Source organism: Schistocerca gregaria, chromosome 8, assembly GCF_023897955.1.
Source record: "Schistocerca gregaria isolate iqSchGreg1 chromosome 8, iqSchGreg1.2, whole genome shotgun sequence".
NCBI lineage: Eukaryota > Metazoa > Arthropoda > Insecta > Orthoptera > Acrididae > Schistocerca > Schistocerca gregaria.
Window position 1 is genome coordinate 370,582,379 of NC_064927.1, and position 103,920 is coordinate 370,686,298.

General features: G+C 43.5%; 1 protein-coding gene across 2 annotated transcripts; it reads left to right on the forward strand.

Moving 5' to 3' along the window:
• Positions 1-6,688: 6,688 nt before the first annotated feature.
• On the forward strand, positions 6,689-87,604 carry LOC126284607 (uncharacterized). Of its 2 annotated transcripts, XM_049983655.1 has the most exons (7): positions 6,689-6,920; positions 15,815-16,027; positions 27,786-28,010; positions 41,654-41,820; positions 57,352-57,792; positions 76,061-76,302; positions 87,072-87,604. In XM_049983655.1, the coding sequence occupies exons 1-7, from the start codon at positions 6,802-6,804 to the stop codon at positions 87,114-87,116; spliced, it is 1,452 nt and encodes a 483-aa protein (XP_049839612.1). In that variant the 5' UTR covers positions 6,689-6,801; the 3' UTR covers positions 87,117-87,604. The 2 variants fall into 2 exon arrangements, with proteins under 2 accessions (XP_049839612.1, XP_049839613.1); XM_049983656.1 differs by lacking the exon at positions 27,786-28,010 and having other exon boundaries at positions 6,706-6,920.
• The last annotated feature ends 16,316 nt before the right edge of the window (positions 87,605-103,920 follow it).

The window sequence follows — 103,920 nt, forward strand, 5'->3', positions numbered from 1 at the left end:
GTTGCGGATTGTAGTTCTTTCATTGGATTTAAGGTTAGTTTTCATGTTGAGTCATTTTAGGAATGATAGTGAGGCAAGGTTCAAGGTTTAAGAAATTCTGGAAAACTGACAGGAGGTGATTTGGAGGGCACTGGGGATGGAACATCGCCAGATGGAAGAGTGAACTGAGTCAGGCAGGGTTCAGCAGTGATCTTTGATTGAGTCTGATTGGTATGGTTGGTGGTGCAAAAGAGTTTACACTGCATGGTCCAGGAGAAGGAGAGAAGGTCTTTAAGAAGCCCTGCATGACTGAATTTCTGCTGGAACGAAAGTGTGGCCTTTGCAAAGGACTAATACATCTGAAGGGCTAAGGTTTCTAGAGGAAAGGTTCATGACTGTATTTTGGGTCTGTTTAGGTTCTGGATTCTGTGTGGTAGTGGAACAGAGTTCTTGATGGTGGGGGAAAATGTAGTAAGTCTCCAAAACAGGGTTTATCAGCTATGAGGGGATTTCGGGGAGGTTTGGAGGTTGTTGCAGAGAAGGTGAACAGCAGTAGACTAAGACAGGAGTATAAACATAACAGGGCAGAGAGTTTTTTGGGGTGGTACTTGCATGTTGTTGTAGTTTCTGGATAGGAAGCATTTCAATGTATCTTTTGAGATCCATAAATTTGGAATTACATAGCAGGAGAATTTTAGGGATGGGACAAAATATTGCAATAAGGTTTAGGTCTGACTGACTTGGTTTTGCAAGACTATGTTGGTGAGGGTTAAATGGCTCAAATGGCTCTGAGCACTGTGGGACTTAACATCTGAGGTCGTCGGTCCCCTAGACTTAGAACTATTTCAACAGAACTAACTTAAGGACATCACACACATCCATGCCCGAGGCAGTATTAGAGCCTGAGCCATAGCACCAGAGGAGTTCCTGACTGAAGTGCCTAGAAGCATTCAGTGACAACAGCCAGCAGTGAGGGTTAAGGACTGGCGGGATCTGAACAGATGAAGGTCATTGTGGAAGAAATTGTGGCAACTGGAGGTGGGTAATTTGATGGTAAGGTAATTTGTGGGGATGTGTGAGCCAAGAAACAATGCAGGAAGAGCATGTGAGACTGGGTTCTGACCATGGATAAGGAAACATTTCTGTATTGATGCAGATGGAAGGAACAAGGATCCATGGTGATGGATAAAAATGTGTAAAAGTACATGAATAGCATAGGATAAAGTCTGAAATAATTGTACATAAATTTACAAAAATACAGCTTAACACATGGAAAAAATTATGAAAATGATGAAATGATGAAGTAAGGGGAAATTATATTATTACAGAGAGAGTTGGGCAGTAGTGTAAGGTGAATACCACATTTAAATGTCGTGAAGACAGAATGAGAATAAAGAAAAAATAAATAAAATAATTGCAATGTGGGTTGCAGGTCTGTGCATATAAAAGTGTGAAAAAAGGGGAAAGGCAGATATGACTAGATTAGGTGAAGTTAGTAGGTGTGGACTAGAGTAGAGAGGAAAAGTAGTGGGGGGTGGGGAGGGTTTGGTAGGATGAGGTACATGTTTCTGTGACACAGGAGAAGCATGGGAAATAACATGCAAAAATATGTGAGAATGACACAGAAAGACTGATCAGTTTGGAGGTATAGGCTTAATCAAATTGGTGGGTGTAATGTGGAACATGATATGCTGCTCCAAAAATCAGCATGGTCTTGTAGCTGTCTGTGTGTATGGACAAGGTAGTTGATACAGTGTCACTTATCAGTAGAGCCTGCAGTGCAGTTTTTAAGGCTACAAGAGAAAAACAGGAAAGGTGAGAAAGAAGGACAGACACTGAGTATAGTAATGCACTGGAAAACAGTAACAAAGGAAAATACCACTGCTTATGGGGTGGAAGAAAAGCCATCAGATAGAATCAAGCAATGGAAAATCCAGGATAGACTGCAACAACATTATGAAAAGGATAGTTTCTACTCACCATATAGAACCTGAAGTCAGTTTTCAAGTAGTAGCATGTGATGAGAGTGGCAATAGTGTGGTAGAAGTAAGGAGGAGGCAGGGAAGGAGAGGGATAGCAGGGTAGGGGTAGTGATGGAGGACAGAATGTGCTGCTTGTGGGAGCTAACAGGGATGAGGTGGTGAGAGGGGAGGGCAGCTATGTGCAGTTGGGTGGTTAGATGAAGGGTGGGGAGGAGGGTGGGGCGGGGGGTTGAGGAAAAAGAGGGAAGTAAAAAGAATGAGGATGCATTCTTGGAATGGAGGGCTGTGTAGTGCTGGAATGGGAACAGGGAAGGGGACAGATGGGTAAGGAGAAAGATTAATGAAGGTTGAGGAATGGAGGCAATTAAGAAAGTTGGTATTTGTGAGAAGGATCCATTTATCACAGAGTGTGATGTAGTTACTGAAATGAAGAACACTGTGTTGTGAGAGGGGCTCAGCAACTGGGTGGTCCAGCTGTTTCTTGACCACAATTTGCTGGTTGCCATCTATGTGTCTGTGTGGATAGACAGCTTGTCGGTTGTCGTGTCTGCATACAAAGCATCACAGTGGTTGGAGCTTAGCTTGTAGATCACATGTCCAGCGTCACAGGTGAGGTGGAGGTCAACAGTGAGAAAAGTAGCTTGTTGGGTTGAGCAGGAGCAGGTGAAGTCAAAGGGGGAGAAGGTGTTGAGGTTCTGGAGGAATGTTGATAACGTGTCCGCACCCTTGATCAGGGTCACAAATATGTCATCAATGAATTTGAACAGGTGTGGGGTTTGGGATTCTGGGTGTTTAGGAAGGATTCCCCCACATGGCCCATGAATAGTTTGGCATAGGACAGTGCTGTGTGGGTGCCCATAGCCTTACCTCAGATTAGTTTGTAGGTAATGCCTTCAAAGGAGAAATAATTGTACGTGAGCATATAGTTGGTCATGGCATCTAGGAAGGAGGTTTAGTTTGGAATCCATCAGTCATTGGAAACGTGGTAAGGTCTTGGGGATTAGGTATGTAATGTAAATGGAGGTGGCATCAACAGTGATAAGCAAGACACTGTGTGGTAAAGCAACATTAACTTTAGAGAGTTGGTGGAATAAATGTTTGGTGTCTTTAATATGGGAAGGTAGATTGAGGTAATAGGCTGAAAGTGTTGGTCTATGAGAGCAAAGATTCTCTCAGTGGGGAAACAGTCACCACCCACAATGAGGTAGCCTGGGTTGTTGGGTTTATGAACTTTAGGTAGCATGTAGAAGGTAGGAGTGCAGGGAGTATTAGGGGTGAGGAAAGAGATGGACCCCAAGGATAGGTTCTTGGATGGGCCTAAGGATTTGAGGAGAGACTGGAGATCATGATGGATTTCTGGAATGTGTTGTCTGTGGCTGGATTTGTAGGCGGATGAATCTGACAGCTGGCAGAGTCCTTCTCCCAAGTAATTCTTGCAGTTCGAAACTACAGTGGTGGTGCCTTTGTCAGCAGGGAGGGTTATAAGGTCAGGATCGATTTTTAGGTTGTGGGTGCCATTTCTTTCATTGAATTTAGCGTTAGTTTGCATGTTGAGTGATTTGAGGAATGATAGTGAGGCAAGGTTCAAGGTTAAGAAATTCTGGAAAATGACAGGAGGTGATTTGTAGGACAGTGGGGATGGACCATCGCCAGATGGAATAGTGAACTGAGTCAAGCAGAGTTCAGCAATGGTCTTTGATTGAGTCTGATTGGTAGGGTTGGTGGTGAAAAAGAGTTTACACTGCATGGTCCAGGAGAAGGAGAGAAGGTCTTTAAGAAGCCCTGCATGACTGAATTTCTGCTGGAGTGAAAGTGTGGCCTTTGCAAAGGACTAATACTTCTGAGAGGCTAAGGTTTCTAGAGGAAAGGATCATGACAGTTTTTTGGGTCTGTTTAGGTTCTGGATTCTGTGTGATAGTGGAACAGAGTTCTTGATGGCGGGGAAAAAGGTAGTAAGTCTGCACGACAGTGTTTTTTAGCTATGAGGGGACTTGGGGGAGTTTTGGAGTTTGTTGTAGAGAAGGTGTATAGTTGTACTCTAAGACAAGAGTATAAACTCAACAGGACAGAGAGTTTTTTGAGGTGGCAATGTGCATGTTTTTCTAGCTTCTGGAGCGCAAGAGTTTCAATGTGTCTTATGAGATCCAGGAATTTGGGACTGCATAGCAGGAGAATTTTAGGGGTGGTTGAGGTATTGCAGTAAGGATAGGTTTGATTGACTTGGTTTTGCAGGACTATCTTGGTGAGGGTTAAGGACTGGCAAAATCTGAACAGATGAAGGTCATTGTGGAAGGAACTGTGGCAACTGGAGATGGGTAATTTGATGGTAAGGTCATTAGGGGTCGATTGTATGACCCAAGAAACAATGCAGGAAGAGTATGTGAGACTGGTTTCTGGCCAGGGATAAGGAAACATTTCCGTATTGATGCAGATGGCAGGAGCAAGGATAAATGGTGACGGACAAAAATGTGTAAAAATACGTGAATAGCATAGGATAATGTCTGGAAAAAATTGTTCAAAAATTTGCAAAAATGCAGCTAAACATGTGGAAAAAATTACGAAAATGATGAAACGATGAAGCAAGGGGAAATGAGATTATTACAGAAAGAGTAGGTCAGTAGTGTATGGCGAATACCATATGAAAATGGTGTGAAGACACAATGAGAATAAATAATAAATAAATAAAAAGATTGCAATGTGGGTTTCAGGTCTGGGGGTATGTAAGTGTGAAAAAGGGGAAAGGCAGATGTGACTATAATTAGGTGAAGTTAGTAGGTGTGAACTAGAATAGAGAGGAGAAGTAGTTGGGGGATGGGGAGAGCTTGGTAGGATGTGAGACAAGTGAGTAGAAACTATCCTTTTCATAATATTGTTGCAGTCTATCCTGTATTTTCCATTACTTGATTTTATCTGATGGCTCTTCTTCCATCCTATAATCAGTGGCATTTTTCTTTGTTACTGTTTTTCAGTGCATTACTAAACTTAGTGTCTGTCCTTCTTTCCTATTTTTCTCTTGTAGCCTTACAAACTGCAACGCAGGCTCTACCGACAAGCCACACTGTATCAGCTATCTTGCCCACACACACAGACAGCTACAAGACCATGCTGATTGTTGGTGCAGCATATCATGTCCTACATTACACCCACCAATATCATTAAGCCTATACCTCCAAATTGGTCACTCTTCCTGTGTCACTCTGACATATGTTATTGTATATGCATGTTATTACTCATGCTTAACCTGTGCCACTGCTACATTTATCATGGAATTGGCAGAAAGCGGTACTTCCATCGTAGCTGTCAATCCGAAAGTACACTACTCTCCATTAAAATCGCTACACCAAGAAGAAATGTAGATGATAAACGGGTATTCATTGGTCAAATATTTTATATTAGAACTCGCATGTGATTGCATTTTTCACGCAATTTGGGTACATAGATCCTGAGAAATCAGACCCAGAACAACCAACTCTGGCCGTAATAACGGCCTTGATACGCCCGGGCATTGAGTCAAACAGAGCTTGGATGGCGTGTACAGGTACAGCTGCCCATGCAGCTTCAACAAGATACCACAGTTCATCAAGAGTAGTGACTGGTGTATTGTGACGAGCCAGTTCCTCGGCCACCATTGGCCAGACGTTTTGAATTGGTGAGATATATGGAGAATGTGCTGGCCAGGGCAGCAGTGGAACATTTTCTGTATCAAGAAAGGCCCGTACAGGACCTGCAACATGCAGTCGTGCATTATCCTACTGAAATATAAGGTTTCGCAGGGATCGAATGAAAGGTAGAGCCACGGGTCGTAACAGATCTGAAATGTAACGTCCACTGTTCAAAGTGCTGTCAATGCGAACAAGAGGTGACCGAGACGTGTAACCATGGCACCCCATACCGTCACGCCGGGTGATAAGCCAGTATGCCAATGACGAATACACGCTTCCGATGTGCGTTCACCGTGATGTCGCCAAACACGCCAGGTGGCCATCATGATGCTGTAAAAAGAACCTGGATTCATCCGAAAAAATGAAAAGCTATGCGGATACGATGCTTGTCATCTCGACTGCTAGTGATACGAGGCCGTTGGGACCCAGCACGGCGTTGCTTATTACCCTCCTGAAACCAACAATTCCATATTCTGCTAACAGTCATTGGATCTCGACCAACGCGAGCAGCAATGTCGCGATATGATAAACCGCAATCGTCATAGGTACAATTCGACCTTTATCAAAGTTGGAAACGTGATGGTACGCATTTCTCCTCCTTACATGAGGCATCACAACAACGTTTCACCAGAAAACGCCGGTGAACTATGTTTGTGTATGAGAAATCGGTTGGAAACTTTCCTCGTGTCAGCACGTTGTAGGTGTTGCCACCTATCCAACCTTGTGTGAATGCTCTGAAAAGCCAGTCGTTTGCATGCACAGCATCTCCTTCCTGTCGGTTAAATTTCGTGCTTGTATCACGTCATCTTCGTTGTGTAGCAATTTTAATGGCCAGTAGTGTAATTTTGAACAGATTATATGGCACTCAGGGTGCTTCATAGAAGAAATGTGGCATCATCTAAGTGCTCAGCGTGGTCAATACTTGTTTGGCGGAGCCGTCAATTAATAATACACAGTCGAAGAGAGAAAGAGAGAGAGAGAGAAAAGTGGGGAGGAGGGAGTTGAGAAAAATCCGGAAGGACGTCGGAGCGATAACTTTGTCGGCAGCGACCGGCTGCCATATTTCACAACGCTGCCAAAACAAGAGCCGCAGAGAGCGGATCCTGTTTGCGGCGGTTACAGACTGCGCGATATGTGAGGCGTTTCAGTGCAGTCCTCGGAGCAGCGCTGCGGCAAACATGGGGCTCTCCGCTCGGAAAGTGGGACCCATTCTGCTGCTGATGCTGACGGCTGCAGTCGCCGTCGATGACGTCACCAGAGCCTCTGTCCAGTCTGGTAGCCGCAAGGGGCGCTTCAGGTGAGCATCTGCAACTGCCTGGCCACACAACGGAAACGTGATCAGCAAAACGCTGGCATTTCGTACCATACTGATGCGAGTAGTCGTGGAATGCGTGCACGTAACTCGAGGGCTCCAGGGGAATCTTGAAACACCTATGCCAGTGATGATTTTTGCCAGGTGAAAGGGTGGGGTGGGGGTGGGAGGAGCATTTCGGCAAAACTGCCTGCTATTGGCTGCAGTCCATTGACGTCACAATGAGGCTGCGCAGCACACGCAGTGTCGTGTTACACGTTAATTTTACTTTCGGTTTGGTTCAGTACACAGTTGGAAAAATCAAATCAAGTGGAGTGACCGATGTATTACGCACCAGGTCCCAATAAATGATAATTAAGATGAAAAATACGTCACCCGTTCGATGAAGAAGCAGATGTTAATGTAGCCTGTTCCAGAATTATTTTGCTATTTATCAGATGAAGATGCAATCCATAGCTGCTTCCTCCTTATGGCACATTTCTTCATGGGTTCCAACTTCGCTTTTCGATTCAGATACATATGCTCTTGTTCTTACATCAAGAGCACGAACCACAGGAAATTTTAAATTCAAAATAGAGCGCAGAGACATTACATTATTTTTATTATACAAGCCATTTTTATGAAAAATAGCAAATTCTTCTTCGAATTGCAATACTTTTTTCGTCCATGCTGGCGTTGGAGAATAAATACTGATAAGACATGTAACTGACATGCAGTCTGCATTAGGCTCTCCTACTTCACTTTTTGCTGCTGGAATCCCTAATTATTTATCGATGTTTTGGCACTTAATTAGGGACACAGAATCGCGTCACATTCTGCGTTTAATTCTTCAATACTCTGTGTGTTTCCAGAGGAAGAAATATCACTTCCGTTACCGATCAGTTTGCTTGCCTCAAGCGGCATAGCATTGTTATAAAATGTACCCAACCCTCGTACCCTAGAAAAAAATTCGAAGCAATCTTGATCTGGTCTGGAAGTTGGAATGTAGCTCATATTCATACTTTGTAGGATTTCGAAAGGAGCAAAGAGAGATTTTATTGTTTTAATGAAGGCAACAATATATCATTGTCGTCATCTCACATTGCCGAACAAATGTGTAGGAATGTCTTTAGTGTATTATCCTGAATTGTGACGTTCATTCTAAATCCACATGAACATTCGTATTTTGGAATTAACGAGTTCAATAAAATTATTTTCATCGTCTTTGTGAAAAACATACTTCAATGCTTAAAGCTGTTCGTAGTGAAAATAGAAGCGCGCTCGTCCAGCAACATTTAAGTGCTCTTCGCTAATGCTATGTGTTGTCGCTAGGTCACTTTTTATGTTCAGAAAGCTCATGTACTGCTGCTTTAGTTACTTTGGGCCCCTTAGGTAGCTTAATGAAATGGTTCCTCAATAACTTTAACAGTGTGGTAGATCGAAGAAAATCCTTACATTCCTGTTATCGTCTGCTGGATCCACAAATATGTTTTATCTACATCGGCACAAAATTCCTTACAAACTTTTATATTTTTTTACCCGTATGAGATGTCACAGCTACAATATTTATTTCCTATTCCTCAACTGCCTTAATGATAATCTGAAGCAAAATACTAGTGATAATTGTGTAAAGGTCAATATAAATTGGCTGCGCCACTGCTTGCACAACCCAGGGATCATGCAAACTTGAACACTAGATTGTAAACCGATCACTATGTCCTCCGACAAATCGTAAGATACGCAAACATCAACATTCACTTCTCCAGATGTCAAAAATGCTAGTCTCTGTTGGGTAGTAAAGGTTTTTGACTTAGCGTTCAATAAACACGGGATATCTTCGAGAGTACCTGATCTGCATTTAAATTCCTTCGTCCATTTCTGAAGCGTTGAAATGTTTCAAATGGCTCTGAGCACTATGCGACTTAACTACTGAGGTCATCAGTCGCCTAGAACTTAGAACTAATTAAACCTAACTAACCTAAGGATATCACACACATCCATGCCCGAGGCAGGATTCGAACCTGCGACCGTAGCAGTCGCACGGTTCCGGACTGCTCGCCTAGAACCGCGAGACCACCGCGGCCGGCTGAAGCGTTGATATGCACAACAAAGCCATTTTTCGCTTTTGTAAATAAGCATGTGCTTTTGGAAGCTACAGCTCTTAAAGTCGATGTATAGACAATGTCCTCTGAATTTCACTTTATCCTTTTGCTTTTATTCAACAGACATCGTACTTGCGCAGGTCTAAAACATTTTGGCAACATATTGCTCACCCTTATGTGTAATTCGTTTTTTGTTTCGCGTCAGATAGCCTTTTTGTCCGCTTTCGCGAACAGCTTGTTTTGTCGTTGATACAGTTTCTAAAGTCGGCAAAGCTTGTTTTTGCAAACTTCTTGCTTCATAGCGTCGTGCACGACTTCCAAATCTCCATGGAACGAACTTACTTCATTATTCCTGGAATTATTTCCTGAGTACTATACATTGATTTCTTATTACTGATCAGATAAACAATATACAAAGGCAGTAAAATACTTGTGGCGTAAATCGCCGTAATTGCGTATTTCGATAAAATATAAAGATGAAAACTGAACCCTTCTGTCGGCTTCGAACTCACACCCTTCAGCATGACATGTAGAGATCCTGTGAACTGAGCAAACTAACCACTTTGACTGTTATTGCTATTTTTGAGCTTTTTGAGCAGCACATTGAAATGTCCAGGTGTAAGAGCTCAATCATAAGTTGAAGAGTGTTTTCACATTAAAATAGTTAACACATCTTGAGAATACGAAAAAAATATCGGCTGTTTCTACGAGAAATGAAGCTATAGTGTGCAGTGGCAAATATAACGTGATCCATTATTTCCTGAAAAAGTATTGAATTTGTATGAATTATTTTATTTTAAGATAATTCTTGAGTTATAATTATTTTGGGTGTTATTTATGAACTGAATTCTCTCGCTGCACCTGCATCGCTGCTTTCTTCCCCAACCGAGTTTGGAATGCAGGGGACTGATTTCGGTAGTAGCTTCTTTCTTGGAAATAAAGCTGAAAGTTCGTTTCTCTAATACCATTCATAAACTTCTGGTTGAAAGTGAACTGACGATATAAGCACAGTTTTCATATTCACTTTGTCCGCGCGTTTGCTTCGACTATCCACTCACGTTGCAAGTGCTTATCTTTGGGAAAACCATGATAAATAACGTTTGTCGCAGTTCGAGTGATATCAATGCATTGTGCCACAATGTATTACAGTGACTCTTGCTCATGAGTGACACTAAACGAGTTATTTTCTTTGGATGCACATCTCGATTTCCGTGTTGTGTGAATGCTCAGGCATGAGAGTCCTCAAAGTGACGCAATGCGCGCAGGGACGTCTGGGTATTTTTTGCTAGCCTGGAGTCGGAATGGTCTATCTCCTTTTTCTACCTAACTAGTTTTTTTTTCGGCGTGTCCACGCAAAACATCTTGTCCAGTTTTGTACTTTATTCCGAGACGTTTACGAAGGCGTAAAGCGGGAAATTAAGGTGTGGTATCCGTTCTTGAGATGTGTGAGGAGGGTATATCGCTACTGCATGTAATTAAAACTACGATGGGGCATCAGAACGTAATTTACACATCATTATGGGAGGCCAAATAACTTTTAATGATGCTGCACTACACTTCAAAGTGAAACAGATACACGACGCTATTTTTCATTACAGCTAAAAATAACAGGACTGATTATGTCTCACAGCGCCAAAGATAAACTACCAATAGGTGTGTAGCGTGAAATGCGGTGTTTCTGGAGTCAGTAAACAAATCAGTATCGCCATGGGCTTAATTTCTGTAAGAGCTGCTATTTTATTTAGCCTAAAAAATGGTAAGCGTAATAACATAGCAATGAATTGTCAAGTTTAACTTGAAAGTGGAAAATGCTACCGAAATATGCTATTGAAAATACGTGTATGGTGAATACTGCTTATCAGGTACGAGAGTTACTGAGTGCTTCAAGAGTTTTCAAGATGGCTGAGAAGACGATGAAGATGAATCGGGTCCAGGACGCCCTTCAACATTAAAAAGTTTAGTACATGAAAACGTAGGTAATCTGATTCGATCTGACTGTCGGTTGAGTATTCGATGACTTTCTGAAACTGCTGGAATTGACAAAGAATGAGTAAGGCAAATTTTACGTAACCGGTTTAACGTGTGTGCGAAATTGGTGTTGAAAATTTTCACGGACGAACAAATAAGAAAGGCTCGTGAAAATGTTGGTGCTGACACTTTGAATACCATTGAAAATGACCGTAATTTCTTAGAAACATGTGACGAATCTTGATTTTTCACTTATAACTTAGAAACTAAATTCCAATCCATGCGTTAGAAGGGCCTAACTTCACCGAGAGCGAAAGAAGCTCGAATGAGCAAATAAAGATACAAAGCGATGATGCTTGTTTTTTTTCTTTGTTTTGATGTTAATGGAATGGTGTATCTTCACTGGGATCCTGAAGGTCAAAGTATTAATCAACATTACAACATTGATATACATGTAATGTATTAGCCGTTGCGAGTGCGAATAACCATCAGCTGTATAAGGAAATGACGACAATGAAACTTCATGCCGGACCGCGACTCGAAACCAGTTTTCCTGTTTTACGCGAGCGTTCTTCTTATTTTGGCTATCCGCACCACTCACAGCCAGACTTAAACCTACATATGTCGTCGTTCCAGCGTCCCAACTTGTGCTTGTACACTCATTATGTGACTCCCGTACAGTAGAGTACATTTTAACTCAGAGTCACTGCCTGGTATCGGTGGATAAATATGATAATGCAGTGCCCGTGTTGGCCGAAGAAACATTGCATCGATATTCTTATCAACACAGGCCCTGCACGAAGATAATCATCGTTACTACCTCGAGGTTTTTGCTGAACTCCACGAGAAAATAAGGAAAAAACAACTCGAAATGTGGAAGAACAGCTTACGGCTTCTGTATCAAGACAACCTACCAGTCATATCGCATTGTCTGTTAGAGGTTTCTAGCGAAGTTCTGGATGCCACTGAAAGACGGCCCACCTTATTCGCTTAACATAGCACTATTATCTGTTCCCCAAGATCAAATTTGCATTAACAGGAACAACATTTCAGTTCGTCGAAGCAGTGAAGGAAAAAGCGACACGCGATATCAAGAAGCTCACAGAGGTAGAATTCCAGCACTGTTTCAAATGGCTCAAATGGCTCTGAGCTTATGGGACTTAACATCTGAGGTCATCAGTCCCATAGACTTAGAACTACTTAAACCTAACTGACCTAAGGACATCACATACATCCATGCCCGAGGCTGGATTCGAACCTGCGACCGTAGCAGCAGCGTGGTTCCTGACTGTAGCGCTTAGAACCGCTCGGCCACAATGGCCGGCCAGCACTGTTTGCATCAATGGATTATTGTAGGGACAGAGGAGTATATTGAAGGTGGCAATAACTAAATATGTATGTTTATGACCTGAAATGTTTTACAGCAATAGTCTCGTTATTTTGTAGCCACAGCCATACTCGTAGTGACCAAGTCCTTGTAAACAACAGTCGGAACGTCTACCAGTCTTTCAGTTCCTTGACGAGAGCAACACGGCCCTTGGTCTATGCGTTCTTGGTCAAATTGTTGCCACCATTTCACTGCGACTGAGCGCTATATTGCATTTGGTCCACAAACCGCCAGAATATCAAGGTGAATTTTAACCAAAAGAATCACAGGGGAGACCGGGGCGGAACACCTAATGTTTGCAGCAAATTTTGGACGTCTCAGCGATGAAAAAAAAAATTTGTAGAAAAATTAGGAACCGTTTATTCAAACATTTTTGTACTAAAATTTGTAAATTAAATAACATAAAACGACATATTTCTTTTGATATATCAACAAAGTAAGTGCCTTTATGTAATGAAATGCAACACCTGCAGACGTCCTTTCGGTATTATTTATTATACAGCTACCACTTTCGTTGATTCAGTACACTTTAGTTGATTCAGTACACCATCTTCAGACCTTAACTGATGCTGAGTGACTGAATTCTATTCGTATACACGATCGCATCAGTGGCCAACACCTTCCCCCTGTTGGAAGTTCGAGTCCTCCCTCGGCCATGGATGTGTGTTTTGTCCTTAGCTAAAGCTAGTTTAATGTAGATTAAGTAGCTTGTAAGCCTAAGGTCCGATGACCTCGGCAGTTTGGTCCGACAGGATCTTACCACTAATTTCCAAATTTTCAAATTGGCCAACGTCTAAGAACCGGTTTCAGTAGACTAACAGCGATGTTGCGTCTGCAGCCAACAACTGGTGTCTACATAACAAATAACATCGCAAGGACGGCTGTAGGTGTTAGATTTTATTACGTAAGTGAACTGCCGAAGTCTCACAAACCTTCAGTCAGAAGGATGGACACAATAACTGTCTTTAAGTGCGTTCCGCCCCACGCACGGGGTGGAATGGACTCTTTTTTTTTCCTTCATCGACGACACATCTTAAAAGTAAGCTAGGCTTCATAGTTCTTAGTATCCATGTCGGCACACCAGTTATTAGCCCACTGCGTGCACTGCTTTCTGAAACTTAAGTTAGGATGGCGAGCCAGAAATCCAAGAACCCAGTTTTCTCCAGCCATTTTCGTTTCGTTATGGAATAGGTGGAAGCATCCGTTTCGTTCAGCAATCTGATACGATAATCTGCGCAGTTTTTTTTTTCATAGTCCTACCAAAACGTCGCTTTTGAGGATCCTTAAGGTATTTGACAAGTTCCAAATACTCTTGCTTCTTATCGAATCCACTCTGATATTTTACGTATGTTTTGTCATTTGTTGAAAGGGGATTGTCGCTTTCCATTTTTACCTTTCGTTTTAAAGTAGTCAAAGACACGACAAATTATTTGGAAGCTTTTTTGTGGGTCATGGTTTTATCAGTTAAGTACAGCTTGTTCCATGTAATTCTTCAGACTTTCCAGTCGAGGCGTTCTCAAGTTGATTAATCGACTTTCTGCCGGTTATTCACTTCTTTTGATCCACAATACTTCAGGTGCTGTCAGACTGCACCTGATGGAGACTGCGAGTCACGCAGTTGAAATATCGTGCAGCAAAAGACGCGAATAACCGTCAGAAACCCGTTTAATCAACAGCTTCTTCCCTGTTTCTCGTGGACCTATTTTGTCTCTCCTTTTCCCGTACATAATGACGTACCGTCTGCAAAAAAACACTGCGGTTGAATTCAAATGAAGAACAAAAGGCGACCGTGGAGGAACGGACTATACCAGTAAACCATTCTGCCCCATTTATTGAGAAAATATTCGGTAACCAACGTAAACGTTCTTTTTACAGGTGCAGTGTACGCAAAGATAGCTAAGAATATGTTGATTAGGTGGACTAAACATTGATTATGGAGATAAAAGTATGACAGACTTACCTTAGTTGGAACCGATTCGAATTCGCTCACTTTTTTTGGCAGACTGCGCAAGTTGCGTGCGACAATAGTTGTAATCTTACTAAACCACAATAGACATTGAATTATTAAAAGATGCCGGCACGGTAGCTCAGCGTGTTCGGTCAGAGGGTTAGCTGCCCTCTGTAATAAAAAAACTGAGTCAATGGATGAATAACGAACTTCAACGGGCGTCAGGTGACGTCCGCCACGAACCATTGAAACGAACAATGACGAACAAAATGAGAGCCGGCACGGTAGCTCAGCGTGTTCGGTCAGAGGGTTAGCAGCCCTCTGTAATAAAAAAAACTGAGTTAATGGATCAACAACGAACTTAAACGGGTGTCTTACGGCGTCCGCCCCGAGCAGATGCAACGAACCAAAGTGAACAAAATGAGATTAAAAAAAAAAAAAGCCCAGTAGTCCATTCCGCCTCGGCTTCCCCCGCCCCCTGTACTATGTATTTCAACTTTGGCGTCCATTTCCAGTTGCCGAGCCATTTCATTCTCACACTGTGGAGCACGTGTCATCTGTAAAGCTGCAGAACAGTGTCTTCAGGAAAGCCAGAATGTGTACTCTCTTCTGACAATACGGCACTCTCTTTGCGCAATGGTCTAAGTGTCAGGCGACAGGTGCAACTTACTTTTTGAAGCACCTACGTTTCTTTGAGCAGTTTTAGATAATACGACATACGGAATGGTGCTCACTAACGTAAGTAGGAACTGCAAAAAGCAAGTTACACATGCCGTCTCACGCTAAGACCATTGTACAACGGGAGAGGAGCATTGCCTGAAGATTGTAAACATTCCAAATTTTGAGCAGAAAAAGTTCTGCCGCGGTACGGATAACTGGTCATCACAGTGTGCGTTTCAAATGGCGAGGCAACTGGAAATGTGCTCCAGAGTACCCGGTACAGCAAGCCATGAAAGATTATTGCATGCGACACTGCAAGGGACGGAGCAACACAGTACTGAGTATTACAAAGCAGCAAATTATGATTTCGCAGATGTACTAATATTAATTTGAACTGACTCCCTTTATTTCACAGTAAAGCTATTTTTTTTAAGTTCCTTAAATCTTCGTCTTCCATTCGCTGCTTTCCTTGACTCTAAGCATGTAGACGCTGGCAGATAGGCAGGTTTTCAAATACTTTTTTCGCCCAGTATAGCTCCAACACATTTGTATTTTGTAAGTTACTACGGCCTGGCCATTTTTAGGGTCTTACGAATAAAATGCAAGCGGTCTGGACACAATGCTAATATTCGGGAGAGGCTACTTCTAAACCTTCTTGCAATCACTGTTCTTAAATTTTACGTTTCTCCTGAATCTCATAAATGAATACGATGATAACTGATGGTACGGTCCAAGGCTGCTGCCTTTGCCACCATCGTATATCTGGAGCTCTGTCTCGAATGACCGCGACATCGGCCAGACTTTTCCAGTCTTTCTTGTCTTGTTTTGTGCTCAGGTGGGAACGGGACGAGTGGTTCGAGGCGCAGTTCACCGGCCACCCGAAGTTCGCCTGCGCCAAGACCGGCTATCCTCGCGGTGACAAGTTCCCAGGCTACGACCGCAAGTTCCTCTTCAAGACTCCGGAATCTCCCAAGAACCTCTTCTGCTCACTCCGAGGATCGGATAATGATCTGCGAACCATGATCCGGCACGTCGGTCTCAAATGGAGGTAAGGTCCACATTCATGTTACCACTACAGGAATATATCCTGAAAGTAGCAACAGATAAAGGGTATAGAGCATGCTCGTACAGTGTGGGAGGCCAATGTTAGCTGGAATAAGCAGTTAGTCGGCACACAGTTGCTATTTTCTGACACCGTGAAATGAAAGTGCTGCGATCCTTTTAGTGGGGAGTGTACGTAAAGGTGCAACATCCACCTTAGCTTCAGTCAGCTTGAATGCGTCATGAAGAAAGGACCCCCGTGAAATTGTTTTTCTGACTGGTGAGTAAACATTTTCATCGTAATTTTTTTTGTTCTGGGGAACCTGTAGACGGAACTGAGGAGCGGTTTTCGGAGGAATTATTAACTGTTGTTACACGCACTATTACGTTCTTTTGTTTCTGTTGTTCCGGACTGTGTGGTATCCATTTCGTTTTTAATATCAGCCTGGGTCTAGGTGGCATAGTAAGATATGAGGTCAGCTGGCACGCCTATCAGAACTTGCCTCACACCTACACCAACTAAATCCTCCATTACTGTCCATTAAAAGAAAGAAGAATTTTTTGTAAAACATGAATAAATACACATTACACCGAAGACATTCTTCTTTGCTCCATAATGGGGGCTATAACAGCAATCCAGCTATAAGTGAAAAAGAACTTCCCAGGAAACGTCGACCTGAATATTATTCTAAGGATTCTGGTCACGGCTTGTCACATATTAACTTTGCCGGAAATAACGACAGTTTCTCCTCCTTCCGTGACAGTTTAGAGGCTGAAGAAAGCTCCATGGTGAAGAGCTATAACACGTGCCACCTCTCCTGCACTCCCTATGGGCTACCCACCCAGGGTGAAGGCTGTGAGTAGACCACGTTCCACAGGAACAAACATCATCTGCTAAAGTGGTTATCCTGCTCGGCACACAGGCCACACTGAATTGTACTTGAACATCCCTGAAAAATAGTTAGATGCATAATTAAAAATAAAATAAAATTTGTAAAATATGTATTGCTACCTGTTGACGGGAAAAACAACGTCAACCGACGCCAGTACTTTTGCCAGACTAGTTTACCTGTTTCCAGCTCCTCGCTGTTCGGTCCCCTCCCCCGAACCAATCAACCAGCCTCCTTCATGTATGCTACTCCGTGCTCTGCGCTCGCCATGGGTACACCATGTCCTGTACTTGTCCTTCCTCGGCGTTCAGGGTCACAGCATAAAGTAAGTTCCTGGTGTTTAGTGCGTATTTATTTACCCAATCAGTCGTCCGCTTATTGTCTGGTTTCGCCTTGGCGTCGACTCAGGATTTACCGCAACTTCCTCGACTGCTGGGTTCTAAAATGTTATGTATAACTTCCTTCTTGTTTTCTGTTAGTACTACTGCGTGTAAAAACTAATATTAGCTTCGGTCTCTTGTTTATTTTCAGTATCAAACCTGATGATGAGCATCTATTAGCCCGAAAATAAAAATATACTTATATGGATATGGTGTCTATGTTAAAAAAACTTATGCTCAACCACTTGTCTATAGTGTTAACCACTAAGAGTGACGCGTTTCGGAAGTCAAGCTTCCGTCATCAGAACAATAAAAAGTAAAAGAACTTGTTAAAACTCACTAAAATGGAACATGCACCGGGCACAATAAAATTGATAATAAAATTAAAACATCGTGGCTACTTCCCTTGTTGCAGCCGCGTCTTCCAAGGTGCACCTCCACATAGTCGTCAAAATACAAAAAACTGTAAAATGGTGTTGCCTATGGTGTTCAACATCTAACCACATGGCTCTCTCCTCTATCGTCGTAAACCGCCCGTGCGTCTTCGTTGATACCACACACACCACGTAGCCAAACACGACACTGAAACGCGAGTGAGCTCAGGCGCAAGTAAACAAGGAAGTCACAGAGATGTCTACACAAACAGATAACGTATAATGTTCCAAGGACCTCATGAAATGATGGTATTCTAGCAACTGCTAAAAATGTTTGGCTACGTGGTGTGTGGCATCAACGAAGACGCACGGGTGGTTTACGACGATAGAGGAGAAGCCATGTGGTTAGATGTTGAACACCATAGGCAACACCATTTTACAGTTTTTTGTATTTTGACGACTATGTGAAGGTGCACCTTGGAAGACACGGCTGCAACATGGGAAGTAGCCACGATGTTTTAATTTTATTATCAGTTTTATTGTGCCCGGTGCATGTTCCATTTTAGCGAGTTTTAACAGTTTCTTTTACTTTTTATTATTCTGATGATGGAAGCTTGACTTACGAAATGTGTCAATCTTAGTGTTTTACTCTATAAACAAGTCGTTAAGCGGTATTTTTTAACATTTGACATTCACAACCACGACCTCTCATCCAGTATGGGTAAAATCAAAGGTATGGTGTCTGTTCTTTCGGACATGTCCGAAAGAACAGACACCATATCCATGTATGTATAGTTCTGGCAACACTAGCCATGACCTTCTTCTGTGCGGATGCACACATATTCCCCGAACTCTTACGGGACTTGGAAAGAATGTCTTCCACGAGTAATGAGTGCGTTGGGGTGGGACACTACGAATTTAGTGTGTGGACATACAAGGTGAGAATGTGGGTCTCGCGGGAGGCGTGCACGAGAGTCCCTGCAGTTGCGCTATCCTCGGTGCCATCGGTGGCTTAGATGGACAGAGTGTCTGCCATGTAAGCAGGAGATCCCGGGTTCGAGTCCCGGTCGGGGTACAAATGTTCACATGTTCCCGTTGATATATATCAACGCCCGTTAGTATCTGAAGGTATCAAAATAATTCCAATTTTGTTCGTAAATACAACTGAAGTGGTATTTTCAACCTATGCTATTACGCTCAGTTGCGGATGTTCCTCTAGCAGGATTGTTTATTTCTAAATGCTACATTGACCTAACACCCGTCTGAAGCGTCACGTGTAGTGATGAACTGCGTCCTTTAAGTTCCCAAGTAAGCAGCGGGATTTTGGCTCGATTAATTTCATACTTTAAGTATTCCTATTTATGTACACTGTGTGTCCCTGTTCCATTAGGACTGTGGCCATGAAAAATAAGTCGTGGACGACATTCACAAAATCACGGTATTTATGCAAACTAGTCTCCCCCTGAATCAAAACACTGCTAAAATCGTTTTAAATTGTTTTTGAAACAGTCACTGTAGTCCTTTTTGTGCAGTTGCATTTAGTACCGCAGTGCAATTTTCTTGGATGTCCATCACTGCGTCGTAACGGTGTTCTTTAATTGCCACCTTCGATCGGGGTAACAACCAGAAGTCGGCTGGGGGCAAGTCCATCAGACACAGTGGGTGACCCAGGACTGTGATCCATTTGCTACCGAAAAACTCGTGCACGAACTTTGCTTTGTGGACTGGGATGTAGTCATGGAGGAGCAACCAGGAACCAACCTCTCGGCATTCGAATTGGACGTACTCTCTCCCATAGACGCGGGAACACTTAAGAAACTTTTCGTTATCTCATTTCTCCACTGACATTTTCCAACGAGTGTCAGACACGTACTGTCACATTTTGCGGTCACTATGCCTGCTGCAGCAATACTAGCGGTTTGACTTTCTACACATCTGATTTTGAAACTTCAAGGGTTGTATCGCAGAAAACGTTCTACGAGATAGCACCGCAGTTTGGAATTTCACTCAAGCAGTTCTAACGGAACTGCGACACACTTTGTGTACTCAGGTTGGGTGAGAGGACAGCCAACTGAAAAATAAAGCTATCCAATATAATGAACTGTAATTTGTGCAGAACGGATGCTGACGACAGAGAAGGCAAGCCGTCGAAGGAAATCCTTCGCGAGAGAATGATAAGGCTGCAAAGAAAGGTCAGATGGTAAAAAAAGGCGAATTCTTCTGGGGTTCCTTTGAAAAAGGCACAACCGATATCATTCCTTCTTTTTTCCATACCGAGATTGTGAGGCATTTATAGTGGCTGCTTGTTCGTCGGGAAGTAAAACCCTCAATTTTTTTCTTCCTCTTTTATTCAAGATGGGCTATCATCTGCATCTGATGTTTCACTTCCTTCGGCCATCTTGCGTAATCTTGCTTCCTAGGCGGCAGAGAACCTCAATCTTTATTTTATTTACTTTGATTTCGACAGACGCTAAGAGTTCATTGAAGGTTAAACTCAAGGTTCCACGGAGACTATAAACATTTGTGAAAACAAAAAAAACCTAGCATCCATTAGACACATTTTAGTATTAATCGCAACTGTCAAGTCAGCCCAATCAACGAAGGGCAAAATTGGTCGATTAGGGGCAAAAATTGAATAGCCGCAAATTTTTGCACAGTGCTGGTAGGAAGCGTCCTGAAGACCATACTAAAAAGCATGACTGATGGTGTGCGACCGTTGGGATGGAGTGAGTTTAAAGAAGACTTTTTAATGTTTTTCTGGAATAATAAAACCGGGGCTTCTAACAAGAATGTTTCCCAGTACGAAATTAAAACTATTTTAAATTTCGTACCCAAAAGGTCTCATTTTTTTCCAGGACTAACAATTTTTGCGTTCAGGTGACAGAAAATATGCAGATTATTAAAAACATTGTTCTAACGGTGTAAAATTAATGAAGTGTTAACCCCACACATATTAACCACATCAAAGTCCAGGCGAGACGTGTTAAGGGATAAACTGCGTTCTGAGGGTATAGCAAGTCGGCGGGCGGGGGCGGGGTGGGGGGGGGGGGGGTCATAGAAGCGCGATAGGTCGCCGGATTGTGTTCATGCATTTCTCTGAAACTGAAAAGAAATCCACTACGTAAACAGGAGCTTAATGAAGTTATTTAGTCTATTCACATAACAGAAATGGTCAGCAAATGCTTTAATACTCTGCGATTTTTATATCTGATAAACACGAAAACCATTAGTTCTAGAGAAAAATTGAACAGGACCCTTTTCGTAGGAGATCTAACGTAGTTTCATTTTGTACGGGGGATTATTTTTGCTAGAAACCGTGGTTTTCCAGTTATTCCACAAAAAATAAAAATTACTTTAAACCCACTGCCTCCCCAACGTTCACTGCCCGCCGGTCAGGGCACATCGGGCAAAAATTTGCGGCTACACGATTTTCCCCCTAACTTTCCTTCAGTGACTGGACTAATTGATCATAGCACATAGCTCCGTGTCAGTATTCATGGAGAGACACCATCTGCGTACAAGAAATAAGAACGTATATGAAGGGCTTATTTCAATAGCGGTGCAAGTCCATTACCTCCACTTTTCTGCCTATAATGCTTCTGCAATTAATGATCCAAACAAACAGAAAGAAGGGTTCATTTCTAGCAAGAAGCCATATTCTTGGATGTTTCTGGTGTCTCAACTGCAGACTTTTCAGAGCTCATTTAACTTTGGGGCGCTGTGTCTCATAATGAACAAAACGGACTTGTACCACTATTGAAATAAGCCCTTCATATGTAGGTGGACAAGTGTGTGTTCGGGTTAGCATACTCCATCAAAGACATTCTACATTTATCTTCGATTGCGTCTGAATGTTACTGGTGTTCTTTGTATGCAGATGCTAAAATGTCCGTTGTGCATATGTACGCCAAAACGTAAACGTCAGTACTGAAATTTTGTTGACTTCCATCTATATGCTAGAATAACTTGACAAATACTTAAAATTCAAAATTATAGGCCAATTATCATCTCGCTGCTGGAGGACAGATAGGTTACTACACATGTATAAATACGTGATTTCCCTAAATCGCTCCAGGCAAATGTCGGGATGGTTCCTTTGAAAGGGCACGGCCGACTTCCTTCCCCGTCCTTCCCTAATCCGATGAGATCGATGACCTCGCTGTTTGGTCTCTTCCCCCAAACAATCCAATCCAATCCACATGTATAAATAATAGCTCCTTGATTCCAAATCTTTCATCAACAAGATCCTATGTTGCTTCTCCTCATCTTCCACAGTGGTAATGTCCTCCAAACTTTCAGGTAGTCTAGATAAAGCATTTGCGACCTACTTATATTGTCCTTTTACGTATACTACTCTGAAATCATATTCTTGTAAAGCCAAGGTCCAGCTTGAAGTAATTTGCATTGTTGCAAGAATGTGAAAGCTTGATGATCGCAGCACACGGTAGTGTGTTCTCCAAACAAGTAATAGTGGAATTTTCGAAACGCCCACACAACTGCTAAATCTTCAAATTCTATTGTTGTGTAGGAGCGCTCACAACATGATAACACACGTTTTGCGTGAGCTATGGACAGAACGTTGGCTGATTATTGATATCCTTTATTTGAAACAAACAGAAAACTAAACCAACGCTCGATGAATCAGTCTTCAAACCAAACTCGAAAATCATATCTGGGTAGTGTAACAATTTTGCATCCACAAGAGTGACTTTGATGAGCTGGAATGCTACTTCACAGTCATTTGTCCACCTCCACAGTACGTTTCTTTTAGAAGCTGGTGTAAGGGCTCTGCATTCATCAGCTGTTTGTTTAAGATTCGCCTAAAGAAAGTCGTCATTCCTGTGAAAGATTTTAACTGGTCGTTTTTTGATGGTGTGGGAAAATTCTTGATTGCATTCACTTTCGCTGAATCCGACATCATTCCTTTATTTTCTATTATGTGCTCGTTTAGGTTGAGTGATACCACATAGATGTTGAAATTTGACAGGACTGCACAGGATAATCGCACGAATCAGTGCAATTTCCCTATATAATGCAATACTATAATTAATGTTCCAACATAATTCCCTTATTGTCTATAATGTGCTTGTTTACTTTGAGATATACTACGTACATATTGATATTTAACGAGGCTACACATGACAGAAGCACTAATCATTTACTTTGAGATATACTACGAATCAATGCCATGTCCTTACATAATGTAATATTATTATAATATTCCGGCTACGAGTACCAGCGATGAAGCGCTACAGTAATTCGTACGACAAAACTCTTTGTTGAGACGGCAACGATCTTTGCTGTCAAGAGAAGCATCTAGCTTTTTTTGCAGTTGTTGGAGATAACAAATGGCTATTTGAGATTGTTTTTTTGGGGTCAGATAAGTTTGCATGTAAACGTAATCTGAAGTACGGATGAGATAAACTTGTGACTCTTCAAGCTTTCCCGGTGGATGTGTTGTAAAGAGTCTTCACGGGTTTGCGACCGGATCATGTTGTGTAAATTCCACAATATTTCCTCGGAGAAACTGTCCGACATCTTCAGGTGGTTCAACCTTGGTGGTGGCTAGGTACGGCATCTAACTTGACCTTTGACTTTGACTCAGATAAGACAGGTACTGCGTTTAAACTCTTTTGATTTTTTGCCTAGAGGCATAGATTTTTTTAAAAAAATTACCTGTCTAATATAAAAATCTGTGAAAAAATTTGACTATAGATAAAATGTTTTCTTTGTAGCTGCTGTAAGGAGATAACGGACTAGTTACAAGGTGTGTTCGCGGTCGCAGGTTTCCATTTCTCTGCTTCTCAGAGAACGCCAGGCAAACTAGGAGAAAACTGCTACAACTCGCGATGAAGACTCTGTCTCTCGTGGCAGTTAAAGTACTCACAGTCGCAATAAGATTTTCTGGAAATGCTTTCAGAATGAGAAGGTAGAACAACAGTGGCAGTATGATATCTTCTTACTAACGAAATGTTTAACAGAGAAATATGCCTTGAACCATAGCCTAATGTCAATAAAACAAAAAATCACTGAAAACGTAAATACCGCGCATTGTATGATGAAGTCCTAGTTATTACATGGTCATTTGGTGCAGAGCCGCCGAACGAAGTGGAAATGTGAAAGTAAGTGTCAGTATGCCTCGTCGACATCAGAGGACCCAATATCAGCATTTGAGTGAATTCGAACAGGACAGAACGATTTGTCTACATAAAAAGTGGTTTCTCATACGATGGCTTTGTGGCTCTCTCAGGGCGCGCTGCAAAGACAGCGATGCAGGTGTGGAAGCAGTGGGTGAGAGAGGGTTGCACTCAACGGCTAGGGGATACTGGACCACTCACTGTAACCATAGCGCTGGATGAGTGTGATTTTTTCCGATTAGCTGTAACGAATAAAACAGCTTCTCCTACAATATTGGCTCGACATTGGCACACTGCATTGGGTGTGGACATGGCTGCGTCGGCGGTTCGAGACTGTCTGCTGAAGGCTGGACTGGGTGTATGCATGCCATTGCATCAGCTTCCATTGACCAGAAACCAGAAAACAGAAACCAATATTGCAGTGCCTGTGTCGTCCAGAATTACAAGGGTACAACTTTGCTTCCACCGTTTTCCCCAACATTTTAGGCTTTAACGAAACAAATTGGTCACACATGTATCATTCAAAGTATTTTCCATCGCTGTCCACTACTTTCTCCCATCTTTCGGGCAGTGTACGAATCTCGCGTCGAAAAAATTGTTCCTCTTTTGAAGCGATCCACGAATCGATCCACTTTGTGACTTCTTCATGAGATCGGAAGTGTTGGTCAGCCAGGCCATGCGCCATTCATCCGAACCGGTAATTGTCAGAGGGAACAATGTATAGAGGCCGGCCGTGAAGCCGAGCGGTTCTAGGCGCTTCATTCTCGAACCGCTCGACCGCTACGGTCGCAGGTTCGAATCCTGCCTCGGGCATGGATATGTGTGATGTCCTTAGGTTAGTTAGGTTTAAGTAGTTCTAAGTTCTGGGGGACTGATGACCTCAGATGTTAAGTCCCACAGTGCTCAGAGCCATTTTTGAACAATGTCTAGAGAATACGACGGATGGGGTAGGACCTCCCATTCTAACGTTTCCAAGTACGTTTTGACCTCTTTTGCAACGGGGGGTCGAGCGTTGTCGTGCTGCAAAATCACTTTATCGTGCCCCTTGCTGTATTGCGGCCGCTTGTCTTTTAATGCTCCTATCAAAGACATTAATTGCGTTCGATAACAAGCCTCTGTGATTTTTTCACATAGTTTTAACACTACATAGTACACAACGCCGAGCTGGTCCCACCAAATGCAGAGCATGATCTTGGAGTCGTGAATATTCGGTTTGGCCGTCGACGTAGAAGCATGGCCGGGGTATCCCCATGATTTTTTGCTTTGAGGGTTATTGTAATGAACCCATTTTTCGCCCCTGGTCACAATGCGATGCAGAAATCCCCTCTGTTTTTGCCTCTGAAGCAACTGTTCACAAACACACAAACGCCGTTCAACGTCTCTTGGTTTCAGCTCATACGGGACCCAAGTTCCTTCTTTCTGGATCATGCCCATAGCCTTGAAGCGTTTTGAAATGGCTTGCTGTGTCACTCCCACTAATCGTGCCAATTCCTCTTGAGTTTGACGCGAGTCTTCACTTAGCAATATCTTCAATTCTGCATCTTTGAAAATATTCTCTCTTCCACCACCATGCCGGTCTACGACGTTCAAATCACAGTTTTTGAAGCGTTGAAACCACTCACGTCACGTTCTTTCACTAATAGCGTCCTTACCATACGTACTTGAGAGTATTTGATGAGGCTCAGGCGCTGTTTTCTTCATACTAAAACAAAACAGTAACACCTCCCGCGAATGACGAGAATTAGGCTCGTAAACCGACATTTTCAATCAAGAACAATTTTATGATGCAGACACAAATCGACTAATGTTTGAATGAGATTATGTTGACCGAGGTCCAAGCTAACTGCCGGATGTCTGCGATATGTTTCTTTCGACCGCTATTTACCGTTGTCGCCACCTATCGGCAAAATGCGGAAGCAAAGTTGTACACCTTTTACGATTCAGTGTTCTTTCGGACCATAAAGTCCCCAGATTGCAATGTGAACGTGAAAGCTGTTACTGGTGTTCTGAATGGGATAATGTAGCGTTTTTGGATGAGTCCTGTTTCAGTTTTTGCTACAGTGATGGCCTTATACGTGTTAGATGCTGTAGTGGCGAACGTAGTTGGACAGACTGTACTGTTAAGCGGCATAACTCGCAAACGTCAAGTGTGATGATTTGGAGCATCGTTGGCTATAGCATGCAGTGTCGCCTCACTCATACTGATGGCACTATGAACACGAACTGTTGCTTCGGGGAGGTTATAGAGCAAGGAATCTCCACATGCGATATTTCAGCAGGGCAATGCCGAGCCACGTGTAGTAACAAGGTGTAAGCCATCTCGCCGGCCGGTGAGGCCGAGCGGTTCTAGGTGCATCAGTCTGGAACCGCGCGAACGCTACGGTCGCAGGTTCGAATCCTGCCTCGGGCATGGATGTGTGTGATGCTCTTAGGTTAGTTAGGTTTACCTATTTCTAAATTCTAAGGGACTGATGACCTCAGATGTTAAGTCCCATAGTGCTCAGAGCCATTTGAACCATTTTTCAAAGCCATCTTCGAAGAATTATGGATGTCAGTGCTTCCCTGGCCTGCAAATTCACCTGGCGTGTCCTCACAGAGACCATGTCTGGTACCCGATCTGTCGGCAGGTTGTTTGTTCTGGCCTTCCTTTCAAACACTGTCGATGTTTTGTGAATGCACCTACAAACCACATGGCAGTGTATTCCCCAGCAGCATATGTTGTTGTTGTCGTTGTTGTTGAGGTCTTCAGTCCTGAGACTGGTTTGATGCAGCTCTCCATGCTACTCTATCCTGTGCAAGCTTCTTCATCTCCCAGTACCTACTGCAACCTACATCCTTCTGAATCTGCTTAGTGTATTCATCTCTTGGTTTGCCTCTACGATTTTTACCCTCCACGCCGCCGTCCAGTACTAAATTGGTAATCCCTTGATGCCTCAGAATATGTCCTACCAACCCATCCCTTCTTCTGGTCAAGTTGTGCCACAAGCTCCTCTTCTCCCCAGTTGAATACCTCCTCATTAGTTATGTGATCTACCCATCTAATTTACAGCATTATTCTGTAGCACCACATTTCGAAAGCTTCTATTCTCTTCTTGTCTAAACTATTTATCGTCCACGTTTCACTTCCATTCATGGCTACACTCCATACAAATACATTCAGCAACGACTTCCTGACATTTAAATCTATACTCGATGTTAACAAATTTTTCTTCTTCAGAAACGCTTTCCTTGCCATTTCCAGTCTACATTTTATATCCTCTCTACTTCGACCATCATCAGTTATTTTGCTCCCCAAATAGCAAAACTCCTTTACTACTTTAAGTGTCTCATTTCCTAATCTAATTCCCTCAGAATCGCCCGACTTAATTTGACTACATTCCATTATCCTCGTTTTGCTTTTGTTGATGTTCATCTTATACCCTCCTTTCGAGACACTGTCCATTCCGTTCAACTGCTCTACCAGGTCCTTTGCTGTCTCTGACAGAATTACAATGTCATCAGCGAACCTCCAAGTTTTTATTTCTTCTCCATTTATTTTAATTCCTACTCCAAACTTTTCTTTTCCAAATTCCTACTTCAAATTTTTCGGCAGCATATAGGAGCCTCGATTCCATGTCAACCCCCTGATTGCAGCATGTGGCAACTTCACACTCTTCAGAATTCTCACGGCCACTGACTATCACCAGTGGTCACTGACGCTGATCATTCATTGTAATTACACGTCCCCTTCTCGATGCTGCAATTTTCACGAACAGTGGAGTATCTATTCCAGTGACCTTGTACTAGATGCCAAGTTTCAACCGGTACGTTTCCTGCAGGAGGTAACGAAATCAGTGCCTAGATGTCTAGTAAGGTCCGTAGTGGTAAGAGGTTTTAGTACGAACGTAAAGCAGTGAAAATGGTGGGAAGCATACTTAACTCATGCTGGAAGTAGGTTAATGAATCGAAAAATGTAGATAAAGTTGACGTAATGTTTGTTTTGAGCGCGCGCTCGCTGCGCCGCGGCGGCATGATGGTGGAGGTGTCGGCGCCGGAGGTGCGGTGCGTGGCGCGCCCCCGGCTGCTGCCGTCGCTCTTCGACCTGGTGCTGGTGGCCGGGCGCGCCCCCCACCACGCTGCCTGGTGCCTGCTGGTGCAGTCGCCGCCCCCGCCGCACGACGCCTACCACCCACGCTTCCCGCAGCCCACCGGAGGCGCTCTGGCCGTCAGGTATGTATTGCTGCTCCTGTGAACTACACACCAGAAACGGAACGATTGCGAGTTACCTGTTGCGGGTTGCATGCCTTTGACATCGGGGCGCTGCTCTTACGTCTGTCCTCTAATGGCCTCATTTCTTCCCGCCGTAGTATCGCGAGTACGACGAATCTGAGAACGGTGCTGTTGCGATAGCTTCCTACTCGTTCTCTCATACTAAAGTGTGCAGGAGTGTAAGACTAGTCGTGACTTGGTGTGACTGACTTTCGGCATCAGATGGCCTCTATGGAAGCTGTATGGAGATTAAATATTAAAACAAATTTATAGCAGTCTTCAAAAACGTTTTACACATTTACATACAACCAAACATATATAGATTTATCTTTCCTCTTTTGGACTCATCAGTCTTCTGACTGGTTAGATGTGGCCCACCATGAATTCCTCTCCTGTGTCAACCGCTTTATCTCAGAACAGCGCTTGCAACCTATACCTTCAAATACACTACTGGCCATTAAAATTGCTACACCAAGAAGACATGTAGATGATTAACTGGTATTCAATGGACAAATATAATATACTAGATTTCACGCAATTTGGGTGGATAGATCCTGAGAAATCAGTACCCAAAACAACCACCTCTGGCCGCTTTGTATACGCCTGGGGATTGAGTCAAACAGAGCTTGGATGACGTGTACAGGTACAGCTGCCCATGCAGCTTCAACACGATACCACAGTTCATCAAGGGTAGTGACTGGCGTATTGCGACGAGCCAGTTGCTCGGCCACCATTGACCACACGTTTTCAATTGGTGAGCGATCTGGAGAATGTGCTGGCCAGGGCAGCAGTCGAACATTTTCTGTATCCAGAAAGGCCCTACAGGACCTGCAACATGCGGTCGTTCATTATCCTGCTGAAATGTAGGGTTTCGAAGGGATCGAGTGAAGGGTAGAGCCACGGGTCGTAACACATCTGAAATTTAACGTCCACTGTTCAAAGTGCCGTCAATGCGAACAAGAGGTGACCGAGACTTGTAACCAATGGCAACCCATACCATCACGGCGGGTGATACGCCAGTATGGCGATGACGAATAGACGCTTCGAATGTGCGTTCATCGCGATGTCGCCAAACACGGATGCAACCATCATGATGCTGTAAACAGAACCTGGATACATCCGAAAAAGTGACGTTTTGCCATTCGTCATTGAGTGCACCATTGCAGGCGCACCTGACTGTGATGCAGCGTCAAGGGTAACTGCAGCTATGGTCTCCGAGCTGATAGTCCATGCTGCTGCAAACGTCGTCGAAATGTTCGTGCAGATGGTTCTTGTCTTGCAAACGTCCCCATCTGTTGACTCAGGGATCGAGACGTGGTTGCAAGATCCGTTACAGCCATGCGGATAAGATGCCTGTCATCTCGACTGCTAGTGATACGAGGCCCTTGGAATCCAGCACGGCGTTCCGTATTACCCTCCTGAACCCACCGATTCCATATTCTGCTAACAGCCATTGGATCTCGACCAACGCGAGCAGCAATGTCGCAATACGACAAACCACAATCGCGATAGGCTACAATCCGACCTTATTAAAGTCGGAAACGTGATGGTACGCATTTCTCCCCGTTACACGAGGCATCACAACAACGTTTCACCAGGCAACGCCGGTCAACTGCTGTTTGTGTATGACAAATCGGTTGGAAACTTTCCTCATGTCAGCACGTTGTAGGTGTAACCACCGGCGCCAACCTTGTGTGAATGTCCTGAAAAGCTAATCATTTGCATATCACGTCATCCTCTTCCTGTCGGTTAAATTTCGCGGCTGTAGCACGTCATCTTCGTGGTGTATCAATTTTAATGGGCAGTAGTGTGTTTGTTGGATGTATTCCAATCTCTGTCTCCCACTACAGTTTTTACCGCACTAGTATTATGGAAGCTATCCTGTTATGCCTTAACAGACGTCCTACCGTCTTGTTAATGTTTTCTGTATATTCGAATTCCTTTCCTCGACGATTCTGCTGAGAATCTCCTTATTTATTTCCTTAGAACTACATCTCAGATGTTTTGGCTCTCTTCCGTTCCGGTTTTCCCACAGTCCATGTTTCGGTACCATACAATCCTGTACCCCAAACGTACATTCTAAGAAATTTCTTCCTGAAATTATTTGATATTAGTAGAGTTCTACTGGCCAGGAATGCCCTTTTCGCCAGTGTTATTCTGCTTTTGATGTCCTCGTTGTTTCGTCCATCATAGGTTATTTTGCTGCCTAGTTAGCAGTACTCCTAAATTTATCTACTTTGTGATCACCAGTCCTGATGTTAAGTTTCTCGCCGTTCTTATTTCTACTACTTCACATTACATTCGTCTTTTTTCAGTTCACTCCCAGTCCATATTCTGCATTCATTAGCCTGTCCATTCCATTAAGCAGATCCTTTAATTCTTGTTCATTTTCATTGAGAATAGCAATGACTTCAATGAAACTTATCATTGACAACCTTTCACCTCAAATATTTCCCACTCTTGAACCTTTCTTTATTTCCGTCATTTGTTCACGCCATATAGATTGAACAGTAGGGGCGAAAAGACTATATCCCTCTCTTACATAGCTTTTAATCCGTGTGTTTCATCCTTGGTCTGCCAGTTTTATTATTCACTCTTGTTTCTTGTACGTAGTATGTGTTACCCGTCTTTACCTATAGCTTACCCCTATTTTTCTCAGAATTTAAAGCATCTTACACCATTTGACATTATCAAATGCTTTTTTTCCAGTTCGACAAATCCTGTTAACGTGTCTTGATTTTTCTGTAGCCTTATTCCCATTACAACCTCCTCGTCAGAACTGCCTCTCTGGCACTTTTACCCTCCTTAAAGCCAAATTGATCTTTTCCATTCTTCTGAATATTATTCTTGTCAGGCTGCATGAGCTGTTAAGCTGAATGTGCGATAATTCTCTCAATCTTGCAATCTTTGGAATTATGTGCATAATGTCTTTTCGCAGGCCAGATAGAATATCGCCAGACTTATACATTCTACGCATCAAAGTGAATAGCCATTTTGTTGCCACTTCCCCCAATTATTTTAGAAATTCTGATGGAATATTGTATATTCCATCTGCATTATTTAGTCTTGGCTCTTCCAGAGCTCTTTTAAATTCTGAGTCTAATACTGAGGCCCTTTCCCCTTGTATATCAAATGGTTCAAATGGCTCTGAGCCGTAGCCGTAGCCGTAGCCGTCGTGCGGTTCCAAACTGCAGCGCTGAGACCCGCTCGGCCAACCGGGCCGGCCTTGTATATCGACTCCTGTTCCTTGAAATGAATGTAGAAAATGAGAGGGCTGGCAGAGTGAGCCATCACAAACATATTTCACATAGCAACCCATGTCCGCATGACTTAGCGTACGGCGCTAGGTGTCGTTGAACAACGTCGCTCGCTGCAGAGAGGGTGACTACACAACATGTCATCTGAGCCGTCATGTAGCAGGTCTGCACGACAACGATTTAAATGTATTTGTGACATCAAGGTAAAAGTGAAGTCGGATTGAAGTTTTATATTCTTTATAAGCAAACTCTGTAGTGGACACAGTTGCGGATAGTCTAGGCGTGACAACTATTCGAATTTTCCGCCTTTTACTTGGAGATGAACGCGTTGCTTCTGGCTGTGAAAATGCCTTTTCGTTTTGTATTGCATAGAGGTCAGCTCCTACGCATACTATGGAGTCTGGTTCGCTGTTAGTCAGTTTGTTATAAAACAAAGTCACACTCTGCATATAGGAATCTATTATCAATTGCAGTTGTAAAGTGATTTAGGTTCGACACATCCTACACTAGGTCCTTATTGTTTGATAAAAAATGATAAATTTCATTTTCAGTAGGGAGTGGCTTCAAGTCGGGATCCAACACTCAGTCTGAATATGTTACGGTGTCTGATAATAGCGCACTGTTCGCTGCAGAGCGAAAGTTTCATTGTTTATTTCGTGTGCTTAATTTTTTAACCGTTTGATTACTGTGAATTTTAGTGAGAATAGTCGAGCCATCCAGAAATATACAATAACAGGTGTGAATGAACACCTTAAAAGCCAGGTAACAGTGAGGACCATCCGAGATGGATAATTTAATATCGGTTGTAAGTGATTGGCACATTTCGGTATGCGAACGTATACTGTAAAACCACCGTCGGTGTCCAGTAATGAACTACGAGGTAGCATCTGTAGCGATTATGAACTAAGTTGGACTCATGTCCCAGCTGGGTGCTCTCTAGACAGTCCACAAACCACACATCCCGCAGACGTCCGCTGGGAACATCTTCTCCGACAGCACCGGCGGCGCATCCTCATCCGAGGCTGACGTAATTCCATCTTGCGGGAAGCACTGGCCGACCATGAGTACTGTCCGGAACGGGATATTACGCAACTGTCGTCTCGGTTCGACATAAAGGTCAAATTACTCCTGTTTTGATTGAAATATCTAGAAAACCCTCCTGTTTTGGCAGTATCCTGTTTTTACTGCGGGGTTCCCGTCTGATGCGTTTTTATGCGTCGTGGTTTCAATCTCTTCCTACACACATGGAAAGGAATTTGTGTACGCCGTTCGTCTGCGACTTACATTTTAACGGCCTTTGTGTTCTAGATACATATGCGATTCATGCCGCTGTACGATGAATGGTGGAGTATGCCAACATTATCACACACACACACACACACACACACACACACACACACACACACACGCACACACACACACACACACACACACACAATATTAACCACGATCTTTCCCATTCTCTTCACGAATGGGTCGGAGGAAAAAGTGTGTATATTTCCATAGGCGCCCAAAACTCCCTTGTCTTATTCTTACTGTGTCTACTAAGGGCGCTCCATGATTAGTATTGTTTATGTCGTGCACCATTTTTAGGTTAACGTCTGTCATAAGTAACGAACTTGTGCAGTTTCAGTATCTATAATATTTATCATTAGATCTTGACTTATACTAAGTTTCGCGTATAAAAGGAAGCTTGTAAATGAGAAAGGGAAGATAAAGGGCTTAAGTATCACTGTGTTTCATTTAAAATAAAGACATTTGCGACTAAGAACGGCGTTTACATATACTTCCTCTTATTATGTAGTCTGATTACCCACTTGTTTAGGAAGCCTAATCTTGTGTTGAACTGGAACGGAAATTCAGTCTATCCAAAGTGCAAAATCCAAGCAATTAAGTTATTGTAAAAGTATTCGAGAGGAACAAATGCTATAAAGGAAAATATTTTATAAGTTCACAGTATTATTAATGTACCGTAAAACTTTATTACAGCCATCCCTCCACCTTCCATCTACATCTACATCTACATGGATACTGTGCAAATCACATTTAAGTGCCTTGCAGAGGGTTCATCGAACCACCTTCACAATTCTCTATTATTCCAATCTCGTATAGCGTGCGGAAAGAATGAACACCTATATCCTTCGGTACGAACTCTGATTTCCCTTATTTTACCTTGGTGATAGTTCCGCCCTTTGTAGGTCGATGTCAACAAAATATTTTCACATTCGGAGGAGAAAGTTGGTTATTCGAATTTCGTGAGAAGATTCCGTCACAACGAATAATGCCTTTCTTTTAATGATTTCCAGCCCAGATCCTGTATCATTTCTGTGACACTCTCTCCCATATTTCGCGATAATACAAAACGTGCTACCTTTCTTTGAACTTTTTCAATGTACTCCGTCAGACCTACCTGGTAAGGATCCCACACTGCACAACGGTATTCTACAAGAGGACGGACAAGCCTAGTGTAGGCAGTATCCATAGTAGGTCGGTTACATTTTCTAAGTGTCCTGTCAATAAAACGCAGCCTTTGGTTAGTCTTCCCCCACAACATTTTCTATGTGTTCTTTCCAATTTAAGTTGTTCGTAATTGTAATACCTAGGTATTTAGCTGAAGTTACGGCTTTTAGATTACATTGATTTGTCGTGTAACCAAAGTTTAACGAGTTCCTTTTAGTACTCATGTGGATGACCTCACACTTTTCGTTATTTAGGGTCAACTGCCACTTTTCGCACCATTCAGATATTTTTTAAAAATCGTTTTGCAGTTTGTTTTGATCTTCTGATGACTTTATTAGTCGATAAACGACAGCATCATCTGCAAACAACCGAAGACTGCTGCTCGGACTGTCTCCCAAATCGTGTATATAGATAAGGAACAGCAAACGGCCTACAACACTACGTTGGGGAACACCTGAAATCATTTCTGTTTTACTCGATGACTTTCCATCAGTTACTACAAACTGTGACCTCTCTGACAGGAAATCGCAAATCCAGTCACATAACTGAGACGATATTCCATAAGCAAGCAATTTTACTACGAGCCGCTTGTGTGGTACGGTCTCAAAAGCCTTCCGGAAATCCAGGAATACGGAATCGTTCTGAAATCCCTTGTCAATAGCACTCAGCACTTCATGTGAATTGCTAGTTGTTTCACAGGAACGATGTTATCTAAACCCATGTTGTGCCAATAGACCTTTTCCTTCAAGGTAATTCATAATGTTCGAATACAATATATGTTCTAGAATCCTGCTGCATATCGACGTTAACGGTACGGGCCTGTAACTTAGTGGATTACTCCTACTAGCTTTCTTGAATACTGGCGTGACCTGTGCAACTTTCCAGTCTTTGGGTACGAATCTTTCGTCTAGAGAACGGTTATATATTATTGTTAAGTATGGAGCTAATTGCATCAGCACACTCCGAAAGAAACCTAATTGGTATACAGTCTGGACCAGAAGACTTGCTTTTATTAAGTGATTTGAATTGCTTCACTACTCCGAGGATATTTACTTCTACGTTACTCATGTTGGCAGCTGTTCGCTATTCGAATTATGAAATATTGACTTCGTCTTCTTTTGTGATGGCACTTCGGAAGGCTGTGTTTAGTAAATCTGCTTTGGCAGCACTGTCTTCGATAGTATCTCCATTGTTATCGCGTAGAGAAGACATTGATTGTTTCTTGCCGCTAACATACTTAACATATGACCAGATCTCTTTTGATTTTCTGCCAGGTTTCGAGGCAAAGTTGCGTTGTGGGAACTGTTATAGACGTCTCGTATTGAACTCCCGAGCTTCTGTAAAGGATAGCCAATCTTGAGGATTTTGCGTCTCCTTAAATTTGGCATGTTCGTTTCGTTGTTTCTGCAACAGTGTTCTAACCCGTTTTGTATACCAAGGAGGATCAGCTCCGTCGTTAGTTTATTCTCCCGAACGATTCAACCACCATTAACTTCAGATGTATCTCCACTTACGTATATGCTCTACAAGTAAGTCACTGTATAGTGCATGGCGGAGGGTAGTCGTAGTTCCCCAAGTCGATGCTGAGCAGGTTAACGCCATCAACTAGAATAGCAGAGTTGGAGAATTTCATCCCTGCCAGCTGCGGTGGGCTTGTAGCGGGTGCTTCACGCGCATCGCTCAACCAGTCATGTAGCGCGATTTTGCATAATTCTCTGTAGCAGTGCCTCAGTTTTGGCACAATTCTAGAGAAAACTATTATTTCGCCTGGAGCAATTTATTTTACGGAAATGAAAGCTTGCAACAGCACTGCCAGCTGCCAGACGTACACTCCTGGAAATTGAAATAAGAACACGGTGAATTCATTGTCCTAGGAAAGGGAAACTTTATTGACACATTCCTGGGGTCAGATACATCACATGATCACACTGATAGAACCACAGGCACATAGACACAGGCAACAGAGCATGCACAATGTCGGCACTAGTACAGTGTATATCAACCTTTCGCAGCAATTCAGGCTGCTATTCTCCCATGGAGACGATCGTAGAGATGCTGGATGTAGTCCTGTGGAACGGCTTGCCATGCCATTTCCACCTGGCGCCTCAGTTGGACCAGCGTTCGTGCTGGACGTGCCGACCGCGTGAGACGACGCTTCATCCAGTCCCAAACATGCTCAATGGGGAACAGATCCGGAGATCTTGCTGGCCAGGGTAGTTGACTTACACCTTCTAGAGCACGTTGAGTGGCACGGGATACATGCGGACGTGCATTGTCCTGTTGGAACAGCAAGTTCCCTTGCCGGTCTGGCAATGGTAGAACGATGGGTTCGATGATGGTTTGGATGTACCGTGCACTATTCAGTGTCCCCTCGACGATCACCAAAGGTGTACGGCCAGTGTAGGAAATCGCTCCCCACACCATGATGCCGGGTGTTGGCCCTGTGTGCCTCGGTCGTATGCAGTCCTGATTGTAGCGCTTACCTGCACGGCGCCAAACACGCATACGACCATCATTGGCAACAAGGCAGAAGCGACTCTCATCGCTGAAGACGACACGTCTCCATTCGTCCCTCCATTCACGCCTGTCGCGACACCACTGGAGGCGGGCTGCACGATGTTGGGGCGTGAGCGGAAGGCGGATTAACGGTGTGCGGGACCGTAGCCCAGCTTCGTGGAGACGGTTGCGAATGGTCCTCGCCGATACCCCAGGAGGAACAGTGTCCCTAATTTGCTGGGAAGTGGCGGTGCGGTCCCCTACGACACTGCGTAGGATCCTACGGTCTTGGCGTGCATCCGTGCGTCGCTGCGGTCCGGTCCCAGGTCGACGGGCACGTGCACCTTCCGCCGACCATTGGCGACAACATCGATGTACTGTGGAGACCTCACGCCCCACGTGTTGAGCAATTCGGCGGTACGTCCACCCGGCCTCCCGCATGCCCACTATACGCCCTCGCTCAAAGTCCGTCAACTGCACATACGGTTCACGTCCACGCTGTCGCGGCATGCTACCAGTGTTAAAGACTGCGATGGAGCTCCGTATGCCACGGCAAACTGGCTGACACTGACGGCGGCGGTGCACAAATGCTGCGCAGCTAGCGCCATTCGACGGCCAACACCGCGGTTCCTGGTGTGTCCGCTGTGCCGTGCGTGTGCTCATTGCTTGTACAGCCCTCTCGCAGTGTCCGGAGCAAGTATGGTGGGTCTGACACACCGGTGTCAATGTGTTCTTTTTTCCATTTCCAGGAGTGTATTTTTTCGGCGCCTCACTACAGCACCCTATGGTTGTGGTATTATCTTGCTATCAAGTTTTGGCTATCTTTTAACGACTATATGACTTATTTGTGTAAATCTGGTTGTGGGCAGAAGCATCTGATTATTTATCCAAGACTGAGTGCAATTACTCTTGTCCACATTTGTTCACCCCCATATTCATTTGTGATTTCGCTAGACCTAATGATTCTTCTTGTCCCTATAAACACTCCTCCTCAGGGAGAGTCTAATCCGGCAGTTAAGAACAAATTTTTCTAAGATTATCATCTCACTGTCTGTATCGAGTTTGTTGGCAGAATTGCCTTATATGGATGCCAATATTTTTTCTAGGTGTTGGGGTTTAGCACAATCTAAACACAAAAAAAAGTTGCGTTGTAGGTATTGGGGGTACATGTCCGTCTGAGGCATTGTAAAATATCTATCGTACAACGTTCTACTCACTTTTCTAAAAATGTACTGAATATTTTTCAGGTTTCTGTTCGTTCTGCTCTACTGCACAGCAACTGATACACATGAATATCGTAAGCTCTGTCATCTGTGAGTCTAGCGTCTCAGAGCTGATTAAGCACTAAAATCGGTCCACTTCAATTTTGCTTCTAGATCATGCCCTTCCTATTTTCACACCAATCCCAAAAGGTAAAATGTCATCGGGATTGCAAGGATGGGACAGATGTCTTAATCCAACACTTTTTCCCCTTTTGTAGATACCAAGGGTACTAACAGTTGTTCCTGCACCTCACACTTATGCTAAAATATATTCTTTTATTTCATTCTTTATATCCGAACTGAAAATATGGATATCTACAGCAGGAATGAACGAATCGCTAACATCAAAATTTGACAGTGTGTGCTTTTGAAAGCCACTTTTACAGTCCGATAGTTTATCTCTCAATTTCTCACCAAAAGTATGATGTTGAGTCTGGAATACTTAACGACTGTACTGCAATTGAATGTATATGTAGAGCCGCAGTTAGTTTTTATCTTTCTATCTAATCAGGTCTAGAATATAAGATATCAAAGCTGATAGTGTAGCACTGATAGTGTGGCAACGTTATGATCGCTGTGTGTCCTGAAGGTTTGCAAAATTTTTAAATATAGGCGAACAGATGTGGTGCACAAGTGCTGACACTCCTTATGTTGACAAACATAGTAAACAAAAGACGGCCTGCTTAACTCAACATACTTCTGAATATGAATATTTCGTTGGAACACACTCTGCGGATCTGCCCCTGTATTTTGCCATTCACTGTAGAACTATGAGGCATAGTCAAATTATGAACAGTGACTACTGAAACTGATATCAAGATACGACAGGTGCTGATTCTTCGTGGTGACTATATAGTACACTAAATAAAAATGTATGACAAATTCCAATTTGTAACAATGTTAGATGGTACATGTGCGTGGTCAAAAATTATTTAACTTTACGTATTGATACGGTATTCATACAGCACCACTGTCTTCGTGATTTTACAGTTTGTTGTAGTAGTCTGTTTTATTTATTTATTTATTGTTCCGTGGGACCAAATTAAGGAGAAGTCTCCATGGTCATGGAACGAGTCAATACATGAAATTATAACACGATATTAGAAATAGATAAAATGAAATTAAAAAAAAAAACAAATTCAGGTGACAAGTCGTAAATTTAAATAAAGAAAATCAACAATGTAACACTGGAAATTGCTTAATTTTTTAGCTCTTCCAGGAGCTCCTCGACAGAATAGAAGGAGTGAGCCATGAGGAAGCTCTTCAGTTTAGACTTAAAAGAGTTTGGGCTACTGCTAAGATTTTTGAAATCTTGTGGTAGCTTATTGAAAATGGATGCAGCAGAATACTGCACTCCTTTCTGCACAAGAGTCAAGGAAGTGCATTCCACACGCAGATTGGATTTCTGCCTAGTGTTAACTGAGTGAAAGCTGCTAACTCTTGGGAATAGGCTAATATTGATAACAACAAACGACATTAAAGAAAATATATACTGTGAGGGCAATGTCAGAATTCCCAGACTATTGATCAGGGGTCGACAAGAGGTTCTCGAACTTACACCACATATAGCTCGAACAGCCTGTTTTTGACCCAAAAATACCCTTTTTTAATCAGAAGAATTACCCCAAAAAATAATACCATACGACATAAGCGTATGAAAATATGCGAAGTAGACTACTTTTCGTGTTGAAGTGTCACTTATTTCAGATACTGTTCTAATGGTAAATAAAGCAGCATTTAGTTTCTGAACAAGATCCTGAACATGGGATTTCCACAACAGCTTGCTATCTCTCCGAACGCTTAGGAACTTGAACTGCTCCGTCTCGCTTATAATATGCCCATTCTGTCTGATCAAAATATCGGTTCTTGTTGAATTGTGAGTTAGAAACTGTAAAACTGAGCCTTACTGTGATTTAGCATCAAATTATTTTCCACAAGCCACGAACTTATTTCACGAACTACTTTATTTGATACTGTTTCAATATTACACACAAGCTCGTGTCACCAACAAACAGAAATATTTTTGAATCACCTGTAATACAGCAGTGGCCCCAGCACCGACCCTTGGGGAACGCCCCACTTAAGAGTGCCCCATTGGGACTGAACATCACTACCACTCTCAATACTGCGGAGAATTACCTTCTGCTTTTTGTTCTTAAAGTAAGAGGCGAACCAATTGTAAGCTACTCCCCTTACTCCATAATGGTCCAACTTCTGCAGTAATATTTTGTGGTCAACACAGTCAAAAGCCTTCGTTAAATCAAAGAAAACACCTAGCGTTCGCAACCTTTTATTTAATCCGTCCAAAACCTCACAGAGAAAAGAGAATATAGCATTTTTAGTTGTTAAACCATTTCTAAAACCAAACTGAACATTTGACAGCAAATTATGTGAATTTAAATGCTCCAGTAACCTTGTATATACGATCTCCTCGATAACTTTAGCAAACACCGATGGCACAGAAGTAGGTCTATAATTGTCAACATTATTCCTGTCTCCCTTTTTATAAAGTGGCTTCACTACCGAGTACTTTAATCGGTCGGGAAACCGTCCTCTCCTAAAGGAAAAGTTACAGATATGGCTAAGTACTGGCCTAACATACATAGAACAATACTTCAGTATTCTGCTAGATACCCCGTCATATCCATGAGAGTTCTTGGTCTTTAGTGATTTAATTATTAACTCAATCTCCTTCTTGTCAGTATCATGGAGGAGCATTACAGGTAACAGTCTCGGAACACTTTTTTCTAAGAGCGCTGTATGATTCCCTGTTGGGACTAGGTTTCTATTTAGTTCACCTACTATATTCAGAAAGTGATTATTAAATACTGTACATATATGCGACTTATCAGTAACACGGACATTCCCACTACGCACCGATTCTATATCCTCTACCTGTCTCTGCAGACCAGCCTCTTCCTTTACGACTGACCATATGGTTTTAATTTCGTCCTGAGATTTAGCTATTCTATCTGCATACCACATACTTTTTGCAGTCCTGATAACATTTTTAAGCACCTTACAATTCTGTTTGTAATGGGCTGCTGCATTTAGATTTTGACTGTTTCTAACGTTTTGATATAATTGCCACTTTGTTCTACAAGATATTCTTATCCCTCTAGTCAGCCACCCAGGCTGCCTGTTTGTGCTAGTACCCTGTTTTGAACGTTCTAACGGAAAGCAGCTTTCAAAGAGCACGAGAAAAGTCTTGAGAAAAGCATTATGTTTATCGTCTACTGTATCAGCACTATAAACATCTTGCCACTCTTGTTCCTTGATCATGTTTACAAAGGTCTCTACAGCAACTGGATCAGCTTTCCTAAACAGCTGATGGCTACATTTAACACGTATTGCAGCACAAAAATCTTTTAGAGTTAAAATTTGAGCATCATTATCTGAAAGGCCCTTCACCTTTTTGCTAACAGAATGCTCTTCTAGTAATGAGGAATGAAAAAAAAGTTGTCTATGGTTGTTATACTGTTCCCTTGCACTCTCGTTGGAAAGAATACGGTTTGCATAAGATTATATGAATTAAGGAGGTCTACCAGCATCCTCTTCCTTGCACAATCACTTATACAATTAATATTGAAGTCACCACATATAACTAACTTTTTGTATTTCCTATAAAGTCAACCAAGAACCTCCTCTAACTTTAGCAAAAATGTTGTGAAATCGGAGTCGGGGGATCTATAAATAACAACAGTTAGAAGTTTAGCTCCGTTAAATTTAACCACACCTACACAACATTTAAACACCTTTTCAGTGCAGTGTTCTGTCCGCAGTTTTTCTTTGGCCTTCCTAAATCTCTCTTTCACTTGATTGTGATTTCTGGCACATTATAAACTAATTTTTTGCCTCTGGAAGCTTTTTCGCTTGCATTTCTGTTTTAATTGTATAGCCTACATTACTTACTAGACATTTTTCTGCATCTTTACATTCTATAGCGTTGAAATCGTTTGACATGCTATTATCCAGCTATCATTACCATACGATAACATTTGAATGCAAATTTTCACTTTAATTTCGGCTCTTGTTTTATTTTTTAGTTTTCTATTTACAGTATGGCAGACTGAAATTTTGATGTCTGCGGATCCTTTTCTGCTCACCGCTGTTCTTTGTGCTTTGACAGAATTCACCTTGAACACATCCCAGACGTGTTGTGCAGTCCGGACGTGAGGCGCAACGACGAAACCGAGGATACGAGTGACGAAGATGTTGACTTCTTCGTTCAAGGGTTCTTGGAAAACTGGAGCACTTATTTCAGGTGTAATTTCCAGAGATCCAACAACACTACAGGTACGTTTTTGAATTAAGCGCCCCCTGCTCTATATTCAAAATACCTTTCGACCATGAAGTATATTTCATGAAGCTATACCTTCATTTTGGACAGCGGCAGGCAACACTTCTCAGACATATAAGGGGTTATTTATTTTTTCTGAATCCCACATACGGTTTCGAAACCGACGAACTACTTCTCTAAGCTGTTCACTCATGTTATGAGATGACAATTGTTTATGGATATGATTATCATAAATAATAAATCCCAGTTCAATAACGAAGATAATATTCTAGAACAAGTGTCGGACTTGAATTGTTAGGGCCCAATTAAGCGTCAGTGAGATACTGGCCTCAGATCAAGTAGATTTTCCCAATTATGGAACATGTTTTATGCTCACGCATTATGACGGTCCGGGAGTACGAAAGTCTCCTCTATAAAAATCACTATGGATTCCGCAGATAGAGATCTCGCTCTTCATCTATGAGATACAGACGGCCATGTATTGAAAATTTAGGTAGTTCCATAAGGGAGTGTTATAGGGCCGCTGCAATTTACTATTTATATTAACAGTGTTATGGGGAAAGTAAAGAGGCCTTTGGAGAAAAGAAAAACAGCTGTTTGAATATCAGGAGCTCGGATGGAAAACCAGTCATAAGCATTGAACGAGAATGTAGGTGGTCTAAACAAGGAAATGCACTTGAAGGGAGTGTTATGGAAATGGAAGAGAACGTAGATGTAGGTGAGACGGTCAATACCGCGGTTCGATCGAGTCCGCATTGTTACTTTGTGTCAGGATGGGCTCTCAGCACGGGAAGTATCCAGGTGTCTCGGAGTGAACCAAAACGATGTTTTTGGGACATGGAGGAGCTACAGAGAGACAGGACCTGTCGATGACATTCATCACTCAGGCCGCCCAAGGTTTGCTACTGCAGTGGATGACCGCTATCTACGGATTTTGGCTCGGAGGTACTCTGACAGCAGCGCCACCACGTTGAATAATGCTTTTCGTGCAGCCACACAACGTCGTGTTATGTCTCAAACTGTGCGCAATAGGCAGCATGATGTGCAACTTCACTTCCGACGTCCATGGCGAGGTCCATCTTTGCAACCACGATGGGCCCAACAACATGTACAATGGACCGCTCAGGATTGGCATTACGTTCTCTTCACCGAAGACTGGCGCATATGCCTTCAATCACACAATCATCGTAGACGTGTTTTGAGACAACCAGGTCAGGTTGAACGCCTTAGACACACTGCCCAGAGAGTGCAGCTAGGTGGAGGTTCCCTGCTGTTTTGGGGTGGCATTATGTGGGGCCGACGTATGATGCTGATGTTCATGGAAGACGCCGTAACGGCTGTACGATACGTGAATGATATCCTCCAACCAATAGTGCAACCACATCGGCAGCATATTGGCGAGGCATTCATCTTCATGTACGAAAATTCGCGCCCCCATCGTGTACGTCTTGTGAATAACTTCCTTCAGGATAAAGACATCGCTGGACTAAAGTGGCCAGCACGTTCTCCAGACATGAACCTTATGGAACATTCCTGGGATAGACTGAAAAGGCCTGTTTATGGACGACGTGCCCCACCAACCGCTCTGAGGGATCTACGCTGGATCGCCGTTGAGGAGTGGGACAATCTGAAGCAACAGTGCCTCGATGAACATGTGGATAGTACACCACAACGAATACAGACATGCATCAATGCAAGAAGACGGTCTACTGGATATTAGAGGTACGGGTGTGTGAGCAATCTAGAACACCACCTCTGAAGGTTCCGCTGTATGGTAGTACAACGTACAATGTATGGTTTTCATGAGCATTAAAGAGGGCGGAAATGGTGTTTATGCTGATCTGTATTCCAATTTTCTGTGCAAGTTCCGGAATTCTCGGGACCGAAGTGATGCAAAACGTTTTTTGATGAGCGTAGCATCAGTGAGCTTACTGTCAGTTTGTAGAACGGGGAAGACGCGCGATCTCTCTGAGCTTGACCGAGGACAGACTGTGACGGCCCAGAGGCTCGGCAAGAGCATTTCGGAAACAGCGTGACTTGTGGAGCGTTCGAGGAGTGGTACGGTGAGTGTCTTCAACACGTGGCGAAACCAAGGTGAAACCACGCCCAGACGTGGCATTGGGCGCCCAACCCTCATTACAGATGTCGAACGCCATAGGCTGGGCAGACTGGAAAAACAGGACAGGCGGCGAACTGTGGAGGAACTAACATCAGACTATAATGCTGAACACATAGTGCACAGAATACTCCTTTAGGTCGGCCTCCGCAGTCGACGATCCGTACATATGTCAATGTTAACACCACGGCATCGACAACTACGACTCAAATGGGCACGTAACCATCGGCACTGGTCGATGGCGCAGTGGCAGAGAGTTGCATGGTCTGCTGAATACCGAGTGATGCAGACGCTGTCGCTCATCCTTGACGTAAAGTTTGTTCACTGGAACCTCCTCAGATATTTTTGTATTTACTTGAATTCTGAATGTTGTGCGTCTATATAAAGCTCCTGACGCCTTGGACATATAAGCAACTCATTCCATCGTATAGCATTGCAATCCACAATTTACAGAGCGGAGTGCAATCATAAACTTTCTTAGGCTGAACGAAAACCACGTGTGTCTCTAAATTCGTGGTCAGTGTTTCCTCCATGAGCTGTTAAAGGCAAAAGATATTGCCTGTGCTTGACGTCCGGCAAGAAACCCATCCTGTTCTTCATCCTACAAATTGTTATTCACGTCTCGCGTTTAAAATTTTCTCATATAATCTAGTGATTAAGTTGGTTCTACTTACTCCTCTACAGTTTGAGCAATATTTCCTGTCATGCTTTTTATCTATATTTGACGTGTATGATGTTTTCCATTCTTCTGGTAATTGTTTCCCCTTTAGGAAGGAATTGAAAACATAGGCCATTTATTTTAGAATTTAATCTGGTCGAGATTTGAGCATTTCGATCGGCTATCCATTTGGATCTGAAGCTGGTCACAATTTGGTATATTTTAGAGAAATTTCCAGTTCGGGTATTTGCCTCACAACCAACGGAAAGACACTGAAAACCTTTGGGAGAACCAGGTAATGCGGGAAGAAAATTTCCAGAGAAAAATAAAGAAAGCTCAGTGTATATGTAAGTGAATTTGTTTAAGCGTGAAGTAAACGATTCGCTCGACATGTGCAGCGTACCTACAACGCTGCGCATTGCGTACTATCCTCAATTATTTGCTAGATGTATTCCTGTCTCTGTTTTCCTCTACAGTTTTTTACCCTCTATATCTCCTTCTAGTATCTGTATGATGTCTACTCCCTTTCTCTTGTCAGTGTTTTCCACAAATTTCATTCCTCACTAATTCTGCGGACAAACTCCTCATTCCTTACGTTATCAGTCCACCTAATTTTAAACATTCCTCGGTCTCACTACGGGTCAGATGCTTCGATTCTATTCTTTTCCTGTTTTCCCACAGTCCATGTTTTATTATCATACAATGTTATGCACAAACATCCTCAGAAATTTCCTCCTCAAATTAAGCCCTTTGTTTGATGCTAGTAGACTCCTCCTGATCAGGAATGCCCTTTTTGCCAGTGATAGTCTGCTTTTTACGTCCACATTGCTCCGCCCATGATGCATTATTTTCCTCCGACCATGATGCATTATTTTGCTGCCTAGGCAGCAGAATTTCTTAACTTCATGCACTTCGTGATCATCAGGCCTGACATTAAGTCTCTTGATGTTCTCATATCTGCTACTTCTAACTACTTTCGTCTTTCCCCTCTTGTACATTTTGCATATTACCCGTCTCTACCTATACCTTGCCCTATTTTTCTCACAGTTTCGCACATCTTGCAGCATTTTACATTGTCGAACTCATTTTCCAGGTCACCAAATTCTATGAACGTCTCTTCAGTTTTCTTCAGTCTTGCTTCCATTATCAACCGCAACGTCAGTCCCCACCCCCCACCCTTTCAGACCAACGAACGCAACGTCAGAATTGCCTCTCTGATGCCTTTACCTTTCCTAAAGCCAACTGATCGTTATCTAACACATCCTCAATTTTATTTTCCATTATTTGTATATTATTCGTGTCAGCAACTTGGATGCATGAGATGTTAAGCTAATTGTGCGATAATTCTCGCACTTTCGGCTCTTTAAACTTCGGAATTCTGTGGGTAATATTTTTCCGAGAGTCAGTTGGTGTACCGACAGACTTATACATGCTACACATCAACGTGAGGAATCGTTTTGTTGCCACTTCCCCCCAATGATTTTAGAAATTCTGATGAAATGTTATCTATCCCTTTGCCTTATTCGATTTTCAATGTTTCAAAGGTCTTTTAAATTATGATTCTAATACTGGATCTCCTATCTCCTCTATATTGACTACTGTTGCTTCTTCTATCACGTCATCAGACAACTTTTTCCCCTCATATAGGCCTTCAACGCAGACTTTCCACCTATCCGCCCTCTCCTTTGCTTTTAACAGCGGAATTCCCATCGCACTCTTCATCTTGCCACCCTTGATTTTAATTTTACCGACGTTGTTTTAATTTTTGTATATGCTGAGTCAGTCCTTTCCAAAATCATGTCTGTTTCGGTTTCTTAGCATGTTTCGTATGTTTCGTGCAACCATTTCGCCTTTACTTATCTACACTTCCTATTTACTTCATCCCTTTGTGACTTGTATTTCTGTATTCCTGATTTTCCCTGAACGCTTTTATACTTCCTTATTTCATGAATCAACTGAAGTATTTCTTCTGTTAGCCATGGTTTCTTCACAGCTACCTTCTTCGTCCCTATGTTTTTTTTTTTTTTTACAACTTACGTGATCGCCCTTTTTTAGAGATGTGCATTCCTGTTCATCTGGACTGCCCATCCTTATAGCAGTCCAATCCTTATAGCAGTATCTATAGCTTCAGAGAACTTCAAGCATATGTCTTCATTCCTTAGTACAATCATATTCCACTTTTTTGAGCAGTGATTCTTCCTGATTCTTAAATTTCAGCCTGATACTAAATTATGATCTGAGTCTGTATCTGCTCCTGCCTAACAATGATATAATGTAACTGAAATCCTCCCATATTTCCCGGCGTTTCCTCGTTTTGTGATTTCTTGAATAGAGTATTCGCTATTACTAGCTTAAATTTATTGCAGAACTCAATTAGTCTTTTTCTACCCTGCATGTTACTTCTTGTTGATATACTACGTTAATGGAAGGTGAGATGTTTTTGACAGTACAAAATGGATGAGCTGCAATTTTTTTTTCAAAGTTTAGAGCTATGCTTGTGAACCTCTCTCTTACTTTGCTTGGATGGATCCTTGATACGTAAATATCAATCAGTAAAACTTTCACAAAAACATCATTTACTATCTTCTCTATTGACACTTTTTTGGTTGGCTTCGGAAGAATGCCTGTATCATCTGCAAACAGGAAAATTGTGTCTCTTCATTCAAATAAAATGGCATATGATTAGCATAAATCAAGAACGCCAATGAACGAACCCTGCGGGACTCCTATCATAATTTCTCCCCATGCATTATTACTGTAACTGACTACGGTACCTTCCTGCATTTTTTCTTATATTTGAACCAAACCATGCATTTGCTGAATTACATATTATGTAAAAACTTCTCCAATAGAATATTATGACTGACACAATCAAACGTGTTCAATAAGTCACAGAAGAACGCAGTTGGTGATATTTAATCATTTAAAGATTTTATTATGTGCTAAGTAAATGGATCAATAGCTTAGTAGAATGGTCCCTTTGAAATCCAAACACAGGTGGATGGAAACCCTGGAGTACATTACTTTTTCAAAGGTTTTATAAAATGATGTGAAGAGTGACACTGGATGGTAGTTATTGACGTATCTGGAGCCCCCTGTTTTGTAGAGCGGCCTAACAATGGTACATCTTAATTTTTTTGTGAAAACACCTCTTCCTGGATTCAGATGGGCATGAGATATTAATTTTTGCTTGATAAATATCTTGTTTATTTCTTCTTCAATGAATTGTTTTCTGAGTTATTTGCGTGAAATATCTCACCTATTTGTAGAAAGGTATTATTAAAAATATCTGCCACGCATGAACTGCCATATGCAACGCCCCAATTCTCTTCAACAGAAATCGTATTATCTTCTATGGCTTCCTTTCCTGTCTCTCTTTTAATGGTATTATTCCATTTCGGATATTATGTGCGTATTCCTGCACGTGTCTCGCAACTTTTCTTAGTATGTTACAGTTCCGTTTATAATAAAAACGTCTTTCTGCCTCATTTCTTGTTATGAATGTTTTGTACAAGTGCTTTTGTCGTGGTGAGATTCTAATACCGTTAGTAATGCGAGGTTTTCTAATGGCTTTACGTTATTACATTTAATTATATTTTTAGGAAAGCTGCTTTCAAAAATGGAACTTAAGAAATATGTTGAACTTAAAGTTAGCATTAGGCTCACTATAAGTTTCACCTCAATCAACATTTCTTAAGCTTTCTTTAAAATCTTCATACGTTTTGTCATTAATCAGGCTCACTGTTTTCTAAGAGTGGTTCGGAATTGTACATGGTGTTCGTGGAGCTAAGATATAAAAAGCGTCTGACTATGTTTCGTCAACTGACAATCCGTTTACCACCATGTAGGCATCTTCTCTTTAACGTCGCTTGTTGATTTAATACATTATCTATACGGGTATTACTATCTTGAGCAACTCGGATACAGAAAATTATAATTGATACCAAATTCAGATTACAAGTGGCTAAAGGCATCTATAGGTCACTCTTCCTGTCAGGTTTCATCAAGAAATTTACCGTAAAATCACCACAAACTAGTAATCCCTTCTCTTTGCCTGACAGCACAATAATTCGTCAATGACCGCTATACCACAACAGTAATTTTGTTTGTAATAATTAATAATCACAAATTTGACAGAGTAGGCTGTTCGAAGCCAGGAACTTTTCAATTAAATACACTGCTGGAAAAAATATTAGTAAACCCTTTTAGAGATTTCCAGTTCACTCAAGATTTATTTTGCAACAGTGCATATGGAGTACATTAGATGATTAAATTTACACATCGTTAGTAGAAATGGCTCTAAGGTTCCTGGTATCGACCCATGCCAAGAAACCTATGTTAGTACTAGGTGTGGCCTCCACAGGCAGCAGTGCGAGCATTGACTCTGGCATACAGTCAACTGCTGGGATGCATTATGAGACACCTACTCGACCTGAATTTTCGGTTGGTGAGTCACACGAATCACTTCTCGTCCCATCATATCCCACACTTGTTCAATGGGGGAGAAGTCCAAAGATGGTGTTGGTCAGGGAAGTTGCTGCAAGTCTTGCAGAGGATGTTGAGTTTCACAGACAGACTGTGAGCGAGCACTGTGCTGTTGGAACAACACATCATCTTCATGTTTCAGGAACAGAAAAGAACGGGTCTAACAATGTTCTACACATGCAGAGTGCTGGTTAACGTCTCCTCCAGAAACAGGTGAAAGAGAATTGTAGCTTATCGATCATAGGGCCTGGAGTGGAGTCAGTGAGTCTTGGACGAGTGCACTCTAAAAGCTTGCACTCACTATGACTGTGTTGTATGCACAAACTGCCATGACTTGCAAGCAGAATCTGCTTTGATGGACGAAGACCATGGTTCCCTGCCGCCGTTGGATAAGCAGCTGCCAGCAGCAAGTCGTATAACCCTAGCTTACTTATTTGTTAGATTAATTAATTTCTATGCATGTTTTTGGGTATTTGCATTGTTTAATTCATATATTTCGGGTGTATTATGGTATTTGACAGTTGTAGCATCGCGCTTTAGTGTTTACTTGGTAGATTCTTACTTAAATTGCGTGTGAGTTTCGTATAGGAGGTGCAATTTCGAGTTTTAGTCACTGTAATCGTAATTTCAGCAGATTGTAGCGCAGTCGTTAGGCATTTGTACAGGTTAGTTGATACATTCTTTGCGTGTTTCGCTTGCGTTATCTAGGCACGGACTCGTGTTTCAGTAACTGTTGTTCAACATCGATTAGAATGGACAGGGACTGCGATTGCTGTCTTCGGATGAGGGCTGACTTGGCATCCCTTCGCTCACAGCTGCAATCGGCGCTGACTTCGGTAGCGCAGCTTGAGGCTGTTGCCAATGGGCACCACTGTGGGGAGCCGGACTTGGGTATCACGGGGATGTCAACCTTGTCCCGTCTGTCCCCAGATCGGTCTGTCGCTGTGGTTGCCCCAGTTGCTGCCCGCAGAGGGGCTGAGACCTCGCCTGTGGTTGATTGGGAGGTTGTTCCAAGGCGTGGCAGGCAGCGAAAGGCGTCCCCGGAGGCTGATCAGAAAGCCTCCCCGGTGCGTCTGACAAACCGGTTTCAGGCACTGTCTCTGGCTGAGCCAGATGCAGCTGCCTTCCCTGTTTCAGAGGATCATTCTCAGCCTTCAAGGTCCGGGCAATCGTAGAGAGTGGGCTTACTGGTAGTTGGGAGCTCCAATGTTAGGCGCGTAATGGGGCCCCTTAGGGATACGGCGGCTAAGGAGGGGAAGAAATCCACTGTGCACTCCGTGTGCATTCCGGGAGGAGTCATTCCTGATGTGGAAAGGGTCCTTCCGGATGCCATGAAGAGCACAGGGTGCAGCCAGCTGCAGGTGGTGGCACATGTCGGCACTAATGACGTGTGTCGCTTTGGATCTGAGGAAATTCCCTCGGGATTCCAGCGGCTATCTGATTTGGTGAAGGCTGCCGGTCTTGCTTACGAGATGAAGGCAGAGCTCACCATCTGCAACATCGTCGACAGAACCGATTGCGGACCTTTGGTGCGGGCCGGGTGGAGGGTCTGAATCAGAGGCACAGACCGTTTTGCGACCGTGTTGGCTGCAGATTCCTTGACTTGCGCCATAGGGTGGTGGGGTTTCGGGTTCCGCTGAATTGGTCAGGAGTTCACTACACTCAGCTGGCGGCTACACGGGTAGTGGAGGCTGTGTGGCGTGGACTGGGCGGTTTTTTAGGTTAGAAGGCCTCGGGAAAGTACGGGGTGGGCTGCAATGTCAAAGGTTACATGGCAAATACAGGACGTGCTTGGATCAAGGAACAGTCGGAATTATAGTTGTAAATTGTTGTAGTTGCGCTGGAAAAGTCCCTGAGCTTCAATCGCTAATAGAAAGCACAGAAGTTGATATCGTTATAGGTACAGTAAGCTGGCTAAAGCCTGAAATAAGTTCTGCAGAAATTTTTACGAAGTCTCAGACGGTGTTCAGGAAAGATAGATTAGGCAGTATTGGAGGTGGAGTGTTTGTGTCTGTCAGTAGTGGTTTATCTTGTAGTGAAGTCGAAGTAGATACTCCGTGCGAATTGGTATGGGTGGAGGTTATACTTAACAGCCGAATTAAGTTAATAATTGGCTCCTTCTACCGAGCCCCAGACTCCGATGATACAGTTGCGGAACAGTTCAGAGAAAGTTTGAGTCTCGTAACAAATAAATACCCCACTCATACGGTTATAGTTGGTGGGACTTCAACCTATCCTCGGTATGTTGGCAAAAATACTTGTTCAAAGCCGGTGGTAAGCAGAAAACATCTTCCAAGATTGTCCTAAATGCTTTCTCCAAAAATTATTTCGAGCAGTTAGTCCACGAACCCACGCGAATTGTAAATGGTTGCGAAAACACACTCGACCTCTTAGCCACAAACAATCCAGAGCTGATAGAGAGCATCATGACTGATACAGGGATTAGTGATCACAAGGTCGTTGTAGCTAGGTTCAATACAGTTTCTTCCAAATCCATCAGAAACAAACGCAAAATAATTTTATTTAAAAAAGCGGATAAAGTGTCACTAGAAGCCTTCCTAATAGACAATTTCCATTCCTTCCGAACTGACTATGCAAATGTAGACGAGATGTGGCTCAAATTCAAAGATATAGTAGCAACAGCAATTGAGAGATTCATACCTCATAAATTGGTAAGAGATGGAACGGATCCCCCGTCGTACACAAAAAAGGTCCGAACGCTGTTGCAGAAGCAACGGAAAAAGCATGCGAAGTTCAGAAGAACGCGAAATCCCGAAGATGGGCTAAAATTTACAGACGCGCGAAATTTGGCACGGACTTCGATGCGATACGCCTTCAATAGGTTCCACAACGAAACATTGTCTCGAAATTTGGTAGAAAATCCGAAGAAATTCTGGTCGTATGTAAAGTACACAAGCGGCAAGACGCAGTCAATACCTTCGCTGCGCAGTGCCGATGGTACTGTTACCGACGACTGTGCCGCTAAAGCGGAGTTACTGAACGCAGTTTTTCGAAATTCCTTCACCAGGGAATACGAATGGAATATTCCAGAATTTGAAACACGAACATCTGCTAGCATGAGTTTCTTAGAAGTAGATACCTTAGGGGTTGCGAAGCAACTCAAATCACTTGATACAGGCAAGTCTTCAGGTCCAGATTGTATACCGATTAGGTTCCTTTGAGATTACGCTGATACTATAGCTCCCTACTTAACACTCATATACAACCGCTCGCTCACCGATAGATCTGTACCTACAGATTGGAAAATTGCGCAGGTCGCACCAGTGTTTAAGAAGGGTAGTAGGAGTAATCCATTTAACTACAGACCTATATTATTGATGTCAGTTTGCAGTAGGGTTTTGGAGCGTATACTGTATTCATACATTATGAATCACCTCGAAGGGAACGATCTATTGACACGTAATCAGCATGGCTTCAGAAAACATCTCTCTTGTGCAACGCAGCTAGCTCTTTATTCGCACGAAGTAATGGCCGCTATCGACAGGTGATCTCAAGTTGATTCCGTGTTTCTGGATTTCCGGAAGGCATTTGACACCGTTCCTCAAAAGCGACTTCTAATCAAGCTGCGGACCTATGGGGTATCGTCTCAGTTGTGCGACTGGATTCGTGATTTCCTTTCAGGAAGATCGCAGTTCGTAGTAATAGACGGCAAATCATCGAGTAAAACTGAAGTGATATCAGGTGTTCCCCAGGGAAGCGTCCTGGGACCTCTGCTGTTCCTGATCTATATAAATGACCTGGGTGACAATCTGAGATGCTGTAATTTACCGTCTAGTAAGGTCATCCGAAGACCAGTATCAGTTGCAAAGCGATTTAGAAAAGATTGCTGTATGGTGTGTCAGGTGGCAGTTGACGCTAAATAACGAAAAGTGTGAGATGTTCCACATGAGTTCCAAAAGAAATCCGTTGGAATTCGATTACTCGATAAATAGTACAATTCTCAAGGCTGTAAATTCAACTAAGTACCTGGGTGTTAAAATTACGATCAACTTCAGTTGGAAGGACCACATAGATAATATTGTGGGGAAGGCGAGTCAAAGGTTGCGTTTCATTGGCAGGACACTTAGAAGATGCAACAAGTCCACTAAAGAGACAGCTTACACTACACTCGTTCGTCCTCTGTTAGAATATTGCTGCGCGGTGTGGGATCCTTACCAGGTGGGATTGACGGAGGACATCGAAAGGGTGCAAAAAAGGGCAGCTCGTTTTGTATTATCACGTAATAGGGGAGAGAGTGTGGCAGATATGATACACGAGTTGGGATGGAAGTCATTACAGCAAAGACGTTTTTCGTCGCGGCGAGAACTTTTTACGAAATTTCAGTCACCAACTTTCTCTTCCGAATGCGAAAATATTTTGTTGAGCCCAACCTACATAGGTAGGAATGATCATCAAAATAAAATAAGAGAAATCAGAGCTCGAACAGAAAGGTTTAGGTGTTCGTTTTTCCCGCGCGCTGTTCGGGAGTGGAACAGTAGAGAGATAGTATGATTGTGGTTCGATGAACCCTCTGCCAAGCACTTAAATGTGAATTGCAGAGTAGTGATGTAGATGTAGATGTAGATGGCCAACATGGCCGCCGCCATCATGTTTACAAGGCACGTGACGATGAATAATTCGCGTTCAAGGTTACCTTCGGCCGCCGCTGCAGGCGAACGCGGCCTGAAGTTGAGGTTAGATAAGCGATAAGCGCTACTGGGGTCCACTGCGCCGCAGTAGGGATCGTCATTTGCTCAGCAAACGTCGAGGAGTACGGAAGCATAGCACTGGGTCTCGCTGGGGGTTGGCTTGATACATTCACATTGTGTTAACGTGCCTCAGCAACGCCTCTGGGGTGTCTAGGTTACCGTCGTCGCTGGCGGCGCAGTGTACCTGTGTATCGGAGCTTAAAAGCAATTGATATTGACTTGGCTGGACAATTTAATAAACAGCAATTGATTGGAGGTCCAAATGTTTTTCGTGGACTGCGTCTGAACTTCACTTGTGATGTACAAGCAGTGTTTGGAGGTAGTACATGGCTGACACTGGCTGTTGTATGGGGCAACCACGCAGATTATGGTGGCCTTGAAGCATTTCCAGATGCTAACATTCTGGCCTGGAAGACGTGGAGTATTGCTGAAACTACAGGACAGTTGACTAAACAGCCTTTATGTACATTGGTTCCCAGCATTCCATTCACTTTGTCTACCAGGAAGAAGAAGAAATTAAATGCTGATGTTGACCTGTGCTGCGACAGCTGTACGATCTGCCACTGCTGCCCTAACAATACGACGGTCCTGCCGTGTGTCTGTGCTGCGTGGACGTCTAGAACATGGTCTTAGAATGTTCACATAATCACTGGTAGTAGCATAGTTACATATCTGCTGCTGGACGTCCAAATTATCTGACTATTCAGAAGGCCAAAATGTGACCTGTTTCAAAGTCGCTCATTTGGCCGTAGGAAACATGAATGCATTTCTGTGGCATGTTTGCGTGTTTGCTTCATACATTTGGAGCACACTCTGGCTGTGAGCATTCCCTATAAAAGGGGAGACACGGATGGCGCTCAGGTAACTACACCACTACGCTATCTGTTGCTGAAACCATTTTCATTACTTCTACTATCCCCAGGTGACACATGCAGAATAAAAACCGACGTCGTCTTTACAGGTGTACTAATTTTCCTTCGGGCATTGTGGTAGGCGAGCTGGGGCAGAAGGAACCCCGTTTGGCAATATCTGGGATGGAGTTCCCAGACACCCTGGTAGAACTGTGGGAAACATTCCAAACAATCTTGGTCAGAACCAGTAGGCTCGAGACTACTTTAATACAAGTCTGTTGTCACAGATAGAAAACGCTATTTACTGTGAGCATATTGCTGTGACGTTTGAGTCCACAAGGATATATAATCATTCTTCGCACTTTCCATCTGCGAGGGTTGACTGAAAAGTGATGACTCCACGATCGTAACTGTTCAGCAGTTGGCAGCATTGGTATGTGGCAGGTACTGACTTGTTCCATAGCCTCTTCCCTGCACCTCCAGTTGGCGGGAACCCTGCGCAGACAGTCGGTCAGTGTGATTTAAGCAGCGAGCAGTCAATGAATTCTTGTCTGCAAAAGATGTAACCTCAAAGAAGATTCATCAGAGAATGAAAGCAGTTTATGGTGATTTTGTTGATGTGAGTACTGTGCATCGTTGGGCGAGTAAGTTTAAAGATGTTGAGGTGGGAACATCTGACCTGCGTGACAAACAAAGAGTTGGACGTCCTGTGACAGCAACCACAGAGTTTCACAGGCAAAATGTTGACAGGTTGATTCAGGATGATCGTCGTATCACTCAGAGAGAAACAGCAAGCACAATCGGCATTTCACAAGAACGTGTGGGTCCAAAGTTTTCCTGGAGCATGACAATGCCAAAGCACACACTTCACGTGCCACCACAGCAGAACTTCAGAGACTGAATCTCACCAACGTATGGCATCCACCATACAGTGCAGATTTAGCACCCTCTGACTTCCATCTGTTCCCGATACTGAAAGACGATTTGCGGAACATCATTATGCTTCTGTTGAAGACGCTGAGAGAACTGTGAGACTGTGGTTGCAGAAACAGAGTGTCGACTTCTTCCGTGACGGCTTCAGAAAACTTGTCCATCGTTGGCAGATATGTATCCATTAGCTGGCGATTTTGCGGAAAATTGAATATTGGTAATTAAAGATCGCGTTCTGAGGGTTGCTTCTGTGTTTCATTTATTAAAACACGCTACTGGCCATTAAAATTGCTACACTACGAAGATGAGGTGCTACTGACGCGAAATTTAACGACAGGAAGAAGATGCTGTGATATGCAAATGATTAGGTTTTCAGAGAATTCATACAAGATTGGCGCCGGTGGCGACACCTACAATGTGTTGACATGAGGAAAGTTACCAATCGATATCTCATACACAAACAGCAGTTGACCGGCGTTGCCTGGTGAAACGTTTTTGTGATGCCTTGTGTGATGAGAAATGGGTACCATCGCGTTTACGACTTTGATAAAGGTCAGATTGTAGCCTATCGCGATTGCGGTTTTATCGTATCGCGACATTGCTGCTCGCGTTGGTCGAGATCCAATGACTGTTAGCAGAATATGGAATCGGTGGGTTCAGGAGGGCAATACGGCACGCCGTGCTGGATCCCAACGGCCGTGCAGCCACGTCTCGATCAATGAGTCAACAGATGGGGAGGTTTGCAAGACAACAACTATTTGCACGAACAGTTCGACGACGTTTGCAGCAGCATGGACTATCACCTAGGAGACCATGGCTGCGGTTACTCTTGACGCTGCATCACAGACAGGAGTGCCTGCGATCGTGTACTCAACGACGAACCTGTGTGCACGAAAGGCAAAACGTCATTTTTTCCGATGAATCCAGTTTCTGTTTACAGCATCATGATGGTCGCTTCCGTGTTTGGCGTCATCGCGGTGAACGCACATTGGAAGCGTGTATTTGTCATCGCCATACTGGCCTATCACCCGGCGTGATGGAATGGGGTGCCATTAGTTACACGTCTCGGTCACCTCTTGTTCGCATTGACGGCACTTTGAACAGTGGACGTTACATTTCAGATGCGCTACGAACCGTGGCCCCACCCTTAACTTGATCCCTGCAAAACCCTACATTTCAGCAGGATAATGCACGACTGCATGTTGCAAGTCTTGTACGGGCCTTTCTGGATACAGAAAATGTTCGACTGCTGCTCTGGCCAGCACGTTCTTCAGATCTCTCACCAAATGAAAACGTCTGGTCAATGGTGGCCGAGCAACTGGCTTGTCACAATACGCCAGTCACTGCTCTTGATGAACTGTGGTATCACGTTGTAGCTGCATGGGCACGCCATCCAAGCTCTGTTTGACTCAATGACCAGGCGTATCAAGTCCGTTATTATGGCCAGAGGTGGTTATTCTGGGTACTGATTTCTCAGGATCGATGCGACCAAATTGCGTGAAAATGTAATCACATATCAGTTAAAGTATAATATATTTGTCCCATGAATACCCGTTCATCATCTGCATTTCTTCTTGGTGTAGCAATTTTAATGGCCAGTAGTGTATTATTTTCCAAGCCCAATTGACGAAGGTGGAGGCATGACTTTTAATTTAGCCCTCGTTCGAGTGGAGAGAAACAGGCAGTAGTACAATAAAAACAGAACATTCCGCGGATGTTCAGTGTGTGGCTGCAGTTGTAGCCTCGGCTCCTTGCTGCACCAGCGACCATTACCGCAGGCCCGTCGGCGCGCACGCTGCTGCTGTCGGTGGTGCTGCAGCTGGGCCTGAGCTCCGGGCTGTACCGCGGCCGGCCCGTCACCTGGCTGCCGGCGCACACCTGCCGCGAGGCCTGCCCCGACCGCGCGCCGCGCCCCGACGACCTGCTGCGCCTGACGGGCTCCTACAAGGACGACTACGGCCTCGACGTCACCGTCACGTCGCCGTCGGGCCGCGCCGCCACCTGCGACGTGCCCGAACGGCCCTTCCTCGGCGCCCGGGGGCCGTCCATCCAGCTGGAGGCAACCTTCCCCGGCCGCAGCCCTCTCGTGTGCCACAGCCACCGCGTGCCCATAGGCCAAGACGTCGACGGCACCGAGTTCTACTTCATCGTCCGTCTGGATGTGGAGTTTGAAGACGCCAAGGTGTTCCGGTGTAAGATGAAGTACGGAGAGCAGTTAGGTGAGTGCCTTTACTCTGTCTTTCCTATGTACCAGGTGGTTACTGGAATACTCTCTTTCAAATTCTAAAGGTGGCAGGGTAAAATACAGGGAGCGAAAGGCTACTTACAATTTGTACAGAAACCAGATGGCAGTTATAAGAGTCGAGGGGCATGAAAGGGAAGCAGTGGTTGGGAAGGAAGTGAGAGTTGTAGCCTCTCCCCCATGTTATTCAATCTGTTAGTTGAGAAAGCAGTAATGGAAACAAAAGAATCCATGGAGAAGAAATGTAATTCTTTCAGAGACAGCAAAGGACTTGGAACAGCAGTTGAACGGAATGGACAGTGTCTTGAAAGGAGGATATAATACGAACATCAACAAAAGCAAAACGAGGATAATGGAATGTAGTCGAATTAAATCGGGTGATGCTGCGGGAATTAGATTAGGAAATGAGACACTTAAAGCAGTAAAGGAGTTTTGCTATTTGGGGAGCAAAATAACTGATGATGATCGAAGTGGAGAGGATATAAAATGTAGACTGGCAATGGCAAGGAAAGCGTTTCTGAAGAAGAGAAATTTGTTAACATCGAGTATAGATTTAAGTGTCAGGAAGTCGTTTCTGAAAGTATCTGTATGGAGTGTAGCCATGTATGGAAGTGAAACATGGACGATAAATAGTTTGGACAAGAAGAGAATAGAAGCTTTCGAAATGTGGTGCTACAGAAGAATGCTAAAGATTAGATGGTAGATCACATAACTAATGAGAAGGTATTGAATAGAATTGGGGAGAAGAGGAATGTGTGGCACAAATTCACAACTTGGTAGGACATGTCCTGAGGCATCAAGGGATCACAAATTTAGCATTGGAGGTCTGCGTGGAGGCTAAAAATCGTAGAGGGAGACCATTCATATTCAGAAGGATGTAGGTTGAATAAGTAATGGGAGATGAAGCTTGCACGGGATAGGGTAGCATGGAGAGCTGCATCAAACCAGTCTCAGGACTGAAAGCCACAACAACAACAACAACAACAACAACAACAGGTAGCCGGCCGCGGTGGTCTCGCGGTTCTAGGCGCGCAGTCCTGAATCGTGCCACTGCTACGGTCGCAGGTTCGAATCCTGCCTCGGGCATGGATGTGTGTGATGTCCTTAGGTTAGTTAGGTTTAAGTAGTTCTAAGTTCTAGGGGACTAATGACCACAGCAGTTAAGTCCCATAGCGCTCAGAGCCATTTGAACCATTGAACAACAGGTGGTTATAATTAAACTTTTCGTGTTTAACAAATTTTAACACGGAAACTAATTAATGTATGAGTGCCAAACTGGGTAGCATTGATGAAACTTCCTGGCAGATTAAAACTGTGTGCCGAACCGAGACTCGAACTCGGGACCTTTGCCTTTGGCGGGCAGGTGCTCTACCAACTGAGCTACCCAAGCATGACTCACGCCCCGTCCTTTCAGCTTTACTTCTGCCAGTACCTTGTCTCCTATCTTCCAAACTTAACAGAAGCTCTCCTGCAAACCCTGCAGAACTAGCATTCCTGAAAGAAAGGGCGTGAGTCGTACTTCGGCATCTCAGATGGTAGACCACTTGCCCGCGAATGGTAAAGGTCCCGAGTTAGAGTCTCAGTCCGGCACACAGTTTTAATCTGTCAGGAAATTTCATATTAGCGTACACTCCGCTGCAGAGCGAAAATCTCATTCTGGGTAGTACCAATGTTCAGAGTGTGGGCAGCACGATTTCTATGCGTCACAGCGCCACCGTCCAGTTCCAACTATGGCCACCAGGTGGTTTTCATTAGCGCTGGGTTGCCGAGCGGTTCTAGGCGCTACAGTCTGGGACCGCGCGTCCGTTTCGGTCGCAGGTTCGAATCCTGCCTCGGTCATGGGTGTGTGTGATGTCCTTAGGCTAGTTATGTTTAAGTAGCTCTAAGTTCTAGGGGACTGATGACCTCAGAAGTGTTCAGAGCCATTTGGACCATTTGGTTCTAATTAAACTTTCCTTATTTAGCAAATTATAATACCGAAACTAATTACCGCACGAGCACCAAACTTGGTGGCATTAATTTACAGAGTATGGGGTGCATGATTTTCTTGCGTCACAGCGCCACTGTCCTGTTCCAACTATGGCAACCAGGTTCTGTGATCAGTCATCGTGATTCATAATCTCATCCACCTTACCCTCGCAGTGACCTTGTTGACCAGTCAACATCGGCTTGGACAAAGGAACAGAGCATTATTTGCGCAGTTCTGCTGTGGTGACTGGCAGAGCTGGCTCCTGAGGCTGCCGCTCCATGACTGGCAGCGTCCAATTGATCTTCATCATCCACTGCAGCAGCGACGGTTCTGCGATCATTCTCAGACATCACTGTCATGGTCCTGTGACCTATTGCCGTTTTTCTTTATGGCGTTTGATCATTTCGTGCTACCTGCACATCTTGATGGATCAAGTCACTGCTCTCCAGTACAGACATGAAGTGACGTAAAATTCAAAGATTTCCAATAGGCCACTGAGCCACACGAAACTATTATTGCCGCATTCTATACATCGGTACGCATTCGGCAGCATGCGTACCTAATATATTTCAAAGCACTGCTCTTAAAAATGGGGTTTTCCTTTGCTCATACTTCAAGTTCTGTTGGTGATAAGAAGGTCAGGTCAAGTGTTTTGAGTAGCCCTTTCGCTAGGGGCCATTTTTGTACTCAACAGAATAATCGTCTTAGTGTCGCTATCCTACACTACAGCGTCGAAGTATGAATATTACACAATTCCTTCTGTTTAGGAAAGTGGAGCAAATCGGTTGGTTATTTTTGAATTTGATGTGGTCTATGATGAGCTTGATGGGTTGTTCCATGGGAAACCCCAATAAAAGGTTTCTATACTACATTTTCGCCACTACCAGTGGAACAAAAGCCAGCCCAAGGCTCCAAGTTGGCTATGTTCTGCAAATGGCTAAATTTTTTACGGTATCTTCTTAAGATCCCGATCTCGAACAACCTCCCAAATTTTCTTGATGTCTTTATCCTTTTCCAAGATATAGAGGTTCAAAGATACACTTCTTCTACACATAAAATTCGGTATGAGACGAAACCTAAGTAATAAATAACAGCAGCAAATTGCTCAGATTTTAATGGTATATTCTCTAGATATTTATCTAGAAGAGCCATTACCCATCTTCAAAAGTCCTTATCTGTTATCAAGAGACACACTAAAAAGATGTTTTTTGTTTACCAAAAACTAGCCACGGATTCCGAGATGGCTATGCACACCAAATGGCTATAATTTGCCCTTATATTTCTAAGATCCCAGTTTCGAACAACTTTGAAATTTTTTCAGGTATTTATTCGTTTTCAAGATACAGAGGTCAAAAGTTTCACTACTTGTACGCGTAAAATCCGGTGTGAAGCGAAAACGTAGCTTACAAAGTGTAGTACCATACGCTGTAAAATGTGTCCATTATCATCTGTAAAACCTGTATTGTAGTACTGAAGCACATGCAAATGTTTTGCACGCAAGATCCTCTCTGCAGTGTAAAATTAGTTTTACGTTATTTCAGTATCACATCAGTAGACTATCTTAATGTTCCCAGAATGAGATTTTCACTCTGCAGCGGAGTGTGCGCTGATATGAAACTTCCTGGCAGATTAAAACTGTGTGTCCGACCGAGACTCGAACTCGGGACCTTTGCCTTTCGCGGGCAAGTGCTCTACCATCTGAGCTACCGAAGCACGACTCACGACCGGTACTCACAGCTTTACTTCTGCCAGTATCCGCCTCCTACCTTCCAAACTTTACAGAAGTTCTCCTGCGAACCTTGCAGAACTAGCAATCCTGAAAGAAAGGATATTGCGGAGACATGGCTTAGCCACAGCCTGGGGGATGTTTCCAGAATGAGATTTTCACTCTGCATCGGAGTGTGCGCTGATATGAAACTTACTGGCAGATTAAAACTGTGTGTCCGACCGAGACTCGAACTCGGGACCTTTGCCTTTCGCGGGCAAGTGCTCTATCATCTGAGCTACCGAAGCACGACTCACGACCGGTACTCACAGCTTTACTTCTGCCAGTATCCGCCTCCTACCTTCCAAATTTTACAGAAGTTCTCCTGCGAACCTTGCAGAACTAGCACTCCTGAAAGAAAGGATATTGCGGAGACATGGCTTAGCCACAGCCTGGGGGATGTTTCCAGAATGAGATTTTCACTCTGCAGCGGAGTGTGCGCTGATATGAAACTTCCTGGCAGATTAAAACTGTGTGTCCGACCGAGACTCGAACTCGGGACCTTTGCCTTTCGCGGGCAAGTGCTCTACCATCTGAGTGTTTGCATGCCGAACATTTTGGGAAAACCCTTAAAGGTGCTGAGGGAGGCAGATTGAGGCAGCTGGTTTCCCACTTTTCAGTCAGAGGCTTTTAAATAAACGGGAACGTATTCCCAGTTTTTGTGCTCTGATAGGAGCGTTTTTCCGCTGCTACATGTCTTCTTTTTATATACATTTTATGAATCAAAGTCCTCCGGTGCGATTTTTTTCCTATGCGCGAAGGCTACTCTCAGGAACTGCTGTAGCGGTTTTTATACGGTTTTCAGTAAAAGAGACAGTGAACATTCGTGCCTCTTTAGAAGTTAACTGGTGTGTTTACATCGCTTAACTTATGTGAATGTGGTGTTATTCATTTGCCTAACTTAGTTATCTGAACTTTGAACTTCAGTCTATAGAGTGGCCCGCAAATAAGATTATCACTACGACATACAAGGCGTCCGGCCGTAGATACTTAAGGCTACTGATGGGAAGGCGGGGCAGTCGCTAGTACACTGAATAAATTTAATCAATATGGGATTTTACGTATATTCTTTTTTTAGCACTCAAAAAAATTCATTCCAATAGGTGAACAAACATTTCAGCTCTTCATGGCTGTTTGGTGTGTGTAACGTTACTGGAACTCTTCAGTTGGAGATCGCAACACAGCATGCATAGAGAATGTACACATGCAGCTTACCACCATCTTTAGGGCTGTGACAAATGTAGAAGCATTGACATGAGGACACATGAGATCATCATTCTTGCAAAACGAATAGACAGTTGGCTGGTCTGCACAGGATGAGTGGAAACGAGACGAGTCAATACAACTGTTTGTGAAACACCTCGAGAAGATCGCAGGACTTTCGCTCTGAGTAACGGACAGATGATAACAGGTAAAATCTAGGCAAGCATTTCAAGAAGAGTGTCACTATGAACCGTCGGGAACAGATTACTGGAAGAGTGTCTCCGATCTCGAGTTGCCAGGCGTCCTTTATCGCCTACACCACACCACAAACAAGAGCGTCTTTCTTAGTGAAAAGCCAGACGTCAGTTTCGGCACTGGGTGTCATTCTATGGTTCAACAAAATCTTCTACATTTACAAGTCGTGTCACTTCGAATAAAACACTCGAGATTTCGACGACTGTCTACGCCGTCCTCGTCATCAGTAGAAAACCACTGACTGCCGCGGCTGTCACGGTGTTCCGCTTGTACAGGCGTAATAGTAGCGTCTGGAACCTTCCGGAAAGATCGGATGTGACGAATGCGTAGAATGGCGAGTCGGGAAGATCCCGTCTGCTGCAGGGCCAATGGCGTCAGGTGACGCGAGGCGCCGGTTCCCTACAAGTGTCAACCATCCACCTATGGTTACATTTCATGTCCAGAGCCCACCCTCAGCACTGGTGTGTACAATTTGCCTCTGCTAAAACTTTTGCGGGTTTCTCTAATCTCGTCCACCTCCTTTATGATAGAGTCCCAGTGCGATGACAGATGAGCCAACACTCTCGTCTTTTCAAATGGCTCTGAGCACTATCAGACTTAACATCGGAGGTCATCAGTCCCATAGAACTTAGAACTACTTAAATCTAACTAACCTAAGAACATCACACACATCCATGCCCGAGGCAGGATTCGAACCTGCGACCGTAGCGGTCACGCGGTTGCAGAGTGAAGCGCCTAGAACCGCTCGGTCACACTGGCCAGCTCATCTTTTCAAATTGGTAATCAAACCGTAGTCCATTCCTCAAGAAATCTTCAACTGCAGCCGACTTATCAAGCTCCCTTTGTCTGAAATGTCACGTGTGGCTTAGCACTGCACACTCGAAGAGCTATGTCATCTTTAACAGGGCGTAACATACGCCGTATCTTGGGGGTGGAGCAGAGTGCTGATGTCAGTCCATGTCCCATGGCCCTGGCAGTCAGTTGCTTCTTCCTCATGGTAATGATGGTGAAAACAGCTGTAGGAAGCTGGAGTGTTTCATTCGAAGTGACACACTTTGTAAACAGAAAATATTAAACTCACGCATATCACCGTAGAAGTGTGAGAGACATTTTACGGTGTTCAGCGTACTGTTTTGCTTTTGTTTATAGTGTGCAGTTAGATGCCAGCGTGTCCACTGACCATCTGGTGAAAGTCGCAAAAAGCAGCTCACACGACAAACGTCTTGAGGACTGGACGGCTAACCCCACTGCCAGGGGCCATGGCTCCACAGATTATGTTTGGAATGCAATGGGAAGAAGTATACCTTCACACTAGCCACCCGCCATCAATTCTCATGAACGGGCACTGCGCGTGATGCAAGCATTGCAAAAAATCCTTCAAGATGATGATAGGAAGGAGTTTATTTCCGTCCTATAGTGAATAAAAGAGTGTATCCGTATCATTCTAAAGATTTTGAGGATAGACATCACTTTAGAATGGAAGTTTAATCATCCAATATCCATCATGCGATGAACATCACGGCAAAGTTACATGAGTATTGGGCAGTTCCATTTTCGTTAGTGTATTTGTGCTTCTGCTGCTCCTCTCACCACCAGTTCATCTATTTCTTGATGTCGCAGGAGATACCCTTCATTTGTACATTCAATACTCACTCGTTTAGTAATTTATATACCCAATTAATTTTAGTATTGTTCAACAGCACCAAATTTCAGATTCTTCCAGTTTCTTCTTCTCTGTGCTTCTGATGTTCTTTGCTTTCCACTCAATGTTGTGCTCCAGAGATACAGTTTTAGCCAACTTCTTCCTCATTGCGTATCAACATTTCATATCAGTAGAGCTCCTCAGGTGTGTCAAACTACGTCTGTTACCTTTCATACTTTGGCCATATAACATAATCTTGTTTCCTAGCTAGGAGAATTCTATACTTCGTCCATTACTGCGTCTTTGATATTAAGCATTTTGTTATTCAGTACTCTACATCGCCTTCGTCTTTGCTTTGCTCATTCGTATACATATTCTGCGCTAAGTATCTAGCCCATCTCTTGCAACACGTCATCTATGACTTCTTTACACCTGACAAGAAGCGCCATGTCTTCTGCGAACCTTAGCATTGATATTTAGTCCACCTGAACTTTTATTCCTCTTCTGAAAGTTTCTTTTAATGCTTTTATTGTTTCTTCGACAAGCAAGTTCGACATCAGTGGCAATAGGCTACAGCCCTGCCTCATATTACTCTTAACACGCTCTTTCTTTGCCTTCCACTTTGATTACTCGCACTTAGGTTTTGTAGATGTGTTAGACTATTCGTCCTCTCTCTGTACTTTAGTTCCAGTCTTCTAATAATTCCGAACTTCTTACTCCATCTCACATTGTTGAAAGCTGTCCTTTCTATATCAAAGTCGACAACCAGACTATGCAAACTAACGGGTGCTCATAAGCAGTGCATCCTACGCAGTTCACAGCAACATTAAAGTCAAACTCGACTGCCAGTATATGGAATATTCACAATCCCGTACAGCATCTGATGAACAGTATGCGGACACTCCTATGATGTGCGGAATTGACCACTAGATGCAACTTTGGAAATTTGTGGTAAGGTCTTATGGGCCCAAACTGCTGAGGTCATCGGTCCCTAAGTCTACACATTACTTAATAGGCAATCCGTCACGTTGACCTTTCAGCTTTTTTTTTTTTTTTAGATTCAATTTGGTTCTATATTGTTCGTTGACTTTGTTCGTGGCGGACGTTCGATGACACTCGTTCAAATTGTTCGTTGATCCGTTCAGTCAGTTTTTTTATTACAGAGGGTAGCTAAACCCTCTGACCGAACACGCTTATTGGGGTGGACATTCGCAGTGATGAATTACGCTATGCCCTGTGGACATCAGAGGGAGGGGTTTAGATTTAGAGTATACCTGGAGGGCGTTATGTGTCATAATGTGGAGTGCCAATAACGAAGTATGGAGGAGGTGGTGTTACAGTAGGAGGGTGCTTTCCTCGGTTAGGTTGCGCCCCAATTATTGTGATTAAAAAACACTAAGCGCGGAACTATATGATGAAATTTTACAGCTTTGTGTATTCGTGGGTCTGTGGACATTAACATTCCAAAAATGGACTGATCAGCTCAGAGTCTCGTCCTGAGCCCAATCGATCATATTTGGGATGAGCTAGAACGTCAATTTCGCTCCAGATCTCAACGTCCAGTATCACTGTCTTCTCTGGCTTCGGCTCTTGGGGAAGAATGACATGCTGTTCCTCCACATGCGTCAGACACCTCACCGAAATTGTCCCCGGCAGAGTTCAGGCCGTCATAAAGGCGAAGGCTAGATACTTCTTCTTCTTCTGCTGCATATCCATTAATGGATGTTTGCGAACACATTTGCCCTGTCTTCACTATCTCTTCCAGCGTGGATCAAGTCGCCGGCGTTTCTTATTCGTGCACACTGGCCGAGCGGTGCTAGGCACTTCAGTCTGGAATCGCGCGACCGCTACGGTCGCAGGATCGAACCCTGCCTCGGGCATGGATTTGTGTGATGTCCTTCTCTTAGTTAGGTTTAAGTAGTTCTAAGTTTCTAGGGGACTGATGACCTCAGAAGTTAAGTCGCATAGTGCTCAGAGCCACTTTGAACCTGCCCACTGTCTGATGTTGCGGAGCAATGACGTTTTCCTTCTGCCAAATCTTCTTTTGCCTTAAATCTTCCCTTCGATTATCAGTTTAAGAAGGTGATACCTTTCACTTCGTATCACATGGCCTAAGTAAGCTGTTTTCTTGCGTTTGATTGTGGTTAGCAGTTCGCGTTCTCTTTTTACTATTCTCAAGATCTCTCCATTTGTTTTCCTTGCTGTCCACGGAATTATAAGTATTCTTCGATATAACCTCATCACGAATGCTTCCAACTTGTTCACGGTGTTCACTTTCAACGTGGAACTTTACACGCTATACAAAACACTGACTACACATAGCTCTTCATAAATATAACTCTGAGGTTACGATCAAAGTCTGTGCTAGTGAATACTTTGTTAAATTTCATTAATGCACTGCGGGCCTTCTCTGTTCTGCATCTGATTTACATTTCCGATGGCCAATATTTGCACAACTACGCCCCCAATAGTTACGTCTATTCAACCTGTCCACGGGTTGATTATTACGCATTAATTGCTTATCTGAATTGCGAGTGACTATCATAAATTTAGTACCTTTGGTGTTGATATTGAGACACATATTCCTGCTATGTTCTCCCACTGTAGGTAGAAGATCTTGCAGCTCGTTCATGTAATCTGTAATTAAGACTGTGTCATCTGCGTATCTTATGTTGTTAATCCTTACCCCAATTACTTTTATACATATCTCGCAATCTTCAAGCGCCTCCTGGTATATATGTTCTGACTACAGTTTAAAGAGGGGTAGTGAGAGTACACAGCCTTTTCAAACTCCTCTACAGACTTCATGTGCTTCTGTCAACTGGCCGCCAGTTCTGACCTCAGAAGTTTGATTTCTGTACAGATTTTCTATACAACGAATATCTTTCCCCTCCATGTCCAGTCTTCTCAAAATTTGTACAAGTTTATCATGTTGCACACTGTCAAAGGCTTTTTCTTAGTCTATGAAGCACAGCATTACGTTCTTCCTCTGATCGCAGCACTTTTGAACAAAAACCTGAATCGCGACCAATGCTTCCTTCGTAGCTAGACTTCGCCTGAATCCAAACTGTGACTATCCCAAATCCCTTTCACACTTGGTAGTGATTCTATGTTGGATGATCTTGAGAAATATCCTTACGGTGTGGCTTATCAGGCAAATTAGTCTGTAGTCTCCGCATTTTCTTGCATTCTTCTTCTTGGGCAAAGGGATGAAGTGTGACGTCAGCCAGTTGTCAGAAAATTGTATTATAAATTTGATTAAATGTTTTTTGGAGGACTGAGATGCCGTTATCGTCTAATAATTTCAGAATTTCAACTGGTATTTTATCTGGGCCAACTGCTTTTCTATCTTTTGCTGTTTTGCTCTTCTTATTTCATCTATTGTGATGACAGGACCCGATAGACGCTCGTCATCTTTATTTTCTATTTCAGGTCTTTCATGTGCAAAAGGATTGTTTATATAGTCCTCCCAGATAGCTTTCTTTCGCTGATTGTACTGTGACATTTCTTCTTGGTCATTTTCTATATTTTAGAAGGTTTTCTTACTATCTATACCAGCCGTTTCCTTTATCTTCTTATGTAAGCTGAAGTTGTCATGTATTTGTTGCAGTCGTTCCAACTCTTTACATTGTTCTTTTAGCCAATTACTTTTTCTACATCTACATCCATACTCCGCAAGCCAGCTGACGGTGTGTGGCGGAGGGTACTTTGAGTACCTCTATCGGTTCTCCCTTCTATTCCAGTCTCGTATTGTTCGTGGAAAGGATTGTCGGTATGCCTCTGTGTGGGCTCTAATCTCTCTGATTTTATCCTCATGGTCTCTTCGCGAGATATACGTAGGAGGGAGCAATATATTGCTTGACTCTTCGGTGAAGGTATGTTCTCGAAACTTCAACAAAAGCCCGTGCCGAGCTACTGAGCGTCTCTCTTGTAGAGTCTTCCACTGGAGTTTATCTGTCATCTCCGTAACGCTTTCGCGATTACTAAATGATCCTGAAACGAAGCGCGCTGCTCTCCGTTGGATCTTCTCTATCAACCCTATCTGGTACGGATCCCACACCGGTGAGCAGTATTCAAGCAGTGGGCGAACAAGTGTGCTGTAACCTACTTCCTTTGTTTTCGGACTGCATTTCCTTAGGATTCTTCCAATGAATCTCAGTCTGGCATCTGCTTTACCGACGATCAACTTTATTTGATCACTTCATTTTAAATCACTCCTAATGCGTACTCCCAGATAATTTATGGAATTAACTGCTTCCAGTTGCTGACCTGCTATTTTGTAGCTAAATGATAAGGGATCTATCTTTCTATGTATTCGCAGCACATTACACTTGCCTACATTGAGATTCAATTGCCATTTCCTGCACCATGGGTCAGTTAGCTGCAGATCCTCCTGCATTTCAGTACAATTTTCCATTGTTACAACCTCACGATACACCACAGCATCACCCGCAAAATGACACAGTGAAGTTCCGATGTCATCCACAAGGTCATTTACGTATATTGTGAGTAGCAACGGTCCTACGACACTTCTCTGCGGCACACCTGACTCTTACTTCGGAAGTCTTCTCTCCATTGAGAATGACATGCTGCGTTCTGTTATCTAGGAACTCTTCAATCCAATCACACAATTGGTCTGATAGTCCATATGTTCTTACTTTGTTCATTAAACGACTTAGGGCAACTGTATCGAACGCCTTGCGGAAGTCAATAAACACGGTAACTTCCTGGGAACCCGTGTCTATGGCCCTCTGTGTGTCGTGGACGAATAGCGAGAGCTGGGTTTCACACGATCATCTTTTTCGAAACCCATGTTGATTCCTACAGAGTAGACTTCTAGTCTCCAGAAAAGTCGTTATACTCAAACGTAATACGTGTTCCAAAATTCTGTTCGACGTTAGAGATGTAGGTCTATAGTTCTGCACATCTGTTCGACGTCCCTTCTTGAAAACGGGGATGACCTGTGCCCTTTTCCGATCCTTCGGAACGCTACGCTCTTCTAGAGACCTACGGTACACCGCTGCAAGAAGGGGGGAAGGGAGGGGGGTGCAGGCAAGTTCCTTCGCGTACTCTGTGTAAAATCTAACTGGTATCCCATCAGGTCCAGCGGCCTTTCCTCTTTTGAGCGATTTTAATTGTTTCTCTATCCCGCTGTTGTCTATTTCGATATCTACCATTTTGCCATCTGTGCGACAATCTAGAGAAGGAACTACAGCGCAATCTTCCTCTGTGAAACAGCTTTGGAAAAATACATTTAGTATTTCGACATTTAGTCTGTCATACTCTGTCGCAGTACCATTTTGGTCACAGAGTGTCTGGACATTTTGTTTTGAACCACCTACCACTTTGACATAAGACCAAAATTTCTTAGGATTTTCTGCCAAGTTGTAAGGTGTCAGGCAAATCCAAAACCTTCCATGAAAACCCAGACATGAAAAGCAAATCCAGTAGTATGTCACATAGCTCTGAATAACACAAGAATGCCTAAATGCATGTCGTACCTTCCCACCGTGAGACCGACGCAGTTCTGAGGGGAGAAACGAGAACAGAAGCTGACAGCAGAACCATGTTAAGCTAGAAGGCCCTACGATAAGGGACGGACTGGACACCCACGTCGCCAGCACCACTAGGGCCACACAACCCGCACGTTTTAGCGTGAGTATTTTTTCGCGTCTCAGGTACGTCAAGGACCACCCCCCAGCCCATGTTAAAAGCTAGAGCCCTCCAGAAAAGCAGTATAGATCTTACGATAACACAAAAAGGGCCACTACCACCCGCAAGTTTTAGCGTGAGACTTCTCGCGTGTCTGTTACGTTAGGACCACCCCCCCACCCCATGTTAAAAGATAAAGCCTTCCAGAAGAACAGTATAGATCTTACGATAACGCTAAAAGGACCACACCAGCTGCAGGTTTTAGCGTGAGACTTTTTCGCGTCTCTGTTACGTTGCAAACATTGCCCCACCACGAAAAGTATAATGTTTCTCATTGGATGGACAGAATTTTTGTAGGCGGAGCTTAAGGTTAACATTGAGACCCTGATTGGTCAGATGGAAACACAGACAGATAGTTTTTTTAAACCAACTTCGGTAAATTGTAGTAAGGAGAAGTTTGGAGAGAGTTGCTTCCGAGATGGCGAGGTGAGCGGAGCTGTGCTGCCCGCCGCTGCCCAGACGCTGCCTAAATACCGACAAGGTAATGAACGCACGCGATGCCGCATTTTTGAGCGCATAAGGCTTCACTCAGAAATGCAGAAGTCTCATCTGTTACACCCCTTTTTGCGTAATACTAGTGTCGATCGTAAAATAAAGCTCATGGTGTTCACATTTGCCACTTGAAGTAAAAATGTGAAACGCGATTATTTTTCTGTTATATAGTTATTGAGAAGCCATATCAGCCACTGCAATTTACGACAAGTTAGATAAGTAATTTAAGATAATTGAGGGTCACTGTAGACAATTTTGATAGTTTGCTCTTTTGTGAAACTTAATTTAAAACTAGATTATAGATGTGATATGGCATAGGTCATCCTTCGATCAATTGTAGAATTTGGAAACCCACTCAGGGAATATTCGTTCACATTTTTGTTGAACGCAGTTGGTTTTAACCATCCTGTATTAAAACACTTCCTTTTATCAATAGTGCAATTTATAAACAATGTTTTGTGAGTAGAATAAAATTTCCAATGGTAAACTTAACTGCTTTTCCGACGTTATTTTACCAGCTAACCAAAAAATAGGAAAGCCTTGAACCCTTTCCACTAAATTTAGTTAGTATTAAGATTCTTTTACAGGGAGTGCAGTGGAGCTGACGCTGAAATCATTAAGTATTTAGTTATATCATCGCTAGTGTCACTGAACTCTTCTGAATTCTACATGTCATGTGTGGTCTGGCGTCTCCTTACCAGCAACAGGTCCCAGGTTCAAACCAGTCAATTCCCTAAAAAACACGCTCAGAGGGTCGTTGCGCGAAAGTGGTAGGGAGACACGATATAGAACAAACAGACACTACCATGAATATTTAGAAAGTGAGTACATAGAACTTTACTTTCGAATTCATTGAACGCCTCTCGCATAGCCCTCCTCACACTACATTTCGCTTCGCTTAATTTTTGTTTGTGTGCAAGGCATTGACTATGTTTATGTTTGCTGTGAGGTTCCCTTTGCTTCCGCAGCAGTTTTCTAACTCGGTTGTTGTACCACGGTGGCTCTTTTCCATCTCTTACGATCTTGCTTGGTACATACTCATCTAGCGCACATTGCACGATGTTTTTGCACTTTGTCCACTGATCCTCAACACTATCTGTACTTGAGACAAAACTTTTGTGTTGAGCCGTCAGATACTCTGAAATCTGATTTTTGTCACTCTTGCTAAACAAAAAAATCTTCCTACCTTTTTTTAATATTTCTATTTACGGCTGAAATCATCGATGCAGTAACCGCTTTATGATCGCTGATTGCCTGTTCTGCGTTAACTGTTTCAAATAGTTCTGGACTGTTTGTCAGCAGAAGGTGTAATATGTTATCGCCACGAGTCGGTTCTCTGTTTAACTGCTCAAGGTAGTTTTAAGATAAAGCACTTAAAAAATTTTCACTTAGTTCTTTGTCCCTGCCACCCGTTGTCAACGTTTGAGTCTCCCAGTCTATATCCGGCAAATTAAAATCTTCGCCCAGAACTACAACATGGTGGGGAAATCTACTAGAAATATTTTCCAAATTATCCTTTAGGTGCTCAGCCATAACAGCTGCTAAGCCAGGGGGCCTATAGAGACATCCAATTACCACGTCTGAGCCTGCTTTAACCGTGAGCTTCACCCAAATTGTTTCACATTTCGGATCTCCGTCAATTTCCTTCGATACTATTGCACTTCTTATCGCTATAAACACGCCTCCCCCTTCATTGTCCAGCCTGACACTGCGGTATACATTCCAATCTGAGTTTAGAATTTCATTACTGTTTACATCTGGTTTCAGCCAACTTTCTGTCCCTAGTATTATGTGGGCGTTAGAACGTTTGTTAATGAGAGCATTTCTGGTACCTTTCTATAGACGCTCCTGCAGTTTACTATTAGCACATTAATATTGTTATTCCCTGTTGCATTTTGCCTACTCCTACCTTGCTGCGTCTCTGGACGCGTCTTGTCAGGTCTAGGGAGGGAATTCTCTAACCTAAAAAACCCACATGTGCACTGTTCTTATCTCCTTTTTTATGACTTTCTGCATGTCCCTGTATTTTTCCTGGTTTTCATATTTTCTTCTTTTTTCAAATAACTGCAAAATTTCGTTCGTCATCCAATTTTTTTTGTGTTTTCTGTTTGTAACCTATTTCATTTTCCACAACATCTGTCACAATTTTCTGGATTTCCTCCCATACGTTGTTTGTATTTGTTCCTTCTTCTAGTTGTGGTTTGACTGTATCCGTAACTCTCTCCCTGATCTTTGTGGTTACCCTTCATCTTTAAGGCGAACGTATTCCATTTTCCGCTGTTGTATATGTTGTTTGATATTTGTAGTTTTTATTTTTATTTCTGCTAGTAGCGGGACATGGTCTGAGGGACCGTCGGCTCCCGGATAGGTGCATGCCCCCGTTACTGAGGATCCAAAGCGCGTCATAATCAGAATGTAATCTATTTGATTCCGTACTATATTGTCAGGATTATCAGCTGGAGCTCTTTAGGTGTACAAGTGTCTAGGTGGTAGCTCAAACCAAGTGTTTGTTATCTTCATCCTTTCCTCTTGACAAAAATGACAAAGCCGTTAGCCTAGATCATTTCGTACGCATTATATGGACCGGATAGTTCTTCAAATCTTCCCTCTCCTATTTTGAAGTTAAAATCACCCATTGTTAAGTTTATCTCATGTTTCTTTACCAGCCTAAGAAGTTGCTTCAACTCTTAGTAGAACACTTCATTTTCATCTTCAGTTGAATCTGATGTGGGCGCATATACTTGGATGATGTTGACGTTAATTGGAATGGTATTAAGTTTCATTAAAGCCATTAGGTCTGAGTGTGGAAAGAAAGCTGTTATTGATTTCGGAACTTTTTCTAAGACAATTAATCCCACACCTTTTCTGTATCTATTGTCTTGATTCCCTGAACAGTAGATAGTTCGTCCGGGAACCTCACACATTCCAGCATCTGTCCACCATGTCTCTGCCACTTCTAGAATATCTGCATTAAGATAGCCAAATTCACAGCTTCACATAAACTTTGTACTTTCCAGGAACCGATTCTTACTTTGTTTCGAAGATTCATGTTCCTTCTCTCAGCAGCAATTAATGCAGTTCCCACCGGAGATACGATTGGGAAACTATTTATACCTCAGAAAAATTTTGAGTTAAATGTGCTTGTCATTTTGTCTTATGTGATTCTTTTGGGAATTATTGTTGGAGGGGCCGGCCGCTGTGGCCGAGCGGTTCTAGGCCCTTCAGTCCGGAATCACGAGGCTGCTACGGTCGCAGGTTCGAATCCTGCCTCGGGCATGGATGTGTGTGACGTCCTTAGGTTATTTAGGTTTACTTAGTTCTAAGTCCAGGCGACTGATGACCTCAGATGTTAAGTCCTATAGTGCTCAGAGACATTTGAATCATTTTACTGTCGGAGATGGTTTCCCGTTGCCTTCCTCCCCATGTACAGCGTGACACAGAAAAACTTGAACATTTCCACAACCCAATAAAACTAGAAGTGATGAAGGAAAGAAATTTCGTTCATAGTAATTGGAACCTTACAGCTTTGCCATTCACTAAACATTTACCATTTAAAAAATATTACTTCCTTTAGATGGTGTCCTCTTGTACGAATACATTCGTGAAATCTGCTGTTGAGATTGCTCATTGACCGCTGCAACATCTCTGCTGGGATACTGTGAATTGCATTCCGAATACTCTGTTTTAACTCATCCAAGGTTCTTGATCGAGTCGTGTAGACTTTGCTCTTGACGTAGCCCCACAATAAAAAATCATAAACGGATAATTCTGATGATCTAGGGGGCCAGGGAATGTTACCGAATCGTGAGATCACACGGTTGTCAAACAATTCTCGCACACGTTCCATTGACTGATGTGCTGTGTGTGATGTCGCTCCGTCCTGTTGAAAGCAGGCCTCTTGAATGTTTGTAAAGTTGTTTATGCAGTGTAACTAAAGTTTGTAACATCTCGACGTTACGCTCTGCAGTGACAGTTATTGTGTTTCCCTGTTAATCTGCGAAAAAATACGGTCCGATAATGCCATGTTATGAAACAACACACAACACTGTCACTTTACTAGCGTGTAAAAGACGCTCATGAACGTCATTAGGATTTGTGTTTGCTCAGTAACGGTAGTTCTGTTTATTCATATAACCTGTGAGATGAAAATGTGAGTCATCTGACTTCCTTAACTTGTTTTGAAATTCACCGTCATTGTCTATGTTTATCATTTGTTGACAGAATTCTAATCGTAACCGGAAATCGTTGTCCTTCAATTGTTGCACCAGCTGTAGTTTGTACTGATGAAATTTTAAATCAAGATGAAGAATTCTGCGAACACTCTACCGGAACATTCCAACCACTGCTGCTTCCTTACGAACTGAACGCCGTGGACTCCGTAAGACAGACTCGCGTACAACATCAACGTTTGCTGGAGAACGCTCAATTCTATGTCGCCCTGTTGGTTTCTTCTTGAGGGCAGATCCAGTCTCTTCAGAGTTATCAATCCAACACTGTATCGCGTGTTTCAACCGAACGGCATCATGACGTTCTAAATTATAAAAACTATAATATCTGATGTTTTCATAATAATTATAATCTGCAGAATTAATGTTATTTTTACAAAAAGTTATAAAAATTACGGCAAATAGAAAGCGCTACCAAAGTATCATTAAAAAAAAAAACATTTTTATAGGTAACGCACGTTGATGTTTGTTCAACTGATCTATGATTACTGAAATGGCGGCCTGTTTACTCGCTGTCACAAACCCGCAGTGCTGCCAGCTGCCCATGGCTGCCACTACTCATCTCAAACATTCTCGTTATTCTGTGTCACCCTGTAGTAGACAGCCGCTCTTGACTCAGAGAACAGCCGCTGCCGTGAAGCTGCTCCTCTGGAGTACAGACGCTGCTCACGTCGCTGGTTTTGATCCACCCCAGGTGTTTCATTTCCCCGGTAACACCCACATCTTGGAGGCATTCCCAGATCCGCCATATTAGTGTCTCGGTCATTTTCACCTGATAGTGTAAGCTGTCATACAGTGACGTCTTTTCGGTTCTGGACCTGAAATAATCACATATTGTTTCATGTAACTGCTTGTAGTTTAATAACCCGTTTCTCATGTTTTAGCACTATCTTGTTGCGAAAGCAACTGTCTAGGTCTCTGCGACACTGCTGCACTGTCGACGAATCGAATATTGACTATTGGTCTCTGACTGTACTGCAGGTGGAGACAAAGAAGTGGAGGCTTCGCTGATGGACCTAGCGCAGCAGGTGGGCCTCCGGGTGTTTCACGAAGACGTGGAGCTGGGCCGGACTGTTCCCAGCGTGCTCCTGGGGCCCTCCAGTTGCGAATCGGAGCCGCCACCCGACTACCTCCACCACTTCCAGGTGACTGGAGACTTCACGCCGGTCACGAAGCACTGCGCCTTCGGCCAAGTGGACCGACCAGACGAACGACAGGACCCGGTGAGGAACATATTTTTAAGACTTCCTGGATCTGGACGCAGATATTGATGTTAATCTATGGTACGGTGGTCGCTTAAAAGGAAGTGCACAATATTTTTTTTTAACTTCCAATTAATTTTCCGCACTTTTGATATTTTTTGCAGTGTGTTGATACATTCTTCAGAGAGAAATTGTAATACTTCTACTTAGTCTCCGTCACTTTCAACTTGGTTACACCACTGTGGAAGTACGACTTGTAAACCTGAGTAGTAAAAGTCAGGGACAGCTCATCTGAGCCACTGTTTAGGAGCCACCCAAGAGCGTGATAATCTTCAGATCTACACTACTGGCCTTTAAAATTGCTACAACAAGAAGAAATGCAGATGATAAACGGTTTTTCATTGGACAAATATACTATACTATACATTTTCACGCAGTTTGGATGCATAGATCCTAAGAAATTAGTACCCAAAACAACCACGCCTGGGCATTGAGTCAAACAGAGCTTCGCTGGCGTGTACAGGTACAGGTGCACATGCAGCTTCAACACGATACCACAGTTCATCAAGAGTAGTGACTGGCGTATTGTGACAAGCCAGTTGCTCGGCCACCATCGACCAGACGTTTTCAGTTGGTGAGAGATTTGGAGAATGTGTTGTCCAGGGTAGCATTCGAACATTTTCTGTATCCAGAAAGTCCCGTACAGGACCTCCAACTTGCGGTCGTGCATTATCCTGCTGAGATGTAGGGTTTCGAAGGGATCGAATGAAGGGTATAGCCACGGGTCGTAAAACATGTGAAATGTAACGCCCACTGTTCAAAGTGCCGTCAATGCGAACAAGAGGTGACCGAGACGTGTAACCAATGGCACCCCATAACATCATGTCGGGTGATACGCCAGTATGGCGATGACGAATACACGTATCCATTGTACGTTCACCCCGATGTCGCCAAACACGGATGCCACCATCATGACGCTGTAAACGGAACCTGGACTCATTGGAAAAAATGACGTTTTGCCATTCGTGCACCCAGGTTCGTCGTTGAGTACACCATCGCAGGCCCTCCTGTCTTTGATGCAGCGTCAAGGGTAACCGCAGCCACGGTCTCCGAGCTGATAGTCTATGCTGCTGCAAACGTCGTCGAACTGTTCGTGCAGATGGTTGTTGTCTTGCATACGTCCCCATCTGTTGATTCAGGGATCGAGACGTGGCTGCACGATCCTTTACAGCCATGCGGATAAGATGCCTGTCATCTCGACTGCTAGTGATACGAGGCCGTTGGGATCCAGCACGGCGTTCCGCATTGCCCTCTTGAACCCACCGATTCCATATTCTGCTAACAGTCATTGGATCTCGACCAACGCGAGCAGCAATGTCGCGATACGATAAACCGCAACCGCGATAGGCTACAATCCGACCTTTATCAAAGCCGGAAACGTGATGGTACGCATTTCTCCTCCTTACACGAGACATCGCAGCAATGTTTCACCAGGCAACACCGATCAACTGCTGTTTGTGTATGAGAAATCGGTTGGAAACGGTCCTCATGTCGCCATCGGCGACAGCCTTGTGTAAATGCTCTGAAAAGCTTATCATTTGCATATCACAGCATCTTCTTCCTGTCGGTTTAATTTCGCTACTGTAGCACGTCATCTTCGTGGTGTAGCAATTTTAATGGCCAGTAAAGTAGTTCCACGACGGTGTACCTTACGTTTACTGAAGAGGTGGTAATCCCACTGTGTCAAGTCAGGGTAGATGGGTAGGTATTTCAGTGTTTTCCAGTCGTAAACGTTCTCGGAACCCACCTGGCGCAAATCTTTTTCAACCATTTCAATATTCTGCACATATTCGCTTCCCCATCTCCAATTCGGATTGGCTGTTCCTTCAGTGTTACGCGTTTTTCAGTCAGAATTAGATTGTGAATACGCTGCACTGCACAGTAACCCTGAAAGAGTGGTTCGGTGTGGGGCGACGGAGGGGTGAAATGGACTGCGGTAGTCGTCGTGGGGTTGTGGACCACCGCGGCTGCGGCGGGGACGGAGCCCCTCCGTCGTTTCTAGGCCCCCGGTTAACATACAATACAGTGGAATGTTGACAAATAAAGATTTAGAATTATAATAAAGTTTGTGTTCTTTAATAAATTTTGAGACTTTCTACATCAAAAGTTCGGAGGCATTACTTTGCAGCAAGCCTTTGTAATGCTATGACACTTTTGATCACTTTGCACATCTGTAAACTTGAGCAACAGTCTAAACTTTAATAAGTTCGCTATTTGATGATTCTTTTATTTCGCTTTGCAAACTATCGCGATTTCGGGTTCACAGGATTCGCTATTTGGTATTTCTTTTACTTAGCATTGGACACTATTGCTACTTCGTGTCTATAATAATGTTTAAGTTTCTCATTATCGTTATGCCATGTGTCGTAATCGTAAAACGATACTTCTGCATACTTCTCTGTCGCATTTAATGCAAAATGTCGTCACGAATGAGAGACGACTGCTATCTGCTTGTTCACGATGCCCGGACGACACACTATAAGCAGCTAGTGCCATAGGCTCTACGTTCGAAGAGCTCGTAAACGATTACTCACGCGTTTGCTTGCAATTGCAAGGAGGAAAACTCAGAGTAACTATTTTAAGTCGCTAAGAAGGAGGAAGTGACAGAGCCAGGAAGTGTCAACTGTCGCATACGATAGCCACTTCCTGCATCTACCGGATATGCTACGCACTCGCCTTTGGAAATGTGTGTCGCGACATTTTTTTCTGATGTTGAGAACCTCGTTCATACATTGCTAGCCATTAAACAGAACGTCATCAAGATAGCGTGCAAGAAACGACAAACTGCAGTGTTTTGCTCAACATGCTACGATACGCAAATGGTCAGCATTTCAGTGCAGCTCCACGTAGGTAAAAGTAACGTCATTTACAGGCTGTTTATACGGAAAGTTTACGAAAAAAACACCTTTTGAATGTTAGTTCATTGTGAGAAGACAGCGTTATACCTTGTGTAAGAAAGGGCCAGCGTCTGTCGAAATAAGACAGATCCGATTTTTTGTCCCGCTTTATAACACCTCGAGTTCCTATGAAACTCACGTGTGTCATGGGAATTCTGAATCGAAATATTCAGAAGGGTCATACTGTCATGTACAATATTAATTGCGTCAGGGAGGACAAACATAGCTGAGGTGACAAAAGTCATCAGATAGCGATTGAATATGTGCAGATGGCGGTACCATCGCGTACACAAGGCATAAAACGGCAGTGCATTGGTGGATCTGTCATTTGTGCTCAAGTGCTCCAAGTGAAGGGGGTTCCGACATGATTATAGCCGCACTACGGGAATTAACAGGCTTTGAACGTGGGATGGTAGTTGGAGCTAGACGCATGGGACATTCCACTTTGGAAATCGTTAGGGAATTCAATATTCGAAAATTCACAGCGTCAAGAGTGCGCTACGAATACTAAATTTGAGGCATTACCTCTCGCCAAGGACAACGCAGTTGCCAAAGGCTTTCACTTAACAACCGAGAGCAGCAGCGTTTGCAGTGCTTGACAGACAAGCAACACTGTGTGAAATAACCGCAAAAATCAATAAGGGACGTACGACGATGTTATGCGTTAGAACATTGCAGCGAAATGTGGCGTTAATGGGCAACAGACGACAGACGCGAGTGCCTTTGCTAACAGCACGACATCGCTTGCAGGGGCTCCCCTGGGCTCGTGACCTTTGCGTATGTGAGCTGGAAAACCGTGGTCTGATCACATAAGTTCCGATTTCAATTGGTAGGAGCTGATAGTAACGTGTGGCGCAGACCCCACGAAGCCATGGACCCAAGCTCCAAACTATCAACAAGGCACAGTGCAAGCTGGTGGAGGCTCAATAATGGCGTGGATTGTATTTACATGGAATGAACTGGGTCCTCTGTTTCCACTGCACCTATTGTTGACTGGAAATGGTCATGTTCTACTACCATTTGCAAACCATTCATGGAATTCACGTTCCCAAACATTGATGGAATTCTTATAGATGACAATGCACCATGCCATCGTGCTACAATTGTTAGCGACTAGTTTTGAGAACTTTCTGGCCACCCAGATCACCCGACATGAATCCGATCGGACATTTATGGATAATAATCGAGAGGTCAGTTAGTGCACAAAATTCTGTTCCGGCAACACTTTCGCTGTTATGGACTGCTAGAGGAGCAGCATTGCTCAGTATTTCTGCAGGGACTTCCAAAGACTTGTTGAGACCTTGGCAGGTCCAGTTGCTGCACTACTCTGGGCAAAAGGAGGTCCGACACGATATTGGGAGGTATTCCATGACTTTTGTCACATCAGTGCAGATATAATAACGTACCATATTAACTAATGGGTTCGTAAGAGCTGATGGTATGGTTCGAGTGTGGCGCAAACCCAGTGAAGCCCTGGATCCAAGTTGGCGACAACGCACTGTGCAAGCTGGTGGTGCTTCCATAAAGGTGTGGGTTCTGTTTGCATGGAATAGACTGATGGATTGGGTCCCCTGGTGCAACTAAACCAAGGACTGGCTGGAAATTATTTTCGGCTAGTTGGAGACTATTTGCAGCCATTTACGTCCTTCATGTTCCCAAACAACTATGGAATGTTTATCGATGACAATGCGCCATGTCACCGGGCAACAACCAGCCAGTGTGGCCGAGCGGCTCTAGGCGCTTCAGTCCGGAACTACGCTAGTGCTACTGTCTCAGGTTCGAATCCTGCCTCGGGCATGGATGTGTGTGATGTCCTTAGGTTAGTTAGGTTCAAGTAGTTCTAAGACTAGGGGACTGATGACCTCAGATGTTAAGTCCCAGAGTGCTTAGAGCCATTTGAACCTTCACTGGGCAACAACTGTTCGCAGTTGGTTTGATAAACATTCTGGACGATTGGTGCAAATGTTTTGGCCTCCCAGCTCACCAGCAATGAGTTCCATTTAACATTTATGGATCCTAATTGAGAAGTCAGTTCGTGCACAAAATTCTGCACCGGCAACACTTTCGCAATTACAGACGGCTATGGAGACAGCATGCCGCAATATTTGTGCAGGTGACTTCCAATGACTTGTTGAGTCCATGCCTCGTCGAGATACTGCATGACGCCAGGCAAAAGGAGATCAGCCACGATATTAGGAGATGTCCCGTGACTTTGTCGCCTCAGTACACTGTTCGCTCGGCCGGATCGTGTAGCTACTTCACGCACCCTGTGTCAGGGAATCGGCTCGTTTACATGAAGCCAACTATCGACACAGTCAGTGCGACGGCATCTGCCGCATCAAGGCCTGTGAGCATGGCGCTCACTGTTGCGGCTTCAAATGGCTCAAATGGCTCTGAGCACTATGGGTCTTAACTGCTGAGGTCATCAGTCCCCTAGAACTTTGAACTACTTAAACCTAACTAACCTAAGGACATTACACACATCCATGCCCGAGGCAGGATTCGAACCTGCGACAGTAGCGGTCGCGCGGTTTCAGACTGTAGCGCCTAGAACAGCTCGTCCACCCCGGCCGGCTTTGCGGCTTCCCTTGACGCAACAGAAAGTGATGGGCGCCCAGTGACACACACGGAACTTGCACCACGCCGTCTCTTCCGACGAGTCCCATGTTGCGTATAATATGCAAAACGTCGCCGCTTCCGACCAGTCCCAGACTGTGGCCAGTCGGTGGCCACAAACATATGTGTAGACTAGTGTGGCGATGGAAATGAGCGTTTGGCGTTATTGGCCGGGAGGCCGCTTACGGGGCAGGTCCGGCCGCCTTGGTGCAGGTCTTATTCTATTCGACGCCACGTTGGGCGATCTGCGCGCCGGATGGGGATGAAATGGTGATGAGGACAACACGACACCCAGTCCCTGGGCGGCGAAAAATACACGGGCCCGGGCCCATAGGACGGCAATCCGTCACGCTGACCACTCAGCTATCGTGGCGGACTGTGTGGTAATGAAAGTTGCCGGATTACATTCAGCATCATTCCGGCTCAGCACGTTGCGTGATGGAATGGGAGCTATTGAGTACACTATTCGATCACCTCCCGTTCACACAGACGGTTATTTAGATAGCAGGCGTTACTTTTCTGCCTTGATAAGTCTAATGGCTCTGATCCATCGCCGAGATCTCTGTGTTGTTGTCTCCCAACGATATAAAACACGACTGCATGTTGGCCGTTCTGTCACGATCTGTCTCGATGCAGAGGCGTTGGACCCTTCTCAGGACGTTCTCCATACCTCTCACCCGTTGAAAACATTTATGAGTTGTCGAGAATGTGCCATACTATCTCTCCTCAGCCACTACAGTTGATTTATCCTGGTATAGGGTTAAAGCAGAATGGAAAGACGTACCCGTCTCTGTCATTCACACTCAATTTGATTCGGTACCCAGCCTAGTTAAAGCGTTGTTTGTGACAGTGGTGGGAGCTCAGTGTGCTAAATTTCACACGACGTATCCCCGAATCAACTACACTTTATGTATTATTCCTACTATACTGTATACACACAGCAAGTAAACTTTTGTTATTTGTTCTCTGGCAGTTACAACGGCCGGCAATGTATACGTTTTGTATGTCTGGTGTCCTACAGCTTAGATGAATATTGAGAGCATCATTGTCATTCAGAAATAGACAAAGAATTACGCGAAAGGTTATTGTTCACAAAAACTCTTGGCTAATTTTGGGCCGGATACTTCTTTGTAAGCAAACAGAACTGTAATAGACTTATAAAACTGTAGCAACGTGTTGTTTACTGTTCGCAATAAAACATTGCTGTACTGTGACGATCAGAGTCATTTACGTGTTTTCCTCATGCATTTTATAGTACATGTAGCGCTTACGTATTTTCGATTCGCATAATCAGCCACAGATGTATCATCATTAGGTACGATCCTAAACGGGTAACTCTAATAAATATATAAATAAAAATAGTACGTATTAAAACTGGAAAGTTTCAGAAGTGGGATTCAAATCCTGTTGTGATTTTGTAATGGCACTATTGTCCTAGATGAAGAATTGCAGAACCCGTTGAAAGGCATGAGCAGTTTATTCAATTCAGAATGTGAACTGAGAGTAAACCGAAGGAAGAACCGATGATTTGAGTAGTAGTAGTAGTAGGAATGATATTAGCAGCGAATTAGAGTTCAAAATTGGGAACCACGTACCTGACGAAGTGAGGGAATCTCGTGTCTTGGAAGCAAAATAACTAATAATAGGGTAAAACAAGGAGAACATGAGATGTTGATTAGCACAAGCAAAACGAGCATTCGTTCGATGGAAAAAGTCGTCTAGTATAATCAAACACTGGACATAGCTGCAGAAAGAGTTTTCTGGGAACGTTCGGAGCTCAATATTAGGTGGAAGTCAATCTTGCATTGCAAGGAAATCGGGAAAGAGAATAAAACGTTTGAAATGTGATGTTACAGGACTGTGAAAACTAACCGCACTGATAAAGTGATGAATTTCGCCGTGTTACGTTACGCTTATTTATCGCGTGGCATTTGGTCGTATAGTTGATATATTTTGAGCAGGGAACGGCCACTACGAGATTTTTAACCTTGAGACACTATTACGTTTGTTCTGGAAGAGGGCAGACCTGCCTGAGGTGACTTGAGTTATTGGGTCACGTAGGTAACTGAGTCTGGGCGGTGAAAGGACGCTCTTGCTGTCTGGAACCGTGCGACCGCTAGTGTCGCAGGTTCGAATCCTGTCTCGGGCATGAATGTGTGTGATGTCCTTAGGTTAGTTAGGTTTAACTAGTTCTAAGTCAAGGGGACTGATGAGTTCAGCTGTTAAGTCCCATAGTGCTCAGAGGCATTTTTTTGAACGGACGCTCCAGTTCTCTTTTTCCTGTTGCATTACGGATCTGAGAGTGGAAAGACTATGAATTTCTACTCGTTACCTTCCTTGTGTTAATTTGTAAATGTTATGGTGAACTCTGAATTATTTGGAACTGGTTAATCACCAAACTGTCTTAGTTTTCGCGAGTCTTCAATGACACTTATCGTAGGGACTCTGCTAGCATTGTCCTAACGCTCTCAATGCAACTTTACTGTATTTAATAAGATTATTTCTGTATGTATTACAGTTAGTTAACGTAGGACCACAGTCCCTTTTTTGAGTTTTTATTTCTTGAATAAACATTACTCAACATCATTCTCTGTTCTCTACAGCACCTATAGATGTTCTCTTTCTATTAATTATTCGTTTATCTTTATTTAATATGTCTGTTGATCTTATTAATTTGCAATTCCAGTCAATGCATAGTCTACTTGACTGCAGGGTCACAGCTATAAGTTATTATTTGCAGCTAGTTAGCTGCTGGGCTTGGAAGAAAACGTGAGCGGCTCGATCCCATGACTTCATCAGTAATTTTTTTTAAACAGAGCCTCGCAAAGCCCAGTTACCTAAGGTGCGAGCGACAACAGGTAAATTTGCAATTTTTTTGTTCGTACGGCCTGTTGCTGAGAGAGAGTTTACTCAATAGAAAACAGTAATGTAACATCGCAGTCAGAGACTCAGCACGGAAAGAAATCCATGCCAAACATTAACAAGACAAGGTGAAGGATGATACGACATGTGTTAGACTTCCATGATACTAGGGAGGGCTTTAGAGAGCGAAAGTTGTAAGAGAGGGCTGTAGTATAACCAAGAATAATAACCGAGGACGGAATGTCCAATTGCTCTGAGATGAAGAGATTGCAATTAAATCTTTGTGTGGCACATGAGATCAGACAAAAAACTATGTAAACATTGGATGCACCTGCACGACCAATAACAGCCTGATAATACACTCCTGGAAATTGAAATAAGAACACCGTGAATTCATTGTCCCAGGAAAGGGAAACTTTATTGACACATTCCTGGGGTCAGATACATCACATGATCACACTGACAGAACCACAGGCACATAGACACAGGCAACAGAGCATGCATAATGTCGGCACTAGTACAGTGTATATCCACCTTTCGCAGCAATGCAGGCTGCTATTCTCCCATGGAGACGATCGTAGAGATGCTGGATGTAGTCCTGTGGAACGGCTTGCCATGCCATTTCCACCTGGCGCCTCAGTTGGACCAGCGTTCGTGCTGGACGTGCAGACCGCGTGAGACGACGCTTCGTCCAGTCCCAAACATGCTCAATGGGGGACAGATCCGGAGATCTTGCTGGCCAGGGTAGTTGACTTACACCTTCTAGAGCACGTTGGGTGGCACGGGATACATGCGGACGTGCATTGTCCTGTTGGAACAGCAAGTTCCCTTGCCGGTCTAGGAATGGTAGAACGATGGGTTCGATGACGGTTTGGATGTAACGTGCACTATTCAGTGTCCCCTCGACGATCACCAGAGGTGTACGGCCAGTGTAGGAGATCGCTCCCCACACCATGATGCCGGGTGTTGGCCCTGTGTGCCTCGGTCGTATGCAGTCCTGATTGTGGCGCACACCTGCACGGCGCTAAACACGCATACGACCATCATAGGCACCAAGGTAGAAGCGACTCTCATCGCTGAAGACGACACGTCTCCATTCGTCCCTCCATTCACGCCTGTCGCGACACCACTGGAGGCGGGCTGCACGATGTTGGGGCGTGAGCGGAAGACGGCCTAACGGTGTGCGGGACCGTAGCCCAGCTTCATGGAGACGGTTGCGAATGGTCCTCGTCGATACCCCAGGAGTAACAGTGTCCCTAATTGGCTGGGAAGTGGCGGTGCGGTCTCCTACGGCACTGCGTAGGATCCTACGGTCTTGGCGTGCATCCGTGCGTCGCTGCGGTCCGGTCCCAGGTCGACGGGCACGTGCACCTTCCGCCGACCACTGGCGACAACATCGATGTACTGTGGAGACCTCACGCCCCACGTGTTGAGCAATTCGGCGGTACGTCCACCCGGCCTCCCGCATGCCCACTATACGCCCTCGCACAAAGTCCGTCAACTGCACATACGGTTCACGTCCACGCTGTCGCGGCATGCTACCAGTGTTAAAGACTGCGATGGAGCTCGGTATGCGACGGCAAACTGGCTGACACTGACGGCGGCGGTGCACAAATGCTGCGCAGCTAGCGCCATTCGACGGCCAACACCGCGGTTCCTGGTGTGTCCGCTGTGCCGTGCGTGTGATCATTGCTTGTACAGCCCTCTCGCAGTGTCCGGAGCAAGTATGGTGGGTCTGACACACCGGTGTCAATGTGTTCTTTTTTCCATTTCCAGGAGTGTATTTCCATCACGAAAAATTAGGATATGAACGTATGGTTCAGAAAAAGATTAAGAAAGAGAGTTGGGAAAATTATTTTTTTCGAATACTGTTGCAAGAGTTAAAGATTTGTTGCCGATATCAAATTAGTTAATTCTCAGGCGTTTTCCTTATCATTTTCTATGCTAATCAGCCGTCGTCCAATTGGGTATCACATTATGAATACTCATCACCTTGTAACATTTTTATGTGTTATATCAAAGTTTCAATACAATAATTCTGGAGCCATGTGTACCACATTTAATTGTTTTCTGTACTCTATGTAGAACTTTCACCCGTTCGTTAATTGATATTATTGCGAATCGTTTATTTCAAGTGTGAATTACACTACAGCGGAAGAGAGCATTTATTATGTTTGTTCTAATATTGCTGGAGATGTCACTCCAGATGAGTAAATTACTTCTTGGAAAGGATAAAAATAAACATTTCTTTACAGCGTTAATAACAATTCTGATGTTTCCTTTCTTTTATTATTTGCATTTCTAAAGTGTTTTTCTTTCACTCTCCTTTCTAACGCTTATGTGATGTGTTCACAGAATAATCCAGCTGGAGGCTTGCATTCTGACACGAGGATATACTGACAGGTAATGAGAGTAAAATGTTGGACTAAATGTCACTTTGGTGAAGAATACTAACGAAGCTGATACATAGAATTTGACATGAAATTGTACTGAAATACTTTTACGCATCAACAAGAAAACTACGGAACGTCAGTTATAATTTAGTTGATAGCAGATTTCATACAAATTGTAATGCTATGAAAAGATGCTGCTGACTTCTACGTATTTCTTGTCTTACTGATGGAGATGTAACCGATTGAAAACCACATTGGTGTAACTGCAGAAGGTACTATTTTATTAATTTCCAATCCATATGCTCTCAGTTTATTCTAACATGTTTGTTAAATAAGTGCTGCCAGGAAGAAACAGATTTGCTCTCTAGTAAAGCTACGTTTGGTAATTTACACAACTGAGCAAGCAATAGAAGAAATCTGTTGGATATAATTTCATTTTTGCTATAGCTGAACTGGACAATAATAAAGACTCACGAAGATGATTTCTGCCTCTAATAGTACAGAGTATTACATTACGAAACAATGCTGTATACTTCACAACATTCTATCAGCGAATAATGTTTGTATCAGTGAAACAGACCCTAATGCAATATTACGGTTTTACAGTAGTGATAATGAACTGATTTTGATAAAATTAATTCATTGCAATGCTGATGTTACAAAAAAAAAAAAAAAAAAAAAAATGAAAAAATCGTTGCGCAAATGTAGACACTTTCTGTAGATTGGTAATATAATATTTCTGCTCCGCCTCAGAGGTAATAATTGATAAGATTTGCTAGTGGAATCGATAAGAGCAGCAATATTGTAAGGAAGAACGAGGCGTTCTGGTTTACTTTAAAAGTGGAGTAGCTGGTATTCTTGGTTAGTCATTAATAGAGTGGCGCTAGACCGCGTAACTGTTGTAAATGTTTGAATCGCCAATGCTAGGGCGCATAAAAATGCGTACAACAAATTTTAATCGGACTTCGCAAATCATGAAAAGATTATGAAGACAGGTTCTATGATTGGTCATACAAATTTGCATAGAGGCTGCCAGAATAGCGGTCGATCCAGACATTAGGAATACCGCACCTCCTGTCAAAGCGAGGGTCTACATCGGAAGCTAAGAGAGTGGTGCGCCCACGGCAAGACTGTACATAATAGTGGGGCCACGTCATCTCTTCAGGCCAGACTCGGCTCTGCGTGCAGTATCGCGATGGACCCAACTGTATGTGGGGCTACGGATATGATAAAAGTTACCACACTGGAGTCGTTATCATCGTGCCGACCAAGCACTAGGCGTGATGCAATGGGATGCTATTGGGTACGCAGTCCGATCACCTCGTGTTCAAATAGACGGTCATCTGGAGAGCTGGCTTTACATTTCTCTCTTGTTAATTCCGGTATCTGAATTATATCTTATTCCGTTCGGTTGTTCAAACGGTTCAAATGGCTCTGAGCACTATGGGACTTAACTTCTGAGGTCATCAGTTCCCTAGAACTTAAAAACCTAACTAACCTAAGGATATCTCCCACATCCATGCCCGAGGCAGGATTCGAACTTGCGACCGTAGCGGTTGCGCGGTTCCAGACTGTAGGCCCTAGAACCGCTCGGCCACCTAGGCCGGACGTTCGGTTGTAACACGCACAATTGTATGGGTGCTGTTTATTTGCATTGTATCCTCATATTATCGCGTTATGTCATTAAGTCGTAAGTGAAACGATTGTGCAGGAGTTACTGCTTTATATACAACTCGAAGCATACCATTATCTTGTTACAGAGGCGAGATACTGTGTTTAAACTTTGGAAATTTTCAAGATGGTTTATCGGGATCATATGCGTGGATAGAAGCCTTAGTTGTGTATTATTTATTGTATTTTGACATTAGGCAGGCGTATTTCAGTATCTGAAAGGTATACGGAAACAATTAAAAATTATGAAACTTCCTGGCAGATTAAAACTGTGTGCCGGACCGAGACTCGAAATTTCATTCTAGAAACATCCCCCAGGCTGTGGCTGAGCCATGTCTCCGCGTTATCCTTTCTTTCAGGAGTGCTAGTTCTGCAAGATTCTCAGGAGAGCTTCTGTAAAGTGTGGAAGGTAGGAGACGAGGTACTGGCAGAAGTAAAGCTGTGAGGACGGGGCGTGTGTCGTGGTTGGGTATCTCAGTTGGTGCCGGCACGGTAGCTCAGCGTGTTCGGTCAGAGGGCTGCGTGCTCTCTGTAATAAAAAATTGAGTCAAAGAGTCAACGATCAACTTGAACGGATGTCTTGCGACGTCCGCCCAGACCAAACGCAAGGAACAATATCGAACAAAATGAAAAAAAAAAAGTTGGTAGAGCACTTCCCCTCGAAAGGCAAAGGTACCGAGTTCGAGTCTCGGTCCGGCACACAGTTTTAATCTGTCAGGAAGTTTCATATCACTCCGCTGTAGAGTGAAAATTTCATTCTACAATTAAAACATTAGTTCGACAAATTTTTTTAAATTGTTCACAGCTACAAAGATAGTAACTCGTGCACGCACAGTTACGCATGAAGGAACTGTGTGTTCGGCGTATGCTCAATTCAGTCGATGTCTGAGGTTAGGTTTTGGAGCAGATAAGGGAATAAACGTTTCGTACTAACGTTAGTTTTACACGTTATTGTCACAGTACGTTAGTTTTTTTAAAAAAAAGATTTTAGGACTTATCGGTGAAGAAATTCTAGCTTTATTACATGAAGACAACAAAGAAGACGTCAGTGAGTTTCCGACAGGTGATTAGGTAAGTGCCAACATATTCATCTTCTGGCGGAGAACACATAAGCGGACCTGAAAAAGTGTCACCTAATAAAATATACAAATCAGCGAGTGCACCGTTTGATAAAAAGCCACGCCAGTATCAACACAGGTCTACTGTTGATGATTTGCACTTCAATCATCGCTGCAGGCAAAATAATTACCAAAGCAGGACAAGAAAAATGTTTGTGAAATGTAATAATTGATAGCCAAGAAGACCGAAACTGCTTTCATGAGAAATAATTTAAATTGTGTGGTTTTAAATTTTTGCGAATGGGGAAAACTAAAAATTTATTACTTATTAATATACCATTTTTATGAATATTGGTCTTCGAATCGTATTATTCCCTCATGGTTCTTGTACATATTGTATATTACCCATATTTCCCTATAGCTTACACCTATTTTTGTCAGACCATCTTGCACCATTTTAAATTGTCGAATGCTTTTTGAAGGTCGACAAATCTTATGAACGTCTATTGATTTTTCTTCTGTCTTGGGCCCATTATCAACCATAACGTCAGAACTGCCTCTCTGTTGCCTTTACATTTCCTAAAGCCAAACTGGTCCTCTAACAGATTGGCAATTTTATTTCTCCTTATTCAGTGTATTTTTGTTGCACAGAAACTGTAGGGAAGTGGTTGTCAAGCTGCGTCCGCGGCAGAATGCGGCAGAAGTGAAGTATTCATGTGGCCCGCGGTTATTAACTGTATTTTACAGCAATATGTATCTAGTAACTAACACCCGAACGTCAACAAACGTCAGAAGCTTCTTAGGAGTGTACGCTTCCACACAAAAATACGTACAGTGACAGTAATATTTTTAGAAGTGCTTAACTTTAATTGACGGTGATGAATTCAACCACCAGCCAAGTAAAGTTGACCGCCAACCTCAGCGGCTGAGGTGTAAGTTATGCGGCCACTATGGAGTTAAATGATGTGAAAAGGGGAATGTTTGTTTGTCTTCCAGTGCTCACAATTAAGTTGTGTGTGTGCTTCATACCAAGAAGCTGCTAAGGTATAAATTCCAAACGTAAGTAGCATAGAATCGTGAATGCGCATTACAGCGACGGTCATCTACATATGCGGTACATATATGTAGCAAGAAATACGACAGTAGATTAAGGCTATTGTAATATAGTGCAATTAATAGAAAAAATTCATAACATTTAATAACCATCTGTGATATTTAATTTTTGAGAACATTTCTTGTGGAGAAACAGCGGTCTGTTTAAATGTACTTTAAAAATGGATTACAAAATAGTATCGACAGCAAAGCATTTACTTCGGTGGTACCAGTTTTGGTTATTGTTTGACCGTCCTCAGACCGTCATACCATGACTTAGAGGAATATTTGGAGTGGGTGTTGTAACTCCATTCACCGTATGCGGATCTGAGAATGGTCAAACACTGACCGAAACCGGTTACCACCGAAATAAATGGTTTTGCGATCGGGACTGTTTCTTAACCCATTTTTACATTTTTAATGGTCTCGCATACTTCACTTTTTTTTGAGTCATCACTCTTCTGACTAGTTTGATGCGATCCGCCACGAATTTCTCTTTTGTGCCAACCGCTTCATCTCAGAGTGGCCCTTGCAACCTACGTCCACAATTATTTGCTGGATATATTCCAATCTGTGTCTTAATAAATGTTCTATTATCCTGCCCCTTCTCCTCATCAGTGTTTTCCACATATTGTTTCCTCTCCGATTCTGCGCAGAGTCTCCTCGTTCCTTACCTTATCTGTACATGGAATTTTCAAGATTCGTCTATAGTGCCACATCTCAAATGCGTTTCTTGTGGAGAAACAGTGGTCTCTTCTGTTCCGGTATCCTACGGTCCATATTTCACTCCTATACAATCCTGCGCTCCAACCGTACATTCTCATAAATTCCATCCTCAAATTAAGGCCTCTGTTCCAGATTAGTAGATTTCTCTTGGCCAGGAATGCCTTTTTTTGCCAGTAAAGTCTGCTTTTGATGTCCTCTTTGCTCCATCCATCATTGACTATTTTGCTGCCTATGTAGTAGAATTCCTTAACTTCATCTACTTCCTGACCAGCAATACTAGTTTCTCACTGTTCTCATTTCTGCTACTTCTCATTACTTTCGTCTTTCTTCGATTTACTCACAATCCATATTCTGTACTCGATAGACTGTTCATTCCGTTCAGCAAATTACATAATCTTCTTCGCTTTCAATGAGGATTACAATGTCGTCAGCGAATCGTACCACTGATACCCTTTCTCCATGAATTTGAGCCCCACTTCTCAACCTTTTTTTTTTTTTTTTCATCATTGCTTCTTCGATTTACCGATTAAAGAGTAGGAGCGAAAGACTACATTCTTGTTTTACACCCTGTTTACTCCGAGCACTTCCTTTAGGTCGTCCAGTCTTATTGTTCGCTCTTGGCTCTTGCACATACTGTATATTACCCATGTCTCCCTACAGCTTATCCCTATTTTTCTCAAAATTTCGAACATCTTGCACCATCTTACAGTGCCGAACGCTTTTTGCAGGTCGACAAATCCTACGAATATGACTTGATTTTTTCTTCAATCTTGCTTCCATTATCAACTGCAACGTCAGAATTGCTGACTGTTGTCCAACGAGCACGTATGCCCGTAATAGCTATTACGAGACCAGTTAAGAGACTGCTATGTCTATAACACGAAGGTTACTGGGTTGGAGCAGTTTTGGCCTGAACATGACGTAGTGTAACGTATAAACTGGTTACCTAGAAATAAACCTATATAACCTATATAACGGTGATTGGTATTGTTTTTACTGAACATTGAACAGCCGTAGTCCCATACTCCACCATAAGATGGAGTTACATTCATTAAATAATGCAACAATAGGTCGTCAGGCAATTACAGTGCCGCAATTTTAGGGTCACTGAGAGTGGCAGCAATTAAAAAGAGAATAGTCGACAGGGAGTGTTTCGAATGGTGCCGACATAACGATCAATAATGGGACACCAGCGGCGAGCTTACTGGGGGACCGGAAGCGAACTTACTGCGCGATGACTATAGCTGCTTTGAAACTTCCTGGCAGATTAAAACTGTCTGCCGGACCGAGACTCGAACTAGGAACCTTTGCCTTCCGCGGGCAAGTGCTCTACCAAGTACTTGCCCGCAAAAGGCAAAGGTCCCGAGTTCGAATCTCGGTTCGGCACAGTTTTAATCTGCCAGGAGGTTTCATATCAGCGCACACTCCGCTGCAGAGTGAAAATCTCATTCTGCTATAGCTACTTTGTTTGGGCTCATAACGTGCTAATTTATGTAAGTTACCTATTAATAATTAGACTGGTACGTCTGCGGGCATACCTGACGTCTAATAATGTCGGCATTTGGCTCTTGAGCAAAAAAGTTTGACGACTACTGCGTTACAGCTTAAATGAGTGGGCGGTGCAATGACTCGTTCACATGCATTGGTCATCGCGAGAGAACCGTGCGAGGTAACGCAGTGGCTAGCACACTGGACTGGCATTCGGGAGGACGACAGTTCAAACTCGCCTCCGACCATCCAGATTCAGGTTTCGCGTGGTTTCCCTAAATCGCTCTAGGAAAATGCCGGGATGGTTCCTTTGAAAGGTCACGGCCAGTTTCCTTCCCATCCTTCGCTAATCCGAGCTTGTGCTCCGTCTCTAACTATTTCGTTGTCGTCGGGATGGTAAACATTGATCTGCTCCTCGTCCGCGACAGTACTCCCGGTTGGAGAGCCGGTCCTGCTTGCGCAGAGTCGGCGGCTGCCTGCGTGCCGGAGCTAATCGCCGCGACCCGCGGGTCAGCGCGGCCAATCAGAGCGCGGCACATCCCGCCGGAAGCAGCTCCTCTTGGCCGCGCGGCCGCCCATTAACCCGACCCCTGCCACCAGCCTTTCCCCGTGACGCCGGCGAAACAGCGGGCTGGTGACGTCAGAAGGTCTACGCGACACGCACTAGGGACGTGACTACTCTGAGCTCCTCAGCGGCAGTTTGACATTGTCCGTATCCAAAATCCTACCGAAAAGTTAAAAGGAAAAGTTTTATTTTATTTTTATACATGTAACTTTTGTGTCAGCGGTCTCGAAGATGACTTGAAGCGAATGGGCTCGATGTCCCTTCCAGTATCCAACTTTCCATATCAGAAGGTAATTGCGGCAGCTCGACTAGCTAAAACTGAATAAAAGTAATTTAACGTTGAGAACTGTGTCTGCTCTACGACCAGTCCAGTTCAGTTTGTTGCAAAATAACCACACCAAGCTGCTAGAAGGTTTTGTTTTCCAGTTCTGCGATTAGTTTACACCTAACTATCATCATCAGCCAGAAATTTTGAAATTATTTGGAGTGAATCAACATATCTATAATTCAGAAATCTAATCCATGATCGCTTATCACTGTGCGAATATGTGCCTTTTTCATGTGGTATGACATTTTCAGCTAGGCGCTTCAGTCCGGCACCATGCGGCTGCTATGGTCGCAGGTTCGAATCCTGCCTCGGGCATGGATGTGTGTGATGTCCTTGCGTTAGTTACGTTTACTTAGTTCTAAGTCTAGGGGACTGATGACCTCAGATGTTAAATCCCATAGTGCCTAGAGCCATGTGACCCATTTGACATTTTCAGTTGTGGAACTCATTTATCTACGCAGCTTGTAAGTGAGCTACTGCTTATAAACTGGACTAATACAACAAGTAGTAGCCAGCAAGTTTTATTTAGCGTAACTATGACTTTTAATGAATAAATTCATGAAGCAGTGATCAATTCTGTAACGCCATCTGACTTCGAGAATAAAAAAGAAAAGTCACAGTAGCACACATTTACAAGAAATCTCGCAACTGATAATTGAAGTGCATAATCTGTATAAATGAAAAACAAATATCGTGAAAAACTGTCGTAAGATCCCATCAAAACTGTAGAAAGTAGAAATGATCAACTTATAGCTGAACACGATCCAATGGCGTCTTGGCCCTTGATTGTAATAGCAGCACTTTAACTGCTTTAACTGGTAGTCACTAATTACTGATAACACATCTCCAAACCACATTAATAATGATTCAACTGAAAAGCCTGAATTCGTACGAACCAGTACGAAGTGCTGAAGGTATTAATATAACCTACACACATCACAAAAAGTTTTGCATCACCCCAGTTCCCAGAACTCCTGAAGATAGAGGTTGACTTTGGATATTGTTTCACAGACACAGTCCCTTTGAATACTCAGAGATCTCACTAAACCCACCCAAAGATGTAAACAACCATGCATGAGCAGTGCCTAATAGACGGAGGGGGTCCGACAGCCAATCAGTTCCAGTCATTCCACCAGGAAGGAGGTACACGGCTTGTGTTGTCTGCAGTTTAACCATGCCTAGACGGTAAATACCGCGGTTCGATCACGTCATCGTTGTTACTTTGTGCCAGGAAGGGCTCTTAACGAGGGAAGTGTCCAGGCGTCTCGGAGTGAACCAAAGTGATGTTGTTCGGGCATGGGGGAGATACAGAGAGACAGGAACTGTCGATGGCATGCCTCGCTCAGGCCGCCCAAGGGCCACTACTGAAGTGGATGACGACTACCTACGGATTACGGCTCGCAGGAATCCTGACAGCAACGCCACCATGTTGAGTAAGGCTTTTAGTGCAGCCACAGGACGTCGTGTTACGACTAAAACTGTGCGCAGTAGCTTGCATGATGCGCAACTTCACTCCGACGCCCATCTTTGTAACCACGACGCCATGCAGCTCGGTACAGATGGGCGCAACAACAAGGCCAATAAACCGCTCATGATTAGCATCACGTTCTCTTCACCGAGGAGTGTCACATATACGTTCAACCAGACAATCGTCGTGTTTGGAGGCAACCCGGTCAGACTGAACGCCTTAGACACACGGTCCAGCGAGTGCAACAAGGTGGAGGTTCCCTAATGTTTAAGGGTGGCGTTATGTGGGGCTAACGTACGCCGCTGGTGGTCATGCAAGGCGTCGTAACGGCTGCACGATACGTGAATGCCATTCTCCGACCGATGTTGAAACCATATCGGCAGCATATTGGCGAGGCATTCGTCTTCATGGACGACAATTCGCGCCCCCAACGTGCACATCTTAAGAATGACTACCTTCAGGATAACGTCATCGCTCGACTAAAGTGGCCAGCATGTTCTCCAGACACGTACCCTATCGAACATGCCTGAGATAGATTGAAAAGTTCCGTTTATGGATGACGTGATCCACCAACCACTATGAGGGATCTACGCCGAATCGCCGTTGATGAGGGACAATCTGATCTGGACTAACGGTGTCTTGATGAACTTGTGGATAGTATGCCACGACGAATACAGACATGCATCAATTCGAGAGGACGTGCTACTGGGTATTAGAGGTACTGATGTGTACAGCAATCTTGACCACTACATCTTAAGGTCTCGCTATATGGTGGTACAACAAGCAATGTGTGGTTTTCATGAACAATAAAACGGCCTGAAATGATGTTTATGTAGATATCTATTCCAATTTTCTGTACAGGTTCCGGAACTCTCGGAACCCAGGTGATGCAAAACTTTTTTTTGATGTGTGTATACACACAGTGCAGAAAAGCTGTGATAGCAACTCTGCTTTCAGGAATCAGCTACATGACTTACCTTTACATCTGAAACTTGTACGTGCAGAGAACTGGATATTCATCACTATTAATGCGGAAAAACGGTGAACAAACTGAGTTTCTTCATTATCGGCACAATTTTGTAACCATTGGACAGGCATGAGGGAATGCATGCAATAGGTGAGCACAAGATGGTGTGAGACAAGGAATGCACCATAAATTGGTCCTAAATAGTCGTTAAATGATTTAGAATTATCCACACTGCTTTCAAATCAAACAACGGTTGACACAAGCCACTTGGAATTCACATTACTCGTGAGACATGAATGGAAAGTCCAGCAATCACAAATATCGATGGTCTGTATAAACACGATTTCCACCAAAACGCAGAACAATCTAAAGGCCGTCTGAGAGCGATGAAACTGAGTGCATAATTCCTCGGATTTGAATGGCTACTACACGTTTCAGTAAGCAACTACCTTCCAACTCACGAAAAGCGTAAAGTCCCTGAAACTCTGGGATATCTGCACCTAGATGTTTATAATTAAGAACAACTTAAACAAGTGGAATCATTACGAACCGTACGATACAAATATCACATGAATGAAGTAGTTCAAAAACTTGCTTATTGGCAGTCACTAAAAATAACTGAAACAATTACACCAAATCTCCGAACTGCTGTCGCCATATCTGAACTGCCATAGCTCATCGCGTGACTTCCAAGAACGAAGTAACCTGCAAGCTTACTCCCAAGCATAGCCCACACTAACTGCAATTCCGTGGCTGGAAGGTAGGTACACTATCCAGTAGTGTCTCAGAGAGACACAATTCAAAGAGTCTACACTCCACATTGATACTGGTTACGGAAAATCTTTGCGAAATTTGCAATGACCAGATAGCACATTAAGAAAAAACACATTTTAGCTGAAACTGTCGTTTACCACCTGAATTTCAAAATCTGCGTTTGTGTATCGTAGATGTTTGAAGGTGAACGAATGTAAAGAACATAAAAGCACAGGTCACTGAAGACAATACTGTTTAATGAATCCTTATTATTAGGAAATGCACAAAGCCACAAATTTTACGAAACGTTAACCATTTGCTTGGAACAACCCACATAGCGTTTCATAATGATTCACGCGATTTCAAGATAGCATGTTTTGTACGTGAATGAAGACTGAAATTTGGCGTTTATTTTATCTCTGGCATCGAAACTAAAAGTTTACCTCTGCGCCAGTTATAAATTGCTGGTATAGGTCTCCTTGCTGCAGCTGGTTGGTAAATTGAAAACTGGTGTCATCTTGTCGAAGACAACTCGTTGAGTCCGTAGCCGATAATGATGAATGGAAAAAAATGTTGTTGACAAAAGACGTACAATAAGCGTAACTGTAGAAATATATTGTTTGCTGTTCGTTTGATAAAATTATTATTAACAGCCATAGAGTTAATGGAACAGAAGATTTTAATTAAAAGTGGAGTACTGTTAATGCAAAAGTTTTATCTATAGGATGTCCGACACGACTTCTAGTTAAAGGTTTTGGGGTATAGCTGTCCCCTAGACTAACACCGAAAGTACTATAGTAGCTGAAAAGTTTGTGGCATAAATGTTACATGGGAAAAAGGTTTCTCATTATTCGTGTAGCCAAAATAGGCTATATGCTGAATATCTGCAGAGTCGCGTCAGAGATACGAAGGTCAATTTTGCTTTTCTTTTTTTGTTTTAAATGGGATTCTTTTGTTTAGTACTTATTTTCTGATAGCGGCTATCGAGACGAATCCAATGATGTTTAACAGTAAGGTCTTTGAAGGTCAACGAAAGTCACAAAGGTGGTATGAACGTCAGTTTACAGAAGGTGTTCGAAGTGATGACTATTGGTATCAATGCAGTGCTGCAATATTCTTATCATGGATCGAATGGTATTCCTTATCACATTGGCACTTATCGAAGCACGTGCTCTGTTAAAACTCTCTCGTATATCGTGCAAATAGCAAATACTCGCTGAATACGGCGTACCCATCTAACGTGCCACTGACGTGTAGAGTCCATTCGACTGTTTCGCAATACAATAATGGGAACGGTAAGACTAGTGTCGTCGTGTCAAGCGAATGTGTATGATGTATTCCTTCGAAGAACAAGTCGATGTTTCTCATTTACGGAGAATGCCAACGAAATTCATTGAGAGCTAGAGATCCTCAATTAACTCACCGTACACTTCGTCCATTTAAATATGTATGTTATAAATTGAGAACAATAGGATATTTAACGCATCGGAAACATATGAGGCAAAGGAAAGTTACTAACGAGGAAATGGAAATTGGTACTCTTGTCACTGTGGTTCGAGCTCCTGGTATTAGTTCGCGTCAAATCTCAAATGGATCTGACATGAGCCAGACTAATGTTGTTCGTGTTCTGCATCGCCATAAATATAGTCCTTACCGTATCAGTCTCCACCAAGAATTAACTGGCACGGATTGTATGCGTCGCACTGAATTCTGCCGATCGGCTTAACTTCAGATTCAGAGGGATGACACATTTATTAATTTGATTTTATTAACTGACGAGGCTACATTCACGAACCACGGAAATGTTAATTTGCATAACTTGCATTATTAGGCAACTGAAAATCCATGTAGGCTGCGGCAAGTTGCATACCAAATACTGTGGTCGGTGAATGTATGGTGTGGGATTCTGGAGGACAGAATTATAGGCCCTATTTCATCAAATGGTTCAAATAGCTCTGAGCACTATGGCACTTAACAGCTGAGGTCATCAGTCCCTTAGAACTTAGAACTACTTAAACCTAACTAACCTAAGGACATGACACACATCCATTCCCGAGGCAGGATTCGAACCTGGGGCCGTAGTGGTCGCTCGGTTCTAGACTGTAGCGCCTAGAACCGCTCGGCCACTCCAGCTGGCCCCTATTTCATCGAAGGAAATCTTAATGGTAGGAAGTACACCACATTCCTGCAAGAAACATCAGTCTGTTGATGGAAAAATGGTTCAAATTACTTTGAGCACTATGAGACTGAGCAGCTATGGTAATCAGTCCCCTAGAACTTAGAACTACTTAAACCTAACTATCCTAAAGACATCATACAACACCCAGTCATCACTGTTATTGGAAGAAATACCTTTAGGAAGAAGAAACAGAATGTGACATCAACACGATGGGTGTCCGGCACGTTTTTCGCTGATGGCTAGAAATGAGTTGCAGAGACATTTCCCAAATCATTGGAATTGACGCGGAAGAGATGTGTCGTGGCCGGCTCTTTCGTCAGACTTGAAGCCTCTGGATTTTTTCTTGTGCTTATTCGTAAAAGACATTGTCTATAAAGACGTTCAAACTACACATGAAGATATGCGAGAAAGAACTGTCAGAGTATGTGCTTCGATAAGTGCCTATGTGATAAGGTATACCACTCAATCCATGATAAGAATATTGCAGCACTGCATTGATACCAATGTTCATCACTTCGAAATATTTCCGGAAATGGACGTTCATGCCACCTTTGTAGCCTTCGTTGACCTTTAAAGACCTTACTGTTACACATCATTGGATTGGTCTCGATAGCCGCTATCAGAAAATAAGCTGCAAACTATAACATCCCATTTAAAAAAACAAAGTTGATCCTCATATCTCTGAAGCGACTCCACCTAGCTACGAAAAACCAACGTCATATTATGGCCCCCGCTGTCCCATCCAACTTTTGTCCCGCAAACGTTTCAGCTCCTATCATACTCTCAGAGTTATTCTTGGTGGCAATAGTTACTGACTCACACTGTATATTTCTCAGTCATGTATTAAAATTTAAATTATCAGGACGTATTTTTTATATTTTGCCAACGGAATTTAGTAATGACTGACAACGTGTTTGAAATGTTGATAATGACTATTATTTGGTAGACATACAAGTGCGCCTCGTAATGCGGCAGCAACAGAGGTTAGGGGCGTGGATTCTATGGACTAGCCTAAAGGTGTATAAGGCCTGCTGAAGGCTCAGTTTGTTCAGCCTATGGGTGCTCTACTGACCTCCACATCATCTTCACTTTCCACTGCTTACGACGAAAGGGAATCAACAGAGTGGCTGAACCTCTGTTACCGAATATCAGTCTCTGTATCTCTGTATTGTGCTTCGCTGTATCGTTAACTAATGTTTAATATTGGTAATTTAACAGTGTTGAAGTTTTTTTCTGTTAATGCCATTGGTAGTTCTCTCCGATGTAGGAAGCTACGTTAAAAATCTAAGAATAAAAAGAAAAATAAGAAATTGTGTTGTGCTCAAGGCGGACCCTCTCCAAAAACAAATCTAAGTTAGCAAGTTTTTTTTGTAAATTGAGTTATTATCAATTTTATTTGCTTGTGAATAATTAAAACATTCCGTTTACCTGAAACCGCACAATATGGGGTAGCAAATTAAACTAATGATGTCACATTTCCCGACAATTAAGGACGTCAAACGTCACTAAAAAGGAAAGTGGCGGCTGCTCAGTTTGCCCCCGTCATCAAATTACAACACAAGATCCGTGACGTCACGGAAACATCACGGTTTTGTCGAATGAACTGATAAATCCCTCAGACTTAATATACATTCAGGAACCTGAAAATTCTGCACCCAGACTGAATAAAGGTACAAACGCGAAACTTGCCAACAAATACTGTGAGATCCGATATGAAAATAATCCAAGTTTGGTGCCAGTGTGCATTGACACCGACCCTGTAGTGGAGCTGCAATTGTACAGGTAGGCACTCCCATCGGGACCATCCGACCGCCGTTTCATCCTCAGCTGAGGATGCGGATAGGAGGGGCGTGTGGTTTCCTTTGCCCGGGTCCGCTACTATTTGGTCGGGTAGCTCCTCAATTGGAATTACGAGGCTGAGTGCACCCCGAAAAATGGCAACAGCGCATGGCGGCTGGATGGTCACTCATCCAAGTGCCCTCACGCTCGACAGCGCTTAACTTCGGTGATCTCACGGGAACCGGTGCACCCACTGCGGCAAGGCCGTTGCCTGCAATTCTATAGGTGACTCCATTTAAAAGGTGCATAGTAGACGAATCATACAGTGACGATCACATCCCGACTCAAGGAAGATGTTCGTTGCAGCAGAATGCCAGATGTTATGCAACATCTATGGACAGTTTGAGAGGGGTATAATCATCGGCATGAAAAACAAGGGCTGATAGACACACCCTGTTGTTCGCCAGATCGATCGTTCAGAGCGTTCCATCAGATGATGTTGGGAGCGGTGGACACTAGGTGGCACCCACATGGGACATACTGGGTCTGGAGCGACCAGAAAGATGACGAGGCGAGGGGATCGAATGATCATGCAGCAAGCGATCAGGGATCCTATAGTGACTCGCTCCACGAAACAAGCAGATGTACGGATGCCAGTTGTTCCACAAACCTTTTCCAGACACCTTGCCGATGCGAATTTGCAGCCGAGGCCACCTTGTCGTGTACCACCGTGAACAACCCGACATCGGCGACTCCGTCTACAATGGTGGCCAGCCATATCGAAGTGGATTGCCACAGTCTGGGAAAACGTGGTGTTTAGTGATGAGTCCCGATTGGTTTTGGGGACGGATGGTAAAAGCATATGGGTGTGGAGGCAGTCTCATGAACGGTACTGTTCCACCCATGCTGTCAAGCACCACACCAGACGCACAGCCTGCGTATTGGTCTGGTGGAGCTATAGGGTATGACAGCCGGTGAACTCTAAATCACCTGGAACCTTAACAGGGCAGCGTTATGTTGATGACATTCTTCAACCCCATGTGGGACATCTGCTAAATGATCTACAAGGGACACTTCTCCAGCAAGATAATGCTCGTCCGCATACAGCTCGAGTTGCTTAATACCTCTTACGTCATGTTCTGAGTATCCCATGGCCGGCCTGCTCCACGGACTTTTCTCCTATAGAGCAAGTGTGGGACCAGCTGAAACGCCTTATGCCCCTGTGTTACTCCGTACATAATTTTAGGTGTCTATTCAGGATTTGTGGGTCATTCTGCCTCAGGACAACTTCAGACTGTGTTGCGATACGTATTGCAGCAGAAGGTGGTCGAACTCGGTTTTAGGAAACAGCGGTCATGCGAGACACAGTTCGCCCTCTTTGTGCGTGATATACAACAGGCTCTAGATACCGACTCCCACGCTGATGCCATATTTCTCGACTTTCGAAAGGCGTTCGACTCAGTTCCGCACTGTCGCTTGCTACAAAAAGTGCGCCATTAGGTCTATCCGATGACATATGTGGTTTGATAGAAAGTTTTCTAACAGACACGAATCAGTAAGTCGTCCTGAACAGGGTGACTTCAACAGAAACAGGCGTAACTTCAGGTGTGCCACAGGGCAGCGTAATAGGTCCTCTGCTTTTTACGATTTACATAAACGATCTGGTTGATGGTATTGACAGCGGCCTTAGACTGTTTGCCGATGATGCTGTAGTCTACAGGAAAGTAGTATCACACGAAAGTTGTGAACAAATCAATGAGGATTTGCAGAAAATAAATGCGCGGTGTAATGACTGGCAGTTATCTTTCAATATCAGTAAGTGTAACCTACTGCGTATAACAAGGTGAAAATCTCCATTAATGTACGAGTACAAAATAGGTACCCAGTCTTTGGAAGCGGTAACGTCCGTCAAGTGTCTGGGTGTGAATATTCGAAATGATCTCAAATGGAATGATCAGATTACACTAGTAACGAGTATGGCGAACTCTAGATTGCGATTTATTGGTGGAATCCTGAAGCGATGCAGTCCTTCAACAAAGGAAATAGCTTACAATACGTTAGTTCGTTCAGTCTTGGAGTATTGTTCGTCTATGTAGGACCATTACCAGTTGGGTCTGATTCAAGGGATTGAGAAGGTCCAAAGAAGAGCGGCATGATTCGTGACTGGTGCATTTAGCCATCGCAAAAGCGTTACAAATCTCATAGAAAGTTTGAAGTGGGACACACTTGCACATAGACGGCGCGCTAAGCGAAAGTGGCTGCTCAATAAATTCCGAAATCCGATCTTCGCCGAGGATGTAGAGCATATATTAATACCACCAACTTACAAATCGCGCAATGATCACGACTCAAAGATAAGGAAAATAAGAGTTCGTACTGAGGCGTTCAGACAGTCGTTTTTCCCTCGTGCGATTCGCTAGTGGAACGGAGGGGGAAATATGACTTTGGCGCCAATTGTGCCCTCCGCCACACACCGCTCGGTGGCTAGCTGAGTATGTATGTAGATGTAGACGTAGATTGATGTTGCACTAGATCTGTCTACATGTACTCGCTGCATTCGTTTACAGGTCTTTATTTTAGGATCCAGTGAATCTGTCATCTGTTTCATTACGTCTAATAAATTTCGTTTCGATCGGTGCTCTCCTTTTGGCGCGCTAGTTTCAATGTTCCTTAATGTATGCAGAAAACAATAAACATCTCAAATTCGCAATCGAAAACAGGAAAAATATTGTGCATG

Coding starts and splice junctions, on each gene's coding strand:
- LOC126284607 (XM_049983655.1), top strand. CDS start 6,802: ATGGGGCTCTCCGCTCGGAAAGTGGGACCCATTCTGCTGCTGATGCTG. Junction 16,028..27,785: donor CACGTCGGTCTCAAATGGAG/GTAAGGTCCACA, acceptor GTTTGTTTTGAG/CGCGCGCTCGCTGCGCCGCG. Junction 41,821..57,351: donor GAGATCCAACAACACTACAG/GTACGTTTTTGA, acceptor CCATTACCGCAG/GCCCGTCGGCGCGCACGCTG.